This window comes from Eptesicus fuscus, chromosome 4, assembly GCF_027574615.1.
Source record: "Eptesicus fuscus isolate TK198812 chromosome 4, DD_ASM_mEF_20220401, whole genome shotgun sequence".
Lineage (NCBI taxonomy): Eukaryota > Metazoa > Chordata > Mammalia > Chiroptera > Vespertilionidae > Eptesicus > Eptesicus fuscus.
Window position 1 is genome coordinate 53,207,874 of NC_072476.1, and position 144,179 is coordinate 53,352,052.

At 38.0% G+C, this 144,179-nt stretch overlaps 1 non-coding gene and 1 pseudogene across 1 annotated transcript; one reads left to right on the top strand and one right to left on the bottom strand.

Annotated features, from left to right (window-relative positions):
- The first annotated feature begins 21,253 nt into the window (after positions 1–21,253).
- On the top strand, positions 21,254–83,554 carry LOC103288799 (dematin-like; annotated as a pseudogene).
- Positions 22,122–22,228, bottom strand: LOC114232621 (U6 spliceosomal RNA). Its single transcript, XR_003618703.2, has one exon. It is a non-coding gene; the product is annotated as a U6 spliceosomal RNA (small nuclear RNA).
- Positions 83,555–144,179: the final 60,625 nt, after the last annotated feature.

Genomic DNA, 144,179 nt, shown 5'->3' on the forward strand with positions numbered 1-144,179 from the left:
GTTAGGGGTGACCAAGCTGGCAGAAGAAGGAAGTTGGGGGCAACCGGGCTGGCAGGGGAGCAGTTAGGCATCAATCAGGCTGTCAGGGGAGTGGTTAGGGGGTGATCAGGCTGCCAGGCAGAAGCAGTTAGGGACAATCAGGAAGACAGGCAGGTGAGCCAGCAGTCCTGGATTGTGAGAGGGATGTCCTACTGGGATTGGGCCTAAACGGGCAGTCAGACATTCCTCGAGGGATCCCATATTGGAGAGGGTGCAGGCTGGGCTGAGGGACAACTTCTGCCCCCCCCCCCATGCATGAATTTCATGCACCAGGCCTCTAGTATACTATAATTGATTTAATTGTAATAGTTTACATTTCATTTATTCCCACCTTATCACTACAGTCAACCATATTGTAATTAATATCTTTATATACAAATCTTTGTGTCACTGACTAGTTTTAGGAACTGATTCTAAGAATTACTACTTCAAAGAATGACAACATTTTAAAGTTCCTTTAGATATTAACACATTGCTTTTCAGGGAGAGTATTCTCATTTACTCTTCCAGCAAAAGCGAAAACAGTGTTTATCTGACTACACCCTATGCTTGACTAAGCAGTTAAATATTTTTTACTTTCTAGTTGTATTTGTTATGTTAATTATGTTTTCACAGTCACTGTCTGTTACAAAAAAGCCTTTTTATATAATAAAGATATCAATTTTTATGGCCTTTTTTGAACTTTATATAAAGGTTATCCTACTGCAGGTGGTCTTCCCATACAATACTATCATAATAAGACTAGAGGCCCGGTGCATGAAATTCGTGCAGGGGGTGCCCCTCAGCCCAGCCTGCACCTTCTCCAATCCGGGACCCCTCAGGAGATGTCCGACTGCAGTCAGACATCCCACTCACAATCCGGGACCACTGGCTCCTAACTGCTCACCTGCCTGCCTGCCTGATCACTACTAATTGCCCCCCCTGCTGGCCTGGTCACCCCCAAGTGTTCCCCCTGCCAGCCTAGTCGCCCTCAACTGCCCCCACCCCCCTGCCGGCCTGGTCACCCCTTACTTCCCCCCCGCCAGCCTAGTCGCCCCATGCAGGCCGTTAGGTTGTCTGTTCAGTTGCGATGGTCACTTAGGCTTTTATATATATAGATTGCCCATGCTATTCCACATAGCTATAATACATTTATTTTTTCCGATGCATAATATTCCATCATGTGGTTATAATAACATTTATCTATTTATCTTATTTATGGGATTTATGATGTTTCAGTTTTTTTCCTTGATTAACAAAAACACGCCTTTTTTTTTTAACATTAATTATCCACGTTTCCTGGTGTACTTTTGAAAGAGTTTCTCTGGGAAAGATACTTAGGAGTTGAACTATTGAATCATAAGGAAAGCAAAAACTCTTTTATATGGGACAATGTAAAGTGTTGTCCATACTGATTATCCAGTTTATGCTCCTGCCAGTATAATTGACCCCAGGGACCCACAACTATAACACTAAGTATAGTCAGATTAATCTTCCACCTACTGATTGAGTCTAAAATAGTATCTCATAGCTATTTTTATGTGTAATTTTGTGATTACTAATGAAATTCAGCACAATGCATCTTTTCTAGCCATTTGTATCACTTTTCTTGCAAAATACCTCTTCATGTCTGAATATTTTTTTTCAATTTGTTTAGTTGTTTATTGATTGCTCTGAAAGAGTATCATATATTTAGAAATTAATACTTTGTTTACATATGTTTCAAATATCTTTACCTTAGATATTAGTTTGTTATCAAGATGGCAGTTAAGAAGAAAATTATGTTTACTCCTCAGGACAATAGTCACAGATGCCCAGAGTAAAAGGCACTAAGAGAAATGCTTGGTAATATTACTATATCTTCCATAAAAATTAGCACAGGTGCTACCGGTTTTTCACAAAATAAATTCCTAGAGCCTTGACACTACTTAGTCACCATAAAGGTCACAGTTTAAACTTCCACCGAGATGCTATGAAAGCTTTCAATGATTCAAGTCTAGCCAGGAACCAGAGAACTGAACTAATTGGTTAAGTCTGCTCAAGGTGACAAGCTGCTGGTTGGCTGAGAAAACATTTCAAAACCAGACTGAAAATGCTACATCTAATTTTACTTAGGATGTAGGAAGAGATCCAGAAGGCTGGTCTGTACCCGGCAATGAAACATGTTTTCCCACGCTATTCCCAGAGCATTGGGCAGGAGAGGTGCTCTTGCAGGAAGGAGGCAGCTCATCTCTGCGAGTTTTACCTACTTATTACAAAAATGTATTTGTGGCATAATACAAAGTTTGACCCAGAGAATGCTCATACTTTTGTCACAATCATGGACACTATTATTTAATATCTCTTTAACCTAATATAAAAAGAAAGCCAGCAACGATTTAGCACTCTAACTTATAATGCATTACATTTTTTTTCTAATTTAATCTTGTAATACATAATTCAGAAGGTTGAGAGTTATATTTTTTTCAAGGCTGTGTACTGTGTACACTTACACATTTGATTTATTCTGCATATCAAGGTATGTGTAAGGAGTGTGTAACATAAGAATATGCTGCAGACAGAGAGGGAAGTTAAAAGTGTACAGGTGTTACACGAGGTCCATCTAAATTCTCCCAGGACAATCCCTGAATATAAAATCTTGTCATGCAGATAATGTGTAATCATTGCACCTCACTTTCCTTTTTTTATACTTTGATTAGCAATCTATGTAATCATTCATTTTTTTCAGAGTTGTGTGTCCTCTTGTGGCATATGGAAAAAAACATACAATGAGAATATTTCAAGTTTTAACACATCTGTCTCCCAAGATTTAAAAACTCTAAAAGATGCTATTATTTTAACTTATTAAAACTATTAAATAAGAATTTCTTTTTCTCACTACAATGCTCTCATTTGACATTTTTTATATTTCATTCCACTTGTTCCAAGGCTGCTGCTATTTCTAGACATATTTATAGAAAAAATTATATGAAAATCATTATTCTAATTTATTTTATTTTTTCATATGTATTCCTCAGAGGTAAATGTTCAGACTTTAAAAGAACATATTTCCCTAAATTTTTCAAGATTATAATCAAATATTAAAAATTTACTTAGGATTTTTTTTGCATTTATCTTTAATTAAAAATTAATCCTTAATTAATTAAATTTAAAATATATATTTTCTAGATTACCTAGTTTTTACCCAAAAGCTCTGCAATATTTACAAAAGTTCTGCAAGATTTACTAGATCTGACAGAACTAATAAGATGATGGATAGACATCAAAATAAGTGTAACTATATTTTGTTCAATATGAAAAGCTGCCATTTGAATCTTGGTCAAGAGTCACTATGTTGAAAACCTTAAAAGGCAAAGTAATTAAGCTTGTGAACCGATTTCTAATGTGTTCTTCAAGAAATATTGAACTAGAAATATTGAAATGTAATACTATTTCAACTTCATTCTGTATTTTAATCAACTGCATCTCTTCCCTATTCTGACAAAGAAAAAAGTAGTATTGGTTCGAAAGGAACATCAACAAATAAGAAATATGTTCAACTTACCACAATTGGCATTTTGGCATTAGTGTCTTCTGACACAGAATACTAACTGCAGAACAGGAATTAATTCTGGGTTGCCAAAATTTCTTCTGAGGCATTCTTTTTTTTCCTACTTTAAAACCTTACAGATTGCAAGCCTAAAAAAACACCACAAGCATATTGTAATATACTCCATAGTTAAAGTATTTTCAAATTTTTAAAAAAAGTGTTTGCCTGCTTTTAGAGTTATTCACTAGACTACATATTTCAGACATTTCCCTATTCATCATATTTACTAGCACAATTCCCCTCAGATTATAATGAAGGAGTTTATAACTAGAGATTAGAAGATAAAGACAATGCTGCATTAGTGGAGAAACAAAGAATGATAAGAAAGTACAAACTAGGTGTCTGCTGACATGCTTTACAAAGAGAAGATTATTCTGCACCTTTATCACACTTAGACTTGATAGGGTAGCTGAAAAAATGAAGCACAGGAATATGTGAGCTATGTACTGGCAGCTATTGGAAATGGGTTTTTGATTTAGTTTCCAACTGAGAATTCAGAAACAAAATAAACTCTTTCATGGCCATGAGAAAATATGACTTTCTAAATAAGAATGATGAATATTGTCTATATAATTGATCCCCATGTTAATTCATCAAACATCTTTCAGAGCCAGAATGGCACTATTTTAATAGAATTCTGATGGTGAATGTCTAACATTGAAAAGTCACTGTATACACGTATAAAACCATCTATAATAATAAAAGCACAAGTGGCCCTGGGTCTGGGAGAGGCCAAGCATCCCTGGGTCCGGGTGAGACCATGCGTCCCAGGATCCGGATGAGGCCTCGTGCACCTAGGCCCGGGTGAGCCCAAGTGGCCCTGGGTCTGGGAGAGGCCAATCGTCCCTGGGTCCAGGTGAGACCATGCGTCCCTGGATCCGGATGAGGCCTCGTGCACCTAGGCCCGGGTGAGCCCAAGTGGCCCTGGGTCTGGGAGAGGCCAAGCATCCCTGGGTCCGGGTGAGACCATGTGTCCCTGGATCCGGATGAGGCCTCGTGCACCTAGGCCCGGGTGAGGCCACGTGCCCCTGGGTCTGGGAGAGGCTAAGCGTCCCTGGGTCCGGGTGAGACCATGTGTCCCTGGATCTGGGTGAGGCCTCGTGCACCTAGGCCCGGGTGAGCCCAAGTGGCCCTGGGTCTGGGAGTGGCCAAACGTTCCTGGGTCTGGGTGAGACCATGTGTCCCTGGATCCGGGTGAGGCCTCGTGCACCTAGGCCCGGGTGAGCCCAAGTGGCCCTGGGTCGGGGAGAGGCCAAGCGTCCCTGGGTCCGGGTGAGACCATGTGTCCCTGGATCCGGGTGAGGCCTCGTGCACCTAGGCCCGGGTGAGCCCAAGTGGCCCTGGGTCTGGGAGAGGCCAAGCATCCCTGGGTCCGGGTGAGACCATGTGTCCCAGGATCCGGGTGAGGCCTCGTGCACCTAGGCCCGGGTGAGCCCAAGTGGCCCTGGGTCTGGGAGAGGCCAAGCGTCCCTGGGTCCGGGTGAGACCATGCGTCCCTGGATCCGGATGAGGCCTCGTGCACCTAGCCCCGGGTGAGCCCAAGTGGCCCTGGGTCTGGGAGAGGCCAAGCGTCCCTGGGTCCGGGAGAGACCATGTGTCCCTGGATCCAGGTGAGGCCTTGTGCAACTAAGCCCGGGTGAGGCCACGTGCCCCTGGGTCTGGGAGAGGCCAAGCGTCCCTGGGTACGGGTGAAGCCAGATCCTGGGTCCGGGTGAGGCCGTGCGCCCCTGGATCCATCCGGGTGAGGCTGGGTCCCAGGCCCGGGTGAGACCACGCGCCCTTTGGGTATGGGTGAGGCCACGTGCCCTTAGTCCGGGTGACGCCGTGCCCCTGGGTTCGGCCGAGACCAAACCAGAGGGAGTCGGACCTCCATTACCACCATTTGTCCACCATCCAGAGCTGAGGGGTCAGTGCTGACATGTACACATAAGGAACTACTGGACATCGAAATTGGGTCTCAAAAGAACTGTTGGTCCAGGGGGAAGCTCGCTACAGATTGATTCATTTGCCTGTCAGCATAAATATTATTGCTCATCTCACATTCAGTTCTTATTAGTATATATCTAGTGACATATGATCTCGTTCATCTAGAGGAAATGATGAACAAAATAGACTGAGGAACAAGAACAGAACCAGAAGCAAGGAGGCATCGATCGGACTATCGGGCCTCAGAGGGAGGATAGGGGAGGGTAGGGGGAGGGTGGGGGGGAGGGGGAGAGTTCAACCAAAGGACCTGTATGCATGCATATAAGCCTATCCAACGGTTAAGTTCAACAGGGGATTGGGGCATGCGTGGGGGGGGGGGTGGGATGGGAATGGGGGGATGAGGACAAATATGTGACACCTTAATCAATAAAGAAATTTAAAAAAAAAAAAAAATAATAATAATAATAAAAGCACAATATGCTAATTAGACCGGATGACCTTCCAGATGAAGTCAGGGCTGTGAGGGAAGCCCGGGTTCCAGGTGCCTGCCAGCAGCCAAAGGGAAGCTCGGTCCTGGGTGCCTGCCGGCGGCCAGAGGGAAACCCGGGTCCTGGGTGCCGGCAGACAAGGCAAGGAAGGCCTGCTCTTACACGAATTTTGTGCACTGAGCCTCTAGTATTATATAAAACTCTGTGAGAAATATCATTCCCATGATGAAACTGACAAGGAAGTGTGAAACTCTTTGAAACAGCTTAGTTCTTCAGAATTGCCAGCCTGCCTTAATGCTGATATTACCAACATGTTTAGTGTGTGTGTGTGTGTGTGTGGTGGCGGGGGGGGGGGGGGGTAGTGAAATTCAGCTCTGTTTGGTTGGAATATATTTCTGGGTCCAAAAGAATGGTAAGAATGGTGTGCTTGAGAAGAGGTTTGTATTTGGGGTATATGTTTGGGGTATATTTTAAAATCTACAGAAGCAGATGTCATATTTGAGTTTATATTTAAGTTTACTCTTGGTCAATTAATATTTATTGTCTGTATTAATATTTATTTTTAAATATTTTATTATAAATATTTTCAAATATAGGTAAAACACAAATAAGTTACTATAATGAATTTCCATGTATGCAACATCCAGCTTCAACCATGTTCATGCTTTGTATTCTTTATTCGGATCAAGATGCAAAAATTTGGTTAAATAGAGACAATAGAAGACCAACATCAGAAACTTACAAGCCTTTTTAGGAGAATGGTTAGCAGTCACATTTGTGTTCCCCAGCCAAATAAAATTAGATAAAACGCAAATATCAGTCATTAGCTTTGTTCATTTAGGTGTGTTAAAACTGAAAGGCCGATTAGTTATCATTTTAATAAAAATTAGATACTAGGATTTTTTATCTTGATATGACTGCTACTGTATACCTTCTCTTATTCTTATTTTTCACGTTTGAAAAATGAGCACATGTAACATGCTCCCTATCTGTAAACACACATACACATGCCTTGATAACCAGGCTATATGATTATTTACATGAATTCACTATAGTAGCTGGTAATATTTGACAAGGGAGGCAAGAACATACAATGGGATAAAGATAGTCTATTCAATAAATGGCATTGGGAAAATTGGACAGATACATGCAAAAAATAAAACTAGACCACTTTCTTACACCACACGCAAGTAAGAATAAACTCAAAATGGGTTAAAGACTTCAATGTTAGACTAGAAAGTATAAAAATCCTAGAACAAATCATAGGCAATAAAATCCTGGACATTTCTCCTAGCAATAATTTTTCTAATATATCTCCTCAGGCAAGGGAAACAAAAGAAAAAAATAAACAAATCAATTAGAAATTTTTGCACAGTAAAGGAAGCCATCAACAAAATGAAAAGACAACCCAATGAATAGGAGAAATATAAAAAAAAATCTGATAAGGGGCTAATATCTATAATTTATAAAGAACTTATAAAACTCAACACTAAGAAAGTCAAACAATCCAATTAAAAAATGGACAAAGGACCTGAATAGATACTTCTCAAAAGAAGACAGTGGCCAATAGACATATGAAAAAATGCTCAATGTCACTAATAATCAGAGAAATGCAAAATAAAACCACAGTGAGACATCATCTCACACCTGTCAAAATGGCTATCATCAATAAATGAGCAAACAAGTGTTGTTGAGGATGTGGAGAAAACGGAAGCCTGGTGCAGATTGGTGCTGTCACTGCTGAAAGCAGTATGGATTTACCGCAACAAATTAAAAATGGAACTGCCTTATGGCCCAGTGATTCCAATTCTGGGAATATATCCAAAGAAACAAAAACACTAATTTGAAAAAATGTATGCCCCCCTATATTCATTGCAGTTATTTACAATAGCCAAGATTTGGAAGTAGCCCAAGTGCCCATCAGTAGATGAATAGATAAAAAAAATCTGAGCTACATTTACACAATGGAATAGTACCCTGTCATAAAAAAGAATGAACTAGCACCTTTTGGGATAGAATGGATGGACCTGGAGAATATTTTGCTAAGTAAAATAAGCCAGTCAGAGAAAGACAAGTATCATGTGATTTAACTTATATGTGGAATCTAATGAACCACATAAGCTAAACAAAATAGGAAGAGACTCACAGCTACAGAGAACAGACTGACAGCTGTCAGAGGGGAGAATTATAGTGCTGGGTGAAAAAGGTGAGGGAATTAAGAAAAAGAACAAAACAAAACACAACTCAGACTTAAACAATAGTATGGTGATTACCAGAGGGAAAGGGGAGTCGGGGGAAGTAGGAGAGGGTAAAGGGAAGATAAACGGTGATGGAAGGAGACTTGATTTGGGTGGTGAACACACAATACAATATGCAGATGAAGTATTATAGAATTGTACACTAAAAACCTATATAATTTTATTAACTAATGTTACCCAATAAATTAAATTAAATTAAATTAAATTTAAAAAGAGTTGAAAGTACAAATTCACTGAGATTGGGGCAATGTCTTATACTAAATTTGTATGCCCCACATTGCAGTATGCATAAAAGGTGTTCAATAAATACAGGATGATGAAACAAATTCTATCTTCATTTTTGGATGATGAACCAATTGACTATCCTAAATATTTTCTAAAGAAATTAAAATAAAATAAAAATATCAAACAATTGTGATCAGGTCTCAAGCACTGAAGCCCAGTTTTCAGTCAGCCACTCTACCCCTCAGAAGCTTGAATCCCACAATCCCACTGCCACACCCTTAGAAAAGGAAAAAACAGACCATAGGATTTAAAAGGCTCACTTTGAAGGTGGGATAAATAGTGGTTCTAATATAATAAATAGTCTAATCCAGTATCTCCTGAGGGATATTACTGTGTTTAGTAAATACAGATAAAGTCAATTAAAACTAAACGTGACTTAGGATGCTTACCAAGTTGGAGATACTGTCTCTGAGCACTTAGAGATATTTTCTCTAAATTATTACTTTTGTCTGGCTGGTGTTGCTCAGTGGTTAAGTGTCTACCTATGAACCAGGCCTCGGTTCAGTTCCAGGTCAGGGCACATGCCTGGGTTGCAGGCTTGATCCCCAGTGTGGGGCGTGCAGGAGGCAGCCAATCAATGAGATTCTCTCTCATCATTGATGTCTCTATCTCTCTCTCCTCCTCCCTTCCTCTCTGAAATCAATAAAAATACCCTTAAAATATTTAAAAAATGATTACTTTATATGAAATGTTTATCATTTCAACACAGGGCATCATAAGTAGATCTATTTTCCCGTGAAGAGCTCAGGTGTCATATGTTTCTCCAAAGAATGTGGAATAATAGAAGGAAGAGCAAGGGACAAGTCCTTCATTACAAATGGCCAAATCTGCAGCCTCTCCAGTGGGAGAAATGCTACGATCAAGCTCAGTGTTTTTGATAGTAAGTATAGCCTTGAAGTAAACTCCTTTTTTTTCCCCTAGACCTTTCTTCTTTGACAAAGTTCAGTTTGACTTTCTAAATAAGATTAATGCTTATGGTCGACACAGATTATTCTGATGTCAGTCAAGGCACTGCTCTCTCCTCGGTTACTAAAACAATATTGGTGCTGGCAGGTATGAAATACGCTCGCCAACACAGGCAGACAGTGAGTTCAGTTCGGAATCGGAATCCAAATTAGGTCCCATATTAATTGCAAATGATAAAAACCTTTACTTTCGTTTTTTAATTGAGATTAATGATGCTGGTTTGAAGAGCTGATACCAAGACCCTGGCATTAGCAGCAATCATTTTTCAACTGTGGCAAACATGCTCTCCGTTTGAAATACTTTCTAGTCCAAAATAGGAGTTGGCAAGAGGGTGGTGTTGAGAGGGACAGAAGATTCAATAGCAGCATTTGCTAAGACTAAACCACAAATATATTGAACATACAAAAATCTCAGGGAAAACATTTTTTTTTTTCAGACAGCACACACCCTGCCAAAACCTGCTCTCCAGAAAAAGCACTCAGCTATATGAGAAACAAGGGGCTCCATGTTCTTGAATGAGGTCCTATTGAAAGTTATAAATAACGGGTAAAAATAAATGTTTCCAATTAAAGTGCTTCTGGGTATCTGTTGATTGTGAGTGAGATGATTTACACAGAGTGCACAGCCGGAGCACAGACACACCATCTGGAATTACTAACCGAGAAACCCATAAACTCATCGGTGTATTACATGACTTACTGTCAGGCCTCCATGGAGTAGGTATCATCAGATTCTAAAGCTTCGCATTTAAGCCACTTTAGAATTCACTTAAGACAGGACACGTTTCATTCAAAAAAAGTCTCCCCTTTTGGATTGTGTTGTGTATGCTCTGAAAACAAATTCCTCAGAGGGAGATGGAAGAAAATCTGGGGAAATAGCAACCAGTAATTTTTTCCTCCCAGCTGCTTTGTCAGCTCTGGACAACCACAGAAATTACACAGTGGATTTTGTTCCACAATCAGTAATACACGTCATGTCTGAAAACATAGACCTCTTTGGAAGGATGACTGCTTGCTGCCCTCAGGATTTTGAGGAGGGTGTTTAAGTTTTTTACAATTATATGAACACAAGAGAGCTTTTGTGCGCCAAGACATACATGTTCTTTAAGCGAACAAAAGTGGAAAATTTTAGCACATTCTGTATCAATAGAAACAGAATTGAATTTGCCTGAGTTGTGTTTATGAATGGCATTATTTATACAGCTGTGAATTGTATTGAAACATGACCGTGGGGGGGGGGGGAATCTACATTCATTGAATTATCCAGCTGACTTCTGTTTTGTTTTAATGCATACTCATCATTAAATCTATAAAATATTGAATGCTTTTAGAAAAAAAAGTTGAAAATTATTTCTCTTCTGGTATAACTGCTTTTGAAATTAGGTAATGACCTGTTGAAATGAGATGTATATTTTATTAACAAATCTTACCCTTTTCTTCCTTTACTTGTGAAGACCTTGTTCTCTAATCTTAAAAGAGAGAAGAATCCCATTCTCCATTTCTCCAGAGATTGACTGGCTATAGGGAACCTATGGGTTTTTATCATTCCCCATAGCATATCAAGAGTCGTCTGACCACTTCTCTTGAAATGGGTAAAACAAAGTGTCAGAAGATTTTTTTTCTTCTCTAAAGTAGAAGGCAGAGTTAAATTCATGAAAATTTTTGAGAACTCAATATTATAATGGTGCAATCAAAATGGTTCAATCAAAATAAGAATCTCCATAATCTCTGCCAATGCTGACCTCAGTTTCATTGCTAGGAATGTTATAGTAATGGGTTTGTTGACCCCTGGCAATGGCCATGATGACATGTGAACACACATGCTTTGCAGCATTTAAGAGAACATAGAAGTGAGCAAGAAGGGGAGGTTTTCGTTGACTTCGGTGGCAGCAATGAGCCTTGCTTCTCTATAAAACTGTAAGTTCTTTCTAGTCTCTCTCACAATTATTGTCATATCCCACATATTCCTAAAAACGTAGATATTCATGAGTTTATGAATAATACCAAACTTTCTGTGCATAAGTTCTAGAACTTTTATATTTAATTGGAAGAACTAACCATTAACCAACCTATTGACTTGCTTTTTAAAATTGATTTTTAGAGAGAAAGGAAGGGCGATGGATAGAGAGATAGAAACATTGATGAGAGAGGAACATCATCAATCAGCTGCCTCCTGCTTGCACCCCACCAGGGACCAATTCTGCAACCTGGGCATGTGCCCTGACTGGGAATCAAACTGATGACCTCTTGCTTCCTGGGTCGACACTCAATGCTTGAGCCACATCGCCCAGGAGACTTGCTTTTTTTTTTAATCTGCTTTTATCATCAGTAGAGGGCCTTTCTTGATAAGCATTTGCCCTTATCAAGTTTGTTCCAAGACATCAGAGGCTTTCTATTGTATTTTATTTCTTTATTCAAAATTCCCAAGCTTTCTACTCTGTAAAGCCATTTTAGTATACATTTTCTATAGCTGTTTTTTAAAAATTTGCACAAACTTATTTAGCTTAAAACAACACAAATGTATCCTCCTCAGTTCCATAAGTCTGATAATGGTCTCATCAGGCTAAAATCGAGGTTTGGGCATGGCTGCATTTTTTTTCTCTTTGTTTTAGGGGAGAATCTAGTTTCTCGCCTTTTCCAACTTCAGGCTGCTTACATTCTTTGGCTGATGGCCTCCTATTCCAACTTATAAATCAGGAATAACATATTCATGAATTTTTTTTTACACTTATGCATATCAGACCAAAAGGTTACTTATTTATAATCTCATAGCAACTCATGTCATACAATTTTGGATGGAGTTGATTTTCTCATGTAAAAATTAAAGAAGTGTAAAATAATAATGAAAAATAGGAAAACAACTTAATATTATAAAATATACCCTTACCTTGCCATCAATATAAAAACAGTTAACTTAAAGTAATGTTTACAGAAACATCAAAAGAAGATATTAGTGTATTTCATTCACCATAGCAGAAACTGTTTCATTCATTTTTGTAAACCTAATTTTCAAGCTGAACTGTTCCTAGTATGCAGAAAATGTCCTATGAGTATGTTTATTTAGTTATGAGACTTGTCTTACTCATGTAACAAGTATATATGTAGAGGTTATTTTTCTTTTTTTTAATATATTTTATTGATTTTTTTTTTACAGAGAGGAAGGGAGAGGGATAGAGAGTTAGAAACATCAATGAGAGAAAAAAATTGATCAGCTGCCTCCAACACAACCCCTACTGGGGATGTGCCCGCAACCAAGGTACATGCCCTTGACCAGAATTGAACCTGGGACCCTTCAGTCCACAGGCCGACGCTCTATCCACTGAGCCAAACCAGTTAGGGCTAGAGGTTATTTTTCTATTAGACATAGACATTGGTTTCATATGTCTTCCAGTGCAGATGTGCTTCCACATTGGTCTGATTTACAGCTCCAAATATGGCCCTTCTCTGCTGAAAAATGCCCTTTGATTCGTTGTGCAATGCTTCCTGAATTAACAAGAAACTCCTTCCAGAAATATTCAGGATCCTCTGCTAAGTGGCCTCAAATTATCTTTCCAGATTTATTCCCCATTACCTTAGAATAAAACCCCCAGCCTATAGGACACCTTTGTGCCAAGCAGGAAAAGGCATCAACTTGGAAGGTAAAGCCTTGCCTGAAGGCACAAAGTTTAGGCTAGAGTGCTTTTATGTATTTCGACCCTTTCTTAAATTTTCCTAAACTTTTACCTCATTCAGTTAGGCACTCAGCCTATATTTTGTGTGAGCCTATGTGGCAAGTGCTATGATGGGTGTTGGGGGTGCACAGAAAATGCACATATCTTATTCATGAGATCTCTTTTCATCCCCACAACTCAACATGTCTATTCCTTCCCCGAACTACCTCAGCTTCCAACACACACAATAATTTATGTATACTTCCTTTTGAAAATTTGCATTTGCTGCGATCTCTAGTAATGTTTTAGTAAGCACATATATTCTTTGCTATTAACTTGATAACATAGACTTACAAATGTTGATATTATAAAGAGTGCCTAATTCTATAACTTGAGAAAAAGAATTAAACTTAATTGAGTTATTCATTACTTTCTCTGTAACTATAACTGTCACATTATGACTATAACTTAGCATATGTATAATATGCCAGTAAAGCTGCATGCATTTTTTTTGTTCCATTGCACCTGAGTCACTTGAAGATTACACCCTTTTGCAAGAGTCCTCAGCCAGCATTTAGTGGCATCTTTCAGACATTTGTTGCACTTGTACACCTGGAGACAGGGTGATAGAATTATATAGTTATTCTAATTTTTTCCTTTCTTCTCATTTTTTTGGCAGCCCTTCACCTGATGAAGACTATTTCTTATATACTCTAGCTTTCTTCTGCTGCTAAATTCCCCATCAACACATGACCCAGACAGATATAGCTGTCAACATCTTCAATTTGCTCTTTCTATTTATATTGACAGATCCCTTGGTGCAGTATTAATTTTATCCACTACACCATGGGGGTGATTATTTCAACTCATTTTTATGCTGCTTCTGTATATAGATGCACCATTCAATTCCAGATATGATTACTATGTGAAAATGGAAGTTATACTTACAATGAACATAAAATTGCCCTATTTGGAGATATTTAAGTAAAGTATTTTAAAATAAAGTATTTTTCATGCTCAAAGAAATTACCTAGAAATTCCCAGGGAAAAGTATTGAACTTTCCCAGTGAATCCCTACTGCTTAAACAAAGCCATCAAGGAATTATCCATGATATTTTAGGATAATCAAGAAACTATTTGTAGCATTTTAACAGAACCAAATGTGAACTTTATAATTCAGTGCACTGTTTTTGTTGTGCAGGAACTGTCCCTACTTATTCCTTTGTTTACTAAAGGGGGGTGGGGGTAGCTGTGAATTCTCCCATTTAATTTGTTCTCAGGATGATTATAAACTCAGCATTAATTTAATTTTAGAGCTATCCTTGAAATAGTTCTATCAAATTGTTTATATACTTGAAACCTATCTTTACCACAGGTAAAAAATATTAAAGCCCTTTTACTCTCTTGTTTTAAGTTACTTTCCATGAGTGTCTTATATATTACATTGGCACATTACTTTCTGTCCCTCTAAGAGACTTAGCAAACTTTTGAAAGTGCAGGGGACACAGTTTCTCTCCGAACCAGTCATTACTCCAGTCTCTGGGGTTTCACTAGGACCTGATCAAGGTCCACTCAAAGGCAACATTGAGTTACTTCCTTCTTTCATTCATCCGATTACTCTCCCACAAAATTTTTATTGGGCACCTGCTATATGAAAGATCCTGTGGTATGTACCAGAGATAGAAGTAGAGGTGGAAACTTGACAGATGGTTCCTGCTCTCATGGGGTCTACTGTGGGAGACACATACTAAGAATATTATTATTCAAATCATTATTTTAATCATGTGGCATGTGTATGTGGAGTAAACCTTGATTTAATCTGAGTTATTGAGAAAATCAAAATATTAAGACAGAAATAATGGTACATATAGTCATAATAAGTAAGGATTTTATATATTTTTTTAATATTTTTTTGTTTGGTGGAGAGTGAAGAAGTGACCAGTTATGGGCAGATGTGGACAAAGATTAAAGAGAAAAGAAAAAAAAAAGAATAAAGATGAGCATTCTAGTGCCAAAGATATAATAAATATGGATTTTCAACCAACTCTTTCCTTAGTCAATATGCAAACTCATTACCAGACAGTATAATCAGACCAACTGAACAATAATCCCTCATTAAGAATCTACACAATTTTCTTCTGTGTCTGTTCTCATTCCTTTTTCATGCAGAAATACATTAGAGGAGAAGAGATACCCTAATTCTCAAATTTCAGATCCTTTTGGAAGTTAATAGGATAGAAGCTATAAATAATTCCCAGGGACTTAATCCCTTTTTCCCCCCAATCATCTTCTAGCTTCACTATTTCCACTGTGGCATTTCCATATTCAATTGGCTTAAGTGAGCCTCTCTTCCCTCCACCCTTCTCTATTCCCTATACATCAGTTTTGATCCTTAATATTATTTATATGGCCTGTAGAAAAGTGCTACATAGTGACTTGGGATTGGAGAAAATTATTTAACATCTGTGCTTCATTTTCTACTTCCCCATCTGTAAAACTTGATGTCATAATATTTATCTAATACCTCACAGAAGTGATATAAGAATTTATTCATGTTGGTAAGAAACATTGAGACGTAGGGCACAGCAGAAGTATAAAATGCTGTTATTATTCTCTGACAGGCTGGTCAAGCTCTATAAATAATACAGTCAGGCCTTGAGGAACATATTATGATCTGTAATGACTTGCAGGTGGGCCACAGTCAAGAAACTTGGAGCTCTCATTCTAAAGTGTTGTGTCATTGAGGCTGTGTAAATGTCATCATGCACATTTTGTGGTAGTAGCCTTTCAACTCCATAACTCTGAATTAAGTGGCTTTGGAGGTTACAGTTTAAATGATTTTCTTGTGTGCTATCATTAGAAAATAAAGAGCGCAACCACATAGAAAGGCAACTTTTAAAAGGGCAAAATAAGACCACAACTAGTCAAAATGTTATAGTTAAAATGTGAATTAGACTAATAGTCCTGAAATCATTTTAATGTGAAAGAACAATGTCCAATAAATTCAATGGTCACTAAGGAACCCACTCTTGACCCTCTCTGTCTGCATTCCTCTTTATCTTTGTACACAGTTAGGTGACCAAATACATTAAACTGTATTTTCTAACCTCATAATACACCAAACTCCTGTCTAGTCTTATCTAACTAAAAATGGTTAAAGCTGATTGACAAGTATAGCAATGCAAATGTTATGCAAACCCTACACCTTTACAAACATTAGAAATGGCTGTGCAAATGTGTAACTTGTATTAACTACTAAATCCTTAGGTTTAATCAACTGTACTTGAGTTGAAGAATACCTAAGTCCTGAAATTTGCACAGTCTGTAGACTATTAAACTACACAATTTTCAGTGAATGGATTAATCTACTTACAAAAATGTTTTTCTCTCATAAAACTAGATTATGCAGAAAGAAGATTAGGTTTGTGGGCAGTAGCAATAATTTTAAATTGAACCCAGAGGCATGGAAAACAATAGGTGAGTTTGGTAGTACAAGGACAAATGAAAATGATCATAGTGATTATTTACATATTTTATCTTGTTTTAGAATGATACTTTGTCAGGATGTGTTAGCTTATTAAAATGCATTTAAACAAAGAAAAATAGAAAATCAAAGCAATAAAATAATAATGGCACAGGAAAATGTTTTTAGTTTTTTGCACTGTTGAATAACAGGGAAAGTGGAGTGGTTAAGGTAGCTATGCTACTGAGATATGTATTATACCAGTATATTGGTGGCATCAGCAGGGGAAGAAACAGCCCTCCTGCATTCTCCAATAGCTCACAAGTTTTGGTCTGGGCAAATGTCTTTTCTTCAGTACATAAAGATAGAGTTTTATAAAGAGATAGTGTCAAGAACCCTTCTAATTTAATCTCATATAAAAATGTGCAGCTTGAAGTGTCTACAAAAGAAAGATTATTTTAATAAGCACAAAATAATATATGTAGAGAAACACAACCATTTTCTGCAAAATTGATAACCATTATATATTTGGAAGAATAACAAATGAAGAAAAGTAGCCCTAACCGGTTTGACTCAGTGGATAGAGCATCAGCCTGCAGACTCAAGGGTCCCAGGTTCGATTCTGGTCAAGGGTATGTACCTTGGTTGAGGGCACATACCCAGTAGGGAGTGTGCAGGAGGCAGCTGATCGATGTTTCTCTTTCATCGATGTTTCTAACACTCTATCCCTCTCCCTTCCTCTCTGTAAAAAAAATAAATAAAATATATATTTTTTAAAAGAAGAAAAGTAGGTAAAAATTACAAAAGATGGTCAAATAAATCTACATTAAAATGGTAAATAAAATTATAACATGTTCAACTTTATACAGAAGTAAATAGAAAAAATAGATTAAAGATTATCTATCTACCACATTAAGTAAAATACCCTAAAGAAATCTGAGAGTCTAAAATTAATGCCTAGGTCTGAATATAATCACATGGGATCTTAGCCAAGTAGGGAAGTTGTTTTCACAAACATCTTTTCTCATTTCCCCTTTTTCTGGAAATAAAATCTAAATATAATTGCATATTCTCTTTTTCCCTTTCCTTCTTTCCTGTTAAAAACTCCTCTCCTGATCATTATTTCATCCTAGTGTTTATCCTTCCTTTTACCTTTGTTCTCATTACAGACAGACTCTGAGGAAAGTGACTAAAAATGCAGTGTGTGTGTGGCGGGGAGGGGAGGGTTGGTAACTTATAGGTATAATTTCTTTCTGGATAAAACTATTAAGTATTGAGAAAATTAGGTGGAGACCTTGGAATCTCTTCTCTGGGCTTCTCTCTTCTTCAGAGATTATTAAAATCTTGTCCTCACAATGGGAAAAACATCTTCCTGCTGTCTCTGTAACAAATGAATCCCCTTTATTCTTCAAAACTTTTCATTAAATAGAAAGTGAACTCTGAGTAGAGGCTCTCTTCATATACTTGATGTGAAGAGAGACACTTACAAAAATAATGACAATTTTGTGTGTCACATTCTATAAAAAAAATGCCAAAATGTGTATTTAATAAACTTTGGTTATTAAAAATGTATAGTTTTAATTATGACTCTCAACTTTGTTGTTCTTTAATAAACATTTATCAGCCAAACAAATATTAATAGAACATTTATTTTAAAATTTACGGAATGATATATACTAATACAATGGAAACTTCAAAATGAATTATACACTTCAGAAAATGTTTTTAAACAGCCTTTAATTTTTATTCTAAATGAAGAAAATATAACATTTATAAAATTTGAGTAAAAAAATTCAAAACTGCCAGGTTTTGGGGATTTATGTGCACAACGTTATTTTGCTTTATTTCTAGTCTTTAATTCTAGGTGATAGATTTAATTTGGATAACTGTTTCTAAAACAAAAATATAAAGTAAGGCAAAGTTTAATATTTTACTTAAATCACAAAGTAATTTAATAATAAATTTATTTTGAGAACTGCATTAATTAAAATAGATTTCTTTGACTAGTTTTCTAGACTATTTACCATTTTAATGTAGATTTATTTGACCATCTTTTGTAATTTTTTACCTACTTACAGAAACAATCATTGTTACTACATGTTTCACAGGGAGACGAGAGGTAAATTTTTCCTTCCCTACGTATGGGTACCAATGACAAAATTAACAACGCAGAATTACAGAGAGATAATCATTGATATAAAGCTATAGAAAATGATGAGGAAAGAAAAGTTTGATTACCGGTAAGAACAGGTTTTGTTGTTTCTTTTTCATTTCTTTATTAAAAAGCCTAACACTTATTCATTGTCTTAATGATTACATACATGTCAACTGGGAAGATTTCTACATGGTGCTAAACAAAAACTACCATAAAGTTACAGAAAAGGCACAACACAAAACCATATTTCAAATGTGCCTGGTACCTTTCAAGGGAATAGATTACATACCACGCCTTAGAGCTACATAAATTAAATACCAGACACCTTCCATATATTCTCAGATGCTTTGACTTCTGGTTATTACATCATCTGCCTTCAAGGTGGAAGCAGAGATGCTTAGGAGGAGCTTTGAATCATGTAATTAGAGGAGTCCTGGGCAACTTTGTGGGTCAGCAAAACAATATGAAGTGTCTCCTGCTCTCTAGAGATCAGAGGTCATTTGATGTTTTCATAATTTTAGCTAAAAAATGTCCTTGTCATTAGAATCAGAGTTTATACTTTTCAATCCACTGGCAAACAATGCACTAAAATATGTGAGAACATTTATCAAATTGAGCATGATCCTAGAGTGACCCCTTTTAAGGAAGCTTTCTTCAAGGCATTTATAACCAAGGTCATTATCAGATTACCCATGACTCAGGGTATTATATCAATATTGAACTTCTAGAAAATTCTGATGACTTGGGGGCAGAGGTTGAGTCCTCCATGTGCTCATTAAACAAAGCGACAGTGACCCCTCCAACTCCTCTCTCTACTTGGCACACTACTGTGCCATTTTCCCTCATCTCGCCTTCAGTGAGCTGCAACAAATGCCACAGAGCGGGAGGGACAAATGAGCCAAGAATGAACCCTGGAAAAATAAGGCCCATTTCTTCCCGATATCAACATATTTTTCTCCTGTGGTTAAACTATAAAATTGCATGGGTGTCTGTGTCTCACGAGGTTTTACCCATACAGCTGCAAGGCAGAAGTCAAATAGAGAAAGATAATCTCCTTCCATCAGTTTCTTCCCACTCCCAACGACACACACACACACACACACACACACACACACACACACACACACACACGCATGTGGGCATATACATGCTTAACTCCAGCCACATTCCTATTCTCTAGTGATTTTTCCTTTGCTCACTCCCACTTTATCCCCTTGGTCTTTCCTATGGAGAGGAAAAATTATCTGATGAACTAACTCAGAAAAAGGAGATCTAACATTGCCTAATGCTATTCATATTTGCATTTTAAAAGAGTGTCTAAGGAGAGTTAAGTATTAGTTTTTTTCTCAGAGGCTAGCAAAAAAATCTGAATTACTATATGAGGCACTTACTATATGAAAGACAGTGAGGATATAACAGAGAGCTAAAGGGATATACGTGTTGCCCCCATGATGCTTTTAGTAATATTCCAAAAATGGGATATGGAAATATATCACAAACCATCTACTACACATGAGACAAAAACTTCAAAAGAGAGTGTTTACGGTATTATGGGGCTGAATCAGGTAGAACTTGGAAACCTAGCCAAAAATGTGAAGACTGGGATGAAATCTTTAACAAATCATAAAAGATGAGTATTTAAAATGCTTGTAGCTCGTGGACTTCAAAAAAGGTGTTTATGGTGAGGTTCAGTGTAAAGGAGGGTTTTGTACCAAATTAGGTCAGGGACCTGACCATACAGTACCTCTATAGGGAAGGTGGCCCCGTGGATTGTTCACCCACACCAAGGCAGTTTTGAAAGTGCAAGGGGTTCCTACTACTAACAACAGGCATAGTTGAGTTGCCAGTTACCAAGTAACTGGAGACCTATGGTCATCCTATCATATGCCATCTTTCATAATGGGCTTTACCCAAAAGGCAATGAAGAGTCCCTGACATTTGTTAGCAGAAAGGAAACAGCTTTGAGCTTGTTTGATTCTCTGCCTGAACAGTGGAGGGGAATTGATAGGAGGGGGACTACAGTAGCAGCCACATAATGTATAATGGCACTTAGTCGAGAGTGAGGGTATTAAAGCTGGTGGGAAGTAGTGGAAAGGAATAAAAAAAGTAACAAGGATACCTCCTAGGCTCCTGTCTTATAACTGGATAGGTGGTAATAACATTCATTAAAAAAGGAGACAGAAAAGAAACAGCTTTAGGCTGCGGTCAAGAGTAGGAAGAGGAGGTCTAGTTTCACTTAATTCTATGGAGTTTAGAATGCGTTTGAGAGAAAAAATCACGTAAAATGAGTTAAACATAAAAAGTGTTTCACAGATGAGAGTCAGAGTTGGAGATATAAATCTTTGAGTCATATGCATATCAATGGTAATTGAAGCATGCCCACGGATATTGCCTAGAGAGAGTTTAAACTGAGGAAGATAGGAGAGAAAAGATGAAACCTTAAGGTTTGAAAATAGATGGCACAGGAGAATGAAACTGCAAAAGAGGCTGAAAAAAGAAGTTGCCTACGTGGTACAGGACAACTAGGAGAGGATGATGCTGTGGAAGCTGAGGTAAGAAAGTAGTTGGGAGAGGAAACTACAGTGAAGACAAATGACATAGGTCAAATAAGGCAAGGGCTGAAAAATGATATTTGAGTTATTAAAATGGAGGGTTGGGGCATGGATTTAATAGCAGATTTCCCCAGGTAGAGTCCCACCTCCTTCACTTACTACTTGGTCCTAAAGTAAGCCATCTAAACTGTCTTTGCCTTGGTTTTCTCATTTGTAAAATGGGGAAAGTGATAATCTTACTCAAAGGGCTGTTTTAAAAACCGCTTAGCAAAGTGTGCTCTGTGGACAGGAGTGGATTCCAGGGACCCTTCAGAAGATTTCTGAGATCAAAACTACTTTCGTAATAATATTAAAACCTTTTTTTTTTCTTTTTTCATTGTGTTGACTTGCACAAGCCAAGGTAGTAGCACTAAAATAAATCTTCATTGTATTTTTCTCTACAATACACTTGAAGTTTTAGAAAAGCCAATTTCATTTAATAATGCCATCAAATGAAATGTAAGAAATATTAATTGTATTACATTTTGATCTTTAATATTATAAAATGAAATGTGTAAACACTGACAAGACCCACATATCTCAGTGAACCAATAGTTTTCAAATGCATGATGTTCCAAAATTCTACATGGTTAAGAGTATCCATTCAATGTGCAAAATATTCCAGTGGATTCAAATGTAACAGACTATGAAAAATGTATTGATATAATTTCAGACTCAACATTGAAATAACCTTTAGGTTATTAATATAGTCTTCCGTTTTTCTTTTTTTATTTTAAATATGGAACATTTCACTAATTTGCATGTCATCCTTGCACAGGTGCCATGCTAATCTTCTCTGTATTGTTCCAATTTTAGTGTATGTGCAGCTGAAGTGAGCACCGATTTTTCAAATAGATATCTAAATGAGGCTAGAATTTTTCATATGCTTCATTGAAAACATTACATCACAACAGACCGAATGCAAAAGAAAATATAGAGTTTAGCTGATTCTATTAAATCAAGCATTAAAAAGTCTTGACAAATATAAAACAATTCTCCTCTTTTCACTATGTTGTGTTTGTGGTGAAAAATTGCTTAATTTTCATTAAAAATACGTTAGGTTGCAATGACTTTATCATTGTTGTTGCTAAACAAATAAATATTTAAACTGTTTCATTTTTAAATATGAAAAACATTAATAGGAAAAGTCTACAGCACTTTGAGATCTTTAATAAGAGTATAAATGGTCTCTGACAAAAAAGCTTGAGGATTTTAGGTTTTGAGGATAAAAAAAGGTAATTCATAATGTATGAGTTAATTCTTGTTAAGTACTTAGAACACTGTCTCAAAATTCTATGTGTTTATAAATAGAGACAGAAATTTATAAATGGATATATAGAAAAGTAGATGACAAATGGAGAAAGATAGAAAAAGAGGGCGCATCTGTAATATTTTCAACAATAAAGATAATTTTTTTAAAAAGGAGATATAAAAAATATATGATTGGCAGATGGATAAAACGGTAAGTAGAGAGATAGATACACAATCATTGGCTAAACTAACAAAAGTGTTTTGGGTTTACATTGAAGATGGAATCTGGATTAAAGTATGTAGAAGAGAGATGAAGATATTTTGGAGATATAAACATTACCCATAGGCAAAGTGATTTTCTACCCCCTCCAGAGCATGATCCTGTATGAAAATCCTGACATGTTATTATCATGGGGATGTGACCTGATGCCTTTTATAAGGAGAAACAAGAGGGGAAAAACTCCATGAAAAAAAAAAACAACAAAAAAAAAAAACATGAAGGCTTGATAGAGTACTGTGATAGAGACAGAAACTTCAATGAAAATTCCTTATGATAGGTTAGTGCTTCAGAGAAGAAAAATACTGTGAAAAAAAAAAACAGAACATAGACATTTCACTTTAAAATAAATGCTCCTAATCTGATTTTCTCTGTGAGAGAAATCTGCTTCTTCTCTTTATCCTAACAGAGACCTTGAATGTGCCTGCTGTTTATAGCTAAAGAGAAAGCCTATAGAAAACAAGCCTCTTTCTCATATCTTTGAGTTAAAGGTTGATCTGAAAATCCATCAGTAGAACCTAAAGAAATGTGAAAACCTGTGAAAAGAAGATGGCTCATGATACATGAGAAATGCATTTATGAGGCAGTAGATTATATATAAATTATCTATTTGGCAGCCTGTAACTTAACACCTTCAGGTCTTCAAGGAGTAAGAGTGAGGAAAAGGAAAAGGACAGTGGTCCTTATTTTTTTTTTTATTAAAAAAGAAATCATTAGTCCTTGATAATATGGTGAAAGGTATAGACACTAACCCAAGAAAAACATGTACAGTTTTTTAGCATACATTTTCAGAGGACTATACTCCAGGCCTAAAGATCATCCATGTACAGGTTAAATAATCTGGGAATATCAGGAGCAAAAATAACTCTTCCTAGAACCATTCTTCATTAAGTTGCTCTAAATTTTAACACACCATAAGCAATCTCCTGATTGCCTGGCATATAGATGAGGTTGGATATCCGAATAAAACTGTAGCCAGGGAAAGAAGCTCTTGTTGGGACCAGCTCCCTCACTTCACATAAGTGGAGATTAAATTCTAGAGATGTTAAAAATCTTGCTCAGAGTTACAAAATCAATTAGAGAACTAGCTGCCCCTTCCAACACTCTAATCACCCCCCACAACCTCCTGAAGATAAAGAGTTGCATGTGCTCAACTTGGATAGAATATTAGTGCCACTACCTGGTTGGATTCCAAATTGAGGAACATACAAAACCAAAATCAGAAAACTATGTAGTAAGTGAAGGGAGATGCTTTATCTTTGGAAACTAAGAACACAACTATAGAGTAAAAGTTAGTGAAAGACAACTTTAATCGATTACACCTACAAGTTGTAGAAAACAACATATTAAAATGCACCACACCTGGGGGGTGAGGGCATGAATGGGTGTGGGGTGGGTGAGGGTAATGGTAAGAGATGTACACATATAATACCTCAATAAAATAAATAAATAAATAAATAAATAAAATGCACCACACAGTGGAGATACTTAATTGGGTTGGGTCAGTTATTCACAATTGCAATCATTCAATTACAAAATGCCCTTGTATCAGCCAAAGTCATGGAAAGAAAGAGATAGCACACAAAAGGAGTGATGGAGAGTTTACCTAAAGGGATATTTCCAATGTGTGGGAAGTGTTAAGGTAAACCAAGAAGGGATGGTGCAGAATACCAGGGCTTGCCACATGGAGAGCCACTGCACCCTTTGGGCCTGAAGGCGCAGACATTGTACAGGAATACGGCAGGGTTGGACGTGTAGAATCAATGTCCCGGCCTCACTCACCTTTCACCCTTCAATCTCCTGTCAGTGCCTTACATGGACAAACCAGAAGTCAGAAGGCAAGTGTGCCTATTGATTCAGCTCAAAATGATAAACACCATGATAGGTCTGGATGGATAACTGGGAGGATCTGGAAAATCTCTGGAACACATGGATGGCTCCTCAAGCTGTAGGAAACTCAGGGCCATTCCTTGAGGACACACCACGTTCTGTGCATAAGGCCACATACTTCTAGATCTTATATCTCTACAGGGAGTCCCTAAACAGAAGGGAGCAACTTACTCCCATATTCAATATCCACTAATGCAGATTTAGAAATCACCTGAAATTAGCAGGCTGTGGAAGGAATACAACAATCTCATGCACCTGGCAATCCTAGGAGATCCAAAAGGGCTTCCTAAGGGGCTGCTGCCCACAGATAGTGCTCAGCAATATAGTCTCCCAAGCGGTCCTCTAGGTGGGAGAACTGAACAAAGCAACTGATTGAGGAGAGAGGGGAAGAGTTTACCCACAAGATTTTTACTCTCTACTTCTCCCCAGAGGCCACCAGTGATTATTGACCTGTAGTTCCTTGGAATAGTTTTCAGCTAAGAATGCTAGAAGTTCAAGACCAACAAGGGAAAGCCTTTGGAAGCAGCTGACAGAACTAGAATACCTAGTTCTCACACTAAGCGAAAAGTTTGCCTAAAAAGTATCCAGCAGCCTAAAGGCAGCCAATAATGCCTGGGATAAAAGATGTAATGCAAGGAGCCACCTGACTCTGTGTTGGACTAAAACAGCCTGAATCCCATAGGCCCTATGTGCATTGTGCACATCCCTGTCCCTCCTAGCCCTTGCCCATTCTTGGGGAACACAATAAATCAGAATAGGAATGTAATCCTTATTGTTAGAATATCTCCAGCAAGAGGACAGAGCTCTCCAAATGTCGCATTAGACAAAGGGGGAAACTATTAGCCTGTTAGTGATTTGGTAACCTAAATGCCCAAGTGGCTACTGACATCACCCTTCAGGTTGTCAGTCATAAGAGGTGCATGAAAGAGGTTCATATTTCATTTCGCTTTGTAGTTCTGCTTTTAGTCAAAATAAATTTTGATATTCAACTGAAGCATAATCCCTCATTGCTTTTCTTACCTTAAACTTGAAAAACCTCAGTAAGTTGTGTAGACAGATGCTTAATGAAGCTTATATTTATAAAACAGTATTTTTCTTCACAGGACTATGGACTCTAATACATCTCTTCTAATTGGAATCAAGTCTCCTGACCAGAGCTCCTCTGGCCTTCTCTAAGCCATATGCTCAGAGTACACGGAAGCAATCCACTCTGCCAGCCGTGTCCTCATTATGCAAAATGTGTTATAGTTTGGACTGCATGGTTGACACGGATTATTCCAGTTTGGCAGAGATATGCCAACAAATGTGTAAATATGTGAGGTGAAATTAAAGAAGTGAAAGTGAGCTGGAGGGTGGAGCTATTCAAACACCTGAATTTTCAAAACAAAGACTATTATTTATCATTGTACAGTATTTGAGGTCAAGTCAAATTTAGGCCCCTTTGTATCTGACCCCAGTGTGCATATTCTTTATACTTTCCACACTATTTATCCTTGATATGTCTGAGAGAGGGCCTGGAATAATATGTGTAATCACATTAGTGTGGTTAAATCTTCATTTCCACATGAATTCTTATTGCTTAGAAACTTGCTCTTTTATATTTCAATTTGCTTTGGTTATTTCAGTTCATCCACAGTAGAGGGAATAATCTCTGACTCCAAAGTAAAAAATGGAGTCCAATTACTGGCCAAAAGTCAAAGCTGAATTTAAATCTGTTGGCTCCTTAGAATTTATTTGACTTTGACCTTTAGTTAATCCTTAGACTTCTGGTGCTAAGCAACACTAAGGATGACTGGCATCTTATTCTTATATTTAGCTATTTTATAAACATTTTGTAGCTGCTTCATAAGAAATTGCTTGCAAGTATAAGAAATATAAACAATAAAACCATAGCCAATTTTCTGGGTGAATTATTTTAAATGTTTAGAATGAGGGTGTAATTTCTTTTAGATTTTTTGATTGGATTCATTCTCCAGTTTGGAAGCACAATAAAGAATACAAGCTATTGACAGCATAACCTGAAAATCTAAGTGGTTTACAATAAAGTTTATTTCTCTACATCCATTGCTGGTCAGCTCCTGCTCTGCTCTACAGTATTCACTTCAGGACTCGGCCTCTGTTTAAGGTATTACTGCCTTTTGTTCCAGGAAAAAGTGAGAGTTGGGCAACTCACATGCTGGTTCTTAAAACTTTTAATTAGTCATGACATCTAATCATCATAAACATACCACATATCAATGCCCGAATTCAAAAGGGCAGGAAGAGAACTGCAAGTCACATGCCAGGGCCTGATGGCAATGGGGGAGGGGTGCATAATAATTTTGAAAGGAGGTAAAGAGAGTAATTTTAAACATTAATAAGATCTACTTAATTGTCTTAATATAATGATGAAGGCCTGGGAGGGGTGGGTGGAGTGTAGGAGGTCAATGGGAAAAAAGGGGACATTGGTAATACTTTCAACAATAAAGGTAAATTGAAAAAAATATCTACTTAATTGTCTTAAAGTTTGATGCACAGTGTTGTTTATTTAAATAAACTGTTGCTATCTCAGAGTAATATGATAATTTTCCCTTGATTTTTTTTTTCTTGATCTTAAACACAGATTGTCTTGTGCTATATACCCACTATATAACTCTCCAAGATTACCAATGCTTTCCATTGATAGTCAAATTAGGTAAAAAACAATATTACTTTCAATAGTTTTTTAAAAGTAACTATATTTACTAGTAAACCACATGACCTCAAACAAGTTATTTAATCTCTCTGTTTCCTCTCCAATAAAATGGGAATATCTCCTTATAGGTTTGATGTAAATATTAAACCATGTGTGAAATGCAGCTCTTAAAAGAAAGGAATACATATTACATGAGCTCACTTTATATTGGTTTATATATATTTATGTATCTAAACCTATATTTTTATTAATATTTACTAAATATACTCACAGAATATAACACTTATTTGTTCTCTCTCTATGTTAGCTTCTCTTTTAGTTATTTGGGATATATAAGTGAACAAAACAAGTAAAAGTTCCTGCCCATGGCCAGCCTGCATTTTGGAAAGGAAAGATAGAACTAATTAGAAAAAGGATATAGTGTGTTGGGCGTTAAGAAATTCCATGGGGGAAAAAATAGAGTAGGGCCAGAAAATAAAAAGTGGGGTGTGACACATGTTGCAAATTTAAATAGTATGGTCATGCAGGCCTCATTGGGAAGATGACTTTTGAGCAAAATTTATAAAGATAATAAGTACATGTAGCAATAAAATATCTTCTAGAACAAAGCTCAATACAGTGCATTAGTTAGCATGTATTTATTCACAGATGGACTGAAGGACATATACACATCTAGCCTCAAGAATTTTCTTTCACAGGGCTAAGCTGCCATAATGTTGAGCTGTACTGAATCTACAGACCTACTTCATGGCAGCTTAGAGGAAGAAAATTATATTCTCAATTAATCTTCCTACCTAATAAAATAGTAATATGCAAATTGACCACACCTTTGCTTCGCCCAACCCACGCCCACCACCCAAAGCCACGCCCACCAGCCAATCAGGCTGAGTATGCAAATTTCCCAACAAAGATGGCGGTTAATTTGCATACACTGAGGGAGGGAGGAGTGAAGACTGAAGACAACTTAGAAGGAAGAGGGAGGAAAAGCGGAAAGCAAGGTGGCTGCCAGAGGGAAAGCCCAGGTGGGGCGGAGCAGGGCGGAGTGGGGCGGGCGGCAGGGGCAGTGCACGCGGATGCAGTGGTCGCTTGCAGGATTCTTCCTGCAAATGGGCTACTAGTTAATATATAATGTCCTTACTGCAGCGAGAGAGCAGAATGTAGTAAATCTTACCAGAGAAGCACACTCCGGAGCATAATGCCATGGTAGGAGATGAGTGTGTCAGTTTCTTTGAGTTAATATTTAAAGAAGAAGCAATTGTGCCATGGTGTATGGGTGAATCCTACATCTCTGGCATTCTGAGTCTAAAAATCCCTTTAACAACACACATATGAGAGAAAAAGTAAAAGTAAGCATGGGCTCTGAACTTCATTAGGCAGCTTTCTTTCAGCCTTCAGTAGTCACGTTACACCACAGTGGATCCCAGAGTGAATTTTAAACTTACTGTGTTCCAGGAGCTGATCTAGACCCATGGGACAAAAAAATCACTAAGCATATTCCAATGCAGACTCCCAAACCCTCCACAGCCCACCTTAAACCTCACACTTCTCTTAGTGCTGAAATAGCCAACACTTTGTTTTACCCATTCCATCCCTCTCACCACTTGAAAAAAATAAAATGGCTGAATGATTGGGTGATCCCTGGGTGAGGGAGAAATTCACAGGCTGTATATTTGCATTCTTTCATCCTAAATATCTGGCTGAACATAACCACCAAGGAGTAAGTTAAGGTGGTACTTCAGAGGCTAACAGGAACAGGCAGTGTAACACTCAAAATTGATTTGCCCCCTGGGGGTCTAACTCTTCTGCAATGCTCATTAAAACTTAACTTAAATTTTTAAAGGGTTTAGAAAGCCCTTTAAAAACATTTTCCAGTGTGACCTCACTCCAACTGACTGTCCTGCTTGGTTAAACTTACTGGGGAGGGAATGGAATTTTTCTGCTGGGTTGCAAATGATTGTATAGACAAAGGGAATAGTTAAAATGATTTTACTTGTGATAAAATTGATTGAACAAGCATAGAGGTCCCAATTCTCTCTAATTAAGCTCTAAAATGGCTTCTGCATTCTCTTTTTGAAACCAAGGGGGAATTCCCTTGAAGTGAACCAATATTTCATATAGTCAAGTATTCATTAAAATAAGCAATAGGGAATGAGCACAGTATCCAATATCAAGAGGAAAACTGAAAAATGGAAAAGGGTAGATAAATAAATTAATAATCAAGGATTTTGGCAGTCTGACCAAATCGTCACCTGTTGTTCTTGTTTTTATAATTATTCCTCCTGTAATTTACTCAGCTGTGCCTATAATTCTCAAGTATGTACCAAGTTAATACAGAAGTTAAAGTTGTTAAGGTCAAGCTAACTGTTTGTTTTACTTACAACCATTTCAATAAAAATATATATATTTATTTTTTATAAGAAATTTAGCACTTTCTAAAAATAAAAAAGTAAATAACCATGCAATTGATTGTGCATTATATACAGTACCATATAATGTTTGCTTGTCTTTTTTTTCCTGGCACAAGTGGTGCATTCAATATAGTACTTCAATTCAAATTCTGGGAATTTATTTGTTAATATCAATCCACAGTTTTAGAAAGGATGCTTAAAGCAAATTAGAGCAAAGCCTTGTCTAAAAGAAAGCTTTTTCTGCATTTTAAAATCATTTTTATTTTTCAATTACAGTTGACATGAATTATTATATTAGTTTTAGTTGTACGCCCCAATGATTAGACATTGCATAACGTAGTAAGTGATCATCCAGATAAATCTTGCACCCATCTGACACTAAACATAGTTATTAGAATATTATTGACTATATTCCCTATGCTGTACTTTACATCCCCATGACTATTATTTTCTATGTGTATTAGTAATTAGAAAGAGACATATCAATTTGTTGTTTCACTTATGTATGCATCCATTGGTTGTTTTTTGTATGTGCCCCTGACCAGGGATAGAACCCACAAGCTTGGCTTACTGGGGTGATGCTCTGACCAACTGAGCTGCCTGGCCAAAACTCCCATGACTGTTCTGTAACCACCAATTTTAACCTCCTAATCCCTTCACCTTTTTCACCCATTCCCCCAATCCTCCTCCCATCTGGTGACCATCAAAATATTAAAATGAAGTTTTATAGGCAATTTGCTCTAAATGGAAATTTACTTGTTATTCTTCATTTAATTTATATTTAAATGTAAAAATATTTTACAATGTAAAATTTAGATGTAAATAGCCATTATATACTGAAAAAAATTATACACAAAGACATTCCCAACATCATATCAATTGAAGTATCTTATAAACAGTATTTACTCATCAAACTCAATAGGCACACAAACATATATCACACACACACACACACACACACACACACACACACACACTTTTTATGGGTATAACCATTAAAACAATAAACTTGTGGCATTGTGGTATTACACAGGGCACAAATCAATTCAGATTTAACTGCCTGACAAATATAAAATATTCCACATGAACAGGATTTGTTTCACCCAGAAGTTTATACTTTATCTGAACTTTGAGAATATATAGTGTAAGAGGCAAAACAAATTGTCTATAGTGATGCTTTACTCATAAGATAACACCTGGAAGGTTTTCCTACTCCTATCAGATGACAAATTAATACTTCAGTGGACTGAAACTTATGCTAAAATGGAAAGATGTATTAAATTTTGCTGTCTCTGATAAGGACATATAAGATACAACTTCATACAAAAAAAGAACATGTTCAATAAACATTCTTTACTCTCAATGAAAATAGAGGCATCCTATCATGTTTTCTAGTACCCAAATCAGCTAAACTGCAAGCTAAAACAATTTCTTGGAGATGAAAGGTTCTTATTTGCTGTACACCATGCTCCTAGCACTCCCTTTATTTTAGTTTTTTCATAATTTTCTATATTCTGTTTCACCAACTTTGTTCTCAGTAGCTTTGGTAACACCTGACAGCAGTTATTAACTAAACACCAATAATGTAAAAGTTAGGAGGCTACAGGGAGGCTTGACTTTTGAGGATCCAGTTTTCAACAGGAAAGGCAGAAAGAAAGACCGAAACAAATTTTGAAAGCTGTGTCCCACAAAGAACACAGCAGTTTTGAAAATTTCTGTCTTAACACCTATTGGAAGCAAAACTATACCTCATGCCAGTTCTCTCAAACAGAGCAAACAGCAGACAGAGACCTACGTCAAAGAAAGTGGCTTGGCCAGCATGAAGTATTTGACCTGTGGTGAAGCAATATGCTTAGTATTTTTCTCTTAGTTATATATTTTAAAGACATACAAAATATCACCTCTAAGAAGAAAAGATCACGTTTCAATTCTTTATATAATTAAGCAAAAAGACATGAAATAAACTGGCTTGAAAAGCATGATAATTGTTTCTCTAGCTTTTGGCTCTCTAGAGGTACATAGAATAAGGAGCAATTTATTTGAACTTCTTTACAAATATAGAATACTTAAATGTAAGAAGTATTTCTTTAAATGAAATATATGGTAGTGAAATGCTAAATCAGAGACAAATAAACCTGAAAAGCTGCAATAATCAGAGATATCTGACCATTAGTGTTTCCTTTTGTGCCATGAGTGAGGGCTCTAATTGTATATGCAGAATATGTGACAGAGACTAAGGTCTACCAATACTTGCTGGGTCAGTGAGAGGAGTGTTAACAATATGGGTGCCACTTCCAGAGAAATTAATGTATGGAAATTAGAGAAGTTGGTCTGAGTACAGGGTTAGCATGCCAATGAATAGAAAAAAGAATGACCTTCAAACACAGAAGGCAATGGTTTTAAACAAGGAGAACAGGATAATAGAAACAAGAAAATAATGATTCACAATTATTTTCTATTCACAAAAAGGAAATACTGAAATAAAATTGTTTAGATTAAAATAGAAAGAAAACTCCTATATCCAATTTTAGCCTCCCATTTGTTTCAAGGGAAAATAGATTGTGTTTCTCATCCTACATTTGACAAAGCCCACAGACAATTATACCTTAAAAATATTATTAAAATAACATCAGACTCTATATTTTATTATCTATATCATTATCATATATCATGGATAGATATCTCAACTTTTCTTAAGATTAATGATACTCTATTAAATGATACTCTTCCTATTTTTGGAATGACTCACAAGTAACTTTTAAATATAATTTATAACAGAGAAATGTTAAAAACACAACACAATCATTGCCATACAATTTATAGAGAAATGTAAATACCACACAAGTTATTCACTTTCTGCTGTTTTGTGTATTCATTACAGTGCAGAAAACAGCTGCCTCCACATGCATCTAACAAAAACACTGAAAACAACAAAAATGTCTCTACATAAGTTGAAGTGCATGATGACAAGGCACTGGTTCAACATAAGGCCATGTATAATTGGATGTTAATGTGCATATTAAAGTCAAATGCATGTATGCCATTCTCTCTCTAGTGCCCTAAGTCAAACTACAGCATTGATTGTTCTAATGGATCTACTTTGGAAGGAGTGCCTGGCAGTCATAGAATGGCTTGCCTCATTCTGCATTTCAAACAAAGTTACAGGTACTGACCAGAAAATAATGTTAACAGATTAAAATTTGCTACTGCTAGTTGTACTTTTACCTATTACTTAAGCATGAAGGAATCATAAAGAAAAGAATTTAGGGTTGGATAGCTTAAAACTAGATAGACAGGGCACTCTAGGTTACCATAGTACCCCTAATTCTCAGACTTGGTTTTCTTTGTGCTTAGAGAATAAATGTCGCATTATGAAATGTATGTTCCTCTGCTAACATTTGTGAGTATTCTTTCTGTCCAATTCAGAACTATCATTACCAGGCACAATCCCCTCTGGGTGTCAGGGCACTGTGCTTACTTGGAATTCTTCAATTAAGCATCTTAATTGGACCTACAAGGGCACTGGAATTTAGAATACGAAAGCAATGAAGCATTTGGGAATAAAAATCTCAAAATAACATTTTACCTAATTATTATCCATATTTCATTCTGAAAGTTATATTCAGGATACTATTGCATCAATCTGCGTGGTTTACTGAAACACACTTTAGAGGTGTCTAAAAGGCTCTTTACCCTTTAAAGTGTCAGTTCAGTATTTTCCATTTCCCTAGAGATAATTGATGCCAATCCGATGTCCTTAAAAAAGTGCACAGAAAACAATCCCTTTTTTACATAAGGTCATGGGTGAATCTAAATGTCATAAGCTGATTTCCCCATTGATCAATTAAGGTGCTATTCTTGGCCCATTTAAAATATATATATGCATAATGTTACCTTTCCAATATAATTTACATAATAAAGACATTGTAATACTTTGAATTCTCTATACTTTTAACATTTTGCATCAATGACATTACTGAACAGATTGCTTCAGAACAAATACTTGCTGAAATATTTGTCAGGTGAATGTACTTTGATTTTTGAGAAACCCCTGTCCATATACTTATGTATCAAATGTATTATTACCTAAATGTATTTTTACAACTCATTTATGCTACTTTTTCCATAATTAAAAAAATACAAATATTTTACATAATGGTTTATGATTCATATTTTCTAATCTGAGAGAAAAAACATAGCTTATTTAAAGCCCTTTTAATTTTCAGCCTTTTTTTATGTTATTCTTGACATTCATAGAAAAGGCACCACAAAAGTAGGAGAGGAAAACGTGTTCCTCAACCTCCTTAGAGCCCCTGACTGGGTCTGAAAATTAAACTGACAAGGACGAATTGACAGGAGAAAAGCATGCAAAGGTATTTAATATAAGTTCTATGTGACATGGGAGCCTTCATAAGGAAATGAAGACCCAAAGAAACAGAGCTGCGTCTGTTTGTGCCAGGTCTGTGGAGAGTGGGAAGTCTTGCAGAAATGTGTGAGATTAGACACCACGCAGTCATGGCAGTGAACTGGGGTAAGTTAGCAAGGCCTTTGCTAGGATTCTTCTTAGCATCCTTTTGTCTTCAGAGATAACAATGCTCCATTCCCAGAGGAATAGGAAGGAAGAGCACCTCTGACCTGAGGAATTTCTAACTTAGTATTTTAAGGGGAGGTGGAGGGGGAAAGGTCAAAGTGACCTTTCTGCTTCTGCTGTTTCCTCAAATTCCTTCAGCTTAAAATATTCAATATACCAAGGTGCCATAGTTGGGGGAAGTGTGTCCTGAACCCCATTACAAATAACAGCTCAGATTGCAACTGCATAGGAGCCATTTCATACAGGGCAGGATTCTAAAGTCAACAAGAATTTTCGAACTAGTTACGCAACAGGTGTGGACAAGGTTGACCATATGATTTATTTCCTAACCCAGGCTGCTTTAGAGTGAAAATGTGTGCTGATACTAGTTACACGGCTAGCAAAGTTGTGAATCTGGAAGGAAATGCGGTTACTCTAGGATGAACAAATGGCTGATTGGGAATCAAAATATTTGTTTGGTATGTGCAGAAACATTTCAAGTGGAATGAGCTTTTCAAGGGAACTTATGAATAGAGAAAAACTATAAAGTGAAAAATCATTGTTTCTCCAGCTTTGAGACTTTATGACAAAGACATAAAATCAGGACATTGTGTAAAATGATAAAAACAATATACCATCTCTCATCACTCAATCAGTTCACAATATATTCTCATTTTAAAACTATTTTAAGGTAGGAAAGAAAAGATAGGAAACAATTCACCCAATTGTTTCATTTTCACAACTTTACAGATGACACGGAGTGATAAATGAATCATCATAAATATTTTGATTGCGTAATGTAACCACTAACTGTGCATTCACAGATATTATATAAAAATAATGAAAGATAATTTTCTTGAAAATCATAATTGTGATCATATAAATCAATTAGTAATCTATAATAATAAAAGGGTAATATGCAAATAGACCAAACAGCTGAACAGACTTCCTTCCGGACAAAGTGGGGGGCTGCAGCCACGGGATCAAGTCAGCAGCGGCGGCGGCAAGGTATTGAGGCAGCCGCCCTGGTGGCGGCTAGGAGGGAGGGATTGAGGCAGCCACCCCGGCTGTGAAGGCCTACTCTTGCACGAATTTCATGCATCGGGCCTCTAGTTATTTATAAGTTTAAATCATCCTTTCTAGAGAAAAAAGTCACTAAACACCTTTGTGACCAAAGCAAATAACAAAAGTTCATAATAATCTACCTTATCTCTTTAAGATAAATAGACCACATAAAATAGTACCACAAAACATTGTAAATAAAATTATTTACTTTGAAAAGCATACTAAAAAAATCCTTCCCACATCAAATACAATCAGCAAACACTGAATTTCTTAGAAATTCTGGTATCTTTTGGTAAAAAAGACTTCTGTTTTTACCTACTCACGAACAGCTAAAAATATGTGGACTCTTTAATTTTAAGTATTAAGATAATTAGGGGGTCTTCAGTATTTTCCTGGGGGGAAAAAAGGATTTCACTAAATTTTTTTCATTTTATCTAAAAAACCAGCATATCATGTGTGAATGCACAAACCTATTGAAATAACTGGCATGGACTGACATGGTGGCATAATCTTGTAACCCACCCTACTATTATTGGCAGCAGCAAGACAGCCATACAAAAAAACAGTCACTTTGCCACGCACACGTTTTAGTCACAATCTGATTCCTCTCCCCTAAAAACATTAATTTCTATTACAGACAACAGAGATCAACAGAGGGATCAGGAGTTGCATACCTTTCAAATTGTCCGCTCTGTTACAAGTGTTGATAACTCGTGGTGAAGAAATGAAACTGAAGTAAAATGAGGTTTCGAAGTACTCTGCTTAACTGTAATCAAATGCAATAAAGATAGCCTTAATCTAGCAGGTGAAGTAGTTTTCACAAGCATTGTACACCTCAGATGTCACATTTACTTATTGCTTTGGTCCCATAAATTCCTAATGAATCCTTTCTAGGTACTTAAAGGCCAAACTATTTTTTTTTTAATTCTTACTTTAAATAGTTAATTTTAACAGTAGTTATATCTTCCATTTCTGAAGTAAAATACATTTTTAATAACCACTAGGGCATGGTTTTCCCAAAACATATGTTATATTTGCTTGGAGGAGGTCAGCCATGCATTACCAACAAAAGTTAGCACTCCTGTTGTGGCTGATGTATTCCCCTTTGTGTTTATCTTCCAATATCCATAGAAGAAAATTCACAGTACACACAGTACCTTTTCTTTAACTAAATCTGATCTATTTTTCTTAAGGAAAACATGGTTATTCTTTGCAATGAGTTTTATGTGCTGAGCACCAGTGAAATATGCAATGAACACACAGATAGTGGATTCCACTATCATGAAAACACTGAGTAGTTTGTAAAAGGTAAAGCATAGAGGTAGTGCAATGTTCTGTTTTTCCTAACTATATTCTGGTCTGCCTACTAAAGTGGGTACTTCAGGGCATATTCCGGCTATAATTTAATCACTTTTGGTAAATGAGTATCACTTACAGTAAATCTGATTGTGCTCTGCTCAGAAGGATTTCTGCAATCTTTTTATTTGCTGTCAGCTCCTTTTGAAAATAAATTTTTCCACTATAGTATTACCCTTAGAGTCACAATGATGCTCTACAGAGTTCTTTGTAAAAAGAAACATAAGCTAATTAAAATATGAGAATGTGCAGCTCATAACATAAAACCATAAGTGTTTGAGACTTTTTGACTCACTTCTGTAGTAACTAATTTCATAGGTTCTTATAAATCAAAACTTTTTCCAATGATTAAAGGATTGCAATTAAATATTACTTTTCTGGTGTTTGTTTGTTTTTTAACTTTTAGTTTTTAAAATCTTCAAATATACGAAATGATACCAAAAATGTGTAAATCTGCATAACCCTATCACATAATGTCAATTTTTTCAATCTATAGCCCATCTCATCCCATTCAATATTATTTTGAAGAAAATCCTGAACATCATATAATTTTATTCTTAAGTATTTCACATATACATATACTAGAGGCCCAGTGCACAAATTCATGCACGGGTGGGGTCCCTCGGCCTGGCCAGTGATCAGAGCCAATCAGGGCCATCTCACCCAGTACCAATCAGCGCCGATGAGGGCCGGACAGCCAGGAAGGGACCACAGGAGGTAGGCCAGCCATCTGGGGAGGGACCGTGGGAGGGCTCCAGGGCGTGTCCGGCCCTCCCGCCCAGTCCCCATTGGCCAGACCCCAGCAGCAAGCTAACCTACCAGTCGGAGCATCTGCCCCCTGGTGGTCAGTGCACATCATAGCGACTGGTCAAGTGGTCGACCGAACAGTCAACTGCTCAGTTGGACACTTAGCATATTACACTTTTATTATATAGGATATGAAGTATTATATACAGGGTGTCTCAAAAAATGTATGCACACTTTGAATGTTTATTTTAAAAAGTCAGTGTTTATTAACATACAGTTCATTTTCAAAATTAAGTGAGTTATCAGCTGTTAAAGCGTGTATTCATTTTTGGGGACACCCTATATATTCTATATAATAAAGGGGTAATATGCAAATTGACCCTAAGGGCGGAACGACCAGAATGACCACTTGACCAGTCACTATGAGGTGCACTGACTACCTCTCAGTCTCTTTCCCCAGCCGGTAGGCTCTGATCACCTGATGGAGAACAGGGAACCAGGGGTGTAGGCGGCACCAGGCCAAGGCCCCCACCCTGCTGGTCACCCCACACATAGAGGGCGACCTGCGGCGGGGGTCAGGGCCAGCGAGCAGGCAGGAACCACCGACTTCTCAGTCCCTTCCCCCAGCCGTCAGGCTCCGATCACCTGATGGTGAATGGGGAACTGGGGTGGGTAGTAGTGGGGGGTGGGCCGGCTGCGGGCAGCCTGATTGCAGGCCAGGCCTAGGGATTGTACCCACGCATGAATTTTGTCCACCAGGCCTCTAGTCTATATATATAAAAGCCTAAGTGACTGTTACAACCAAACGACCGGAACTACCAGTCAACTGGTCACTATGACACACACTGACCACCAGGAGGCAGGTGCTCAATGCAGGAGCTGCCCCCTGGTGGTCAGTGCGCTCCCACAGAGGGTGTGCCGCTCAACTGACAGACCCGTCCCAGCAGCCCACCAACCTGGTGGCAGTCACTCCCTCCCTCAGTAGTCCTACAGGTCCAATCTCCGGAGAACGGGCCAGGCAGCGACAGACCAGCGCTGCAGGCACGATCCTGACAGTGCCACCAGCCTCCTGAAAGTCAGCCTCAGGCACTGCAGCCACTTCCCCTTGCTAGACACTCCGTAAGAAAGAAAGGATATAAAAGTGACTGCCAAGTGGCTCCCAATAACTGGTGTGAACGTCATCAGGATGGATCCAGATCCTGGGCCAGCAAGGGCATCCCACCACCCACCTGGAGGGCCGATCGTGTCCCACCACCCACCCCTCAGGATCCCACCTGTGCATGAATTTGTGCACCGGGCCTCTAGTGTATATATAATGAGTATTCCCTTTTTAAATATAGCCACAACATTGTAATTGCTTTTTAAAATTTTTTACAATGATTTTTTAATATCAAATTTCCAGTCAGTGATCTGATTTCTTATCTCATAAATGCCTTAATTTAAAAATTTGCTTTTCTTGTATAAGGATTTAATTAAAATCTACACATTGTTAGAGGTAATTTGTTTAACTCTTTTTCAAGTATATTAACGCTAACTGCTACTAGCAGGTTAAGTTGATTAAACCTCCTACCTCTTATTTAAACCACTTTATTGAGGTACTAGAGGCCTGGTGCATTTGTGCACCAGTGGGGTCCTTCGGCCTGGCCTGCGGGATCAGGCCAAAACCGGCTCTCCGACATCCCCTGAGGGGTCCCAGATTGCGAGAGGGTGCAGGCCAGGCTGAGGGACCCCACTAGTGCACAATCACAGCAGGGGAGGGACACAGGAGGTTGGCCAGCCAGGAAGGGACCATGGGAGGGCTCCAGGGCCTGTCTGGCCTGTCTCGCTCAGTCCTGATCGGCCGAACCCCAGCAGCAAGCTAACCTACCAGTCAAAGCATCTGCCCCCTGGTGGTCAGTGCATGTCATAGCAACTGGTCAACTGTCCCCTGGTAATCAGTGCACGTCATAACGAGTAGTTGAGCGGCCTTAGCATATCATTGGCATATTACACTTTGATTGGTTGAATGGCCGACTGGACAACCAGACACTTAGCATATTAGGCTTTTATTATATAGGATGATTGACATACCAACAAGCTGTACATATTTAATGAACACAACTTGTCGAGTTTGGAGGTTAACTGTACACCTGTGAAACCATCACTACAGTCAATTTCATAAACATATCCATCACTGCCAAAAGTTTCCTCTTGCACTATTTATTTGTTTGTTTATATTTTTAAATCTATCTTGGCAGATTCTATTTTTTATTTTTTTGTTCAAAGTATTACATATATGTCCCCCTCTTTACCCCACTGACAAATTCTTAAGTATACATACAATACAGTACTGTTAACTATAGGCTCTATGCTTATAGTAGATCTCCAGTATGACTGAAACATTGTACCCTTTGACTCACAGCATACCTCCTTGTCTCCACCTCCTCAGCAGCCCCTGGCAACCATCAATCTACCCTCTGCTTATGTAAGTTTAACTTCCTTAGATTCCTCACATAACTATTATCATACAGCATCTGTCCTTTGCTGTCCGACTTGTTTCACTTAGCATAATGTCCTCCAGGTTCATCTCAGTTGTTGGAAATGGCTGAACATCCTGCCATCTTTTTTAAGGCTGAATAACATTTCATTGTATGTACATGCCACATTTTCATTATCCATTCACCCAAAGATAGACATTTAGGTAGTTTCTACCTCTTGAGCATTGTAAACAATGCTACAATGAACATGCTCTACAGATTCTTAAGACTTTTTAAATGTATAGGTTTTCACTCCTCTCACATGCACACACTCTCTCTCTTCCTTGCAAGTTATTTGCTGAAGAAACTAGGTTTCTTGTACTATCCAGTTTCCCATAGTCTGGATTATACTGAAAGGTATCTGTATTTCCTGTAAATTGGAAATTGGATCTAGAGGCTTAATCAAATTGAGGTTTAATACTTTTGGCAATAATACGCCATAAGTGCTATTGTGAAGTATCCTAACAGTAGAAACATTCACATTTTGACCATTGAAAGGTTGTGGTTAACAGCACAGACTCTGGAGGCTGACTATGTGGAAACTAATCTTTGTTTTGCCTCAGTGTAGTGGTGAAAGCTTATGCAAATGAATTAATCAGTACCTCACTTTCTTCACCTTTGAAATGGGGATAATAAGCATACCTAACAAATGAAATTTCTGTCAAGATTAGATAAATTCAGATAAAACACTTCAAGTAATACTTGATACATATAAATACTCAATATCCAATGTTAGCTATTATTACCAAATAGATAGAATTAATTGTAAGAAGGAATATGCAGAAAATATTTGCAGCCATTTTTATCCACATAGCAGCTAAATTGACAAGTCTAGGATGAGCAGCTCTGCTATTCCTAATATAAAAGTTGAAATATAAGTGGACTAAAAGGTCCAAATACATCAGGAAACTGGTAATGAAAGATGCAACCTTTTGCTGTTAGGTCAATGGTTCCACACCCTACAGGTTACTAATGATTTAAAGAAATGGCTGCTCTCCGATTCTGTTAAATGTATTGTGCCCTTCCATATATGCCATTCTTGGCTCAACCTCAGAAATTAACCACAAGCATGATCAATTCATATGTTATTCTTAATTAAAAATACTATGACAACATCTAGGGAAGCAAAACAATTCTTTCAGCTAGGCAGAAGAAATGGGTTCATCTCTTGCTATACAGAGCAATGATTTGCAAATAAAGTTTTCTCTTTTAGAGATATGGCATAAATGTTTCACACATTCAATCAGTGGTTTACAGAATTTCTAAGGGAGCAAAATCATTTAATATGCATTTTTCACATCACAATCTTGAGAATGGCTATTAACTAAGGACTTAGCAAACATTAAGTTATAAAATCCATAAGATTGGAAAATGGTAAGATTTGAAGTCAGTGAGCAATGGAAAATTTAGGCTGGGTATTTAAGGAAACTGCCTATTAGCAAGAACTATTAGATAATGGAATGGTATTTTTCTTAAGCTCCATAAATTTCAAAAGTAAATTGGAAAACATATTGGAAGAAAATGTTCCACCCCACCAGGGGAATAAATGAAATGGTCTTTTCGCCTCCTGTTTCTATAAGCTGGTCTGCAAATTAGATGTATAAAATTTGCCTACCCAAACCATGACCATGGTAAGTCCCACTTTAGGCTTAGTGCGAGTTTCACTGGGGAAAGTTCCATTTCCAGATCTTCAGCCAAAAGCTGAATAATACCAATATGGAAATTTGGAGCAAAATCAATTGTTAAAGTCAGATTATGAGATTTTAACTGCCATTCTATGTTATTTCCACTTGCCAGATCAACACCCAAGAGTCATTTTGACATTTAAAAAAAAAATCCCAATTACACATCCAACTGCTGATTTACAAAGCAAAAGGCAACCTGTGATTTTGGCTTTAAAACCTAGCTTGCCTCAGGGATAGCTGGATGAAAGAAATTCTAGCCTACTGTTTAAGGACTAATATTCCCACATTTCCATATCCCATTTAGGACGGGTAGATTTGAGTACTTCAGCTTAAACGGTATCACTTTATATAAGTATATAAGGTGCTGCAGTGGAGTAGGCAGCAAGCAGAATGGGATAATAAATGGCAGACAAGCAAAGAGGCTGCGGCTGCAGGGAGCCCTCTATGCCAATTGCCAAAGGAAAATGTCTGTGAAAAGCGAACACATTTTTTTTTTCCATGAGCGAGGGATGAGAATTTAATAGTAAAACAGTAAATTGAGTGTCTGTCCTTTTACCTCTTACTAGAATTTCTTTGTTGTCCTTTGCATGGGGAAGGTTAACAGCTCAACCTAATTCTTCACTCCAAGGAACTTAACAGGCTGTCATTTGGTTAAGGTCTAATGGGCCTTCCGGGATTTGAGAGCTGAACGCTGCTCTCATTGGAGCAGGCTGCTCCACCGAGGGCCTGGAAAAGAATGTTTGCATTGGAGAGAAGGTGCTGCAGCTCCAACTGCTTTTCCACCTGCACAAACAGAACCTTTGGGGACAGTAGCAGTGCAGTTAACAGGGATCCCAGGAATGAGAAAGGTGTTAAAGTAGCTAGTTCTTCTGTTTGCCAAGGATTTTCCGGCCTTGATGTTTTTGGCAACATTTTGAAATCTCCCACTTCTCTCACCCTGAGCTTTTCCCTTCTCATTTCTCAGGGATGGTTTTGAGAATTGGGCTGACTAGTCCAAATAGAAAGACAGAATTTTAAGAGGATGTGAGGGTCACACTCCCGGGTTCCCCATATGGCTCCAGGAGGCACTTGGCTGCTGTGGAGATTTGGGGGTAGGGGGAGGTGAACAGCAATAAAAGGATCAAGTTGCTAACAGCCTCAACCTCCTTATTGGAGAAGGGCACTCCTAAAACCTCTTGCTGACTAAATCAGGTGGAAAATTTCAAAACATTACCCATTGAAAATGCCACCGATTTCACTCAGCAGACTCTAAAAGTCAAGTTCATATTTAACCATGTTAAATTGGTACAATATTCCTGGTGAGAGCACCTTATAAGCTATTTCTTTTCTAAAATTTCCAGTGAAAAACCTAACTCATATGCACTAGCCTGTTGTGATATAGTGATACAGTCCTGTGTCTCAAACCTAATATTACAAAAATGTTACTTTTGATTATGAAACACATACAATATAATTATTTTCTTACGTTTATCAATTTTGTATTGTAATAAAATATGTACATATAGCATAAAATACGCCATTTTAATAATTTTAAGTGTCCAAATCAGTGGCATTAACTACATTCACAATGTTGTGCAACTATCACCACTATTTCCAAAACTTTTTCATTACCCCAAACAGAAACTCTGTAAAAGAAATGTTTTTAAAGAAAGGTTTTTGCTAACTTGACTATCATTAGTTGTGGTCCATGAAACCTCAAAGTAATAGTGATTAGCATTCGTGTATGTATTTTCTAAAAAGGAAGTGAATTAGCCTAAAATAATTAATGGAAAAGTGTAAAAGCACTGCCACTAAACCTGCTCTGTCCATATGGTAGATTTAATTGATTTCAGCTAACTGATCAGACATTTTTGTATAATGTAAAATTTTAATGATTACGATTGATGACCTAGATAATCATACTAATGATTAAAAAATAGCTCAAACAAAATAGATCTAGAGATATGGAAGCATGGATCAGACTGATGAATCTCAGAGGCAAGGAAGGTTGGATTAGGGGGAGGCAGGAAGAGATTAACCAAATAACTTACATGCATATAAGTATAACCCATGGACACAGACAAGGGTGCAGTAAGTAGGGTTGGGAAGGGGGTGGGTAGAATGGGTCAATGGGGGGAGGGAACATCTGTAATACTTTCCACAAATAAAGACAAATTTAAAAATAAATGGATTCACACACACCACAAAATAACTCAAACAATAAAATTAAACAAATAAAAGTTGGATGTGATATCAAAGGCTAAAAATGTAAAACTACAAAGAGAATCAAGGCATGATTAATATATTTTATATGTATTTATATATATAACATATAAAAATTTTAATATATTTTATAATATTAATAATATATATAAACTATTAATATATTTTTCTAACATATTAGTTTAGAAAAAATATATTTAAATTAATGATTAAATTTCAAAGAAAATTTAGATATGCTTTAGAAATTACTTTAGGTAAGGATCCAGAATATAAGTTTAGGGAGTTCATATATAAAGTTATCTCAGCTGCTGATCAAAATTGCCCTGTCTTTCAAAAGCAAAAGTAAAATATGAAATATAGATTTACCAGTTTTAGGCACAGCTTCTCATTACAGTCAACTCTTGCTCATTGATTAGTAAATCCAATCAATGGCAATGACAATTTGAGAAGTAAATCCCTCCATCAAATCTTAAATCTTGTACATTGCATCTTTGAAGTTCACCCTTTCCTTTCAATGCCTTGTCAGGTAAGTGCATCATTTATTTTAATCCTGTTGAAATGAATGGATGAACTTAAATAACAATGCAAGCCTTTTCCCACATTGTCTGTAATTCACTTTGAAGTGATAGCACTTTTAGGATAAAGATGTATACATTCTGATTCTCTGACTAGCTGTCCTTTCTTTGTGCACTTTACTAATAAGAATTTAAAGCAAGACTAAGTCACATCTGCTTTCTAATACAAGTCTTAGGGTTTTAAACAAAATTCTACTAGAGCAGCCAACCAAGATGAATAACTATTTTGAGGGGACTAAAACTATCATTTAGTGCTTACTATTTAATCACTTGTGTTAGAGGAGTTATAGATAAAATCAATCTTGAAAATATTTTCATTTATTATCACATTACCAGCATTATAATGAAAAAAAGTTTGAAATACTAATGCAGAAAAAAATATTTAAATTTTTATTTTACTTGATGTTTTCTGCATCTATCAATGAATTCATCCATTTCAAAAAATGTTATGTATTCAAAATAGATATTGTCAAAAGGTATGTATAAAAAGAAGTATGCTAGCTATTTATTTAGAATATATGATAAGGAACAATATAATATGAATTTCTAAACATTGTTTTTTTTAAGAATAATTATACATAGAAACCATGTTATGCAATGTTTAGATCTCAATCTGTTGACTTATTTTAGATAAAAGTTAACTAAATGCTTAATGCAGAAAAATTTGGCAGGGAGAGAAAAAAAAAAAGAATATAATAAAATCATCTATAACCTTAACCAAAAAAATGTACTGGTAATTTGTTCATGGACTACCAATATACTTTGAAGTCTACATACTTCCATTATCCACAAATAGATGCTAACCTTTTTAATATGGTTCAGAATATCTCAAAGCAATATCTAAGGAAGAAAAATAAAAAATTATTTTGAAACTGTCAGGGCAAAGCATGATAAATTGTCACTCTTGATCTTAACTATCAAGACCCTCCAACGTCCCATACCCTGACAAACGATTTCCTAACCTCCCACACATTTTCTACCCAACTCTTAGTAAGTCAAATCCCTTATTGTCCTTCATTTCCACTTTGCTGGTTCCACTCTTGCTACTCCCCATTGTTGCAATACCACCTTTGTTTTTTGCCACTGTTTTAGCTGTTTGGCTGTTGCCATGTGTTTAATCAATCCAGCGTCTAGTCTCCCTAAAGGTTTGGGCCGGAAGTCTCCCAAAGCAGAAGGTCTTTTTCTATAGCTCTGAGACCATCTTCTCTGACATATATTTGAGGCAGGGACTCAGACACAGGGAAACTAGAAACAGACTTTGTTATTAGAATAGATCAGGAGATGACAAGAAACAGGGGAGAGGTACCAAATTCCTGGAACCTGATTATAAGATCAGAAAAGGAACCATACACTGATGACCTCTGCAGACGGACTGAGCTGCTACTTTCATGTTTTTCCTGGGAATGGGACTGATTTCTCACCAGGCCCGATGTTTCCCTGAGAGCCGGCTAAACATCCCCAGACTAGATTAAATGTGCCGGAAGATGAAAACAGGCAAGGCATTACTCTGAATGCTTAAGTCAGTGAAAGAATGGGATGGATCCAGATTTTGTGAGACCTGAAGTTTGTATAATTTGTTGGGCTCTCTTAAAAAAAAACAAAAGAATACAAAATTACAAAATCAGGTATGAGAGTGATCATTGCTTTAGAACGAGAACAGAAAGAGCAACAAAATATTGGAGATTCATATATGTTTATTTTTTTTAGACCACTTCAGAAAAAATTACAAATTTTAGAAACTTTACAAAACCCCTATATTTCCTGATAGCGACCCGCCTAGAACAGTCTACAACTCCCCACACTCACAGGGGCATGTTCAAGTAAGTGGCGTAAAGCTGAAACTTGGTTAGTACATGGCAAATCGGCTTCTGGTTTTAATTGTAAAACTTCAGGCAATCGGAGCCAGATGGTGAGATCACTGTAGTGGGCAGGCAGTCCTTCCTAATTTCCTTGAAAGTGCACCAAATAGAATTCTCACTGAATGATATAATGGTATAAACAAAGTACAATACTTTAAAAATAGGACAGTTTAGCAGAGGAGGAAGCCTAAATAGAATCTGAGGGACATGTGTTAGGAGGGGAAGGGCCCTGAACAGTGCTTTAGATTTCAACAGAGAGGCAGAGAGCATTCAAGACAGAAACAAAAACAAGTATGAGAGAACAGGGCAGCCCCAAGGAAGAGCAAGAATGTCAGGTGGGAGTTTGACATATGATATGTGAGGATTTGGAGTGAGAAAAATCAGTACAATAAATAGCCTCAGGATTTCACAGGGTCTTGAGTGCTGTGTTAAGGTATGGGCACAGAATTTAGATGGCAATCAGAACAACATAGAATAAAACAAAGGGTTTTTGTTTTGTTTGTTGGAAAGAAAATGAGAAGCCTTTAATGATATGCATAGTTCATTCAGCAAATTATTAACTGAACAATCAGAGGGCTGCCAGAGAGTTTTATTGTTATAACATCTTCAATCCCAGTTGGGAAAATTTTATATGTGTGGCAGCTGAGATTGGAGTACAGATTAAAGAAAAGGAAAACCAACAGGTTTCTACCCATAAAGAAAAAGTCCTCTAAACTCACAATGCATGTAAACTGAAAACACTTACTAATGATGAATTAAATGTGTTCATAAAAGAGTTCTACTTAGAGGAGCTGAGATGGCAAGTCCCAGGCTTACATCTTCTGAGTCTGAATTTTGACTCCCATCATTTATGGTGTGATTTTAGGCATGTTGCTCAGTGGTATGCCTCAGTTTTACCAGTAAAATGGAGCCGGTAACATCTACCCCATGTTGCTGTGTTGAGGATCCACAGGCAGTGGGTTATGGAAGCACTCAGCTGTGCTTGGCTTGGTTAATGTGGGCCACGTTAGCTGTAATTATTACTTCTGTTCCTGGTTTTAGTGTCACTTAGAATACTGAGACCATCTCCTTTCTTCAACTCAAGATGGAATCCCCTAGGTTCCATCTTGCTCTTCTCCGTTCAGTCTCTAAAACATACACCGAGAGCTTGCTGAAGTTCAAATCTGACCATTTCTGCCACAAACTCAGGACAAAGCCCAAATTTCTTACATGGCCTGACCACTGACTATCTTTCCATTTTACTTTGTCACTCTCCATCTAACATTGTAAGACCCAGTCCTCCTGATTTCTAGGTCATTTGATTTCTGGCCTCTAGGGTTCAGTGCAAGTGGCCCCTCTACCTGGCTAGTTCCTCCCCATCTATTAGCTCTTGGGTTAGTCGCCCCTTTCACTGGGAGCCTGACCTACTGTTCACTAGTAAGCTGAATTTAGCTGCCCTTGCTAGGGAGCTCCCAGAGCACTTTCTTCTTATCTCGACTGTAGCCTTTAGCACACAGTATTGAAATTTCCTGCCTATACATCTAGATTCTCCACAATAAATTCCTTGGAGGCAGGAAGTATGTTGTTCACTTCTAGCAGCAGTTAACACAATGAAACCTCGCGGAATAAATAATTAGCAGGAGGAGAGGTGGTTTTCTCTGGGGAGAGGATGAATATTGACTGGAAAAGGGCAGGAGGAAACCTTCTAGCAGGATAGAAATCTATATCTTGATCGGAATGATGGTTACACGAGTATATACATGTGTAAACATTTATTGAGCTGAACTGTTGAAATTCTTATACTTTCTTTGCTCCATTGAAAATACTGTATTCCTCAATATGTAAAATTGAAAAATGTGCAAAAAATGGCAATACTCTTCTATGCTATTAGAGGTCAGAATTATGCTAGTATGCTAGTAGAAGTAATCTACTAGAAAGTCCTAATAAGCCCTAGTGACTGGGTATTTTCAGTTTATGAAAATCCACTGAGCTCTACACTTAGGATATTTGCACATTTATGTTGGGATATTATACTTGTTAAAAGAGTAAGAATGAGTGAATAACAATAAACACATATATTACATAAAACCTTCCCATTCGTGATGAGAACAAGTCAGTTTCCTCAAACTATGCTCCCTAGTCTCACATCAGTAAGAACCAAAGTAAGAATGCAAAACCCACATTTTCTCTCTACTATATGACCCATCTATACAGATGAATGTTTCTAAAACAGACTCGTGTTATGTAGAGGTGGTATAGCACGTGTGTACTTTAGCAACTTTCATGCAGTGGTGAACTACAAGTCTTCTCTGCAGCACAACTCTTTCAGATGTTATTTTTAACACATGTGTTTAAGAACAATTAGCTAGAATTACTTTTGGTGTAAAGTGGTTTTCTTTAATTATTTTCTTTCACAGATCTTAGAGCCACAAAAATCTTTATATATGCCTCTTGCCTCAGATGAACTATTCTTTAAAACAAGACTTAAATAGAAATGTAATTTAGATGCTTCTACTAAAGATGTTCTTAAAACATTCCCAGGGTTTATAAAAACACACACAAAAAAATAAAGTTTCACAGACGCTGCCCAATTTCCCGGTAGAGTATGTATGCATGATTTGCACTCTCTTTGGTACACCTACACTAACAGCAGGGATTCTTAATATTGGTATACACTTAGCAGGCACATTGTGAACAACATGGATAAAGGAATAAACATGACCTCCAATCAAAATTTCAATGCCCTCAGCACCCTAAAATGAGGAGGGAGCCTTCAACTCCAGATTCAGTCAAGTCTGTATTAAAGAGCAAACCCATAGGATAAAAAGGTACCAGCTTACAAGGCAGAAGCAAGAAACTTGGGACTCAATCCACCCTACCCTACCCCACATCATTTCAACAAAAAGCCTAAATTGCAGTGCTTTTAAAAAGAATCATATTGACCAAAAATCTTTTAATATTATAGTAGTCTTTAAAGAGCCAAGAATGCACTTATTTAACTAAAAAAAACCTTATCAGTATGTTTTTCTAAATTTTCTCCTTCATGTATAGTTTATTTTCCAAACATGTATTTTAACAACTTATAAAATAGTATGTTTGGAGAAAGATTTAGAGGCAGCTTTCCTCTTCCTCAGAAGACAAGATCTAGAAACACATCAGTCATTAGTGTCATTTGTGACAGTTCAAATCACCAAAGGTATTCGGTAAACTTTAATCACTGTCAGAACTGTAAAGGTTACTGGGCATCTCCAGCACAAATCAATTACAACAATGTTGCACAAATGTGAGAGAGGGTATGTGAGTGAATGTGTGTGTTCCCTTGACAGTTACATCTTCTAGTAGATCAGCATTAAGTTCAGCTACATATAATAACAACAGCAATAATCACACCAGCAAGATATGACAAACAAAATGAACATTTACTCTTAATTCAGTAATAGATTTAGGCAGCCCAAAGCTATTTTGTAGCTTCCTGATGTTCTGTCATAACTTAGTGTGCTGCCTCATATCACATTATGGCTGCTTGTGCTCTAGTTATCATGTCCACATCTCAAGAAAAGGGACAGGGACTAAGAATAAAAATACCATTCGTTTTGAAGACATTCCCTGAAAGTTTCACATAACACTTAGTTCTCATTGGTCACAATTTATTCATAAGGCCACAACCATTGGAAGGGGAAGTCTACTTTTTGATCTGGGCAACAAGGTAGTCAGCTAAATCTGGGGTTGTTAATACGAAGAGGAGGATAATTGATACTTAGAGTGGACAGATATTTTTTTCTCTCACTTTAAAAACAGACCCCTAGCCTCCTTGGAGAAAAAAAATAACACGTACCTGATGATCCAATCAAATAATTAAAATGGAATCAGACTTATTATTTGTCATAAAGTAAATATAAGTTAATTAAATTTTCATTTTTAACTGAATATTTCACTGACTTTCATAAATATACGTGAAGAAATATTTCTATATATCAAAGAACATCCAAAACTTTAAAAACTGTATAATTATATTTTATTAGTGGGACGGGGGACAGAAGAAGGGGCTGATTAATTTCCTTTGAAAGAAAAAAGTTAACGTAGAAGTAATTTCACCTCACTACTAAATCAGAATTAGTGCTCTCGGTAGGGAGTTATGCTGTCATGTTTGAGAACCACTGAATTGAACATACTATTTCTGGAAATGATTTCTTTTAGCAATTACTAACAGTTTATGGAAAGACCTGCAATTTTATTTTTCCAAATGTTCAAGTAATCTTAACTCATCAAAATGCTAACATCTTTTGTATCACAGTTGTCTCAGACTTACTCATTTAAATGGCCTGCCGGTTTGACAGCTGGAACCTCTTAGTGCGGATCTGCAGCCTAAACCCCACCCCAAGCACTGGGACTCATCTGGCCTCTCAGCTAGAATCCATAGCTCGTTGTCTAACTCACAGCTCCACTCTGAGCTGGCAACCAGATTTTAGTAGCAGTCTCTGCCCTAATTTGCCTGATACCATGATTGTCTCTTATCAGGCTCTTGAAGAATTGCTCCGCAGCATACCAGACAGTCCCCTGGGAATGAACCTTCCATTAACGGGAACTTGCTACCTGATGATGTAGCCTTTTATACTGTTTGTTTGAACACCCATGCACGTGTTTAGTAAACCAACATTGAAATCTGGCCAGCACTGGTAAGAAAAATATCAAAGGCACAGTCGCCTGTCCTCTAGGGGAAGAGACAGCTGTAAATTGTTAAATGATAGTCCTTCTAAAGCAAGCATGTCAAACTCATGGCCCACAGGACGCATGTGGCCCACAATGAATATTTTGCGGCCCAGCCAATATAACGGTATGTAAGAAACATTATAATAAAAATTTCATAACTTAATTTTTACAATATCCTGTTATACATAATTATTAATAATGAACTACAACATCTGCTAATGAATGATTACTTTAATTGTGTTGCATTCATTTCCCTTGCGCACAGGCACATCATTTCTCTCCACTAATACCAGCAGCGAATATTTTAGCAGCCAATTGCCACGTCATTAGTCTTGGACTGACTTGTTTGGTGTGCGCAACAGGAAATATTTTGCTTTCGAAGAACAAGAAAAATAGGTTTATTTGCATTACGCTTATTAATTTGTGCAGTTATTCAGTGTCTGGTAAGTTAATGTTCAAGAAAAAAATATTAATTTTTATTAGAATGTTCTACTATCTTATGTTAACAATTACTCATTTATTTCAGCCCTTTGTATTCAGCATGTCTCTATCGAAATAAACCTACGTTTCTATGAAAATTGGAAGCTTTTGTTTTTTTGCTGCCCACATAAACTTAAACCTTGTTTATTTGGCCCGTGTTAGCCTTTGAGTTTGACATGCTTGTTCTAAAAAGTTAGATTTGGTCTCCTAGGGATTTTCATCCATTGTTCTTAAGTCTGAACTCTTTAGTCACATGGAATAGATTTCATTCAGACTTCCACAAATCCACCCACAAATCCACCCTCCAATCTGGAATATTTCTAATGGGATTATATTCCCATTAACATCTCCAACTTTCACTGCAAATAACTTGCATTAGAAATCATACACACGTTATTGTATTTATTCTTCAAGCTCTTAAAACCCTGTTTCTGTGACTCATATACAAAATGGGTTTTTAGTTTCTTCACTCTCTTTTTTGGATAAGTCCTAATTTGAAAATATCCTTCTTAAAGTACAGTATTGAAAAATGAATATAGTATAATAAAATGTCTTACCTCTACTTAACAAAAGTTATATATTTCATCTAGAATAGCAAGCCAGGATGCTTGGCAAAGATAAAGAGAGAGTGAGAAAGAGAGAGAGAGAGAAATGAAAGAAAAAGAGCCCTGGTCAGTGTGGCTCAGTTGGTTGAGCATCGTCCCATGCACCAAAAGGTTCAATTCCCAGTCAGGGCTCATACAAGGTTGAGGGTTCCATCCCCAGTCAGGGCACATATGGGAGGCAACCATATGTGTTTTTCTCTCTCCCTCTCCCTTCCTCTCTCTCTAAAAATCAATCTAGAAAAAAAAAAAAAGAAAAAGAAAAGCTGCAGATGAATTTAATAACCTTTCCAAGATCACTTTTGAGCTGATGGTAATTTCAAGTTCTGAAAGTTCTGGTTCTCTTATCCTTAGTGGCTTCCTTTAGCTGGTTCCTTCTGTAAGACAGTCTACTGTACTGCTTACTCTGGTGTGAGGGCCCTTACTCCTTAAGATTTGTGAAGGTGATATCAGTATATATATATATAAAGCACATTGACCATCACAGAGGAAGGATTTCACCTATGTAAAATACTAGAATTAATAGGTATTTTTTAGTTATAAGTAATTCACCTAGAGCTTAGGAATCATTAACCAAAAAGAGACTTTAATATTAAAGTTATCTCATACAGCCCTGTCATTCAACTCAAGAACCACCCAATATGTGTTATGTTTTATGCTAGGTTCAGGTGATGCAAAAATTAATTGTCTTAACCTCAAGAAACTCAATGTTTAGTGAAAAACCTTCCATGGACGGAAACAGGTATTCCACGATTGCACACATAGGGCTTGATAGATCAGTACTCTTGTTACCCGATTACATCCATTCCATTCTAGATATAAAGCTCCTCTGCATCAGTGAACATTTAATAAATGTTTGGTGTTCCATACTCATATAATTTAGGAAAATAGTAATGTTGACTTTGTTAACCATATACTTTGGTTTGGGGCTTCATAAATTAACTTCTTTTCATCTTGGAATAGATTTATATACACTGGTATTTCCTATTTCTTAGGATTTAAGGGATTGTGAAAAAGCACCACTACCATCTCCCTGAAGAAATCTCTGGAAAGTTGATGGCTGAGGCTAACTAGGTTTTATACAATATTATACAAACTTTTAAAAGTATCTATGGATCAAAAATTATTTGAAAGGTATACACCAAATATTAAACAAAATGATTATCTCTAGATAGTGAGATCATGAGAGATTTTGTTAATACCCTTATACTTTAAAAAATTAAACATTTCTCAATGAGTGTGCATATTAGAATAGATATACAGGAGAAAGGAAACAGGTGAGTGATGGGGATGATGGCAATGGATGAAATATGGATGATGGGAAATTAAGAAGTGGTACAAGGGCCATAGATATATAAGGGTTACAATATAAAAATAAGATCAACAGTAGAAGGGATTAGAATGATAATAAAAATATAGTTTTACTACCATTAGAGTACCTAGTTTTCTTTGTATTTTGGACAGCCACATCTCCAATTTTATTACTCAGAGGGCCCATTGGCCAATGAAATGATTGAAGCATAATGATTTTATCCTATCTGCCCATAATTTAGGTTAAAATATGGAAATGAATCTTGTTCAATTTTTTAAAAAATATGTAAATTTTCCTTAAACATATTAGTCTTAGTAATGTTTTCCAATGGAAAAAAATAAGCTAAATTAATCTATAAACCATACACACACAGCTTTCATTTATTAACAAAGTAATGCACTTTTAAATTCAAGACCTTTGTTTTTAAATATAAGAATCAAAATAAAGAGTTGTAGAATTAATGAACAAAATTAATCTTTTTCTGCTATTGTAACCTTAAATCCTTCTCTCTGAAACAATTCAATAGATAGATAGTTAGATAGATATAGATAAATAGATATTTGCAGAACTACATTATTTTAATATTATTCTTTATACCTCATGATGGATGCAAAATTTCTGCCTCTGAATTCCCAAAATATCAAATCAGTATCTTAATCATGTAATTACATTCTCTTTCGTAGTATAAACATTTACTTAGATATTTTATTATACTTTCCAGACTGTTAGTTCTGAGAGTTCTTATTTGTCTTACTTATTTGATATTCTTTAAGAGCAAAATTAAATTACTTTTAAGACTGGCACCATAAAAACATAATAAATAAAAGCGTTACCCAAAGTTTTAAAAATATTTTGTAAATTCAATCAACATTGATTACTTTAATAAAAAATACTTTGCATTTTGTGAAACTAGATTGTGGGAACTACTCAAATGCATTCCAAGGTTACTTTTCCTATGAATGGCTGTCAATCTTTTATCTATTCTCAATCTTTCCTTATAAATATGATACTTTTTTTCTGTGCCACTGATTTCTGTACTCACCTCTCTGCACATTCATGATGTGATGGAGGATAGAGGCTTTATAGAGAGGGTCTCCTCTTTCTGAACATTCTCTACACTGATAAATTCTATAGCAAAAACTCTATTTTCTTAGATTTTGTTGAGTTGTGGTTTTCTTTTTAATACTGATATAGTCATACCACAAAATAATATTGCATAAAATCTGATTTCACATATATTATTTCTTCCTAAATAAAAAACACTCAAGTTGCTTAGTGAAGTGCTAAATGCTTTATATTGACAGGCTACCACTGATAAGCAATCTATATTTGCAGCCTGCCAAAATGAAAGCCATAGTTGAATCTTTTTTGTTGTTCAGAGTATTTTAAATTACAAATGATGTTGATTTTAGTCATCTTTGCTCTATTCACTCACAAAGCTGCATGCTTCACAAGTCAGCTCTCAGAATCAGTCTAAAATACTTTTATTGGGATTAGCACTTACATAGCACATTACATCTTCCAAATACTTTGTAAACACTAGTCAATCCAAACTAAGAAATAAAAAAGAAAAAATATCTGAGAGGTCTGTGCAAAACAGGTCTTGGGATAAAAGTTTTCCTATAGATTAAATCTGAAGGCAAGATATTTATTTAGCAGTTTATTTTCAGCCAATAAAGTATATTTCAGGAAGTAATTGTCAGTTCTTCACTTTCCATTGTAACTGAACACATAATTTCAATTTTAACGATCATATGAATTACAGAAGGATTAATATTATTAATGGCCAATAGAATGTATGCCATATGAGGAAGTCTTAACATATTGAATGCTGCTTTGCACACTATATAAAGCAAATGTTTTGTGATAAGTTAGTAAGACTCAACTAGACTCAGAGAACAGACATGTATAAATTACTGTTTCTCCTTGCTTTCCTATAGTAGCAGCAACTTCACTCGGTATAGATGCAGGTAAAACTAACTTGGTCCAATTATAAATGAGTCCCCAAGCTCACATTAAATATATAAAAATATATAGCCCAGCAGGAGTCAAACTAATATATTATTTAAAGAGTGCACTATAAATTTTGTTCCTGGTTTTCTAAGTAATATATAGCTTCTGCCTTCATTGGTTCTGCATTTCCTCCAGTCTTCCTTTAAGATTATCTCTTTTTAATCTATGTTTTTAAAGAGAAGAATTTATATTTTTTGTCTTGAAAAATGACACACTTACTGTGACCATAGAAAAATTTAATGAAGTGCCTAAGATATGATTAATATTATATGTTGTATTGGAGATTAATTGAGATTTTAAAAAATCATGTCATGATAATAAGGACAGTACTTGTCATTATTGATTTTTATAGATTTAGATATTGAAAACAGAATGAAAGACTCACACAAAGAAGAAACTTCAAGGTCAAGAGCGATAGATAATTTGTTTTAAATTAAACTGTGGCCATAGAAAGGGAAAGTTGCACGTGAAATATATGTTAAGGAATTCCTGTGCCATATTTTCAATAATTAAACAATCAAATGCAACATATTATAGTCACAATCAAAAGCTATATGCCTAAAACTTTAGATTTTTAATCAAGAAATACTGCAAACACACTGATTTATTGAGAATTATATTTCTACATTCTTTGAGGGTTTCATCAAGAACAGACAAGTTAAGGACTGAAACTTGAAATAAACTACTGTGTATTTCAATTTAAAAGCTCTGACTAAACCAAAGTAATTTCACAATCTTCTAGCTCATTCCTTCTGTGTAAGAATCATAAGGTTTACTTCTGATAAACAAACAAACAAAAATATTATGCACATCCATCAGAGTTCAGTGACATATTTAAGACAATCTTAAAAAATGCAAAGCAAGCCTCTTAACCATATGATAATGCAGTAAATTTTTTACTCTGAATTGTATGTCTAATTGGAATTTTCAGTGTTATTAGCAACATCGTAATCTTGCTAAGGTATCATTGCAAAAATATTGATTCAAAGGTGGCAGCCTTTGATCATGCACACTGGAGACTGATATCCCTATTATAAAAATGTAGAGCTAATAAATTTTAATATTAAAGTTTAAGTGAACAAAATTAGCATTCTAGAAACTAATGTGTTCCTATATGACTTCAATATATGAGTTACCAAGGCAAATATTTAAAAATCCCCTATACATTTCTTTTTTAAAATATATTTTTATTGTACACATTTATATATTTAAAATATATTTTTTGATAGTATTACAAATATCTCCCAATCCTTCCCATTAAGGGCCCTCCGCCTCCTCCCAGTCCCACCCACCTCTCCAGGTCTTCACTACCCTATTGCCCATGTCCATGGGCTACGCATCTATATATATAAAAGGCTAATATGCAAAGTGTCCCCTTGGGAGTTTGACCAGGAGAAGGGGAGTTTGATCACTCACTATGACGTGTCCTGACCACCAGGGGGTGGCATGGTAACATGGTGGGCAACCAGTGGCAGCAGAGATGAGGTGCTGAGGAAGCCAGGGAAGGAGGAGGTGAGGAGGCAGGGAGGCAAGGAACCTGATCAGCCCTGATTGCCGGCCAGGCCTAGGGACCCTACCTGTGCGTGATTTTCATGCACCGGGCCTCTACTATCAGTATATAAGTTCTTTGGTTTATCTCTTCTCATCCCTTTAACTCCACATTTCAATTCCACTATTTTAGTCTTTCCTTCCAGAAACTCATCTCTTATCAGATGCCAACTCCTTATCATGTACTCAAGAAAGAAGTAAAACAGGCTTGATAATAAATTTAAAAAGAAAAAGAAAACAAATGACCAATTAAGATGTGGTTTCTGTAGCTCCAAGTTTGCCAAATAAGTAAATATAACATATCCTTTTCCCTGTTCTCAAGTGCCTGAAATTCTACAATTGGATATTCTGGATTGACTGTTTGATTAAGTAAATATTCTTAGGAAGAATATTACTGTAAGCTATGAAATTCTAAAGCCACAAAACCACATTATTTATTTGACAAACTCTGTCCAGTTTTAGCCTAGTTATTATCTAAACTACAGATTAAAATTGACCACTACTAAAGGCTGCTTACTCAAAGCCTTGCCATATCTCATATAGCTGGTTATACTTATGGCACAATTTATATTTTATAGCTTCTACATATACCTTAATGGGACATTTGCAATGACAAAATAAAATGTGAAATACTAGGAAAATATTATAACCCAAATGAATGAGGTGGCTTATTTTAACAATTTACTGTCAGAAAAATTTTCCTCCCATCAAACCTAAATCTCTCCATCAACAGCTAAGTACATTTAAGGCCATTCTCAGTTGTTCTAGGGTTTGACTGATTTCCTCTTTTTCTTATGGTTAGGACTTTATGTTTTCAAAATGCTTTGCCACCACATTACTACATTTTCCTCACAAATATTACCGAATTTTTCCACTCTTTTCCAGATTCTGATATTTAAGCACAGAGATGTTAAGAAGCATGTTCAAGATTTCACAGCAAATTAAAAACGTAGCAGGGCATGGACTAGACTGCACCTGAATCTTCAGACTGCTGTTAGACCAAGGGATCTGTGAGGCACAATGAATTAAGCAAAAGAAACAAACCAACTAGAAAATAAAATAATGAAAGAAAAACCAGGATTTCAGTTCCTTTTTCCACAGATAGATATAAATACCCATGGATGCAATGCCTGTCATGGAGCTTCCAGGCAGATCCGCAGAGTGATTAATCTAGTGCTGTCTGTCTTCATACTTTCCCACCTGTGTATATCAGGACTTAAAACTTTAGTAAGTAGGTCTTATATCTGATGACTAAAATGAACACGTTTTGTTGTCTAACCTCTAAATGCCATAAAATGTGTGGGATTTTTCAGAGAAATGTCTGAGCTCCTTTGCTCAACTTCTCTTTACCAGCTCTGTCTTTTCCAATCAGTCCTTAAGACGGTGATCAGAGAGAGAGAAACTATTAAAGACTTGGGTTTCGAACATTAGAGCAGTAAATTTGGAGATCAAGAGCTCTTGAATTTTCACCTAAACCCTCATTTGCAACAGAAGCTTACAGTCGTTAGAGTAGGAAGTATGACGAGGTATTGAAACAGCAAACGGAGGTTTCAGTAACTACCACATATTGATGTGTCAATACCTAAAGAATTAGCTGAGAGACTTCAGAAATCCAAATATCGCTCAGTCTACAAGCATTCTTTGAATGCTCTTAATGTGTCAAGATATGAGCTAGTTGATAGGGAAAAGCCATTCAAGCACTAACCTAATTCTGTCTGGAGGTGTCAGAAGAGCTTTCACAGAAGAAATGATATTTGAAGTTGAGATTTGAAAAATGAGTAAGAGCTAGCCAGATTGTAGAGGTTAGGAAGAAGAGTATTCAGACATGAGAGGCAGTACATACAAAGACACTAAGGCAGGAAAAGGCATGACACACTGAAGGAACTGGGGGAAAAGTCAATAAAGTTGCAGAAGACAAAGAGACAAGTTGCGGTTGAGATGTAGGCAGGGACCAGATAATGCCAAGCCTTGCAGTTAAAAATGAGTATTTTATCCACTTTATTCTTACTGCCACAAGAAGCTTTAGTATTGTTTAAGAGGAAAATAATATATTATTGAATTTGCATTTTTAAAAGATCTCAGGCTTCTGCATGTACTTACCTGTTGCTTATAGTCTCTCTAGGTCCACTTGTAGGTGGTTTAGCTCTTACCATACACAAATCCTCTCTCATGAGGAAGATGGGGCTGTTGGGAGAATCAAGTAATTAAGTGATGTTAATTTCCCTGAATTTCCATAAGTTACTGCAAATTTAGCCTCCAACTGAAATAAACCAACTAGTATGCTCATGAAACTCAAAATTATGCGATCATCAGCTAAATTGAATGAAAAGAAATTAGACATGGAAGTAATAAGCAGCCCATTTAACATGTCATCATTTAAAGAAAAACTAGAGGCCTGGTGCACAAAATTCATTGCACGGGGGGTACCCTCAGCCCAGCCTGCAACTTGTCCTATCCAGGACACCTTGGGGGATGTCCAACTCCCAGGATTGGGACTAAACCGGCAGTCGGACATCCTGCCTGCCTGCCTGGTCGCCCCTAACTGCCCCCCCCCCCCACCGCTGGCCTGATCGCCCCTCATTGCCTCTGCGTGCCGGCCTGATTGCCCCTAACTGCCCCCCTCTGCTGGCCTGGTTGTCCCCAACTGCCCCCCTGCTGGCCTAGTCACCTCTCACATCCCCCCTGCCAGGCTAATCGCCCCCAACCCCCCCCCCAGATGGCCTGGTCACCCCCAACTGCACCACCCCTGCCAGCCTGGTCACCCCCAACTGCCCTTCCACTGGCCTAGTTGTCCCTCACTGCCCCCACGCTGGCCTGGTCGCCCCTAACTTCCCCCCATGCTTACCTGGTCACCCCCAACTGCCCCCCTCTGCTGGCCTGGTTGCCCCTAACTGCCCCCCAGGCCAGCCTGGTCACTCCCAACTGCCTCCCCCTGCTGGCCTGGTTGCTCCCAACTGCCCCCCCTGCCGGCCTGGTCACCCCACACAGTCTGCTGTTCAGTTGTTTGGTCATCCCTCACTAACCCTCCTGCCAGCCTGGTCGCCCCACGCAGCCTGCTTGTTCAGTCATTTGGTCGTCCCTCACTAACACCCCTGCTGTCCTGGTCCTAGGCAGTCATCTTGTGAGGGCATGATGGTCAATTTGCATATTACCTCTTTTTATATGTATATAATATTATAGTATATAATAATCCTATACTTACACATAATGGCTGTGTAAGTATAGGATTATTATATGGCACAATTAAAAAAGGAAAATTTATTTGCATATGCATTTATAAAACATAGCTCAACAAAAGCAAAACTACAAAAAGATCCTCTGAAACAGTCAAAATACTATACTCAGAATATTAGATTAAAATCTATATAATAAATCATGAGATTAATTCAGAAATTTGAGGCATTGCCAGTATTCAAGTGATAGTCAAAACCATTAAAATACTAAGACTAATAAGATACTACCTTAAATAATTTATCATCAAAATTGTACATTAATTGTTACCATGTCTTCTTAGTTACATTACAATTATCATATAAGTGGCATCTTATATTCAGGTAACTAGTAACTCCTTCAGGCCAGTGCATGTGACAGGGTCTTTGTTTTCATTTGTTGTTTTTTTAAAATCTCAGTTTCACTTAACTTTTCAAACTTTTAAATTAATACCAAATAAGTCAAGCCCTTAATTGTATTTTATATAGATTGAACTTTAACATTTACTAGAACTAAGTAAAGTCTCCCAACCTTGGGAAAGATATTTTTTAAGCAAAAAATAAAAAAAATGGTGAAATAGCAATTTCCTATAATAGAGAGATTTATGTATATGGGGTTTTTTTTTAATTCTTTTTTCACAGCAATTGAAATCCAAGAAAGATGATAATAATCTATTTTTAACGCCACATAATGGCTGTGTAAGTGAAGGGTGCCTCGCTCCTAAATTCAAATCAAAATTATCTCATTATTGTACTGATTTCCCAAATGATTCTAATCAGGAATAGCCATTAATCAAAAAAAGTCTGAAAAACATTAGATTTTCAGACTACTACACTATTCTAACTTTTAAAAAATAAAGAATAGAGATTCCAATTCTAGAGGCATTTAAAATATACTAATTTTAGCAGATCTCAATTTTTAAAACCTTATTTTAGCAGTACGAGCAACAACAAAAATGCTTTTTTAGCACTAATGCTGCTGATATGCATTTGAAGTAAAAAAATATGCTTGAAAATTATAAAATATAATGCAAACAAAAAACAATACATGTCACATTCCAGTAAGGTCAGTTGATCAAGAAATGATCAACTTTTCTATAATGATCATTTTCAAAAACTAATTTTCTATTTTTCTATAGAAAAACTCAGTTTTTCTCTTTTGTTCCTTTTTAAGTTCCTCCCTGTGGTAGAATTTAATCTTAAGCAATTCACCAAATCTCTTCATTTACCCATTCACTACTCCTGGTACATGTTCCTTGAGTAGCAGAACGAAGTGCTGGAGAGAAGCTGCATTTTGCCTGGGTGGGTTAGCTGTCCACTGACCAGCCCCTGAGGCACCTCTGTTCACACTTGGCCTTCAGTTTTAGTTTACACAAATAACACCCCATCATTCCTCTTTCCAAATCATCACGTCAAGACCAGCTTTTTCTATTATGTCAGTATCCTTCTGGAGTCCACAGGCCCATTCTTTCCCTCGAAAAGAATTCCTATTAAAGAAAATTTCCCATTCTTACCATTTGCAGCAACCTGGATGGAATTGGAGAACATCATGCTAAGTGAAATAAGCCAGTCAATGAAAGAAAAATACCACATGATCTCACTCATTTATGGACAATAAAGAACATTATAAACTGATGACAAAAAGATAGATACAGAGACAGTAAAGCATCAGACTATCAAATTACAGGGGGAAGGTTAGGGAGAGGTGGGGGAGATAAGAGATCAACCGAAGGACTTGTATGCATGCATATAAGCATAACCAATGGACACAAAACACTGGGGGGGGGGTGAGGGCATGAATGGAAGTGGGGGGGGGGGCAATGGTAAGATATGTACACATATAATACCTTAATAAAAAATGAAAATAAATTTAAAAAGTTAAAAAGGAAAAAAAAAATTTCCCATTAAACTTGGTGAAACTAAAGTTCTATTCCCCTGCCACTCACATATGCACCTTGGGCTCTCCTGGGTGAATCCAGGCATCCAAAAACTCTGCTGTCTTTCTCAGACCTCTCTGCCCAAAATCCTTCCTGGTGTCTTCGCCACTTCAGTGAGCATCATGCCGCCATGAGAAAAAGCAGGTCCTGAGCACACTTATATACCTGTCCTACCTGGGGTTCCTGGCGCAGTCCGCTCACCTCCCCTGTGAGGTGCAGAATGAAAATCTCTCTCCTTTTCAGGTTCCCACTACTCTCTCATCTTTGCCTGGAGTTCCCCTCACATGTTGTTAAGGAATCCGCTTTAGTCCTGTAACAGGTAGGAACCTTAATCTTCTAAAAAATATACTAGCAAAAAGCTCTTATTAATCTCCATTCCACTCAGTAATAGAAGCACAGTTTCCATCCATTTAGGCCTCTGCCTAACTATACCCGATGTTACGTTAAGTGTAAGCGGTTAGCGTGCTTCCAGGGCTGGGAGTGAACCATCTGTACTTAGCTCTCTCTGGTCTGCAAACACAGCGCCTGAAGGCAAAGTTAACCCATCCCTCTTCCCAACTACAGGGCCTCTTCGGAAAACCCCTTCACTCATTTACTCATTCTGCCAGAGGCACAAGAGTTTGGAAATCTCACTGGAACCCATGAAACTTCCTGGCTCCTTCTGCTTCTTTCTGTTGAGACACGGCTCTCAGCTACTCCTCCTCTGGCCCTGCTGCCCTCTGAGCTTTGGACAGAAAGGGAAGGACAAATCAGCCATCCCCTCAGACTGCCTGAAACATCTGTGCTTCATCCAGGCCCTTTCCTGGCAGGCAAGGCTCTGAACACCCCTTCTTCAGGGACCCATGCTATCTAGGAATCTACCTAGTCACTTACTCTTTTGTGACATAATTATTTCTCTTGCAATTATGTTTTTCTTGTTGAAATGTAGGATGTAAAGAGAAACCATAATTCTTGGCTATTATTTTGAATTGGCAATCTTATTTTCAAACCTCAAAAATTAACATGGCTTTCTCTGCTTTCTGAGGCAAAGGCACTGAATGCTTAGCTATCTGAATATTACAAAAAGTTTCATTAGGAGATTTTATATATACTAGAGGCCCAATGCACAAAATTTGTGCAGGGGGGGTCCCTCAGCCTGGCCTGCTCCCTCTCACAATTCAGGACCCCTTGCTCCTAACCACTTGGCTCGCTGCTCCTTAGTGCTGCTGCAGAGGAGGGAGAGGCTCCAGCCACCACCGCTGCGCTCGCCCACCAGGAGCCAAGCTTCTGGATGATCAGTGCTGCCGCTGTGGGTGTGCACTGACCACCAGGGGGCAGCTCCTGCATTGAGATTCTGCTCCCTGGTGGTCAGTGCGCATCATAGCGACTGGTTGTTCTGGTTGTTTCAGTCGTTCAGCCATAATAGTCACTGGGCTTTTATATATATATAGATTTTTTTTTTAATTTATATAACAATTTGAGAATATTATGCCATAACATCATTATTCTTCTCATCATTCCATGTGGGTTTTATGTTCTCCTATTCAGAAACATGAAATTTAGTACCTATTCAAATTGATTAGTCTTTTAATTTTTTATGGTTTCTAGCTTTGAAATTTTTAATGGGATCAATCAATAATTTAGTTTACAGAAAATTGTAGGGAATAGTTTGAGTAATACTAAACTACATAAGATAATGTCTTCCTTTTAGTCCTTAAATATTAAGGAATAAAAAGCATGACACACATGATAAAGGCCGTACTAAGTGCATGGTCAATGTGAATGTTTTTGTACATTGTAAAGCCTTATGTACTAGTAAGTGTTATAATCTGAGTTCCTGGAAGGAAGAAATTCTCAGTCATCTAAAGGCAATATTAGTGTCATCTGGAAGAGACACAAAACATTTACCAGTTTGAAGAAAATGAAAAAGTTTATACATTAAAGCGCCACCTTTTTGCTCCATGTCAACAACAAGAATTTCCAAAGTGTTGAGTCTATAATCTGAAATAAAATGTATAAGCAGGTGTCCTATTTTTCTCAGTATTTGGCATGTAATAAAGTTTCATGTGTCATTTTTCTTTAGCTACCCTTGCTCTCCCGACTTTGTCATAAACATGTGGGTCCAGCTTTTGTGCACCCTTTGTATTGATAGTGTGATCCTGTACACCAGTCACACGGACTGTTCTTCCAATCGCTTTGTTTATTTTTAGGTAACCATACTTTCATATAAAAAAGTGAAAACTTAAACTTGTTCTTTTTCTTTTTTCTTCTCATGACGTAAGACTCAGAAACTCACCAAAGGTGTTGTTCTTATAGAAGATCAATAAACTCATCCTTACAGCTGAACCAAGGGATCTGGCCCTCAAAGGTTGTATTAAAGCACTTTCATGAATAGAGGGTATTCTGCAAATGTCAAAAGTAAGAGCAAATTATTCTGAGAGCTTATAAGGTATAAATAATTTTTTAGAAATACTAGAATTATGGTGGGATAACTACTGCCTGTGGGGAAAAAAAATAATTGCAATACACTTGTGATATAGCTTAAACCAGTATTTTACATTGTACTTAACATTTCATTTCATTTTTTATCATTATAAACCAGCAGTTCTTTCTGAACAAAATTATCCTATTTGACACTATTTTTTTCACCTTATGGCACACACCCACATGTGTAGGGTTATTTAAACAAATGTTTATACAAAAAATGTGCAAGAAGTTAGCCTGTGAGGTTAGCACTGAAAATATATTTGCAAGTGCTTTTAAAATTCCAGGCTGGCCTCAATATATTCAGTAAAATGTCAAAAAACAGAAAAAGTTTAAATCTTTCCATTGGCTCATTCAGACATATAGAAAAAGAAAAAAAGCTACTCTAACCCTAATTCATATGCAATATTTGTTTCCTGATGCTGATGTCCAATCATACTCAGACACTTGGTTACGTTACTGAAGGTGCGCCCTATCTGGCGATGCTGCTGTGTTGTGGGTCTAACAGTAATTTTATTTTCAGGTTCAGTCATGTAATGCTTTCCTATAGGAACAGGTTATAGCACAGAAGCAAATTATTCAAATCTAATCTAACAGACTCAATAATTCTCCTCAGTTTTATCTTGGGCATTTTGTATTCATTTCCCTATACCTAGTGGCGATGTAACAATTCAATTACCAAAGTTCTTCATCCAGAAAGTGCAGTTGATTTCTGGTAATTCTTATTCTGTTTGATTTCTTTTTTTTCCTCCTAGTTTAACACACACCAGTTGGTGTTGACTGAGTTAAAAATCTTGAAATAAGCCTGGCACTGTGTCAGTATATAGGTTAATAAATGAAAAAAAAATTAATAAAATACACACTAGAAATGGAAAATAACGCTAGTGGCGACATTTCTTGTCATGAGGACATTTTTCCTCTATGCACAGAAATAAAACAAGCTTAAGGCAGCTGAAGAAAATAGGAATAAGAGATATTATATAAATTGAAAGATGAAAAGACAGAGGGTGAGTATAAAGAAGCACATTGAGCACAGAGTCAGCTGGCAAGAAAAGGCAGCTCCAGGAACCTCAGGAGGTAAAACCCCAATTAGCAGATCAAGTGGATAAGAAGCAAGTTTTGAAATAAAAGAGCGATAGCGTAAGCAAATTCAAGGAAGATTAAAAGAGGAAAGTGATAAAAGTATTCAAGAGTCTACAGAAATTATTAGGAATTTTAGGGAATTATAAAAAATTATAAGGAAAAAAATCTTTACATATCTATAATAATAAAAGCATAATATGCTAATTAGACTGGATGTCCTTCCGGATGTCCTTCTGTCCTTCCAGACAAAACTGGAGCTGCAAGGGAAGCCCAGGTCCTGGGTGCATGCTGGTGGCCGAAAGGAAGCCCAGGTCCTGGGTGCCAGAGGGAAGCCGGTGCCAGCAGCCTGGGCAAGGAAGGCCTACTCTTGCATGAATTTCATGCATTAGGCCTCTAGTTCTTTCATAAAAGAAAATCACCTGTCAAAATCTGTCTGCATGGACAATAGAATTAGATTCTTATTCTTCAAGAACAAAATATGTCTTCTGATCAGATTTTGGTTCATCTTGCCTCCATTTCTCCAAATAACTTCTCTCTGTCTGATAAAATATGCAAATAGAAATATATACCTATACATAATAGAACCCAAAATTCCAAGAAATTGGAGAAAATAGACAATGTAAGAACTTCATGAAATATATTGGTTAAGTGAAATCGTCTTGCAAATTAAATTTGAAAGTGAATTTCCATAAATCGACTAGTTATATTAGCTATATTGACAAAAAAATAAAGTTTTTTAGAGATTAGTAATTATCTGATTTTATTATGCAATGAAAGTAAATTTAAATGAATCAGATAGATACATATGTGGAGAGAAGGCCTGAGCAAACTCCCTTTGTCAGTATTAATTGAACCAGACAATGAGTTTCTACTTAATATTTGACAAGTGCCCACAGACCCTCCTAAAGATTCCCTTTAGGGCTCTACCAGTTGGATAATAGAAATACATATAGTTCACATTTTGCAATTTGTCTACTATTTTTTGTGCTCTTGTGCTCCAATAAAGAGTTTCCATAGACTTCTTTAGAAAGAGAACTTAGAATGTGCTTCTTTAGAATGATTTAGATATATAATCATTGTAAGTTAATAAAAACAATGGACAAATATTCAGCCCTTATTATTATTGTCTCAGTTTTGCAGATGATAGAACATAGGACTGGAAAGTTACTCCACTCTTCGGTCTCCATTTTGTTTAGATTTTAACTACATTATATCAAGTACTTCTACATGTCAAAAAGAAAGTTTTATGGAAAAATGATCAAAACATAGGAATAGGCAATTCCCAGGAAAAAACGAAACATTTGAAAAGCTGATCAACACTCTCAGTAATCAAGAAAATTAAAATTAAAATAATAATGTAATAATTAGTAGAAAATAATCAAACTTAAAAGTGAGCATGATGATGAACAGTTAATTCTGTTTCTAGAAACATATCTGTTAGAAATAATCATTTGTGTATAAAGACATATGAAAAAAGTTGTTCATTGAAGCACAATTTGTTAACAGCAAAAATATGGACAAATTGCTCAACAATGAGGGAACTGTAAATAAAATGATATTATATTGTTACTATGGAAAACTCTAAAGTAATTTAAAAGAAAAAGATAAGTCCTATATAAAGAACTCTATCACATATTTTAAGTTAAAGAAAATCAAGAGTAGTAAATTGATAAGGAACTTGCATTATTACATCAGTAGAAGGAAATGGAATACACTGCTAAGAGTTTAAAAGTAGGCTATCCTATTTTCATTCTATAAACTTCTGGGTTTTGGGATACTTTATAAAGTGTTTCTGTATTACTCATGTAATTAAAAAGCAATACAGATATGAAATTATTTATAGGTCTTATATTTTCTCAAATAGTTATAGGAATCATTTATATGTCTAAAATTGTTTATTTGGATTTTGTATATGTGTTTAAAAATGGCTCAATAAAATTTAAGATTCTCAAAAATTATCATAAACCCCACTATATTGGAAAAAAAATAGCACATTTAGAATTACAGAACTTTGCATTTTTTCTTTTTAAAAACTTTTGCAATCTGACCTCAGTTTCCCTTGCTTAAAATAATATCTGTCTTGCTTGACTTTTCATCTCCATAATCATGTCTATCCTGACTCAACTTTCAGAGCTACTGTCAAATGCAAAGAATTCTATAAAATCCTCTCTATAAACAGCACAACATTTTATATATTGACTACAGGCCCGGTGCATGAAATTCACGCATGGGTAGGGCCCCTAGGATTGGCCGGCAATCAGGGCCGATTGGGGCCTTTCGGCTGCCCGCCAGGGCTTTCCTTCGTTCCATGCCACCCCATGGTGGTCAGCGCACGTCATAGTGAGAGATCGAACTCCTGGTCTCCCAATCGAACTCCCAAGGGGACACTTTGCATATTAGCCTTATGTATATAGATAGATAGGTGCAGATGTAGGTAGTTATTTAAGCTGAGACTATTCGAGAAAAATTATGTAATAACCAATTTTTTTGTTTTTCATATAACTCAACATACAGTCATATTAAAAATCCATCAACAAAACTCAAGATTCAACCACTTATACTTAACCTTTTACTTCTCAAAAATAATAATATCATCAAAAATTTTTCAAACTGAAAAAGAAGTCATTGGGATTGTTCTAGAAGTCAATATTGAAGTTTTACTGCATGCCTATAATCAAAAAAAGACTGTAAGACTAAAAAGAGAACTTTTAAAAGATTTTACTTGCAAAAGATTCAGGGTTGGTTAGTAGCTTATTATAATTATTGTATGAATGTTCATAGACAAGGTAATTATAATAAACAGAGACTATATTTCTGTATTAGAAGAACTCGATTAAAATCATTGATAAAAATGAATAAAATTTTTGATTTAAAAATGCTTAGGTTAAAAATCATATGTTAATTAAGATAGATAATTGATGGATGGATAGATAGGTGGGTAGATGATAGATAGATAGATAGGGCATACATGCAATAAAAAATAGATGTAAGTTCATAAATTACATTAAATGCAATAAAAAATAAACCATTTCATTTGTTTCTCTAACATTTACCAAGTGATTTTTACTAAAAACAGCTTGACTAATAAGCAGCTTCATGGCTTGGAAGTTAATGTGCATGAATAGTTTTGATGGTGGAATATGAAATGTTTACTTTAGATAGTGACAGCTCACAAAGAAGAAAAAAGAGAAAGGGAAGACACAATAAGAAAATTATTTACATTGAAGGTTACGGCAGCTGTACAAATAGAGAAAATGGTGCAATCAACAGTTCACATCCTTCTGATGGATCATTGGAAAAACTCTATGTAAATAGTTATGACATTCAGGCTCCTGTAGAAAATAATATAGTTTTAAAAACGGAAGCAAAGAGCTATAAAGTTGAAGAATCTTACAGTCACTTTCCCTCCAGCAGATACAGACTACTGATCAGCTGATTTATATATTTAAAAAAAAAACACCTCTCAAGATTAATGATTTTTAAAAATGATGAAGTACTGCAACCTTTGGTGGAAAACTTAGTAAAGGTTTAAAGGCAATGTGCTCTGTTGGATCAGGGGTGCTATGTAAATGACAACGTGATGGTCTGGATTTTAGCCTCAATGCTAAATCAAGTCTCTAAATGGAAAAAATTTTCTCACCTTAAGATTTTTTTTTTAAGTAAAATAAAGTAACAAAAGTTAATGGCCTGCCAGATGTTCACCACAGGGAGTTTGCTTTACGGAAATTGAAGGAGGAACTTAATTTTGAATTTATGGGAACGTTTCTCTCCCATTTTTTTCTTGTTTGTCCCAGGTTGCTTTTCAGCTTTGTTGACCAATGCCAGAAGTGCCACTCTGGGACTCTTTCGGTGCTATTCATATCTGCATTAGAGAAAGATGTGTTTAACTTTCCCTTAAAAACAAAAATCTCTCCAGGGTAATAGCTAGAAGTAGCAATAAAATTATCCTGGAACTGACAATTGCTCTGACAATTTTTATCAGATCAACAGAAAAGGAATCGCTGCAAGTATCTTAAAGCATGGTCAGACACTCAAGCTGTAGCATCCTGTGAAACAATGAACTTTATTTTTCAGCTTCTATATTTAGGGCATGTATGTGTGCATTGTCCCCTTCTTAAGCATTTTTTAAAATGAATGAAACGTTGCACTTGGGTGGTCTTCAAGAATATATGAAGATATAATAGTGGAGGAATCAACTTTTTCAAAGTAGTCTTAGGTTAAGGAGTTGGGAAGGGGTTGAAGCAAGAAGGAGAAATGGGAAGAAAAGAAGGGGAATTCAGAATGAGAGAATAAAAGCAATCAGCTATTCCTCAAATTATAGAACCACATTTATTAATTATGAAGGAGTGTGTTTAATATCCATCCATATGTGGAATTCTGCACAAATGCTAGACTCAGTCCTTACTTTTTCTTTGAGAGCCTCCCAATCTGTGAACAAATAGAAATCACCTGAGAACTTATTACAGCTGTGGGCTCCTAGACTCTACCCCTAGACAAATCACATTTTGGAAGATACCTTAGGACAGTGGTCGGCAAACCGTGGCTCGTGAGCCACATGTCGCTCTTTGGCCCATTGAGTGTGGCTCTTCCACAAAATACCACAGCCTGGGTGAGTCTATTTTGAAGAGGTGGAGTTAGAAGAAGTTTAAGTTTAAAAAATGTGGCTCTCAAAAGAAATTTCAATCATTGTACTGTTGATATTTGGCTCTGTTGACTAATGAGTTTGCTGACCACTGCCTTAGGAGAATTTTCTTCAGATTGTGCATGACCCACAATTTGCAAAACACTGACACACACACACACACACACATACACACACACACAACCCACAAAAATCTAAGGTAATTTTACCTACCAATTTTTGGGGGATTCTTTTTCCTTTCATATCAAAATAAATCAAGCTAGAATTTAAAAATAAACAATATAATATAATAAGTATTTTATAATTATATGAAAGAAAAAATATAGTCCTAATAAATATAGGTCAAATATACAATTAAAGGAATAAATATGCAAACTGATTTACTCGACATGTGCTCCCTAGATATGTACATTTTCTAACGTGGAAAAAAACCTTACTTAAAACTGATTAACTTTCTTCACAATGTATGATTTAAAACCAATTCTTCTGTTACCTCAAACCAAAGTAAGTAAAAGAAATATATTATTGGGCAGTACTAATTTATTTTTCTCCATTGGAAGATATCAGTCTAATGCGCTCACTCTTGTTCATTGGTACTGAAAACAACAAAATGAGTGTCCATCTCCAAAATAAGACAAACAGAATGAAAAAAATACATAATTCACCTAATTTTTCCCTTTAAGCGCAGTGTTTCAGAAAGTCATTTATATAATATCTTCATAATTTTGGCCATATCCTTGTGAGACATATCAATGTATCATGAAAAAAAAATGTGTTTATTACAGACATACCTAATTTATGTCACACTAATTCCAGTTATTTCATCAAATCTCGGGTGTATTTTGTCAGCTGTATTTCCTAACCCACATTTAAAATTTTTAAAAATTTTCAACTATTACAGTTACAAAGTGTTTGGTTCTTCTACCACCTAAAATTAGCTCATATTCCAGCAGTGGTTTCTTCACTGTGTTTTGAGAAAGCATGCCCACAGAGTCTCAACCCAAGAACTGCACATCCCCTCACATACTGTCACACTCACCTACGAATGAAGGACTGCTCCAAATCTTTCCATGTATAGGAAATTCTTTAACTGTTCAAAATACTTGAATGTCAAAGAGCCAAGCCTTCACTACCTCTTCCGAATGATCTTTGACAAGTAGAATCTGGGAGTGGTGATTTTAAATGTCTTTGTTCCCACCCCCTCCACACTTCCAAAGCTAAGTCTATGTTGAAGGAGAAATCCCCAGGCAATTTCCAGAAACACTTTTCGGGTTATATATATAAAAAACAAAGAACAAAAAAACTCACAAATAAACAAAAACTTAAATCTACATGATTCAATTTGCCAAGTTAACTAAGACTAAAATGAGGTGGACATTATTCCTAAATTACTGACATAAACATCTCTCTACATTTATTTGCCTAAGGAGAATTGCCTTAGCCTGATGAGTCACATTTTCAAATTGAATTGTAAGTCTATCTTTTATGTGGTTTGTTTTATTATGTTAAGGTTTACCTAAGTTATTTGTATGTCAAGCCTGATTTGGGGCTTATGAGAAAACAGATATTTGGCTAACATGTGATTGAGTGTATAAGAAGGCTACGTATGTTGCTATTTTATATCACAGAGAAAGAAACTCAGGAATAAAGAAGAAAGGATTGCCCTCAAAACTATTTCTGAAATTTATCTTTACATTGAAAATAGTGCTAGCATCTATAGGCATTTGGGTAGCAAAGTTTAATATTTATCTAACCTCAAAATAATAAATCAGGTGCATCGAGGAAATTGAATAATTTTTGGATATTATCAGCACTTAGCCCATGAAACAATATGGTGAATTAGAAAATAAATGCTGATTGCAGCATGATCTATTTGAAAATGTGGCATTTTTTATTCACTTAAAATGAGAATTATTCTCATAAATGACCCAGCTCTGCCACTTGTCTTTCTGGAGTTACCAACTATTCTGCTCTACCCAAAGAATACCATGAAATAGAGGTATTTGTGTGCTCCACTTTTACATTTTCACTAAAACTACATTAATACTTAAAAGTGAATAAAACTGAATATAAGTAACTTTATCGAGTTAATAAAGTATTCCCATTTTCTACTGAGGTGGAAATATGCAAATAAAATTTCTGATTAACAATGTTTTAACTTCAGGTTAGCTCTTATTTTACATAAACCTACCCCCACTTAGTGTACCCATATCCATTGCCAGAACAAGTATTCAGGAAGCCCACGGTTTCCTTGCAGTAACAAAGGCAACCGAGTTATTAAATCACAATGATAATGTAGAAATGTATGTGAAAAGACACACAGTTGACAGAGCAATGAAGAGAGAAACAACTGTCGAACTTATGAAGTGTCCTAGGGAAGAGTTTTAAAATTCACAACAGCAAATAGGCATCTTCTCTTATGAATACTATATAATGCTAATAGCAGCTATGAATTAACACCAGTGACCATATATATGAGCCACTAATCATGCATTAAGCCCTTACTATTTTACATACAATATCTTATTTCATCTTTCAACCACCCTGTGAAGTAAACATTATTATTCCCCTATTTTATAGACCATGAAGCTAAAGTTTAGATGAATTAAGTTACCAGTCTCCCAACTGGTTAATAATAGAATTAGACCTCAAACTAGGTGTGTGTGAATCCAACACCTGAAGTCTTGGCCACTGAACTACACATCACTTTGTGAACAAGTCCTCTAGTCTGGGCAGAGCACACAGCTGCCTGCTCCAAACCCAACGTCCCTTGGAAATGTTGAGCTCTGTCACTTAAATTCCTGTGAATGCTGCCTTTACTCAAAACAACAATAATAAATGTTTATTTTAATGCAAAGTTTTGGAATCTCTCCAATAAAACCGGAGCAACATTTCCATACTTTCCATGAAGATAATGACATTTATCCTCTGGCTTTATGTGCCTCTCTGACCCTTCTACCATTTGAGAAGGTCAGCTGAATGATATATGAGAATTACAAAAACACACATTATTAAAGAAAATAATTTTTTTTAAAAAGATGAGAAATTCAAAACAGGAAAATAAATGTGGAAAATATTTGAGGTCATGAATAAAGTTAGTACACTAATGCCTTATCAACTGTGGCTTTAGTAAAGATATGTTTATTTTTCTATAAAATGGTTATATACCTGCATAAAACTTTTAAATTGCATGTGTATTTCTACATAGAATAATTGCAACCCTCCGAAGTAAAAGAGTCTACTGGAATTATTAATTTCCCACTTTTCTGGATCACTTCAATGAGTCTAGAGGACACTGCAGCTATAAGACATCTATTTAAACTCCATAGTCTCAATATGTTGAAAGAAGAGTAGAAATACATGTCCTTTAGGACCTTGGTAATTTGTGAACATGCCAAGCAGTTACATTAGTATTTGGCTGAGAGTTGCTAAAAATGCAAAGGAGATTGTAGGTGTAAGACACATTACATTTCAAGTCAGTAAGGGGTGGTTTGAAAACTTCAGAAAGAAATGCACATTGCATAATATAAAATCTCTAGGAAAATGTGCCTCAGCAGATTATACTACTTCAGCAATATACCTGAACAACTAAAAAACTCAAAGTGATTCCTGAGAAAATTTACCTACATGTGTGTTTGTGAGTGTGTGTGTGTATATGTGTGTGTGTGTGTGTGTGTGTGTGTGAGAGAGAGAGAGAGAGAGAGAGAGAGAGAGAGAGAGAGAGAGAGAGAGTTTAGTGCTTTGATTTCAATGGGATAGATAATTTTTAATTAATTTTATTGAGGTGACAGTTAATGGGATCATGTAGGTTTCAAGTGTACATTTCTAAGATACAAAATCGGTATATTACACAGTTTTCCCACCCAAAGTCAAACCATTTTCCATCACCTTGAGATGGATAAATTTAAAGCAAATTTCTAACTCAGATCTAGTTTATTTTGGAAGTGGATTTTTTACTGGAATTTTTATTTATTGATGTTTAATTTTGTAAAACGCATTGAATGTTTTTTGCATTCTCTTGGTCTAGTCAACTATAGTTTTACCACACACTATAACTTTCAGGAATGTAATACCTATGGCTGGCAATTGATCACTGTGCAATAATAGATGCCAGGATGACACAGTATGCTTAGTGGATGTGGAACATGGATTTGGACCCAAGATTTTCAGAATACAATCGATTACACGACTCACCGCATCCAGCAAATAATAATAAACCACTGACAGGACATTCTTTCTCTTCCATACTTGATTTCTCATCCAGGCTGAAAGTGTCTGGAGGCATCTCTGATGCCTCCCCACTTTGGGTCCCATATTTAATAATCAAGTCCCGTAGTGCCACTGTCATGAATCTTTCAAATCAATTTCTTCCTTTCTATTCTCATTGCCACCACCATATTTCAGACTTGCATTACCACAATCTGTTCTGTCACAACACAGGCTTCACGCTAATCAATCCTGAAAATGCCATCAGGTTAATCTTCATAAAACACAATTCTAGACATGTCACTCACCTGCTCAAAATTTTCAACAGCTCCCTCCAATGCCTACAGAATAAAGTCTATACTTCTTGGTTTAGAATTCAAAGTGTCCCCTGTATCATAATTATTGCTGGATCTTTGGTTTCTTCTTAGGTGGTGGGACCATTTTTAACATGTGTGCATATAAAGTACCTGCAACAGAAATTTACACATAGAATCAGGTATTTATCCTTATAGATTCTATCATGACTCATATCTGCCTTTCTCAATTCCATCTATTATGTAATTATCAAAGAATTATGCTCTCTCATTTTTAATTGCCCCTGGACTATAATATTCATTACTTTAGGAAGGTTTCTATCGTGGCTTTTAAGAATTAAGTATTAGAGACAGTTTCTCAAAAGTAGCCATCACTGTTGATTCTACATTGTTGATATGAGACAAAGAAGAAAAGACATTCCATTACTTATCTGTGCAGCATAAAATCCTTGAGATCAGAGTTTGACTCTAATTGTTAGTCCTCCTCAATCTACCTTTTTACTTCATTCTCCAATTTCTCAGTAACTTTGTATGAGCCAACAAATGTGCTGGCTTACTTCTGAATGAGTCCAAAGATTGTGCTCTCTAACTTCCAGTCACAGAGAAATCAGATAAGAGAAAATAGTGCCAAGTAATATTTCCAAAGACCATATTTGTCTGAACTAATTATTTTAAGTTACTGTGAGTTAGATTTTACTGCTGCATTAATAGTCCACCTATTCTGGGGTTGTTTATCTATACAGCCACTCTCTGCACAGAGAAGGAATACAGGAAAGTCTCACATGGGTCATTTAGATGGGAGATCACTTATCAGGCCACTTGTGTTCTCTTTAGAACTAAAAATACTACTGGGGCCCCATAAATGTTAAATAGCACTAAGAATAATAATAACTAACCTCTTCATAGTGCATGTGCTCCTGAGTGCATACACTTGAATTTTTCCCAATTACAATTCAAGAACATTATGGTTCCCTTTATGCAGGACCATTATTCAGGCTCTTCTGGAAATGTTTTATTCAGGTTGCACATCTCCACAATCTTTGATTTAGAATTCAGCTCTTTAATAATGAGTGGAAACTGGGGTCTGAAAGAGAAAAACACCATTTTCATAAATGATGAATGCTACAGGCACACATTGTCTTAATCTGAAAAAAAGAAAGAAAAAAACACACAAATGAAATGCTGAAACGTTTTCCTAAACTGCTTAAATGCTTGAAATAGAAAACAAAGAAAAAGCAAATTACAATACAATACAACTTTATTTTTAAATATCTGTGATCACATCTGTGACATTGCACATAATACATAATAACATCAAAAATGGGCTGAAAGCATGTTAGTGGTGTTCTCTAGGCACATGTGCAACCCAAAGTAGGCATGCATTATGAGTATAAGAACAAAACAGGAATACCCATTTTTGTGTGTGGAGATGGTTGCTGTTATTGTTATTGTTGATAATAAAGAAAAAGGCCTGACCTCTATAGGACAGCTATGCTCTACCCATACCTAGGCTGTAGTTTACTCTCGTTCATACCTGAGGGCAGTTGGAGCAACCTTTCAAGAACTACTGGTATAATGAGATCTGCTCTGTTTATCCCCAGCTCAGGGAGTTGGGGCAACTCATTGTGAGATTCCCCTCCTTTTCACCAGGAAGCAGGCTGTTTTGCTTTGCCTCCTTTGTAAACTCAAGTCTAACACATACCTAGTTGGCCATTCTTAGAAGAAATGGGCATAAACACAGAGCCAATACTGGAGCATCTGAGCACTGTAAGTTCAGAGTGCTTTGAGGGTCCGCTGAGGCAATGGGGAACTCAGAGCAGAATGACTGAGTGTTAAAAGAGGAGTGGAAGGACTCGACAGGTACAGATGCAATGTCACAAGTGTCTCAGTGGCGAAATCTGCCAACCCAGCAATGCCTAGCCCAGGAAATACGGATGCATTTAGAACCACCTATTTTTAAATGACCACCATGACAAGATCTGTTAAGAACAGTATTAAACAGGTGTGTGCTATCCGTGATTGCATTTGGATCTCCCAACTTAGTGGTGACAGTAGAACTAATGACTGAGACAGATAAAGTGGCATACTTCCTGCATGGATTAGGATTCTGTACAAAAGCCAAAATAAAGTGCTGCACACCTGCCACATTTGAGAAAACATAGTCATAATTCCTAAGATGCTTATCTAAACTTTCTGGCCTTAAATTCCCAAATGGATCAACTTGAAAAGATTTCAGATATTAGTTTCTGTAATAGCTCAGATATTAAAGAAAATCACAAAAACTTCTGTAGACATATATCAGTTCCAAGTATCTCAGTCAGGTCAGATTCAAAATTACTTTTGCTCTGACTCCTGTATGTGTGAGCTGATAAGATCGCTCACATGCATTAATTACTATAAAATGAAACTAAACAATGACACAGAATGAATAAAATACTGGTTTAAAAAATCCCTTGTTAAAAAATATCCCTTGTTCCAATGCTCTTCACTTTAATTAGCTAAATTTAAAAATATCTACGTATACTCTATTTGGCAAGTGAAATAAAACCTTGCAGAATGCTTTGAAATGTCCCTTCAGAATTTTTTTATTTTATAAACACTATCTTCTCCTCCTTTGTTTCTAATAAACAAGTAAACATGTAATTGAAAAGCATCTCAGCTCAGCAATTCAAAAAATCCTCAGCTCTATTCAAGATGTTTTGCTATGCATTATACTGTGCAAAATGATAAGTAAGCACTAGTCCATATAATAAAAAACTTATTCTATGAGTAGAAATTATAAATTATATAGTTAGAAAAAGACAAATATAATATATACAGAATTAAATGCCATAAGAAAAATAGAAAATAACTGACAGAGTGATAATTTTTAGTTTTTATGTTTTCAAAAGTTGAAGGCATTATTGAGACATGTCTTGGGCAAATGAATAAGTTTCAACAGAAATAAATGGTAAAGTCTCTTCAGAAAAAGAGAATAGTGGGAGTAATATTGAAATAGACTTAATAAAATTAAGTTATCTTTGTACATAAGTCAGGAGCTCAGTTTGCCTGGAATGAAGGATGCATAAAGAAAATCCAAAGGGCAATAGGAATAAGATCACAGAAGCCTTTAGCCATATTAATGAGAATGAAATGTGCTCTGTAAGCTGTGGAAAATAAATAACATGCATTTTTTTTACTAATTTATTTTATTATTTTATTTGACAAGTAATATATAACATAACATTGGAAAATATATATATTCTATACTAATAAAAGGGTAATATGCTAATTAGACCGATTATCTTCCGGACATCTTTCCAGACGTCCTTCCGGACAAAGCCATGGTGGAGGGGGCCGAGGCAGAGGTGGTTAGGGGTGACCAGGCCAGCTGGGGAAAGCAGTTAGGGGCGACTAGGCTGGCAGGAGAGGGCAGTTAGGGGTGACCAGGCAGGCAGGCAGAGTGGTTAGGGGCAATCAGGCAGGCAGCCAGGTGAGTGGTTAGGAGCCAGCAGTCCAAGATTGTGAGAGGGAGGTCTGACTGCCGGTTTAGGGATCAGACATCCCCCGAGGTGTCCCGGAATGGGTGCAGGCCGGGCTGAGGGACACCCCCGCCCCCCGCTGTGCACAAATTTTGTGCACTGGGCCTCTAGTATATATATAAAAGGCTAAGTGACTGACCCTCCATCTGTCTGACCATCCGACCAACTTGCCGGTACATATGACACACACTGCAATTTAAAAATAAACGTTGACTCATGCATGTGTGATACATATAAAGCTCTTGCTGGCGCCAATCGCATGCTGTGTTTCGATCTGTCATTGTCAATCATGAATTTGGTTGTTTTTGTTGACATTCTGAAGCTGAAAGAAAGCATCACTGTCGACAGAATATGTCTGAAGACCAACTATTGGCACAATGTTTCTATCATGTTTTTGTTATTTTTATATCATGTTAAAATATTAAAATATTTCTTCTAATTAATTTCCTTTCAATGTGCATGAATCCGTGCACCAGGCCACTAGTATTAAATATTGCATGATCTCTCACCATGGTTAACATTTTAATGTGTGTCACTTTAAAAAAAAATGTTTATAGCCCTAGACAGTTTGGCTCAGTGGATAGAGCTTTGGCCTGTGGACTGCAGGGCTTGATTCTGGTCAAGGGCACATGCCTTGGTTGCAGGTTCCTCTCCAGCCCAGGCCTGAGTCAGGGCTTGTGCAGGAGGCAAGGAATCAATGTGTTTCTCTCACATTGATATTTCTCTCTGTCCCTCTCTCTTCCACTCTCTCTAAAAATCAATGGAAAAATATCCTCGAGTGAGGATTAAAAAAAATAAAAATAAAAGAAATTTTTACAAAATGAGATCATACTGAACATCATGTTACTCGCTTTTTAAATTACACGTGTGTGTGTGTGTGTGTGTGTGTGTGTGTGTAATTTAAAAAGCGAGTAACATGATGTTCAGTATGATATATATATGGCTAAGCAACTGTCCAACCAACCAGCTGGTATCTATGACACACACTGACTACCAGGGGGCAGACACTCAATGCAGGAGCTGCCGAACTGCTGTGACTTGGCTGCAGCGGTTCTTGGGTGATGCACCCCAGAACCAGAGAGAAGGGAGCCCGATTCCGGGGTGCATCACCCGAGAACCGTCCTCTCGCAATCTAGGACCCCTCAGGGGATGTCAGAGAGCCAGTTTCGGCCTGATCTCCGCACGCCAGGCTGAGGGACCCCATCTGCCAGAGGGACCCTGCTCACTCCATAGACACCATTCGAGCCACAGCACCGCCCCAGGTGCAGCTGGCCAGGAAGGACCACAGAGGTTGGCTCCAGGGCGTGTCCGGCCCATCTCACCCAGTCCCGCCCAGCTGGCCACCTTCTAATTAATTTCCTTTCAATGTGCATGAATCCATGCACAGGGGCACTAGTATACAATAAAAGTCCTTACATAACATACTTCTCTTCATCTTTCCATTAAAGAACTACATAAATTTTATAAATTAACTGTATCCTAACTTATGTAACAATTCCTATATTGTTGAATATTTAGATTGCTTTCTATTATTATTGAACAAGTATAACAAAAACAAATATTTAGTGTTTTCTAGATACTTTACATAAAACAGACTAATTACCTCCTCCCTTGGAACTTAACATTTTGGACTTACAATAACATCTTTTTGTACCTGCATCTATCTTTATAATTGATTTACTTGTATCTTTACAATAAATTCTGAATGCAAAATTTCAATCCCAAAAGAAGTAAATGTTTTTAAGGGTATTGATGCATACCCACAGCTGTGTATGAGAATATATTTCTCCCATATCTCTGATTAACATGGAGTATTACCAAACTTTTTGGCCTTTGTAAAAAATGATGTATATTACACAGTTTTATAATATATGCTTTTACTTTGCTAGTGATTTTGAACATTTTCATTTTTACTGTTATTGGTTATTATTTTGCATATATGAAATACCTTTTTATTTCTTTGACATAAAGATTTTACTTGTATTTCCCATTTGTGACATTTCATTATAAGTTAAGAAAATGCTTTGTTAGGCATATATTTTTTCAAAAAATTTCCCCAATTTGTCATATACATGTATTTTTCTTAACTTCTTTTTGTAAATTTTGCTAGAGAGCTTTATAAAGATTTTTAGCTTTTGATAATGTATTTAAATTACTTATTATTGTCAATGGTTACACAATTTACACATATTTTCCTCTAGGATTATAAAATGTTTTTTACATTTAATTCCTTAACCAATTTATGCTTTGAAATGTAAGAATCAAATTTTCTTTCTAAGAGGTGAGCCTCCTATCTCCATACCATTAATTAACAAATCCACCATTATTCCTCAATTATTTTTTCTCAAGTAATAAGTTTTTCGAAATAAATATCTTCTCTCTCTAAACTATAAGATGCAAACATTTTTAAAATAGTTTTTTAAAACCATTTTTCCCATAAGCTGCTCCAAATACCTAAGTAAATGCTGTTTAGTATTAAGAAAGTAGCTTCTCATTTATTACTGATGTAAGAGAATTCTGAAGCTCTCTCCTATTTTATTACTAAAAGTTGATGCTTTTAAAAGCCAATTTTTAATTCTAAAGATCTTGCTTTCTTATATTCATAACCTATTTAATTTTCATATGTGAATATACTGGCCAGATCTTTTAATGAGTTGTAACAATAAAAAGACAGTAGCTTCTTATAGGTAAGATTTCTAATTGTATTTTAAATTCCATGCTAACTCATTTATTACTTCTCAATAAAAATTCAAGTGAGTATTAAACAACTAGAACTCTGTGGCTAACCATTGATTACTCTGTGAATTATCTAGTTAAAACACAGAGTCTTAATTGTTATACTTAATAATTGCACTATTTATAATCTAAGTTGTTTACTATCTGAGGTTTAACACTCAGAGAATTGATTAAATTGGGTAACTCCTCTCTTAGATGGAAGCAATAACCTCCAATGGAATGCTAACTACCTCTGAGAATTGTGTTTAACTCAGACTCTCATTGCCATAGGCAGAAGTAATTGATTTTAGGCTGGGTGAACTGGTTCTTAATACATATGCCCACAGGGAGAATGTCATTTTAATAAGATGCTTCTATAAGGCACATCCTACTTAAAACAGAAGGTTTTACCTTTGTCTTCATGAGCAAAAACTGAAGGAGCCCTGTTAGCCCTTATGTTCAGAGTAAACAACTATGAAGTAATGCAATACTGAGTCAGCAGTCTGCAAGGTATCTCTTTGCCAATTCAGCTACATAATTTTTTTTTTCTTCAGCTATAGCTTTCCTAGAAAAATACATCCATGTTTAACATTCTTTAATAGCGCTAATTACCGTACTTAAATCTGCTTGTATCGGTCCTTTGGCAGTTGTTCTCTTGATTTTATGATCTATTATTTTGCTCTGCTACCGCTATGTGACAACTTAAAAAAGTATTCAAATAACTGGAAATTGTGGAGGGAAGGTAATATAATAAACAACTTCATCTCAGAGATTAAGGCAAAAAAATACAAAGTATCTTAAAAATAATCACTGATTAAGCAGTCAAATTCAGATTATTCACAGATTTTACCCAGTGGAATATAAACCTTTAAAATTGCTCAAGACTAGCAACTGAGTTGTGGGGAAAACTGTTTACATATCTATTTCTACTCACATCTATATACTGTCCTTTAAAATTTCTAAGTTTGATGTATGTTTTCTAACTCACATAATATATTCATTAATATCATATATTATGTTACAATTTTTATGAATACATAAATGTTCAGATATTTAGGCCTAAACTACCTGTATAACAATGTTAAAATTACGCAACCTAATTTACAACCCATTGTTCTTACTGTGTAGTATCTAGTTTACAAAACCCCAAATATAGCCTACTTTACAGGCATGTGTAAAATAATCATTTTAAAAAATAGTAGCTTTAAACTTTTCAAATCATGGCTGGTATTATATACCATTAAAAATAATTTTCACAAGCTGTAATTTCTCTCAAACTTTTCTGGTGGTAACCCTGCTTATTTTACTAATACATGATATACAGATTTAAAAATTTTAATGTTTAAAAAATATTAGGTATGCATTAATTTTAATGTCAGTTGAAAAAATGGAGCCAGCACACAAACTCCATGGAATCAGGTGTTGGGCTATAAGGACTTGGCCATCATCCCCAAGGTCAAGGCCATCCTGGACATAGAGTGCCTGACTCTATGATCTACAAGCCGCACTTTACCTATTTCCTCCTGGAACACATGGTCCCCTGGAACCATCTCCCAGGCTTCAGCCCTAAACATCAGTTGGACCCACTGGATCAGCCTGCCCCATTTCCACCATCCTGAAATGACCTGCCCAAATTCCAACATCTACAAGAAGCCACCCATCCACAACAGAAAGTCCACAGGAGGTAGCCCTCAGAGCAGGCCTTTCATGGAGGACCTCATCATGGAGTCATCCAAGTTCCCTACAGCCTAGCCCCCTGACCCAAACAGCCAACCAAGACTGAAAGTAACTACTGGCCATGCCCTCCATTGCTGGCCATTTCAAAAACAGAATGGAGGAAGCAGAAGGCATCTCAGAGGGAGGCAGAGGAAGAAGAGGAGAAAATAACGACTCCAGAGAGGAGAAGAAGACTCTCATTAGAGTGTCAGAGAGAGGAACTCAGTAAAGTGACTTCCAACTTTGGAAAGATGACCTTGAAAGAAGCGATGGAAATGTCATTGCCTCTCTGGAGGAAAACCTGCTCCCTGCCTGACCAGACACTCTCATACCTCCTTAAACCCAAGACGTCTAAGGCTCCTCTGCACCTGCAGCAGAAACCAATTACAATCCACAGACTTCAGCCCATGAGGAGTAAGACTGGAAGCAAAGCCTGTATATATATATCCCTATGAAATGCTGGTTGTGACCAATAAGGGGTGAACCAAGTTGTCTCCGGTGTGGATCTGATGAGGCTTTAGAGGTATCTGCCAGCAGAGAACTCAAGGTTATTTTCCATGTCTCCTGAAAAGTTTAACAAGCTTTTAATAATAAAAGCTTGCTGGCTCTGTGGAGGCAAAGCAAACTCAAAAGACTCCTAATTATCCTCTTCATGACTAACCACCAGTGGAGCTAGGATCACTTTCCCCAAGGAATCCTTTTCCCCTGGCCAGCTGAGACTGATCATCTCTTGGGGGAGCAAGGAGGTGGAGCATAGGTGGGGTTGGCTGCATTCCCCAGGTGGCAAGGGGGGGGGCAAATTTCCCATGATGGGGTTGGCTCATTCTCTCATCCCTGGTCCTCACTGCACAGGACCAACCCAGTCAGGACTCCAGCACACACAGAGTTAATGTTTGTGTTCTCTTCCAGTCCCTCATGCTCACATGAAGGTCCCTAGAAGAGAGTGAGAAGAAATGGCACTTAGTGGTCAGGCCTCTCAGCTCTCTGGAGCAACGAGTGGGTGAGAGTGGGAAACAGCCAGGCAGGCAGGGGAAGCTCTGGGACCCTGAGTGCACTCAAGCACACCTGCTCGCCTCAGATTTGGCAGCTTCTCCTGCAACCAAGCCTCCTGCTTCTCATAATCTAGCAGGAGCAGGCTCTATCTAGCTCAGGCCCCAGCAGGGAGGCCATTCTTCCCTCTAGCTCATCCTGTTTCCACTTGCAACTCCCAAGCTTCAAAGCATCTTGCTCCAGCCCTGTGGCTTCCCCAGAAGACTTGGTTTAGAGTGAAGATGCCACATATGAAAAACCCCAGCCCACCATCATCCTCCAGGCAAAATCACCTAGAATTTTACTTTCTAGCACCAACCCAGGTCCTGGGAAGAACACAAGCCTTTAGATTCCCTTGAATGGATCAAGAGGCCAAGCTACAAGGAAATTTCTGAGTGTCCCAGCTACCAGGTTCTGCCCATACCCATGCATTCTCACAACACACTCTAAAGAATATAATATATTGGGTGTACCCCTGCTCTCCTCACCTATCTCTGCCCTACCTTTTTTTTCTACAAATACATATGTGTATATAATTATATATATATAAAATTTTGGGGGGGGGGGGAATTGTTCCTGCCCAGACCCTTTCCATTATGTGTATGATAATGCTGAGGAGGGGGACTCTGCTTGGAATTCAAGATTGCATTGGGTTCCCCCTCTTATAGATACATACTGAGTGGCCAGATTATTATGATCTCTGAATGCATAACAATCTGGCCACTCAGTGTATATCCTATATAATAAACGGCTAATATGCAAATTGTCCCCTCGACCAGCAGTTTGACCAGCAGGCAGGCCAGCCAACCACCCATGCCCACTCCTCCTGGCCAGGCTGGCCAGACACCACCCATGCACGAATTCATGCACCGGGCCTCTAATATATACATATATACATATATATATATACTAGTAGCCCGTTTGCACGAAGATTCGTGCAATAGACCTTCATTCACCTGGCTGCCTGCACCAGTTTTCTGCCAGCACCAGGGACCCAGGCCTTGGCTGTGGCCACCGCCTTCTACCTTCTTTCAGGGTCCGGGCTTGGCCCTGGGTGGTGGCCTTGGGCTCGGCTGCACCCAGCGTCCCTGCGACCCGATCACAGGAGCGAGCCGACCCCCCAGGGGCAGGCACCCCGCTGGCGCCCAAGGCCGGGAAAGCCTCGGGCGGCTTTCCCGGCCTTGGGCTCCGCCACACCCCAGCTTCCCTGCAACGGTTTCCTGGTGGGCGTGGTTGATGGGCGTGGCTTGGCTGGTGGGTGTGGCTTGGGTGTAGCGAAGGTGCGGTCAATTTGCATATTTGTCTATTATTAGATTAGATACATATACTGAGTGGCCAGATTATTATGTGTTCAGAGATCATAATAATCTGGCCACTCAGTGTATATATTTACATGAATGGTCTACTATTGCCAACATGTAAGTAAAAGTAAAATAAGAAAAAAAAAAAGTGGATTTAAAGGGTGTGTGTATGTATACAGACAAAGAAAAAAAGAGGGGAGGGAAGAGGGGAGGGAGGAAGAGAGGTATCCAAGTACCCATTATACTCAGATAAGGCAAAAATTATAAATGTAGCTTTTTCCTGCCTTCAAACTTGAACTGAAACATTGACTCTTCCTGGGTCTTGAGCTTGCCGTTCTTCACACTGGAATTATACCATCAGCCCTCTTTGGTTCTCCAGCTTGCTAAATCACCTTGAAGATTTTGGGATTTGTCACCTCTATAACCATGTGTGCCAATTCCTCAGTTCCTTATAATAAATCTCTCTTTCTTGCCCCGGCTGGGTGATTCAGTAAGTTGCAGTGTCGTCCCATACATCAAAACAGGTTGCTGGTTCACTCCCCAGTCAGAGCACATACCTACGTTGTGGTACCATCCCCAGTTCAGACACCTATGGGAGGCAACTGAACGTTTCTCTCTTACATCTTCCTTCCTTTCTTCAACGTTTCTCTCTTACATCTTCCTTCCTTCCTTCCTTCCTTCCTTCCTTCCTTCCTTCCTTCCTTCCTTCCTTCCTTCCTTCCTTTTTCTCTCTCTCTCTCTCTCTCTCTCTCTCTCTCTCTCTCTCAATCAAGAAACATACCTTGGGTGAGGATTAAAGAAAAAAATCTCTCTTTCTTTCTGTATATAGATAAGTAAAGAGAGAGAGAAGCAAAAAATGTTAGAAACAAAATATGTATTGTTCAAATAAACCTATTGTGTTGCCCTGCAGTACCTAAGTAATACACTGTTAGATAAGAAGACTGAAGACAACATCTTCAGCCTAACATGAGGACCAGGAGATGAGCTCAGGCTGCACATGTTATCCAGTGATGAAAACAACATAAAAATAACCATCGTCTCCCAGTATGACATGATGACTTCAATAACAGGTATACATTTTCTGTAAAATGTTAACTGAAAAAAAAATATTATTGAGGCCCCCAAAAGTTATCAGTCTCATTAATTATTGTATTTTTACTTTTTCCTCACCAAATAATTTGCTTCTAATCATGAAAGTCCACTTTAATAGAGCTACAGAGTGTAGTGTTAAGGAGATGGCACATTTACCATTGTGCAGTAACATAAAATCAATGGCAGCTAGTCATACAGGCTTTTTCAATTTTCACTGCACATGGTACACAGCCCTTAGTTCAGTTGATAATCCAATTGTAAACAGTGACTCACTGTTAACAACTATAGGAAATAGGATTAGCAATTTCTAATTTCAAAGTAAACCTATTTCATTTTTGTCCTGCAAATAAAAACAATGTGTTCTGAGATTTAGCTTCTCGGCTTTCAGGGCTCCCAGAAACAAAAAAAGGTTGGAAATAAATTTTTATTGTACTGATGCCATTAACAGAAACCATTGGGTATATGTTCCTAATACCTTTTAACAATTTTGTACCAAAAAAGCAAAAAGCCAAAAAAAAAAAAAAAAAACACTCAAGATGCCAAATAATAAAAGATTGAAGTTTAATTAGATAAAACTTAAAATTTGACATAAAAAAAATCAATTGAACCTCTGGAAACAAAATCTTGGCAGTATATTCTACTCAATGTAATCAGGAGATAAATAAAAAGTTTGTGTCTTATTAGAAAGCTTTGTTTCCAAAGCAAAAGTTTTAGATGAGACTTTAGGAATCTGGTTTATCCGAGAACACAGTTAAATTGAATCAGTGATTGTGCAATTTTTGTGAATTATTTATTATGCCGCTCTAAAACCTATTTTTCTCTGTCTTATCTGCAAATTTATTTAGTAGACATTGTCTAAATCAAACCTACACCTCTACACTGAGTTACAGACTCTTTTCTGCTCCCTATTCTGAAGAACAGGGGATAGTGGCTTTTTTTTCTGTTTTTAGAACACAAAAGTGTCACTGTGTTAGGCCACAGGGTACTAATCAATAATACTCATGTGTGGCCATTTTTAAATGTCCATGCTTGAACCTACACACAGAAATTTCTCTAATTGGTTTGGCTGGAAGCTGTTAATCTGTGTTTTTTAAGCTCTCCAGATATTTAGAACAAAGCTACAGTGGGAAACACTGGTCCAGATTAATGAAGGAAGGGATACTGCAAAAGGAAGCCTGAGGATATGTAACTGGGATTTAGAACCATAATATTTATTGTCCAAGTTGGTGGCAGAAAACTCTACTGAATCCAAAGGGCAAATATGATCAATTAAGAGACAGAATAAAGTTGGTGAACAGAAAAGATTGCAGAATGGACAAGTTTTATAGAACAGTTGTGATCATTAGCAGAAACTAGATTCAGGCGATAATTTGAATGAGCCATTTCAGGCTGAAAAAAAAAACTAAAAAATAAATGTCATCCTAGCTCCTTCTGTGGGAAACTTGACTCCCTGTCTAAAGAAATTATACTATTCTGACATTGCATGTTACCTTTTTCCATTGAACTCAGGAATGGTCAACAAACTTGCTCACATCATTCTGATATGGGTGCATACTATATTACATGATATAAGAGGTTTGTATCATTTCTAGGTTTAAGATAGATCAGTTAAATATCGGAGTTCCATGTCCATGAATTGACCAATCCCACTCACCTTATAAATTCGTATTTTTATAAATATGTACTTTTGTTGGATTTTGGAAGCCACTTGAATTAATTCATTTATCTGTCTTTTATTTCTTATTGGTTATATCTGGTAGGTTCTAGGCACTCAGAAAAAAAGTACATTCTTTGTCCTCAAAGATCTCACATTCTCATAAACTAGATAGAAAAGTTAACCCAAAATCAAGATATATTTATGATACTGCATAATTTGTGACCTGTTAAAAGATAAGAACAAGGTGGGAGAAGGGTGGGCACAAAATAATTCAACAGTTGTGGTTGGGAGTGGACTGCAAGAACCATCAAAATGCTTTTGAGAGGAAATTATATTTACAGTAATTCTTGAGGCATAAAAGGGGAGGGTTACGTCACCATAGTGCAAATCCACAGAAAACTCAAAGAAGATGCATTAACGAATGGGCCAAACAGGAGCTGGATGTAGAGAATGACATGGGAAAGATAGGATAAGACAAATTTATGGTTTTTATATTTTTTCTCACATCCAAGTTAGTTTAAATTCTATCTTGAAGTTAATGAAGAACAATTTGAAGATTTCACACAAGCATGTGAACAATCATATCCTTAAGAATTACAAAAGCTAAATATGAGACAGAAACATTAATTATAAGCCTTAAAATAGTATACTTGAAAATTATGCTAAACAGAACCAAGACAGCTAAGATAGGGTCTGTGAGTATGGATTTAACAGAATTCATTGAAGATGCCTTTAGGAATTGATGGGATTAGTGAACAGTAGAAATGAGGAAGGTTGGAATAATATAGGATAACTTCCAATTTGGGGGTTATGAAAACAAATGAAGTGCCATTTACTGAGGGGATAACATAAAATAGTTCATTTAAGACATAGAAATTATGAGTTCAGTCTTGTACAAGTTGAATTTGATGTGTCTCTGGATGGTCAACAGGAGTGATGTTAAACTGTTGGAGATATGCTACGATGAATGGAAGCAAGTTGTTATATTTCCTTGTGCTAGCCACGGGTCTTCTCAGAAATATAGTTTCCAGCTTTTCCTTTCTAATGTATACGAGACTATAGAGCAGTTGATGGTAACATATAGGTAACAAAAAACCTGGCAGAGTTTACACCTTGGTCAACTGATATATTTCTGAGAAGATATTAGGGCTTCAGATGAAACCATGGAAAACACAAAAACATAGGATATAGTGGAAGCCATTGGTCCAAAAAGAAATAATAGCTCAGAAAAGTGGACAGGAAAAAAATGAAGCCAAGAGATGAAAGCATCTCAATGGTAAGAAAATGAGTCAACTCTATTTTCAAATACTACTCCAAAATTAATTATAGAAGAACCATAAATTACTCCTTCAATTTTACATTTAGAAATTTTGGCAATTTTGGCAAAAGTGTTTTTCCTTAATTTCCAGGGAACTAGAATTTCACTAAGTACAGTGATCTACTAGTATGTGCATGTGGCATGAATAAGCAATGAGGGATATTCTTTCAAGAAGCTTGTTGTTAATGGACAGAATGACATAGTGTGATGCTTAAAAAATATACAAAATTTAAGCAAGTTCTGGGTGTTTTAAATGTTTTAGGTTAGAGGGTGAAAATTTGTTGAAAGGGATCAGTATAGAAACAAATGAAGTTATAAGATTTAGCAATGATACCTGATGGATTGAATTCCCTGAGGAAATGGGCACAACAGGATCCATGGCAAAGTAGGAGGATTTTTATTAACAGGGGGGAAAAATGACTGCTTCTTCTGAAAAGACAAGATAAAAGGCTACACTGGATATGTTGCAGGTGAAAGGCTAAGAAACTAGAGTCCTCCTAGCTCCATCTGTTTACTCTATGAATTCCAAGGCACTGTCATCTTCTGGGAATCAAAAACTAGGAGTAGATTAGGAAACTTAGGAAGAGTTGTGGGGGCTTAGAATAATAATGCATGGGAGAGAAACTGATGAATAGCTTAAAGGATTTCCAGGAAGATTTAAGTACCAAACTGAAGCTGGAAACTATGAAACTGCTCTCTCCCACCCCTCCATAGTTATGTGATTTCCTTTAGTAGCAAATCTACATTGACAATTGGGCCTTAAAGTGCAGGTATAAAGAAAGACATGGAGACAAAGCTATTGGGGTTAATGCGAAGAGTGATTAAATTGAGGTTTCATGTTTTCAGGCTTAAAGGCAGAAAAAATTAAAGGCAAGATAGAGAAATAGAAAACTGAAGAATCAAGGAACTAAAAATTATCATGAATTTAATACATGGGTACACTGAAAAAAGGGAGTTGAATGTTGGAAAGGTATATTCAGTAAGTAGGTTGTTGAAGTTAACTACTGCATATACAGCAATTATTTTTATTTTATATCATTATCTTCCACAACCATGCCAGTAATTCAATAATTGTTTATCAAATTAAACTTATTCTAATTCAATAATTGTTTATCAAATTAAACTTATTCTGAGAAAAAATATTTTTAATTGAGAGATAAATCATATAGTGGTTCACTATGTTGTAAAATACTTTCCTCATATAAACAGAGCATAAAGGTCTTATATCCAAAGTTAGTAAACCACTCAAAAACAATAGTGAGCACTAAGCCTTCAATTTCAAGCTAAAACTCAGAGGACCTGATTCAAATACCATTGAAATCTAATTTCAAAACTAGATGAGTCATCCCATCCATGGGATATTTTAGGTAAAGATTGTATTATATGAAGAGACTTCCTATCAGGGTCTAAAACTAACAGGGGAAACATAGCAAATTATACAGAATCTTTACCTTGGCTTTTTTCCACAGAAAATAAGCTTTGTTAACTCTACTGAAGAAACTGATCTAGGGATGCATATGTTGACAATCACTTGTAACAATATCTACTATTCTCATTTTAGAGGGGAAAAAAAAACGTCCTTAGAGATCACTAACCCAAGCACTTCATTATACAGCGTAAAGAGCCAGTCCCGAAAAAGTTGAGGCGATGTGTTTCCAGGGTCATATGGCGAGTAAGCACTGCACTGCAACCAGGACCAAACTCTTCCACTGAGTGAAAACCCCTGGGACATTAAAGAAGCTCTCCAACTTACTTCTGTGAGTATCTCTATCAGGGAAGTTGAGTGAAACGACCATGATTTCAATAGAAGCAATTGCATTCCATCGACCCTTTACAAGAGTACTGAGGGCTACAAATCCTTCTCCTGCATACTCTTGTTTTGTTGCGAATGAGCAATAGAAAGGTTTCAAGAGGCAATAACGCACACACAAACACACACACAAAAGAGACAGAAACGAGCAGACAGGAACAGAGAAGAGTGAAACAGAGAGGAAGAAGATATATGAAAATGTGTAATTCACAAACAGAAGTTTCTCTGCCTAAATAATTAGAAACAGGCTACATCTACCTACCTTTTCTTTTTGCAAACCCTGATGTGTTTGCCTAAAATGCAAATTAGCTATATTTTCCATTTTGGTTGAGATATATTGTATGTCATGTGTAGTGTAGCTCTGGTCTCAAGAGGGAAATTGATAATCAGGAGAATATTTTTCAGTGTCTCCTCTCTGTAAAGATTTACTGAGTTGTCTCTAATGTACACTGACAGCTTCTGCATTAAAATTAAGAGGAAAGGAGACATCGATATTGCCAAGCTAAAAAATCAAAACAAAACACCTCTCTTCTTTCATTTTCACTCTACTAAAATAAATCAGGTCCACATCTTTTAATATTTTATTAGAATTGTTCATTTCTGAAGGTCAAGAGCAAAAGGACTTCCCAAAGTTTAAGAAATATTCAAAAAAAGGTGGCAGCTAATTGATAGTCTCCAGACATCAACAAAAGCCTGGAATGAAAACTTAAAAGCTATATTAATTGCCCTGCTGAAGTCGCTGGTGTTACTTAACGATGTAACTTAACTTTGGTGTGTCCTGTATTATTTGTTTGCAAGCAACAGAAACCCATTCTCAACAGCTTTTAAAAAAGAAATGTATTAGAAGGATATCAGGGTATTACCAAGTGGATAGAATTGTTGAGAGCCAGGATTAAAATCAGAGCAAGAACCTGGACTTGGAACTGCTTTTCTGCAATGGAAAAACTGCTGGAATAGATGAATTCCAGCTATTTCTTCCATCCTGTTTCATTCCCCTTGAGAGGTATAATCCTAGCAGAGAAAATCTATTTGGCTAAAGTTATTTTTCACTTGTAGCCCTTGATTGTACCTGAGTACTAAGATGTGGGGACCCTTCAGCTTCAGTAAGTCAAAAAGCAGTATAATGTGATTAACTCCACATTCCAAACTACATACAATGGCAGAGAGGTCATTTTTCAAAAGAAAATCGGGGTATTGATAGGAATGGAAATTGATGCTGGGCAGTCAGTATATAAAAACTGTCTACCTAAAGTCAATAATCGCATTAGTTTTGAAGGAAAGAAATAATAATAATAACTCTAAGTACTACACTTTAATGTAAATATTCCTTTAACATTGAAGAAAATGTATAAATTATTAAAATGTTCCCAAATCTAGACAGCAGAGAATACTCTGGAAATCTGTGACAGGTGCCCTCCCTGAGGGATCATGTTATGAATATGTTTGGCTTACCAGCAGCAGTGTGAGTGCCTGTGATGGCCAACAATTTATTTATTCCTTCTAGAGCCACAGATCAAGCTTTAACTCTTTGGCTCTGGCGAGTCACCATAAGTCTGATGTAGCAGCAGTCAGTCAGTCCTGCCATGAGGGAGAGAAGAGAAATCCCATCAGAAATTATCTAATATATGCTTCCAAGTAGAATATACATCCTGAAAATCATTCCTGACTGCATGAACACCTGAGAGAAATTTGCATTTGATCATTCTGATCTGACAACCATACACATTAAACCCACATAACAAGTAATGTTGCAGAAGTTTCATATATCTGCATTCGTAAAGTACTATCTGGAGCAAAAATAAACAACCAAAAGTAGATGCAAATGGTTTCAGTTTAATGTGATGACTAATAAAATAATGCTTAACACTGAGCAAAACTCTAATTTCCACCTCAGTGGTTACAACTTTGAAAATTCCTGAATTCATTATCATTTTGATACAGTTAAATCTTATATGTAATATCAACATTTCCTTTTCTGTGTACTATGAGAAATACTAGAGGCCTGATGCACAAAATTCATGCATGGGTAGTGTCCCTAGGCCTGGCCAGTGATCAGGGCCAATCTGCAGGGCGACCGGTGGGGCAATTGGGGGGGGGGGGGCACTGGCACCCTCCTTGGCCAGCCTGGCACCGCCCACTCACTGGCCCCACTCCCACCACCGCTGCCAGTTGTCTTTCTTTGTGGGGCAACTGGCAGGGCTATTCGGGGACCCCTAGTGGCACCTGCCTTCGCTGGCCTGGGGCCTGCATGCTGGGGGCAGCTCCTGCGTTGAGCATCTGCCCCCCTGGTGGTCAGTGCACATCATAGCAACCAGCCATTCCATGGTTCGTTCTGCCGTTCAGTCGATTTGCATATTAGGCTTTTATTATATAGGATTGTCTTAGATTATATAGTGAAAATCAATGAACAAGTTGGGATAATTCCAAAAAAAAGTAAATTATTTTATTTATGAACTGAGATAAGATTTTAGCACAATTTCTAAAGTATATTACATACAGTTATAGAATATACGTCTTAAAAAGGTAATTGAAAAGCATTTTAGTTCAAACGCTTTATTTCATGAGAATATCAATGCTCTAAAAGGGTTTGGTTAATAATTAAAATTAAAAAAACAAGTCAATACAGAACATAGGCTTGAGTCTGGACCATTTCCAGCATGCTCCTGCATATCAGCAATATCTGATTACAAAAAATGATATGAAAGCTGATACCTTGTCTACTTTTGACATTTCCCTTCAGGGTTAGAAAAAAAATTGTCATCTTGAGCATTAACTCTTGCTCATTTTTTGCCAGAGTTGCCAATTTTAAAATGTCTAATAGAAAATGTAATGCTGTGTATTGGGTCTCAAAGATTTTTACTGCCAGTCCTCTGCATTACCTTAGGTCTTCATGTAGAGCAAACAAGTAGCCCAGAAGTAGAATATATCAAATAATTTCCAAAAAAACTGTTAGCAAATTCTCACAAATTGGAACTGCAGTGAGGAATGTAGGTTTTTATAAAGATTATCTTAAAAATAGATAAATTAATATAGACCAAATCATAACCTTGTTTTATTTTGTTAGCAAAACACACACACACACACACACACACACACACACACAGAATCAGACTTTTAGAATTAAAAGGAACTGTATAACTGTATAGATAAACAAGATTGTTGTTTCCTAAATGCAGTATGACCAGTTTAGGTAAGCAAATGTTACTTTGTTAATAGGCAATTATTTATACATAAAGTACAACTGGAATATCAAACTCCTTATTTTCTAGATATTTTTATGAAGAAGCCACTAAGCTTTGATTTGCCTTGATTTTGGTTTTGGCTTTTCTGTTTGTTTTGTTTTTGCAAAAGTCTATTCCATAATGTTAACAATTTTTGAATATAGATAAAAGTAATATATGTATTCATTTTAGCGCTCTTTGAATTTTTCTATGTACTTAAAAACTGTTGTTATTTCATGCTTTTATGCATTTTTCATACAATGACCTTCCCTATCTATTCCTTCCATCTAATTCCAATCATCTTTAAACTCAAGTATCACTTTCTTAGCCAGGAGACCTGCCTAAACAGAGCCAAGCACTCCTCCATCTGTAACTACATTATGCCATAGACCTGTGGTCGGCAAACTGCGGCTCGCGAGCCACATGCGGCTCTTTGGCCCCTTGAGTGTGGCTCTTCCACAAAATACCATGGCCTGGGAGAGTCTATTTTGAAGAAGTGGCATTAGAAGAAGTTTAAGTTTAAAAAATTTGGCTCTCAAAAGAAATTTCAATCGTTGTACTGTTGATATTTGGCTCTGTTGACTAATGAATTTGCAGACCACTGCCATAGACCAACAATATTTGTTGCAATTTTTTATAATTTGTTGTCAAGACCATCTCTTTCACTTTCAATCATACCAACTGCAGATGTACAATAGTCACATGGAGACAAATTTTAAGGGACTGATAGAATTCCCCACTCAGACTTGGTGAGGAATGAGAATCTATATTTTTTAAGTCTTCAATTGAGTACAATGTCCATCTATAGTTAAGAGTAACAGCATTAACCTGTAAACTCCTCAAGGTCAAAGAGCTTTTCTTTTTTCTTTCTTTCTTTTTAATCCTCACCCTAGGATATTTCTTCCATTGACTTTTTTTTAGAGAGAGTGGAAGGGGGCCAGAGAGAGAGGGAGGGAGAGAAAGAAGGAGGGAGGGAGGAAGGGAGGGAGGGAAGGAGGGAGAGAGGGAGAGAGGGAGAGGGAGGGAGAGAGAGAGAGAGAGAGGTAAGAGAGACATATTGATTGGATACCTCTTCCCACACATGCACCAACCAGGGCTGGAGATAGAACCTGCAACCCAGGCAAGTGCCCTTGACTGGGAATCGAAGCCTCAACCCTTTGGTGTGAGGAGCGATGCTCTAACCAATGATCAACACCTGCCAGGGCTCAAAGAGCTTTTCTTATTTACTTACAATGTGTTTTTTATTTAAAACAGTACATGGTAGGAACAGATGAATATTTAGGGAAAATATCAATCCAGGATGATGGTGAAGACATTGATATATGGAGAAGTATAGATTGATCTGGAAGCACCAATGAGGCTTCACTTACCAATGCATGGAGGTCTGCATAGGCCTGATTTTTGAACGAAGCTTGAAGGAAAAGACAAGTTAGTGAGAGGATCACCAGTTAGTGAGAGGTTCTAGCAGCACACACTGCTTTGTGCACTCAGGCATAAATCTATAGTAACAAAGGAAATGCTTCCTGCTGTGGGAACCAGAGCTCTTGCTTAAGTCGTCGCTGTAAGAGCAAAAGCTTCTAATGCTCCGAAGTAACTAAATTTTTTAATAATAAAGAACTCAGTTGTGCATTTAAATATTTTCTGGTGGCTCTGAGAATATTTCCATGAGGTTTTAAAAACAGACCTAATTTTATTATAAGTCTTTTTTTATGGAGTCCCATGTCTCTTTCCTCTGTAGGACCACATAATTCTGTCTTCTTTAAAACAGTTTCCTCAAATGGAGCATTCTGAATGCCATGAAGAAATGCCTTATTCCACATAATTCAGATAAATATACTGGGCATGTGGGAATCATTTGGTTTACTGAGTAATGAGCCACTATGTGACCTAAAATGTAAGGAAAGTGTCCCTGCACCAAGGGCAGGCCATTCGTTATGAATGAAGCATGACTGGGTGCCTCGGCAGAACTGCCTCCTGTGGGCTTTCTGCTTCCCTTCACACACAAACCGTTCCTTCTCTCCTAACCCTTCCTTCCTTGTATGGGTAAGAAGTTGTGAGGTTTCGTCAGGTAATAGACACTCAAGCACTCAAGCTTTCAGAGTCAATTTTAATACCTAATACTCATAATATATTAATTTGGCAGTAAATAGTTAGCATTGTAAAGGCAATGGCACAGACACTGCTGTAATAATTTGTTTCCCCAATTTCTAGAACAGTGTCTGGTAGGAAACATACCCGTGATGAATATTTGTTAAATAAATCAATGAAATAACTTCCATAGAGTAGAATGAAGTACAGCAAATATGGGTTAGTCTTCCTGTACTGTGAAATAATGACTTTCTCCACTCAAAAACCTAGACTTGAGAATCCAGAATATTGAATTTTCAAGTTCAGAAAGCTGCAGTCTCAACCACAGTAGTCATTTGAGACGATCAGTCCACACTCTTCCTGGCGCGACCCTGCTAGCGGTTCTCAACTTGTAGGTCGCGACCCACAGGTTGAAAGCCGCTGCTGTAGAGCCTAAGACGATCGGAAAACACAGATATTTACATTACAATTCATTAACAGTAGCAAAATTACAGTTATAAAGTAGCAACGAAAATAATTTTATGGTTGGGGGTCACCACAGCATGAGGAACTGTATTAAAGGGTCGTGGCGTTAGAAAGGTTGAGAACCACTGCTCTAGAGCCTGAATTAAAGTGCCCTTGAAAATAATCCAAAGCAGAGTGAAGGAAGGTGCAGAGAAATGGCGTGTTTCTACCCATAAGCCAGCACAGTAATGGGAGTAAAGAAAATCACAATACCATCCAGCAACGGAAACAGTACATTTTAGCAGGTAGAAGAAAATGCATTCTCTTCTACTACTGACTTATCAAATGTGGAATTGAGTTTCCTATCATCAAAGACCCAGAAACCTCCAAATTTATTTCCCAACTTATTCATAATTGGGGAAAAAAACAGCTCGTGATAGATATTATAGAACCTCTAAGTTTATCCCTTTTTTAAAATTTTGCTGTGTACAGATCATTAACAGAGAAAAATACCTTTACTAGCATGTCATACAGAGGTCTTGATGCCTTTAATGTTGCTATTAATAGCCAGGGAAATTCAGAGCCTCTTACTTATTCTCTCTCATTGTTTGTACCTGATGTCAGCTTAGCCAGAATGATTTGTTTAAAATATGTAATTGAGTAGGCACCTCAAGAAGTAATGTGGAATGTATAAACCTAGCCTGCCTAATTTCAAGTGAAATACAAGGGAGAAATGCATATTCATGTGAAATGACTTTAAATCAAAAGCTATTCAATTTTCTAAGGTAGCGTAAAAGCCAAACCTGTTTGAAACCATAATTCAGCTGCCATAATCTCTTACATATACCACTGACCTTCCTCGAAAGTTTCTGTCACATAGAAGTGAATGGATCAGGAGGAGCAACACTAAATCACACGGCATTACTGAGAGCAAGGTACTTGAAAGTAATTTAGCTCAGGTGAGCAAGTCCTTAACTATAAGTCACACTTACCTAGATACAGATTCCTTGTGTATACATGTACATACATTGGCATAAACGCATTCACTGTGTAGACTATACAAAAAGATTCATTATATATTCCATGCCTGTGCTTACAGGTTGTTGTTTTTTTTCCCCAATCAATATTAAACTCGATGTTCCAGTGTTTTTCGAGAAACTGCTGAAAGATTTTGTGTTGTAATTCCTGCAGCCACATTGTCTGATTAACTTAAGAATGTATATTTTCTCTTGGCATTTTATATTTATTATTAATAGCAGTAGCTAACATGATTGCTTGGCTGCCTATGTCTCCAAAATGAATTATTCTGTGAAAATTGCAACTTTCAGTTTAAAGCCTGAGGTAGGAAATGGGCTTGAATCCAAAATCCTACTATTCACCAATGCTGGGATTGGTGCTAGGGATAAAAACAATTCTTTTCAGAAGGAGGGTTGAAGAACAACGTGCCTTTGGAACTTATGGGGACTTTTAAACTGGGAAGAACTAGATGTTTATTGGGCTCCATTTGCAATCTGTTAATGAATTTTCAATGAAGCATTGATGTTTCAATGGACAATCATTATTTTATTACTAACCATCCCAAAAATATCAAAATATTAAATTGTTATTTTAAAGGCTTCTTAACTATGTCATGGTGTGACTCCCTGGTTGAGCGTAGACCCATGAACCAGGAGGTCACACAGTTTGATTCCTGCTCAGGGCACATGCCCGAATTTCGGGCTGGATCCCCAGTAGGGGGTGAGCAGGAGCCCAGGACCAAACCAGACAGAGTCGGACCTGCATTACCACCAGTTGTCCACCAACCAGAACTGAAATGTCAGTGCTGACATGTACACATAAGGAACTGTTGGACATTGAAATTGGGTCTCAAAAGAACTGTTGGCCCAGAAAGAAACTCACTACAGACCGATTCATTTGCCTGTCACCATAACCATTATTGCTTGTCTCATTTGCGGTTCTTATAAGTGTATTTCTAATAGCACATGATCTCACTCATCTAGGGGAAATAATGAACAACATAGACTGAGGAACAAGAACAGACCCAGAAACAAGGAGGCATGGATCAGACTGTCGGGCCTCGGGGGGGCGGGGAGGGTAGGGAAGGGTGGGGGTAAAGGGGGAGATCAACCAAAGGACTTGTGTGCAGACATATGAGCCCAACCAGCGGTTAAGGACAACAGGGGGGTGGGGGCATGTGTGGGGAGGGGGGTGGGATGGAAATGGGGGGACGAGGACAAATATGTGATACCTTAATCAATAAAGAAATTTAAAAAAAAAATGATTTTCTCTCACCATTGATGTTTCTCTTTCTCCCTCTCCCTTCCTCTCTCTGAAATCAATAAACACATATTTTAAGAAAAAAAAGTCTGATAGGATATGTGCTTTAATTGAGAGCTGAATTACAGGATAGACATCTCATTCATTCTTTGTTTGAAAGGCTATCTATATATTAAGGATGTCCCAACGCTCTATTTCTACATCAGAGATATCATCTGAACTTCATACCTATATTTCTAATGTCTACTGGACAACCCCAAAAGAATGTTAAAAATCAACTCACACTGAGCAGCTCCAAATACTGAACATATTTATTTTACTATTGGCCTGTCCTTATTCATTTAGGCACTCAATCAATCAGTCATTTATCCAATATTTATTCAGTATCCACTCTGTGCTTGGCATTGTTCTAGTAGTTGAAGATTCAATCAAGAATAAAACATTCAAAAATGTCTTCCACAAGGTGTTTATATTCCAGTGGGGTTATACAAAGTAGAAAAATATAAAATATAACAGTTAACCATAAATTCTAAATAAGGAGTCAGAAATAGGGAGTGGTTTAGATAGGGGCATTGCCTCATAGGACTTGCTCCTGCTCCTGTGTTCTTTGCCTCAGAGAATATCACCAGCACACACTCAACTGCCAGTCCAAAGACAAAGATTGATTTTTTGATGTTGCAATTATTTTATATACCCATAATAACTCTCCGATTTATTCAATTATTTTCTCCCCACTGCTATGACTTTAGGTCAACCTGACATTATATCTTGCCAAAATAATTACAACAGACCTCTAAAAGGTTTCCATAGCTTTAGTCTTGAACAGCTTGAATTCATTTTTTCATACTAGAGCCAGAAAGATCTTACTAAAGCATAATTGTTAGGGCTGCTCAGTTTCCCCATGGATAAAATCTAAATAAGCTATTTTCCTCTCTCACCCTTTTAGCATCACCATAACTCTATTTTGTGTTGTGTTCTAAAGCCATAAACTGAACTACTGACAATTCCCTGACCCCTTCATACTTCTTGTCTCTACATGTGCTATTTCCTCTCTCTGGAATACTTTTGATTCTCTCCCTCCTTCTTCCTCTCCCTCCTTCTTTTACTTTCAACTGGAAATATTATATTGATTTTTAGTTTAGGCATCACTTTGTGCAGGAAGTCATTCATAAAAATCCCTGGAACTAATTCCTAAGACTTCCCATAGTACAAACACATATCAGGAACCTCACAACATTATATTGAAACCCCAATCACTTATGGGGAGAATGACACTTTGTGACATTAACTTGTCTTTTCTTCTGTCTCTCTCTCTCTTTTATTCAAATAGGTGCTTTAAATGTTGCTTCAAGTAGAAAAACATCAGAGAACAAAGGAAAAGTAGTCCATTGATCCTCTTGATTCTACAGGACTGAGAGGATCTTTAGGTGCAGGAAAAATGACTACGTTTACAAGATGAAGGAAAATGGATTTCCCTGCATGGGAGCAGAGAATGGGTTGAGAACAGAGTTCTGTGGGTCCAAGAACAAAAGGAAATTGGGCTTGGCTCCCAGAGTGGAGCCAAGAGATGAAAAAGACTGTGTGGAGCAGCTCTGCAGATGGACCCAGAGGCAGTTTTCAAAGATGCCCTAGCCCCAAGAGTAACATGTGAGTAGAATGCCACTGCCCTGAAGCAGCCATGTGAACCAGGGTGGTGGTAACTCAGTGATATTTGGGAGCACTGGGGACTGGGGACTGGGGATGTCATGTCTTGGCAGTACATGGGAGTCCTGAGTTTTGGCAAAACCAAGGTGGAGAGATGGTCTAAGGAGCCAAGAGAAAGTGTGGAAGACATGCCTGGCTGCCTACTCACTGTCTGTCTACTTTTCCACCTTATTAACAAGAGTCAGTTATCTCTAGGGTGTCAATGTGCCTAACCCAAAACCTTAGGATTTCCAGCCATCCTCAGAGCTAAGAGTGGTCAGTGAGATTTAAGCCCAAGTTCTTGGAGGGACTTCCTAGAAAGCTCTTGAAAATGTGCCAACTCAGTTGGCATGCAAATTTTGCACTTTGCCTTTCATCAATTTCCTGCCAGTAAGTTAAATGGTGACATTGAAGACTGTCTTGTCACTGTTTTATCTTCCATTAAGTACATACTACAGAATGATCATTTAATAACCATTATTCAATGAGTTAAGTGCATAGAACATTGCTTTTTGTAAATGCAAATAATGATCACTTTTGAGGCTCTGAGTTTCCCAAAGCACCTAAAATAAAAGAACAGCATGGAAGCCCTGGCTGGTGTTCTCAGTGGTTAGAGCATTGGCCCATGCACTGAAGAGTTGAGGGCATGTACCTGAGTTGCAGGTTTGATCCCTGACCCCCTGTGGTGCGTGCTGGAGGCAACCAATCCATGTGTCTCTCTCACATTTCTCTCTCTCTTTTCCCCTCCCTCCCTTCCACTCTCTCTAAAAAAATCAATGGAAATATCCTAGGGTGAGGATCAACAACAACAAAAAAGAACAGCATTTAGGTCACAGGCTCCTTAAGAGTAAAGACCTACATGTTATCCATATTAGATGCATTTACACAGAGCCAGATGTAATTTTTTATAATTACCTCTAGAGCATCAAAATACAGTAGGTGACAGTTTTGAAAAAGTACTCCGAATCACATTTCATTCAAATCATATGAGGACTTTCCCTTAGCTCTCAGTGTAATAATCTGCTAAAATTGTTTGCTCCTGCTGGTTCTTCCAAAGAAAAATGAGGTACAAGCCAGGGTAAACTAGTTTATGCAAGAGTAGTGAACAACCTTCAAATCTCAGGGATTTACTACTAATAACATTTTTTTCTGGCTCATGCCAGGTCTCCCGCCAGTCCAGGCGGTTCTCCAGAGCAGTTCTGCACCTAGGGTTGGCTCAGTGTCCCAGGCTGCTTTAATCGTTGGCACCTTTATGTCAACAACACCTCCATGGTCACAATGGCAGGAAAAGAGAGTTCTTAAAAATCTCCTATCAGCCATCAAATGATCTGACAAATAGTGACATGTCATTGCTCCCCACAATGAATTACTAGAACTAGTCACACAGGTCTACTCAATTGGATGGATGTGAGGAAGTATATTCCTCCCAGGTTTCCAAGAGGAGAAGACTAACGGACATGGTGAACATCTGCGGTCTGTACCTTACATAGGCTATTTTTAGAAGAAACATTCTCATATTCCTAAAAACAGAGGTTCTCAAGATTTTTGGTTTCAGGATCGCTCTATAGTCTTAAAAATCATGTGGGGCTCTCAGAGCTTTTGTTGATGTTGATTTTATCTATTAACATTTATCATATTTGAAATTAAATCTGAGAGATTTAAAAATATTTATCAATTTATTCGAAGAGAATAGTAATAAACCCACCATATGTTAATATGAATAATATGGTCCTTTATTGAAAAATAACTACTCTTCTAAAGGAAAAATAGAAAAGAGGCATTTTTTTAATATATTTTTGGCAATCTCTATAGTATCTTTAGTAAATAGAAAACGGCTACATTCATGTATCTGCTGTTGCATTCAGTCTGTTATGATAGCAAACGTTATGTAGCCTCTGGAAAAATTTCACTGTGTCCCCATGACAGCATAAAAGTGGGAAAGGCAAATAATATCCCCCGATAGGGTCTGTGAGAATACCTTGTGACGCTTTGAGAAACATTGTCTTAAGATGGCGAATGTAATTGCTTGATGGCACTGGGGACAGTATAAAGGTAAAATGCTTGCTACCTATAATGCCTTCTGTTTTTCTTGACTTTTGCACTGAAAACTTTTATTAGGCCAACTCATTATGCTTTGATCAGAATGTATTCTGTGCCTCCATCAAGGGATAAACTTGCCTGCTGGTTTTTCCAGAAACAATCTGTGAAGAATGTCTCCATTATCTTAAATAATAGTATTGTTTTCTTTTTCTGGTAACCCTTCCAACATTCTCATTGAATCCATCTGTTATTTTCTGATCACCAGCTGAATAGGCACATTAGCTTTCAGATCCTATTAAATCTACTCTCTCTATCAATCAGGACCCCAAATCTCGTAGTATGAAGGTTGTTATCCATAGCACACTCTTTCAACCTGTGGATTTTATTATCTTACCCTTTTATGGATAGCCCTTTGGTTTAAATCCTTTTATCAATAGGAGCATGGTTTCAATAAAATAAGATGAAGGTACACTATCCCATTTTCCTTCTAATTAGAATATTCAAATCAATAAATACCTAGTACATACAAAAGATTCTGCATTTATATTTTTAAAAATGCAGTTGAAACCACAGACTCAGTAGTGATTTAAAAGTTATCAAAACAAAACAATATTCAACTAGAAAACATAGAAAATCAGAGGACAGAAATAAAAATGTTTTGAGTCCCTTCCCCTCTTTGGAACCTCAGTTTCCCAATCTGTAAAATAGGACTGACTCACAGAGAGGCCCTGGAGATGGCTGGCATCCTGCCAGCAAGAGGGGTGAGACTCAGGCTGGAGGTGCAGGGCCACCCCCTTCCACACCTCCTGCATTTAGTTGTCTTCAGCACTTTGCCCTTTCCCAGGATGCCCAGACTTCCTCATCTTTCAATCTCTAATCTTTGAGGACCAGAGCTCTGATGTTACAGGTAAGGATGCCACCCTAGGAATACCCACACCCTCCAGGAAGCCCCCTAACTAGCCAATTACTGGTCTGCAATGAAGAACCTCAACATTCAGCAACTTCCCCTCCCATACAGAGTCCTCCCTCTTAGAGATCTAAATCCAAATCCCTGCTCTGCTACTCCTCCTGTGTGGCCTTGTGCAAGTTCTTCAACATTCTGAGCCACAGAATCGTGACATAATACTTGGCACAAAGTAAGCAAGCATCCAATACACGTTAGCTTATTATTAGTATTACTATATTTATGTTCCCACTTATTAACTGTGTGACTGTTATCAAATAACTGTTGTATGCCCCATTCTCCACACTATATATTTGAGATAATTGCAACGATTCCCCTCTCGGTGAAAAACGAGGCACTTGGCACACACTGAGCCTCTCATAAACTTTGGCTCATTTTATTGCCATTCCCACTTACTAGCCATGTACCTTCCGCATGTTACTCATCTTCTCTGAGCCTCCGTTTTCTCATTTGCAAAAGTAGGGAAAATAGCATCTACTTCCTAGAATTGTGAGCATCCACAGGGAGGATGTTTGGCGCATAGTAACTGCCAAACACAGGTTAGCGTATTAGTATTATTATTCCTGTTGTTATTATAACTCTCCTTACCAGTTGTGTGACCTTGAATAAGTTCCTTAGCCTCGCTGAGCTTCAGCTTCCTCCGCGATTTGTTGTGAAGATGGAATGGCTACATGAGTGTTCGGTTCTTATCAACTCTCTTTCCTGACGGTGACTGCAGGCAAATCCCTTCCCCTCTCTACACCTCAGTCTGTTCATCTGTCCCTTGAATCTCACATTCTCCACCTTGTCTGAGGCTGAGGGATAAGGAGGAAAGGAGGAAACACTCTCAGGCTGGTCCATGACTGATAGCACCAGCCAGGAGTCAGGCAGCAGCTGCACTAACTGTTGGGGATGGGGGGTAATTGTGCCCAGGCAGTTTACTCTGTAGGTGTGAGAGAAGCCATGCACTGTCAGTCCCAGAGAGCAATCCTCACCCAATCTCTTCCTAAAAGATCCAGAGCCCTCTGGAAGGGTCTGTGTGACCCAGGCCTCTTCTAAAAGCCCTTATATAACTTGGTAGACATGCAAACGCCCTGAGCTGCATGGAATCATGGGTGTGGAGTCACTCGGCCTGAGTGCAAATCATGGCCCCTTCATTGGTCAGGTTCATGGAGAAACAGGTTTTGCCTTAGCTCTGCTATCAATTAATTATTCCTTTAGACTTCATTCTCCTCAACCAAAAGAAGAATATTTTACCATTCACACTCATTGACCTTTGTGGTTTTATGATACAAGTTGGGGTCTGATTAAACCAACTATGTTAGCAAATCTCTTGATATATGTTCCTTTTTCACCATCTTTACACATTATCTATGGAAACTCTACAAATATTAATGAGTATTTCATTGTCAAACATCATCTGAAATTCAAAACATCTCTAGACCAATATTGTAACATGGCTCCTTGAACGAAAAGAGCAAAGTAACCAAGGAAGCCCACAAGATAGCTGTTTACTTTTACTCCTTATGAGCCATAGAAGTAAAAAGAATGGTTAGTCCGGCCAGAGTGGCTCAGTGTTTGAGCATCGACCTACGAACCAGGAGGCTCTATCCCCAGCATGGGCCACGCAGGAGACATTCGTTCAATGATTCTTTCTCATCATTGATGTTTCAATCTCTCTCTCCCTCTCCCTGCCTCCATCCAAAATCAATAAAGATATATCTATATTTTTAAAAGAATGGTTAAATTGCTAGTAAACTATTTAAAATATTAATAACCATAGTAAATATGATTGAAACTTAAGAATCTGAAGTTCTCCAATGGCTATCCTCAAATACCATGTGTTATTGAGAAATTATTGCATATAATACATTTTAAAATGCATGTGTGTTAAGTCTCTTCTCTCCAAATTTATTTTGTTAAATCATTTAAAAATACAGTTGAAGAGAATTACCTTAATAAGTGGTTCAACAAACAAATCTCACCTTTCAAATCAGTAAAAATGTGGAGCATTCTGCACAGGAAAAATAACAAGAAGTTTTAATATAAAAAATAAAATGAATTTAAATATTCCAGCACTCATAATTAACTCTACCTAATAAAATACCACAATCAATGTCTTACTTTACCCACCCCATCCTCACACACAATTACAATAAAATCCCTGCAGTGATCATTTCCCTGAGTAAATATTTCTGTAACACAGCTCTAATATATCTCTAAGGCTACATTTACAGATATAGAAATTATTCTGATAATATCTCTGCCTGGCAATGTTATATTCTATTTTCAAGTTGTCGATACTTGTCTCTAAACAAGTCCACATTCACAGTTATGGGAGTAAAAATTGTTTTAATATCTGTATCTGGTAAACATTCCTATGTAATTTTCCAGCCTCAAATATATCTTACAAAGGAGACAATGCCCAGGAAAGCCTTACTGAACTCATGAAGGGGGCCCCTCCCTAAAAGAAGTCATTTGAGGCATGGTGACAAGGTGTGACTATGCTTGTTGTTTGACTTAAATAAAATCATTTCTGACACAGTTTAAATCCTTAGGAACCTGTCTATGGCCAATTCAAACAAATAAACACTTGAATAAGAAAAGTAGAATGAAGTCCTGCTGTCATACATTTCATTTAATAGCTGCTTTCCTGATGTATTCCAGAGGAGTGTTTGAAAGGACAGTATGTATTTTTCTGTGATGTCAAAATGTCAATTCAAAATCCATCTGTTTTAGCAGAAAAATAATAGTTTGTCATAAATGTGAGCTAACAGCCAGTATTCTACCTGGAACCCAGAGGAGATTGAGAAAATCCTCTATTATCCTAGCATAGTATTAGTTATTATTTATAAGGCCTTATGGGGAAAAAATAGTTGTCTGACAGTCATACAGTTTTCTTGGAGAAATAGTTTCTTTCGTCAACAGTATTTAAAACATACCTGGGCAGCCAGAACTATAGCTATTTATTGATAATGAATTATTTCTCTAAAGCTTGTCATTTTATAGAAGATACACTAAATATTGATAAGTCTTTTTTAGGTTCCACAGCTTCCACACCAAGAAGCATAGAGAAAACCAGGAATAAAACAAAACTTTCCTCCCACTGTGCGGCAAATGCATTCCATTCAAACCTGGTGTGAATGCACCTCAAATCTACAGTCCATAGATTTCTAAGACGGGAAGCATATCAAAGCTAAGATTGCCAAATTAGTACCAATTGAGTGCAATTTAAAATTGTGTAATCTTGTACAAGAGAAAACAAGCTGAGACTCTCTTATTTATCTAGTGACATTTATAGCTGTCTCACTGGTCTTTATTGCTTCAGTATTATTGTAGGTATAGCAAACATCTTTTCAAAATATCATGTAGTTTTCTGGCTACCATAGGGGAAAAACACCTATGGAGACCAATTGTTGGTATGTTGGATGTTCATCTTTTAAAACACCCACAAAGTTTAATGAGCTAGCCAAAGAGACCGGTTTGCTTTTAATAAATAAAAATTGTGATTTCCAGCCATAACATTTTATCTGAGATGTCATAAAAGTATGACTGATGATTCTTTTAAAAGAAGGTTTTACAAATAAACAAACCAAAAAGGCTTGGACAGTAGGAGATGGGGTAATGATTTCTTAAACTAGACAATATTTTTTCATTTATTTTGAGTTTCTTTGATAACTGGAGAAAATTGTTCTCCTGTCCTCTTCCCAAGGTATAAAAAAAACACCTTTTGATTATAGCCAAGCATCTGAAAAAAGTCTCATCAGACCCTATGTCTTCATGAGTAAAATGAGAGTATGGAATCACATCATTCATTCATTCACTTGCTCACTCCCCAAGTATCACTGAGTACCACATGTCAGGCCCCTGCTATTCTGGGGCTACATCAGCATATACAAATGACATGGTCTCGACCACTGAAGGCTACAGCCTGTGAGGGAAGACTTACATTATCCAAAACAACAACAAAAAATCTATTTCAATGTTAAGTACAGTACTTAACCTTTTGCACTCGGATGTCCAGTGTGACTCGACACGGTTAGCATTAGAATAAAGGAATCGAGAAAAAAGCAAGCGAATGCAAAGGGTTAAAGAAGCAGTACAGGGTGATAGGGACCCAGGTAACAAGAAACTTGACCCATGGTTGGAGGGAAGAGTCTTCCAAGCAAAGAGAATAAGATCTGCAAAGGCCTTGGGGTGGGCAAGTGCAGGTGAAGCTTGAGAAATGGGAAAGAATGTGTGGTTGGAACAAAACAAGTTACAGGGCAAATGGAGCAAGATGGGGCTGCAGAACTGGTAAGGAACCCAACCCGGTGGGTCTCAGGCCACATGGAAGATTTGGGGCTTAAAAAGAAGTGTTCAAAGATTGTAAGAAGAGGATAACATGATTTAATTATACCTGTGGTTGATTCCTACCCTAAAATTCTACAGTAATGTATTTTTTCTACTATTGAAAATTGAAGTAAGCAGGACTGGCATTCTTATCATCATCTTACTGTAGAGATTATGAATTGAGATAGGCACAGAACTCATGCTGATAAACTGTAACTTTATTATTATATTGTAAAACTTAATTTAGTTTATTAACCTCAATTCCTCAGTGCCCAATAATGACAGGGTAGCTCAGTTTTTACAATTTAAGTTAAGCAGAACCACTTCTGCTTTAAACCTTGGTCTCTAGTTAGTACAACTCAGTCCATTGCAGTCATGCTTCAGGACTCCTCCACCACTCCCATCCCCAATGGACTTCCCTTTCCTTTCTACTGGAGATAATCTATGTTCTGAAAGGTCTTTTGCATGGTTAGGCATCTGGCCCAGGACTCTTACTCTCCACATTGTATGTAGTTCATCTCCCTTAACCTCCTTCATAAGATGTTGATATTTTCTGCTAATGGCCTGGTTTGGAACTTACCTTTACCCAGTCCAAGCATGTATCTACTCTTCATCCTAACCATTTATTTGTTATAAGATCTTTTTCTCCATATTAAGAAAGCAGGATTTGGAGAGAGTCCACCATGCCAAAGTGTCAGCAGTATTCCTCTCTGCCTTTGCTGCTCTTTTCTTCCAGCAATATACTAGACACAGGTCTACCCAAAAAGGTTTTTGCTTTTTTTAAAATATACTAGAGGCCTGGTGCATGAAAATTCATGCACTGGAGGGGGGTGTCCCTCAGCCCGGCCTGCCCCAACCCACAGTCTGGGAGCCCTCAGGGGTGGGAGGTGACCCAGTGATCAGGGGAAGGCAATGCCCCCATCACACCTCTGCTGCTGCCACTGCCAGCAGCGCAAGCCTCGGCCAGCCCTGGTTACCTGAGCCTCGGATGGCCCTGGGTTGCTGAGCAGCTGCCATCCGAGGCTTGCCTGCGCCTTGGACCGGCCCTGGGCAGCTGGGGGCTGAGGTGACTGGGGGACTCCAGCCATGCTGCATGCCTGCCACCCCAGCAGGGTTGAGGGGACTGGGCGCCGCCATCTTGTGGCTGTGGGTGCCTCCAACTTTGAGGGCATGGCAGTCAATTAGCATATTCCCTAATTGGCTGTGGGCACCACCATCTTTGTGAGGGCATGATGGTCAATTAGCATATTCTATCTTTATTAGATAGGCTTTTTAAAAATTTCTTTAATTAAGGTATTACATATTTGTCCTCATCCCCCCATTACCTTCCCAAACCCCCCCCCCACTCAGGCCCCCACCCCCCTGTTGTATGTGACCACTGGTTAGGCTTATATGCATGCATACAAGTCCTTTGGTTGATCTCTCCCCCTTACCCCCACCCTCCCCTACCTTCCCTCTGAGGTTTGACAGTCTGATCGATGCTTCCCTATCTCTGGATCTGTTTTTGTTCATCAGTTTATGTTGTTCATTATTTCCCATAGATGAGTGAGATCATGTGATATTTATCTTTCTTTGACTGACTTATTTCACTTAGCATAATGCTCTCTAGTTCTATCCATGTTGTTGCAAATGGTAGGAATTCCTTCTTTTTTAGCGCAGCATAGTATTCTATTGTGTAGATGTACAACAGTTTTTTAATCCACTCATCTGCTGATGGGCCTTTAGACTGTTTCCAGATCTTAGCTATGGTAAATTGAGCTGCTATGAACATAGGGGTGCATATATCCTTTCTGATTGGTGTTTCTAGCTTCTTGAAGTGGGATCACTGGGTCAAACGGGAGTACCATTTTTAGTTTTTTGAGGAAATTCCATACTGTTCTTCACACTGGCTGCACCAGTTTGCATTCCCAACAGCAGTGCACAGGGGTTCCTTTTTCTCTGCATCCTCACCAGCACTTGTCATTTGTTAATTTGTTGATGATAGCCATTCTGGCCGATGTGAGAGGGTACCTCATTGTCGTTTTGATTTGCATCTCTCGGATTATTAGTGACTTTGAGCATGTTTTCATATGTTTCTTGGCCTTCCTTCTGTCTTCTTTCGAAAAGTTTCTATTTAGGTCCATCGCCCATTTTTTTATTGGGTTGTTTATCTTCCTTTTGTTAAGTTGTATGAGTTCCCTGTAAATGTTGGAAATTAAAACCTTATCAGTGATAACACTGGCAAATATGTTCTCCCATGTAGTGGGCTCTCTTGTTGTTTTGTTGATGGTTCCTTTTGCTGTGCAAAAGCTTTTTATTTTGATATAGTCCCATTTGTTTATTTTCTCTTTATTTTCCATTGCCTTAGGAGCAGTATCAGTGAAGAAGTTCCTTCGGCATATGTCTGAGATTTTGCTCCCTGTGGATTCCTCTAAAAGGAATTCCTCAAAAAACTAAAAATGGTACTCCCATTTTTATGGTTTCCCATCTTACATTTTTGTTTTTTGTTTTTTATTTCAGAGAGGAAGGGAGAGGGAGAGAGAGATAGAAATATCAATGATGAGAGAGAATCATTGATTGGTTGCTTCCTGCATGCCCACATCAGGGATGGACCCTGCAACCTGGCATGTACCCTGACCTGGAATCCAACCGTGACCTTCTGGTTCATAGGTCAATGATCAACCACTGAGCCATGCTGGCTGGGGTGCCCAAAAAGGTTTGTACTGTCACACCAACCTATACTCTGTGAGGCAGAGGACATGTCGCTTTTACTCCCAGGTTTCCCTAAATATACCTGTGTTTTTATACACTCCCAGCCCCACTCCTTTACCTCACCACGCTGACCATGATTCCAGGCAGCCTATGAGTTCTAATCACATTTCCTCTGATCTCCTTCTTCCAACCACTGATCAAAACTGACCCCATTTGAGTAGGCACAATGCTTTCATGTCATTCATACAGTCTTCCCTGGTCTGTGGTTTACTGTGTAAACCCTGAGCCCCAAGTCCTCCAGGTTTTGCTCTTGACATCTAGAGCCCATTGTATGAAATTCAAACAAACAAAACAAAACAAAAAAACTGTTCTCTCTGAATAAATTCTACCCATTCCAAAAGAAAAGAGCTTTGATTTTCAAACTATTGACTTTGCAATAGATTTATAAAAGTCTACCTGAGAGCTCAAAAGCCAAGAATTTGACTCTTTGTTCTCTTTAGATTATTTTGTGTGCTTCTTTCTGTAGGCAATATGCCTCAGCCTCTCAAACCAGTTCTATTGGGAGAAAGATTCCAGGATATAAAGAGGGAAAAAAAACTGTAAACAGGTAAACTGCATCTGGTATTCAAAATTTTAACCCAATACATAATAAATGAGGCACTAACATAAAATAATAGGTTGGAAGATCCAAAGTTGAAAACACAGACTTCTACATTAACTTGAAAAGGAATAGAAATAAAACATTTCAAATTTTGCTTCCAGAATGAGACTTTCCTTCTGATAAGCATATCTTTACAAATTTAAAAGACAAACAAAGCCCAGCCAGTGTTTGAGCAACGACCCCAGGCACCAAGAGGATGGTGGTTCAATTCCCCTTCAGGGCACATGCCTGGGTTGCGGCTTCGATACCCAGTAGGGGCATGCAGGAGACAGCTGATTGATATTTCTATCTCTTTCTCCCTCTCCATTCCTCTCTCTCTAAAATTAATAAAAACATGTTTAAAAGAATTTTAAAAAGACACACACCAAAACAAACAAACAAAACCCACAAACAAAAATGTGACTTCACTATTGGCATAGCTCAGGAAAATTGAAAGAAGTTTTACACAGAATAAAGCCTATTCTGGAACATAGAATTTGCTCTCACAGGTTCAGAGAAGTTTATTAGAATACATTTCCTCATAGTTGTGAAACTCAAAGAAATCAGATTCCAATAATGAGCAAACTATATTTTCTCTGACTTACGGTATATCCATTTAAAATAAAGGATCAGGATTTGCTACTCAAAATGTTGTGCATGAACTACAAGCAAGGCATCAACATGAGTTTGTTGGAAATACAAATTTTCAGGTCCCTCTCCAAACCTAATGAATCAGAATCTGCACTTTTAACAGAATGGATTCCTATTATGTGTCTACATTGACAAGCCCCCGATATAATTTCTCTTTTAGTTTCTTAAAAAAAAAAATGAAAATTTTATTAAAGGCAGATGTAACCAATGTCCTTTAAGAGGTCCTTTCTGGCCCTAGCTGGTTTTGCCCAGTGATTAGAGTGTCAGCCTGTGGACTGAAGGGTCCCGGGGTCTGGTCAAGGGCACATGCCCGGGTTGTGGGCTGATCCCCAGTTGGGGGCATGCAGGAGGCAGCTGATCAATGATTCTCTCTCATCATTGATGTTTCTATTTCTCCCTTCCTCTCTGAAATCAATAAAAATATTTTTTTTTAAAAAAAATGAGGTCCTTTCTGAAAATAAAGGTAATTTTAATGTAATTGCATAGCATTCAATACTTAAATGTGAAGTTACCTTACAAGGTACACAGTTGCTAATGAGCCAAGCACAATATATGAGTAAACCCAAACTTCCCATTCTTAATGTATTCTTTCCAGGCTAACATGGTATCAAGTCCACTGGCAAGGTAGAGTTTACTCTCACTTGGTACAACTGGATTACTCAATTGTACTCACTCTATGTGCTATAAATTATCCTTTTGTGACCTGAAATAAAATTGTAATCTTTAAATATTTTTCTGAGAAAATTTTCCACGATTTGGCATGTGTGTGTGTGTGGGGGGGGGGGAGGGTGTGTGTGCATAGATTGTGGTTGTAAAGCTGCCACAAACTGAATAATATAAAATATCAAAGAAAAAGCAACCAAAAACAGAGTTATTTTCAAGTCTTAAAATTTTCTTTGGAATAACTCATACATTAAATAAAACCATGTTGATGAATATGACATATTTTTCACATTATCATATTTTCAGTTGCTCTATCAAAATCTGAAGCCATGAATGGCATGTTTTTCAGTAATCACAATACAATCTTTCTGTGACCATTTTCCATCGTGAACACTCCCTCTCCACCAGTCTCCAGACACACCTATGACCATGTCTCCAGAGCCCAAGTGAACCTGGGGAGCTAAGCAATCATTCAGCAATATCTAGTTCCAGGTATGGTCTTGACCTAACAGAGACTTATAAATGTACGTTGATGATGATGTATTATAAAGCTGCCACTATTTGCTACGAATTCCCCAAATCGCCTTTTGAAATTGTGAATGTTCTCTAAATGGCTGCAGGCTTCATTTGGATTCTTTAACCCTGGCATGTATGTCTATCTTGAATAAGTTCTTCCAAACTGCCCTGGAATACCCCATTTTGAATCCGTAATATGGCATTCCTCTTTCAGCCTTCTAATTCTATTAAAATGACAGAATATTGATGAATTGTGAATACTGAACCTCAAAATTCATTCTAAATTTTTTCACAGGCAGGGTGAATAGCTTGTTCCAGGCCATCTGTAATCTCTTTGCTCTTGAGGACCATGGCACATAATTGTGAGGCAGCTGGTTGGGTTGGAAATACAGTAGATGGCAGTTTTCCCCCCATCACCACCCCTTTCATGAAGTTTACTGATGTAGGAAGAATTACAATAATTTATATGGCTAGTCATAGTCTAGTGTGTTTCAAATAATGTGCTAGTACTGTTCACTGGTTATCTTATTTAATTTTAAAAGCCTATGAGGTAAGTGCCATTATCACAATTAATCACATTTTACAGATGAAGAGGTTAGGGGCTATAGCCAAATAGCTAGTATTATAATCAGGATTCAAAGCCAAGCTGTCCTGCTCCAAAGCTGTTCTCTCCTCTAAGTCCTTCACTACTATACACTTGCCTAATATAGTACCCTGGCCTAAGCTATTCCATCCATTTAAATAATACTGTTCAGGTCAGTATAATTGACCTTTACATTTTAAAATAGAAACCTACAAACACATATGTACTCACAAATATAGGCTTAAAATGGAACCCTTTTTGAGTCAAAAGTGCCACACAGAAATTGACACACAGAAAATTATAAATTGTAAATAAAATAAGAATTACTATGCCATTCTTATTGGATAATATCTAATCTCACAGATATCAATGCAAGTAGCCAAATATATGTGAAAATGAGAATTATATTCTCTAAATAGGGCATACATGTCCATTCCAATTTGCACCTATACATTTGAACCTCTAATGTCAAGACACACAAACAAAGGACTATTTTCATTTAAGAAAATCCTTGGGGCCCACTGAATTCAGAAGTCCAATTCAGGAATTTGTTCATTCCATGTGCATGGATATTATTACAGGACAAAAAGCTTATCCTATATAATAAAAGGCTAATATGCAAATTGTCCCCTAGGGAGTTCAACAGGGAGACTGGTAGTTCAATTGCTTGCTATGATGTGTGCTGACCACCAGGGGGTGGCATGGAACATGGTGAGCAACCAGCAGTGGCAGCAGGGTGCTGAGGAAGTGAGGGAAGGAGGAGGCAGGGAGGCAGGGAGGCGGGGAGGCAGGGAGGTGGGGAGGTGGGGAGGTGGGGAGGTGGAGAGGCGGGGAACCTGATTGGCCCTGATTGCCAGCCAGGCCTGGGGATCCTATCCATGCACAATTTTTGTGCACTGAGCCACTAGTTAACTAAATAATCAAGAAGGTCCTTTTGGAATTGTCTATCTTAGTCTATTTCCAAGGGAAATCATTTGTAGGTTTCTTCACGACAATGGTTATCAACCAAGTACCCAGGCTCCTATTCAAAAGTTCCAGACCAAAGTTAATGTAATAATGATAACTGCTCTCTCAGTATTCTGATCTTTTTAACTGCTGTACAATTTCTCATCTATTCCCATTTCCCTTAGGTAGAGAGCAGACTAAAAAAATAATCAGACCCATTTTCAATACTACATATCATCAGAAGCAATTTTGATAATCATATTATTAGTGTGTATAACCCCATCTTCAGAACTCTGCTAAAAGAGTCACTCAAATGTCCTACTCTTGTTCATCTGATCTATTTATATCTACAAATGTCAAAAATTCTAAATGAAGAGTGTGAGTCTTGATTGATAAAAAAAGAGATGGTTCTCTTTTGTAGCAAGTAAAAAATAGTTGATAAAATCCTAGCACCTGTTTGAAATTGATCTTTAAGATTCTTTAAAATTATTCTTTAGTTAATTCAGGTGACACACATTTGTAAGTTCAGGAATAGATTTTTTAATGCATGATTATTTGGAAGAGCATATTAGATTTATTACCTTTGTTAATGAGCACTTAGATAAAAGTGGTATTCTCAAGATAAGTATTCTCATGAGGTGAACTCTGATCATCATATATTAATTTTCATTTCAATTCATAATCATATAAAGAGCGAACCTGGTAGCTTTTACGTATAGAAAATGGGTCCTCTTCAAAGTAAACCCTGCCATAATTCTCAAGTGTTCCCTGTCAGGTTTTCAATGTCACATATCAGTAGAACCAGGATTTGTGATCATGGAGGCAATTCCAGAAGTTTAAAGAAGCAGTGGATGAACCTTAAAGACACAGGATATTCATTTCAGTCCTGTTTCAGTGCGACTGGGGAGGGGGAATGCTGACTTTAAGAATGTTCAGTGAGTTGGTTTAGATGCTATTCAAGAGTCTTTTATCTGCTTCTTTTCCACAGCAGCATTTAACACATAGTTAAAGGCAAAAGATAACGCAATTCTTTAGTAACTCCAAGAGCACCCCCATTTCCATCCAATATTTGAGACAATGGAACAACTTCTCAATATAAATAGTGCCTCCAGGGCCACAGAACTCATTTTCTCTGCAGAATATGTCCTTGTTCTGACCAATCTTGGGCAGATGGACATATCAAGAAGCAAAAATAATAAGAATTTTTTTTAAATGATTTGATCTTCTAACTGGATTTGAGGGCAAAAAAATTTAAATGCCTTCATGAAATCTAAGAACTAGAGGTGCCCTGAACTATCCTATATTGTCATAATTTATGCCAGGTTATGTGTTATGGTGGACCTAAAAAATAGCAAAATTTGCTACAACAGAGAAATAGCACATGCACATGATTAATAGTTATCAACCAAGTGCTCAGGCTCCTATTCAAATGTTCCAGACCAAATTTATACTTAACAATATTTTTATCCCATGTACCTTTTTAAAAGATCTCTTCAAGTACCTACTTTTTAGTGGGAAATGATCAAAATTAGCAATAAGCTGTTAACTTTTTATTGTAATACTAGAGGCCTGGTGCACGAAATTCATGCACTTGGGGTGCTCCCTCAGCCTGGCCTGCACCCTGTCACAGTCCAGGAGCCCTCGGGGGATGTTTGACTGCCGTGGAGGCAGGAGAGGCTCCGGCCAACTGTGAGACCGGCTTCTGGCTGACCATTGCTCCCCCCATGGGAGCGTACTGGCCACCAGGGGGCAGCTCCTGCATTGAGCATCTGCCCCTGGTGGTCAGTGCGTATCATAGCAACCGGTTGTTCTGCTGATCTGTTGATTCGCATATTAGCCTTTTATTATATAGGACTAGAGGCCTGGTGCACAAAATTCGTGCACGGATGGGGGTTGACCCTCAGCCCAGCCTGTACCCTATCCAATCTGGGACCCCTGGAGGGATGTCTGACTGCCCGTTTAGGCCCAATCCCACCTAAACGGGCAGTGGGACATCCCTCTCACAATCCAGGACTGCTGGCTCCCAAATGTTTGCCTGCCTGCCTTCCTGATTGCCCCTAACTGCTTCTGCCTGCCAGCCTGATCACCCCCTAACCACTCTGCTGCCAGCCTGTTTGCCTCCAACTTCCCTCCTCTGCCAGCCTGGTCACCCCTAACTGCCCTCTCCTGCAGGGTTGATCACCTACAACTGCCCTCCCTTGCAGGTCTGGTCCCTCTCAACTGCCCTCTCCTGCTAGCCATCTTGTGGTGGCCATCTTGTGTCCACATGGGGGCAGGATCTTTGACCACATGGGGGCAGCTATATTGTGTGTTGCAGTGATGATCAATCTGCATATTACTCTTTTATTAGATAGGATAGAGGACTGGTGCATGGGTGGGGGCCAGCTGGTTTGCCCTGAAGGGTGTCCCTGATCAGGGTGGGGTTCCCTTGGGGTGTGGGGCAGCCTGAGCGAGGGGCCTGTGGTGGTTTGCAGGCCAGCCACGCCCCCTGGCAACCCAAGCGGAGGCCCTGGTATCTGGAATTTATTTTCCTTCTACAATTGAAACTTTGTAGCCTGGAGCGGAGCCATACCTGGGGCTCCCTCTGAGGCCGGTAGCCATTTCTGTTGGGGTTATAATTGAAACTTTGTAGCCTTAAGCGGAGGCCTGGGCCCGGCCAGGGTGTGCGGAAAGCTTTGCTTCCCCTGTTGCCAGGGGAAACCCTGGCCTCTCTCTCGAGCTCCATTCTGCCGCCATTTCTGTTTGAATTTGTTTACCTTCTATAATTGAAACGTTGTAGCTTGAGTGGAGGCTTAGGCCTGGCAAGGGCAGGCGGAGAGCTTGGCTTCCTCTGTTACCTAGGAAAACTTGCTCTCTGTGGCTGTAGCCATCTTGGTTGGGTTAATTTGCATAGTCGCTCTGATTGGATGGTGAGCGTGGCTTGTGGGCGTGGCTTGTGGGTGTGTCAGAGGTATGGTCAATTTGCATATTTGTCTATTATTAGGTAGGATAACATACATACAAAAAAATCCACAAAAGTGAAGAGCACAGAGAATTATCACAAGGGAATCATACCAAAATAAATAAGACTCAGTCAAAAAATAAAGTATCTTACAAGTCCCTCACTAAGGCATTATGATTCCTTCTTAGATGGGTTCTTGGATCAATTCCTCTGCCAGAAACCAACTGCCAGGCTGTGAGAACACTCAAGTAGCTCGATGGAGAAGCCCATATGGAGAAGAATTAAGGCCTATTAACAAAGCCAGTGAAAAGGAGGGTACCTTAACAAATCAATGAGCATGAGCCACTTTGAAGTGTATTCATCAATTCAGTCAAGTCTTGAGATGATTGAAGCTCTGGCATTTAGACTCAAACTTCATGAGAAGCCTGAGCCAGAGCCACCCACTAAGCGGCTTCAGAATTCTTTTTTTCACTTTCGACTTCTGAGTATTTCATACAGCAATTATGATGCATTCAGAAGAAGTTTTAGCTCACATATATTGTGAGATAATAAATATATATTGTTGTTTTAAGGCACTAGGTTTTAAAAATGTGCTTTGCAGCATTATAAATACAAAAAGTAACCACTTTCCTGACTGTTAATACCAGTGTTTAATGGAACATCTTTTAAAATCATCTATTAATAGAATCATTATTACTTATTCTTGTTTAATTTATTTCACTCAATATTATGTTTGTTAGATTTATCCATATTATTCCTTTATTTTCATTCTTATATAATGTTCCAATTCATGAATATACCTCAATTTATTTTTTTTCTGCTAATAACATTTAGTCTTTTCTGGTTTTTTACTACTAGAAATAACATTTCTATGAATATTCTTGTACATGTCTTTCATGCATAAGCAAAAATATTTTTATCAAATGTATACCTAATATTAGAATGCTAGGTCATATGTTTTACAAATAGTAAAATTTAATTATTTTTTAAAATATATATATATATTTTTTATTTTAGAGAGGAAGGGAGAGGGAGAGAGATAGAAACATCAGTGATTAGAGAGAATCATTGATCTGTTGCCTCCTGAACACCTCCCACGAAGGGTTGAGCCACCAACCCAGGTATGTGCCCGACCTGGAAAAGAACGGTGATTTCCTGGTTCATAGGTCAATGCTCAACCACTGAGCCATGTCAGCCAGGCCAAATTTAGTTCCTAATAACAAATATATTTTCAAGGAGTTTGAAAACATTTTACATTTCCATTAGCAATATAGGAGAATTTCTATTGCTGCATATCCTTGACAGCAATTGGTATCATGAGAGATAAATACAGGGTGTCCCCCCAAAATGTATACACACTTTAACAGCTGATAGCTCAATTTTAAAAATTAAATGTATTTTAATAAACACTGCCTTTATAATTATTCAAAGTGTGTGTATACATTTTGGGACAAAAATATTTCATAACTTTTTCTAACTTAAAATTGATCCCATAAATATATATGGAGACTGTAAAAAGGTATATGCATTTCATATAACTGACAAAGGGATTGTATCATGAGTATATAACAAAATTTCTAAAAATCAATTTAAGAATGTAAATAAAAACAACTCAATATTTTAAATGGGCAAAAGACTTGAAAAGTCATTTTTAAAAGAATACCAAATGTATTAATGTATTAACAGGACTGTGAACTCTAGAACTTCAAGACCCAAAAATTAAGGCAGACTCTATTTTTGTTCCATAAATATTACTTTTCAAAAGAAGAAAAAGAATCAATTTTTAACAGAAGAACGGATGACTATTACAAATATCTCAAATGCAAAATTTATTATTTTCTTCTACTTATTAATGGTTCTTATGCAGCAATAAAGCAAAGCAGTTAAAGGCAAGCTTCACACAAGGAAAGGAGAAGCGGGGCTGAGAGGGAAGGGGAAAGGATGGGCTGAGAGGGAAGGGGAGGGGAGGAGAGGAAATGCTCTCCGAAAGGCTCTTCCAGCAGGCCCTGTCACGGCTCCCGTTAATTTCTCACTCCCTGCCCCCCACCCCTACCCTGTGTTTCAGCTCAGATTTTACCTTCTCAAAGAAAACACTGCTCCCCACCACTGCCATCTAAAATTGCCTCCTCTCCCATCATTTTGCTCTGTCTCCTTTCCCTGGTTTATTTTTAAGAATAAATATTTAACTTTTCTTCAAAGTGCTACCTGAGATTTCATGTTTATACACATATATCCTATATCTCATCTCATCTCATATTTATCACATTTGTGTGCAAACACCATTAGTGCGGAAGCGTTGTGTTGTTCACTTCTGTATCCACAGTACCTAGAATATGGGATGGAACATAATGAGTGCTCAATCAGTATATGTTGGATGAAGTCTGTAATGGTTGATTTTAACTAAATCCCATTATGGGCTGAAATTTAAAATAGCAGTGCCTGAAAGTTGTTTCCTAATATTTTCTGACATGAATAATTTTAACTACAACCAAAGGACTTGTATTCATGCATATAAGCATAACCAATGGACCACAAGACACTGGGGGGTGAGGGCATGTATGGGAGTGGGGTGAGGGGGCAATGGAGGGATATGGACACACGTAATACCTTAATCAATAAAACAAATTTTTTTAAAAAGATTGTGATCTAGTCTGGGTGCTGCTATTTATTCTTCCTTCTCCTTCCCCTTCTCCTCCCCTCTCCTTCCCTTTCCTTTCCATCTGACTGTGACCAGGTACCACACTGTTAGAAAGATAATACTCTTGCTACTGAAATTTGCTTCCTCACGACACTCGGAAAGAATGATCCAGGAATCTTCATGCTTCTGAGAGCCCTCAGCCCATGTAAGGGAAGACGTGCCATCACTGTGTGGTAAAATCTCCATGGATAAGACCACAGGGTTTGTTGTGTTTGCCATGCACTCAGCTTTATGTCTGAGAGATCAATAACAATATTAGTTAAAACAGTTTAGTCCATTTTCAACTAAAACACAACAGACATTTCCCAGTTCCTTAGTTATCAGGAAATATTCTGGACAATATGAAACCATTGCATTTAACAGGGCATGAATTAATTCTGCTTTGGAGGGATGGAGGAGGAACTGCAGGGTCCCGTCCCCCGGACTCGGTGCTGTCCACCTGCACTTGGCCTGAGTGCTTGGCAGATGCAGAGAATAATTGAGGATTATGTTTATTCTTCCTGTCAACATCTGGGGGGAAAAACCGCAGGCAAAAGTCAGCCGCTGTTAATTCACATAAGTATAGTTCCTTTGACAATCCAATTGGACATCTTTCTTTTTAAAAAACATAAAGTCCCTTTCTAATCCATCATGTTTTTACCTCATCTAAGCTTTGCCACATAATCTACACGTGGGGAAGCTGCTCAAATAACATTGTATTTACTGCATTTCTAATAAAGATGTAGTTATAAAAGAGTATTTTTCAACAGCCCAATTTGGGGTATCTTCACACAAACCAGAAATACCTGCCAACTATCTCTACAGACAACTTGCTTCCTAATACTGTATATTTTTTTAACATTCATATGTGTTATTCATTAAGAATTCCTAATTGATATTCAGATGAACTGCAAGGTTCTGGATCTTCCCATCCTTAAGAAGCATGTAATCTCATTGATACAAGATTAGCATCAAATTGAAATATTTTGTATTTGTTTGTTTATCTGATTGTTTGTTGCCTTGTTAGTTTTGCCAAGCAAAGTTCATTTGTATTTGTGACTGGCAACTTATAGCTTCTGTCTCCTAAAAATGATTTTGGCCACCAAGGCTGTCAGAATAAAATTCTAAAGTGCTTTGCACAAAGTTCTTGCATCTTAGCAGCCTGCTGTGTGAAAGAGCAGAGTATTCAAAGCATAATGAGAGAGAATGAGAGAGAGAGAGAGAGAGAGAGAGAGAGAGAGAGAGAGAGAGAGAAAGAGAGAGAGAGAGAGAGAGAGAATAAAATATATAAAATATAGATGAAATAATTGCCACAGTAGCCACTTAATTGCATATGAGTTGTTACATTTTGCTAGAACTGTTCAAAAAACTATTTCAAGACATAATCCCTTTGTCTTAAAATCATATATTCCAGTTGTTTTAAACAAATATATTATGTTTTTAAACTTTTACTTTCTTTGGTGGGGGTGTCAAATGCACACTGCTTTCCATGGTGTGGATATTGCTGACAAACTTGATCATGTTCTTTCTTGCACTGGTTTAATGTACGGCAAAAGCTGCATGCTCTCAGCACAGAAGTGAAGTCTCTGATGGCATAATTAAACATGCCTTGAGCAGGGTTCCTTGTGAACCTACAGATTAGTAAACCCAGTCCCAAAGAAAAATGTTTCCTGCAGCACCATCACTAAATCCCAAATTACAACTGAGAGAACTATCCACAGCTCTCCAGGACTGCTTATTCACTGCTCTGGTGTAAATATTCACTCATAGTATATTTATGCTTATAAATATGTTTATAAATATGTATTTGTTTATAAATATGTATATATTCATAAATATGTGTGAATTTAAAAAATATGTATATATTCATAAATAAATATATCCTAGTGGCCGGCCCAGTGCATGAAATTCATGGCACATTGAAAGAAAATTAATTAGAGAAAATATTTTAATATTGCTATTTGCCCTTTCTATATAACAGAAGTGTCAGAGATGAAAGAAAATTAGTATAGTATATATGAGAATAATACATAAATTTATTAATAAATAAACAATAACAACACGATATAACAACAAAGACATGATATAAAAACAACAAAAACATGATATGAAAACAACAAAAACATAATATAAAAACAACATTGAGCCCTAACTGGTTTGGCTCAGTGGACAGAGCGTTGGCCTGTGGACTGAAAGGTCCCAGGTTCGATTCTGGCCAAGGGCATGTACCTTGGTTGCAGGCACATCCCCAGTAGGAGGTGTGCAAGAGGCAGCTGATCGATGGTTCTCTCTCATTGATGTCATTGATGTTTCTAGCTCTCTATCCTTCTCCCTTCCTCTCTGTAAAAAAATCAATAAAAATATTTTTTTAAAAACATTGATACAATGACTGATAAATTGATTAAACTTTTTCTAATATCTCCCTGTATACCACATTAAGAGTGAAAACACTTTCAGAGTGCTTGACTAATTTCCCTTATGATGAAGTATTTACAACTTTAACTTTAACATCACATGCTCTTTGAACTCGAGAGAAAGCAACATATAACTGACCATGTCTGAAAATGGGTTCAGGTAGGAATATTATCACTCTGTCTAGAGTTTGTCCTTGTGATTTATTAATAGTTATTGCAAATGCTGGCATCACGGGAAACTGTCTTCGAATTAATTGACATGGGAGGCCAGTGTCAGATGGGGACAAATCAATTCTTGGAATCAGAACAACCTCTCCTGCAGATCCTATTAATACTTCAGCTTCAATAATGTTAGGTCGCAATCTTTTGATAATAAATCTAGTACCATTATAAAGACCTTGTTTACTATTAAGATTTCTCAGTAGCATGATGATTACACCCACTTTCAATTTTAATTTATAACACAGCATCCAGAAGGAGTGATACTATTAAGAAATTTGATGGGAAATTTTCCTTTTCAGCATCATCTGTTGAGTCAATGGAATCATCACTCAAATAAATATGTGTGAAAATCTCCATCGAGTATATCCAAAATTTCTTCATTTAATTTTTGAACATGGTCATTTTTTAGACAAAGAATCGCACTGGCGGAGCCCAGGCCTGGTGGGCAGGGCCTCCCTGTGGGCGGCGATGAATGGCAGAGCCCAGGTTGGGTGGGCAGGACCGCCCTCTGCTCTGCGATTAATCCCAGAGCCCACAGGGAGGCCCTGCCCACCCAGCCTGGGCTCCACCATTGATCCCGGCCCACAGGGAGGCCCTGCCCACCCTGAGGAGGCTCTGTGATCATTGCTGTGCAGAGGGAGGCCTGCCCACCCGGTGGGACTCTGTGATGGGCCCTCCCAGCCCTGGCGGCTTGCCTCAGCCCTCGACGATGTGGCTTTGTCTGTCTGGAAAGACATCCCATCCAGAAGACATCTGGTCTATCTGGTCTAATTAGCATATTATCCTTTTATTAGTATAGATTTACATGTATTTATTTTTATATATGTGATTTATTACTAACTACTGATCTTTAAAATGTCATCTTTTTTTACAGAAGAAAATGTGACTTTTGGTGGTAGGCACACATTGCAACATACAGATGATGTATTATAGAAATGTACACTTGAAACATATAATTTTAATAACCAATGTCACCTTGAAATGTCCCTAAATAGATACACAGGCAAGTGACTAAATTAACCTGTTTTTCTCACTTTCTCTTCATTGTTTTTTTTTCATAGCTGGGTGTATTTTCTGTTACAAAGTAGATTTTTTTTTTTAAAGGAGTCAATACCCAGTAGTCTATCACACCACATCAAAAGTCTTTCTTTCTTTCTTTTTTTTTTTTTTCATAAATAGAGAGGTAAAAAACAGGACCGCTTTACACTCATGGTTTGACACCGATTTTGTTGAATTTATATAATTGCGGAACGCTTCTGTTAGGAGTCTGCCGTTACCTAAAGGGGTCCTCATTAACCTGAGCGATCAGACAGATAAACACAGTAGTGGACAGTGTAATTTAGCCCTTTGCCATGTTCTTCTTGTCATTGCTGAAGGCACTGCATCCCGACATGGAATAAAAGAGACAAAATGGAATCTAAATTTCAAGTGGAGAAAAACAAGAAAACGTGCTAATAGGGCTTCATTTATGAAGTTTACATGAACAAAGCTAAACACTCTGCATTAATTTAAAAGGATTTTTATGTTAGGAAGGATGATATTTAATTTTAGGCTACACATTGAAGTGATAAAAGACATTTTCTTCAGAGGGAGTTGTTATGAAAAAAATGTACTTAAAAGACATTGATGATTCTAAAGCACTATGTAGAATTTAGCAAATTAGCAAGATTTATCTTCGTCTATTCCTTAAAAAATGTTGACATATTTTATGCTATATTTAAAATATCATATAATGCCTATTTTTAAAATACAATGATACATCTTTATAGCCCATTAAGGTTATTATTTTTTTAGAGGATTTGATCAACAAAGCTATAGATTTAGATTTAGATTAGATTTAGATTTAGATTTAGATTTAGATTTAGATTTAGATTTAGGTTTACATTTGACAGATCTAGAGGCATGTGAATAAGAGGACTGGGGACCTTTAGTCTGTTTCCAGATCCAACCTTGGTTCAGAAAAGGCCTGGAATAAGTGATATATTTTCCTTTAGAGGTTCCCTCTAGATCAGGCAAAATTAGAATAATTATGCAATTTACAGGTGACTTTAATGCTTTTTTTTTTAAAGGATAAATACTCTTAAGAAAATGGGTAATACACACACAAATGCGGCAAACAACTGAATCCATATTAAGAGCTACATTCTACATAACCCACTTTTATCCAAAATAAAGTATTTGAGACTGTTCATAATATTAACATTCACAGGCCTACTTCAAGAAACAAAAAAAAAAAAACTTAAATAAACAACCTAATTTTATACTTAAAGGCATTAGGAAAAGAAAAACAAACAAAGCTAAAGTGAGAAGGAAGTAAATAAAAATCAGCGCAGAAATAACTGAAATGGAGTCTAAAAAAGAATACAAAACATCAATGAAACCAAGAGCTGGTTCTTTGAAAAGATAAACAAGATTGTTCAACCTTTAATCAGACTCATCAAGAAAAAAGGAGAGATGACTCAAATAAATAAAATCAGAAAAGAAAGAAGACAAGTGACAACTGACACTAAAAAAAAATATGAAGGATTGTAAGAAAATATTATGAACAACTATATGCCAACAAATTGGACAACCTGGACAAAATGAATAAATTCCTAGAAACATAGAATCTTCCAAAACTGAACCAGGAAGAAGCAAAAAATCTGAATAGACCAATTACAACTAATGTTATTGAAGCAGCAATCAAAAAACTCCCAACAAACAAAAGTCCTGGACCAGAATTTGGCTTTGCAGGCAAAACACTTTTTAATTATGCTCACTATCTTCTCTTTTATGATAGAACTTAGTTTCCACATCCTCTTCCACTCCAGAGTCCCAATAATAAATACCGAAAAACTTGTATTCATATTCTGCCTTTCATTTGAGTAGCTCAAAAACCCATTACATTTATAACCACCTCATGTCTTTATAAATTTTATTCTGGAGAAACTGTCTTCCTCAAGGACAATTGAATAAGTAGGATAAACTTAACAAACAAATGTTTATTGTTTATATCCTTTATTGCCTTTGTCATACTTTTCAATGCCCAGTCACCTTAAACTGGTCAGGTATAAAAAAATCTGATATAAAAAATTATAAAAATTAAAATATATAGTCACACAAAAAGTTGGGCATGGGTATTCATAGCAGCATTATTCATAATAGCCAAAAAGTAGAAACAACCCAAATGTCCTTTACTGATGAACAGATAAACAAAATGTGGTATATCATACAGTAAAAGGAATAAAGAACTCATACAAGCTACAACATGGATGAACATTAGAAGCCATTATGGTGAAAGAAACAAATCACAAAAGTCCATTTATTGTATGACTAGAGGCGCGGTGTACAAAATTCGTGCACTGGGGGCGGGCGTGTCCCTCAGACCAGCCTGCACCCTCTCCATACTGGGACCCCTTAGGGGACGTCCAACTGCTGGTTTAGGCCCAATCCCTGTGGGACATCCCTCTCACAATCCAGGACTGCTGGCTCCCAACTGCTAGCCTGCCTGCCTACCTGATTGCCCCTAACTGCTTCTGCCTGCCAGCCTGATCACCCCCTAACTACTCCCCTGCCGGCCTGATTGATGCCTAACTGCTCCCCTGCTGGCCCAATTGCCCCCAACTGCACTCCCCTGCCTGCCTGGTCATCTCAACTGCCCTCCCCTGCAGGTCTGATGCCCTCCAACTGCCCCCCCCCCCCACCGCCGGCCTGGTCACCCCCTAACTGCCCTCCCCTGCAGACCTGGTTATCCCCCAACTGTCTTCTCTCCCCTGCAGGCCCAGTCGCCCCCAACTGCCCGCCCCTGCTGGCCTGATGACCCACAACTGCCCTCCCCTGCCAGCCATCTTGTAGTGGCCATCTTGTGACCACATGGGGTGGCCATCTTCTGCAAGGGTGTGGCAGTCAATTTGCATATTACCTCTTTATTATATAGGATTCCATTTATATGCAATACCCCAAATAAGCCAATCTATTGACACAGGTAATAGTGGTTGCCTTGGGATGGCACTGAAGGAGAGGGTTGCTGGGAAATGGGGAGTGACTGCTAATAGGGACAGGGTTTCCTTCTAGAAAATGTTCTCAAATTGATTTGAGAATGGTTTCATAAGTTGGTGATCATACATATTCAAAAACAACAAATTGTATCATTTAAATTGGTGAATTGTATGACATGTGAATTATATTTCAATAAAGCTATTTCTAAAAAATATTAGCACATTGAAACCTATATGTTCATGTTGACCAATATCACCTCAATTTAATAAAAAAGTATTTTTTTAAAGTGCTAGCAAACTTCAGCAGTCCTTCTGCCATGCTTTCAACCTGTCTTCCCTCCATTTGGAGAACACTTATTCAGTGGGAAGCTTTCTAACCAAATATTTCAAGTTGATGATTCTCTTGTCCCTTCTACAGTAGAAATGACTCAACAAAGGGATAAAAGGACTTGCTCATGATTACACAGCTAGGTGGCAATAACTAGAACCCAAACATTCACTCCGGGAATGATTTTTTTTTTTTTTTTTTTTTGCCAATTCCAGGAATCTTTCTTGTTTGCTTTTTAGGAAATGGATTTATACCAGCTGTAAGTATCTCTAACAATCCTTTTGTTATATTGTGACCACCTTCTATCATTATGTCTAAAATGTTTTACTTATTGTTAAAATAATGTGACAATATATAAATTAACTATCTTCTTCCTTGACTCTTTTCTTTTAAAATGAAAGTGTCTCACTCTATATGTGGTAGTTAGGCCTTGCACATTTGAAATCCAACCATTTTTAACATTTAGATACATTTTTGACATATTTATTATATTGAAGGATGCCTAGAAATTGTTTAATTTATGAAAATATATAATAGTCATTTTTTCTTTCTTTGCTTACTTAGGAGTAGTCTTTCAGACAGTCAGTGTTTTAATTTTTTTTTTCAGGTCAATTTAAAAGTATTCATGTCATTTTGACTAAAGCTATGGTTTTCCACATTTGGCACTTGAATTACTGAAAACAATCCCTCAGGTTCATCCTCTTGACTTCATAACCAAGGTTCCAAAATATAAAATCACCCTGGCTGGTTTGGCTCAGTGGATAGAGCGTTGGCTTTGGGACTGAAGAGTCCCGGGTTCAATTCCAGTCAAGGGCACATGCCTGGGTTGCGGGCTTGGTCCCCAGTAGGAGGCTTGCAGGAGGCAGACAATCAATGATTCTCATCATTGATGTTTCAATCTCTCTCTCCCTCTTCCTTCCTCTCTGAAATCCATAAAAATATATTTAATATACATATATACACACACACACACACACACACACACACACACACACATATATATATATATATCCTATATAATAAAGCGGTAATATGCAAATGGTCATTACAGGTGTGTAACGACCAAACAGCAGGAGGGCGAGGCAGTGAGCTACCAGCAGAGAGTTATAGGAGGGCAGGGCAGAGAGCTACAATGGCAGTGGGCCAGGCAGCCCCATGAGGCAAGAAGCCATGAGCTACTCAGGGCGACTAGCACTATCTAATAAGAGAGTAATATGCAAATTAACCATCACTCTGCTACAACCACAAGCCATGCCCACCAGCCAATCAGGAGCAAGTATGCAAATTGACCCAACCAAGATGGCTGCGATCACAGAGTGAGCAGGAGGCTTGGGTTTCTCCGGCAGTGGAGGAAGCCAAGCTTTCAGCACACCCTGGCAGGCCCAGGCCTCCACTCAAGGCTACAAAGTTTCAATTATAGAAGATAAATAAATCCCAACAAAAATGGCTGTGGCCACGGAGCAAGCAGGAGGCTTGGCTCTGCTCAAGGCTACAAAGTTTCAATTATAGAAGATAAATAAATCCCAGATCCCAGGGCCTCCACTTGGGTCGCCGGGGGGTGTGGCCACCCAGCAAACCACCATAGGCCCCTCGCCCAGGCCACCCCATGCGCCAAGGGAACCCCCACCCTGATGTGGGACACCCTTCAGGGCAAACCAGCCAGCCCCCACCCATGCACCAGGCCTCTATCCTATCTAATAAAAGAGTAATATGCAAATTGACTATCACTCCAACACACAAGATGGCTGCCCCATGTGGACACAAGATGGCCACCACAAGATGGCCAGCAGGAGAGGGAAGTTGGGAGGGACCAGGCCTGCAAGGGAGGGCAGTTGTGGGCGATCAGGCCAGCAGGGAAGGGCAGTTGGGAGGGACCAGGCCTCCAAGGGAGGGCATTTGGGGCAATCAAGCCTGCAGGGGAGGGCAGTTAGGGGTGACCAGGCCAGCAGAGGAGGGAAGTTGGGGGTGACCAGGCCTGCAGGGAAGGGCATTTGGGGGGGACCAGGCCTGCAGGGGAGGGCAGTTAGGGGTGACCAGGCCTGCAGGGGAGGGAAGTTAGGGGCAAACAGGCTGGCAGGGGAGCAGTTAGGCACCAATCAAACTGTCAGGGGAGTGGTTGGGGGGTGATCAGGCTGGCAGGCAGAAGTGATTAGGGGCAATGAGGAAGGCAGGCAGGCAAGCAGTTGGGAGCCATCAGTCCTGGATTGTGAGTGGGATGTCCGAATGCCCGGTAGGATCGGGCCTAAACAGGCAGTCAGACATCCCTCGAGGGGTCCCAGTTTGGAGAGGGTGCAGGCTGGGCTGAGGGACACACACCCTCATGCACAAATTTCATGCACCGGACCTCTAGTCCTACCTAATAAAAGAGTAATATGCAAATTGACCGTACCTTTGCTACACACATAAGCCACACCCAACAGCCATGCCCACCAGCCAAACAGGAGCGAATATGCAAATGAACCCAACCAAGATGGCTGCATCCACAGAGAGCAGGAGGGAGGCTTGGGTTTCCCCGGCAACAGAGGAAGACAAGCTTTCCGCCTGCCCTTGCCTGCCTAGGCCTTCACTCAAGGCTACAAAGTATCAATTTTAGAAGGTAAACAAATCCAAACATAAATGGCGGCAGCCACGGAGCTGGAAAGAGCAGAAGGCAAGGGTTTCCCCCGGCAATGGAGGAAGCTAAGCTTCTGCAGCCTTGGCCAGCCCAGGCCCTCTGCTTAAGGCTACAAAGTTTCAATTATATTAGATACATAGTCCCAACAGAAATGGTTTTATCCATGGAGCGAGCAGAAGGCTTGGCTCCGCTCCAGGCTACAAAGTTTCTATTGTAGAAGGTAAATAAACCCCAGATACCAGGGCCTCCACTTGGGTTGCCAGGGGGTGTGGCCGGCCTGCAAACCACCACGGGCCCCTCGACCAGGCCGCCCCATGCCCCAAGGGAACCCCCACCCTGATCTAGGACACCCTTCAGTGCAAACCAGCTGGCCCCCACCCATGCACCAGACCTCTATCCTATCTAATAAAAGAGTAATATGCAGATTGACCATCACTCCAACACACAAGATGGCTGCCCCCATGTGGTCAAAGATCCTGCACCCATGTGGACACAAGATGGCCACCACAAGATGGGCAGCATGGGAGGGCAGTTGGGGGTGACCCAGGCCTGCAGGGGAGGGCCAGTTGGGGGGGACCAAGCCTGCAGGGGACAGCAGTTATGGGTGACCAGGCCTGCAGGGGAGGGCAGTTAGAGGTGACCAAGGCCTGAAAGGGAGGGCAGTTAGGGGCAAACAGGCTGGCAGGGAAGCAGTTAGGTATCAATCATGCTGGCAGGGGAGTGGTTGGGGGGTGATCAGGCTGGCAGGCAGAAGCGGTAGGGGCAATCAGGAAGGCAGGCAGGCGAGCAGTTGGGAGCCAGCAGTCCTGGATTGTGAGAGCGATGTCCGACTGCCTGTCTAAATGGGCAGTCGGACATCCCTTGAAGGGTCCCAGATTGGAGAGGGTGCAGGCTGGGCTGAGGGATACCACCCCCTCCCCCATGCACGAATTTCGTGCACCGGGCCTCTAGACTATATATAAAAGTCTAATATGCTAAGTGTCCGTCCTACCAGTAGCTGCCGAGCTGCAGTGACTTGGTAGTGGTGGTTCTCAGGTGATGCACACCAAAACCAGAGAGGACGGAGCCCGATTCCTCACAGGGCTGTGGTATTCTACCTTTGGCTGTGGGTTATGTTGTTGTTGGGGCACTGTTGGCCCCGAATCTGGTTTACTGCACACTTGCATTTGCGTTCCACACCCTGTATGACAGCAATTTTGCAGAGTGCCCTCTCACACTCCAGGACCCCTTGAGGGATGTCGCAGAGCCGGTTTCAGCCCGATCCCTGCAGGCCAGGCCAAGTGATCCCACCTGCCGGAGGGACCCCGCTCACAGACACCCTTCAAGCCACAGTGCCATCCCAGGTGCAGTCAGCCTGGGAGGGACCAGGGGAGGTTATCTCCAGGGCATGTCCGGCCAGTCAAGCAGTCCCACCCCACCAGCCACCTTCGAAAATTTCCTTTCAATGTGCGTGAACCCGTTCACTGGGTCACTATATATATATATATATATATATATATAAAATACCCTTGTAGGTATTTGCAGGTCTCTCATTGGTCATATCCTTTGGGCTTGTCCATTGAAAAATGGCATCTGTCCTCCACCCTGGAACACTTTTTAGTTTTCACGTTTCTCTTTAATTCTGGACATAGCTTTTATTCTGCCCTTTCCTTCTGTCTATCCATCCTTTTGTTTTAATCACCTTACTTCTCTTAGCTCCCTCCCACCCATTTCCTGAACACTCTCCCTTGGTAGACTTTCTTCCCAAGTGAACAATTCATCTTTACATTGACCTAGACATATCATGATTTTCTGAGAAACTGAGTAATAACAGTATCCTGCATTTAGAAATAAAATAACTAAGACACAAAAAAAGTGGGCTTGGTATAATATCCTGCAAGGCCATTTGAGGGTGTCAAAAGTTGGATCTCCTTAAATTCCTCTTGAGCAAAGTGAGGATGAGACTGTGGATAACACCCAAGCTCCTGGTGGTGGAAACCAAATGGCTCCAATGTAAGAAGCCAGACTTCCATGTCTGGTGACTCATCCTGGAAGGGAAAGCTACCTCTGTGGAATATTGAACAATAGAAAGAATACTAGCAGCATCTAGTGGTCCATCTATGTAAGTACCCCAGACCTCGGTCCTAAGGCAGAAAAAGTGAGATCCTAAACCTAGGGAAATATTGATGGACTTTAATGGATTTCTCATTTCTGGGAGAATAACAGTGGACATAAGGACAATTGTCTAGACTACCATGTCCAAAGCATCGTGGGGGAGGGACATAGAGTAGCATAACATAGTTTAATAGAACTGTATCTCTCCTGCACCGTTCACCAAGTTAGACCAAAATTAGTAAAGCATGGCCAATATATTCACCTTTTCATATTTTTGATCAATCAATACATAAAGCATTAAAGTAATGAAAAATTCATTTCAAGAGCATAACATGACACATTCCCTGCACCCAAAGTAGATGTGGTTATAGAGCCTGCTTAGGTTCTGTTTCTATATCTATAACTGGCATTTTTAACCACCTTACTTCAGGAGCAGTTTTGTGTTGTAACATTTAATGGAATAAGAATTTTTTACTGTTTGCTATTTACCCACCTGTCTAAATCACTTATCCTTATGTCTATGGTGATCAAAACATAGTTTATTCTAAATATTTCTGAAGAGCTGTTGAAATACATCATTTGGAGAAATTATTCTATTGAGGAGATGAGTCTACTGACAATTTTGCAAAATATATTTGTATACTTCAAAGAAATGCACGTTTAACAAAATTATCAAAATGATCTTAAAGAGATGGATGCAACTCCTAGAAATAGAAGTATCTATAAACTGAAAAAAAAAATCAATTAGCTGTCCTTTAAAGCTAGAAAAGAAATGGACATTATCTGAATTATCATTCACTTGGCTGCTTTTAAAATATTAAGGATTTTGTTCAACTTGCCTCTAATTGCTGTATTAGAATTTAGCGTGGATTACTAGGAATCATTTCTTTTCTGAATACAGCATAGTTGCAAGTTTCTCTTTAAAGGCTTTTAGAAAGCCGCTCTTTTTATTCACAGCTCACTTCTTTCCTTAATTAGTAGCTTGAATGTGATTGTCCTTTTTTTAAATTGAGCAGGCTGTGTGGCTAAATGGTGTTTTTGACATTCCTGCACTGGGGACAGATTCAAAACGAAGGCAGAAGACAATAGCGATTGACTACATACTTCATGGACCCGGAAGGAGGGAAAGGCTGGTAATTACAGAAATTCACAACACTTTGTCTCTTGGCATCTGTACTTGGAAAAACAATGAAATAATCATGGACAAATATGATGCGAAGTGTGTTTATGGGGCGGCATGTTTTATTAACATGGAGCACTGCAGAGAGATAAAACTCCACTTGCTAATTTTAAAATCTTTATGAACTGTGGCAATTACGTCTAATAATTATTTAAAGACTGTAATCAAGATGAGTCCAGTTTGTACTGCATTTTAGAGGAAGAAACAAGTAGGGTGCTCAAGTTCAGTCTGGATGTTGTGCAGTTTTGTACTTTTCCTACCTGGTTTAATTTGAAGCTGGAAACATCTAACACATTAGTCTCAAATTTAAGGATTTCCACAGTTCACATTTTGCTTCTTTGCTAATTTTCTCTCATTTTTATTATGAACATGATTTGTTGGAGGTCTTTTGTGCCTTATATGTTAATTTTATAAAGCGTTGCTGACCCCCATGGGTGGCCATGGAGAAACAATAGGTCTAATTGAATAAAGCATTGAATATGTTCATTGTTTCTTCCAGAATAGCCATTTCCTCTATTACAGATTCTCAGGAACAACAAAAAAGCAGCTGATTATTTTTAGTCCTTTGATGGAAAACTAGGGAGAGAAGACTTGTTAGAGCGCAGGGCAGAACACAATGTCTTCCACTGCGTCAGCCCAATAATAACAGGTTCAGGCTGGATATCAAAACTACCAGAACGGGCATTGAGGATTAAAAATATGAACAGAGGTGGGCTCTCTCTGGAGCATGCCTATGCCTTTTTCCCCTCTCAGGCATGCACAGCCTCAACTCTAAGCGTCCCCATGAGACTTGCAACCAGCGGAGCAGCAGGCAGTGGCAGCTCCTCCAGGGCTCACCCCGAACCTTCCTCCAAGGCCCCCTTTCTCGGACTTTTTTAGTGAACCAACAGCAGCCCCATCTTGGCTCACTTCTTTCCTATCGTGTTTCTAGAGAACCAAAGCAGAGCACCGCCCAGGCTCTCTCCTGTTGCTTCTTGTACCCTAATCCCTTCCTTTGTTTCACTGTCCCCAGCTTTAATAACTCTACTCTCAAAATTAAAAAAAAATAAATTAAAAGAAAACATGAACCAAGAAGACATTGAATTATGGATCATTAATAAAGATTTATGTTAAGGAAAAATGTAATATATTTTAACTTGAATTCCTATGGGGGAGAGAAAACATTTCTATTAATTAGCATATTCTCTTATTTCCTCCCCTCCATAGTCTTGTGCTATCTATTGCAATTTATTGTAATGTCCTGAGTCATTTTAAAAGATAAACTTGCATATTTTACTGTGTAGCATGAGAATAAAATACAATGAATAGCTGTTCTCTGTGAACCAGGGAATGCCAAGCTTCATTCATCTCTGTTCTTTCCTCACAGAGCAAGTTTATCATGGCATTTATACTGAAAAAGAAGTTATTCATTATATTTGTTATAGAAAAGGGATGTTGCCAATAACTATTTCTGAGCCAGAGTTCTGTCAGCAGGATTGGATGATGATCACCTCCCCACCCATTAACAAACAACTCAGATGAGTTGATTTGAACATGCTATCTATTGATTGTATTCTTCCTGTATTCTCAGCAAAATTATTATATCCCTAGACAGTTTGGCTCAGTGGATAGAGCATCAGCCTGCAGCCTTAAGGGTCCCGGGTTTGATTCCAGTCAATGGCACATGCCCATACCTTTGACTGGTTGCGGGCTCGATCCCCAGTAGGGGGCATGCAGAAGGCAGGCAATCAATGATTCTCTCTCATCATTGATGTTTCTATCTCTCTATCTCTCTCTCCCTCTCCCTTCCTCTGAAATCAATAAAAAAATACATATATATTTTTAAAAAGGATTATTCCAAAACATTGGTACATACCCCATAATTGCATAGAAGCAATTTTTCATTAGCCCTATAACTTGATAGAGAACCACATTACAAAGGAATATGGAAAAACAGATTGTGCCAGTAGCAAATTTTTTATGCCTCTCTTTTTTATTTGCATCCTCACAGTTGAAGAGGAACTGAGCTGGCCTTGGGCACAAAGATAAAATAGGAAATCTACGCCCAGCTTCTTTCAATGGTACCTAATCCTCCTGAGTGGTGAATTCTCCCCAGCCTCCAAGACCTTAACCGGCCCCACACATACACACGTACCTCAAACTCTCTCTCCTCTTTGTTTCGGGTCAAGGCTTAACAGCAATTTTTGACTCCCAGCACAAAAGATTCTAAGTCAAAGAACTGACTTTCCCTGAGATATGTGCATTTCAATCTAAATTTTCGTGTTTGAGCTATAAAAACCATCCCCAGGTAGAGAGGGGAAAAGGTAAAAGGTCTTGTTCAAGGGCAAAAGGTAAAGCTGAGAGGAGGGACAAGATAGATTTTTGGAAGCCGGTTAGGCAAGCTTGATTCAATTGTATCAGAGGAATGGAAAGAAAATGTGCATAAAAGTATCACCATGGGAAAGGCCCACACTTGTTTTCAGTTTCTACAAACCTGATGCAACTGCTTCTATTAAAAAAAGAAAAGAAAAGGATAGAAGGAATTAAGGGAGAGAGGGAAAGAGGGAATGAGGGAGAGGAAAGAAACAGAGAAAGCATTTCCCCTCAAGGGCTTGGGCCTAAGAGAGCAACATGCTAGCATCATCTATTTCTTCCAATCCTAGTGGACTCTAATTCCCTCATCTTATTCAGAACTTAGGTTCTGGCGTCATTTTTATATGGTGAAAATCATGTAGAATCAACCACCAACTGTTTTGCTCCATGATATCATTTCAGTAAGTTCAACACTGACCCAGGGTTGTTTTTCCCCCTCCAGTCTTGGAGGCAGAACTGAGTACTCAGTGGAATATGGGAGCTATGCTTGCTTTGATTCTTCTCAGTGCTGTGATATACCCACACTGTGGGAAGCATGCAGCAACTGAGTGTGAGCAGAAGTAGAATCTTATCTCAGAGGACGTGTGTGCAACATTACTGGGTGGAGTGATGGACACAATTGTTCACATGTAGAGCCATGGAATCTGGAAGCTGCCCTGCTAAGAACTGGTATATCCAGTGAGATGATTTAACTATTACCCCAACAGGAGTACCCATAGGTTACTAACCCAGACTCTGCTTTTCTTTTTTAATTTCAGAGAGGAAGGGAGAGGGAGAGGTAGAAACATCAAGGATGAGAGAATCATTGATCTGCTTCCTCCTACACACCTCCCCACTGGAGATCGAGCCTGCAACCCGGGCATGTGTCCTTGACTGAAATCGAACCCGGGACCCTCCAATCTGCAGGCCAATGCTCTATCCACTGAGCAAAACTGGCCAGGGCCAGACTCTGCTTCTTTAAGTCAGTTGTAAACCTCAGTCCTCTGAGACAGGTACTTCTGAGGAAGAACCCACCGGTGGGTGCCTTTGAAGGATCATGGGACTGGTAGGAAGAGAGGTACATGAAAAAGACCGACGTTAGGTTTTAGCTGAAACATGGAGGACAAATGCATGGGAAGCTGGCGTAGGGTGACAGTCAGATGTATGACTTTTCCTTTTAAATGTATTCACATCACTGTGTGTGAACATATGATGATTAAATAATGAGAAGTATTAGGTGGACATGAAAATATTAACAGAGTTTTGAAACACGGGTGAAGTAACAAACAGAAAAGAAGAAACTACACAGTTGATTTCACTATGAAAAGAAACAGTTACAGCGATTCACATAAACTTCACAGCATTGCTGGCAAGTGTAGAGTAAAAAGTATATGTATTTAAAAAGTTGTTTTGTTTGACTTTTACTCATTCTTGCATATTTAGTATATGCTCTTCTGCATGCTCTGCTCACTTGTTTTTAGTCCAAATAACTTGAAATGTATGAAATGTATTTTTTTTTTTTTGCCATGACAAAATATTATTTAGGAAGAATGCTGATACATCTCAACATTACTGAGAGAGTTAATATAAATGTCTTATAAAAAAACTACAAGAAGCCTCTTCAAAATAATAAAGGGACCAAAATTCTGCCAAGCTGGAGCTGCAATTTGGGGATATTGATTTTAAACTGGTTATTAAGAAACCAAAGCCCAGCCAGTGTAGCTCAGTGGTCAAACATCAACCAATGAACCAGGAAGTCCTGGTTCAATTCCCCGTCAGGGCACATGCCAGGGCTAAGGACCCAATCCCCAGTGGGGGGCATGGATGAGGCAGCGGGTCAATGATTCTCTCTCATCTTTGCTGTTTCTATCCCTCTCTCCCTCTCCCTTCTTCTCTCTGAAATCAATAAAAAACATATTTAATTTAAAAAATAAGTCTTTTATAAAAAGAAACAAAAAACTCAGAAGGAGCCTTTGACAGCGCTCCCCCCTTTCCTGCCCAAGAGATTCAGACACAGAATCCTGCTCCCCTTTGCCTAATTTTAATTAAGTGTGGAAAATAGGAGGGTCAGGCAGGTGTCTGTTAGCCAGGTAACCTGTGTCCCAGTGTCTCTGAGTCACTCATTCTCACTTCTGAAATCTAATAACCCATATCACGCCACTTCTCATTCTCCAAAATGTCATATATAGCCAATGTTGTCTCACTGTATTTGGAATTTTCATGGAATTATCATGCCTATGTGAATTCCCTATTACATGTATTAAACTTTGTCTCCTGTTCAACTGTCTCTGTCCATTCATAGTTAGCCCATCCAGAAGAACTTAGAAGGTGGGAGGAAAAGTGTTAATATATTTTAGCCCCCCCCCCCGCCCACAGTATATATGCCAAACAGAATTTTCTTTTTATAAGGAAATATAATACCTACACGCATACATATTATGGGGTTCAGAGATTGCAAGTTTGTCACAATGACTGTGCAAAAAATAGTTCAGATGTTATTTGGAGTACCACTAGCATCCCCCCCAACCCCCACCCCCGCCACAAGTGCTATTAGCTTATGATGATGAAAATTTCTCATTCACTTTGTAGTTCAACTCAGATATTCCTGTCCAGAGAGCCACTTTCTTCCACATAGTGTGATTCAGAGACCCAGGATCTGTCTATCTTGTATGTCTTCTATCCCCCAAGGCTTTATAGTCCTCCGCACCCAGCTGGTAGGAAAAGAAAGAATATGTAAAGGACATACCTTTTCTCTAAAAGGTTTGCCCTAGAAGTGACACACATTACTTCCTCCACTATTCCTTTGCATTTTGCTTTACTGCCACGTAAGAATTTGTTGCCATCATCATTTCTCCAAGTTTCTTAGTTCATACAAATTATTCTTTTGGCCCAATTCCCATCAGGAAATTAAGAACACAGGCAGTGAAGACTGGGCAGGACAGTGAGGAAAAGGTAAGTGGAGCTCACTTATGGATTCTATGAATTAAATCATCGGTGATCTAACAACTGTAAAATTGTGTGAAAAAGAGTTAGATGCTACTAGTCCTACATTTTTAACGTATTGAGTAAACTTGGGGAAATAGCTGTACTCTGTGCCTGTTTCTGTAGTTAAAAATAAGGAATTGCACTAAGGACAACCTCATAAAACCATTCTTTGAGATTAAATTACTACAGAGACCTGCATTAATTACTAATCTACATGGTCTTGCCACAGGTAAATGTAAGGTTTCCTTTATTCCTCTTGAAATATTAAAAAATAACTAAAATACTTTATTATTCATAGTACTCCTACCACTACAACTGTTATTATCACAATTTGAGTTAAATGGACCTTTTATTGAGTGACCACTGTATGCTATACATCCTGCTAAGTGAAATACATTTACATATCAAACTCAATCAGCCAGAAGTAGCACAGCTGAGACACAAACCCAAAGCCAACTTTGAAACTGTAACTATTCATGGCTATATTATACCAGATTCACAGACCACTGTAGGGAACCACTGATAACATGAATTATCATTAGGTGATTCTATCATATCTATATTTCTCTGAACTTGGACCGAAGAGAGAAAATTCACTGTGGCCCAGGATTCCACCAAGTGCCGTTCCTCCATTTGAACACTCTGTATCTCAGTTTCCTTATTTTTTAAAATGAAGTTTTTATAGCTTCCCATAGATCCCTCAAAAACCAATTCAGCCACTGCTCCAATATAATAAAAAACAAACAAACAAAACCCCACCAACTTCTGAGAATTAACTATATGAACATAAGGTAATGAAGTCAACTCAATTATCCATGGTAAGAAATGACAAGGAAAAGTAGGACTAAATTAAATATACAGGTCTCCCCAAACCACATTTTTTTTTTTTTTTTATTTTTTTTTTTTTTTTTTGCTATTCACCTAAGCTCTTAACTAGCAATAATAAGCTGCAAAATAGATTTGAATTTTATCACTTTTCCTCTCCACCTTCTACTCTTGTCTGGTGTAATGGGCAGTCAACCACCCTTTCAAGGGCAGGAAAAGCAGAGGCTGGACTGTGCAGTCAATAGACTGGATAATTAGCCCCTGGGTAATTGAGAGTTAAATGTCTTATATTAACCTCACCCCAGTACTCCCAGAATATGAACAAGCCAGAGCAAGTTGGACACAAACATAAGAAATCAGAAGAAAAAAGAACGGTGGTAAAGGAACAGCCCTTTACCTTGGGGTGGCCGTAGCACGTGAACTCTAGTGACACAAAGCCAGGCACCACCCCAGCCTGACAGGGCAACTGCGAACATGACAAGAGGGTCCCCTGGAGCTGAGAGAGATGTTTCCTCTCAGCACCACATTATTTCCCTCCTTTCTTCCTACAACAAAAGACTCACTCTAGGCTTTGGCTGTGTTCCCAAAAGACTGGGTAATTAAACAGGTAAGATTTCCAAGGAGAAATAAATATTTTTCAGTTACTAGACACTGTCATTGGGCTTTGATTCAAATGTGCATAATTTTTAACAGGAAACATAATGAAAGGAATGTTTCACAAATTAATATAAAGCCCAAAGGCATACCTGGCACTCTCGTACATGAAATCATTGTCTTTCATAAGCCAGGAATGCCGACTGAGCACTCATCTTGGAAAATGCTTTTCTCCTTGTAGTATTCACACTGGTTTTATGGAAGGAAAACTCAATTTGAAGGAAAATGCTTGTAAAATATGACCTAAGCCTATTTTTTTTCTAGGTTTAAAGGCATTTTAAAATATAATGATATTGGTTTCAGCCTAATCAGTGAAAATAGTGCCTCTTCTTCAGAGGTTGAGAAGCTAAAGAGGAGGGTTAAATAGCATGCATATTCATAGAGTGACTAATTCAAATTAGAGGTTTGGATTTAAAATGCTGGGCTCTGAGCCCAGAAACCAAACTGCTATTCTCTAAAAATAATGTGAAACTCTGAAAGGTAAAATGGCTTAAGGAGCTGGAGAAACCTCCCTCCCCCAAAATATAATTTTAACTATGCAAGTGAGAATGAATCAAGCACAAGTTGAACAACAATTTTAGGGTGTTGGAAAATGTCTGAGTCATCACCAAGAAGATTGAAAAAATTGTTTTTCCTTATAATGGTGTTAGGTTTAGGGTAATCATCCTACACTCTCTTGTCAGTTCCCCCAATAACAAAAAGTAAGTAAAGGCAAAACCATGCAATGGGAGATATACTTAGCAAGGTCACAACTCATAGGAACCTGACTATGGGAAATTTGAAATCATGTTATAAAAATACTAGAGGCCCGGTGCAGGAAATTCTGGCACAGGTACAGTCCCTAGGCCTGGCCAGAGATCAGGGCCATTCAGGTTCCCTGCCTCCCAACCTCCCCACCTCCTCTTTCCCTCGCTCCCTCAGCACCCAGCCACTACCACTTGTCGTCCGCCATGTTCCGTGCCACCCCCTGGTGGTCAGCGCACATCATAGTGAGCAATCGAACTCCTGGTCTCCGGGTTGAACTTCTGAGGGGACAATTTGCATATTAGCCTTTTATTATATAGGATATTTCTGAATCTCATTTCATGCAAAATATAAAATAATATAAATATCAAAAAATTAAACACATCAAGAATTGCTCAGTTTCTAAGATTATGGTGAGCTTATTGATTTACAGATTCAATTTGAATTGGTAAATATTCCTATTATCTTAGCAATACTTTTTTATGTGTTTAAACACATTTGTAAGTGATTTGGGGTGCATAGTATGTCATCATTTTAATGTTTTTATGGAAGGAAAACTCATCAGTGTAATTTAAAATTGTTTTATAGTCTTTATTTTTCTAGTAATTAAGTGGCCATAATGGTGCTTAGTTCCAGTGGAAAAAATCTTTAAATCAATAATTTGGTAGTAGAATTTAGAGGCAATCATCATAATAAAAGGCCAAGAGGCATCACGACTGAAACGACCAAACGACCAGTCACCATGAGGTGCATGGAGCACCTCTCAGGCCCTCCCCCATGGCCCACAGGCTCCAATCACAGCAAGGCTGACAGCCAGCGGGCGGGTGGGGCAATGGGCGCATCGGCGCACGCAGCGAGATGGGCCTGGTGAGGCGGGCGCGGCTGCCAGCATGGCGGGCAGATGGGTGGGGCTGCATGATTTTACATGCTGGGCCTCTAGTAAAATATAAAGATAAAGGCTGAACCTGTTATCAAGTAATTGCCTATTGAATCCAAATGCATCCTTCATTGACTGCTCCATAAAAAAAAGAAGGACCCTTTAAGTACCCTTTAAGGACCCTTTGCTTGTTGGCATGATGTTAAGCATTGTCAAGAGGATGCTGGAAGGACACTGCATGAGAAAATGGCTTTTCTTCCTGGTTCTGTTGTGCTCCTGGGCAGGCCCCTGCTGCACAGGCTGCTTCTGCACTCCCAGAAACCTGCACCTGAAGCACAGCAGCTTCCTCAGCACCTGGCTCAGGTAGTCTTATAGTGGAAAACCCTGGAGAAACTCCTCATGCTTAAAGAACATTCCCCAGCACTCTGAGAGGTGGATTTCTGGCAAGGTCTACAGGGAAAATTGATCGAGTACTACCAGTGCAGCAAATGATTTCTCTGCCATCCAGTAAGCCACAGCCATGCCATCTCCATCAAGGTCTGCATCGCAGCCTTGGAGAGGGAACTCTTCCTTGGGTGCTCTATCTCCTCCAGGGGGTAAGGGCTGCTTTTGTATCTACTAATACTATATGCTTTAGAATTTTCTTATTACTAGCAACCCCTAGTAACTATAATTCCTTGTTATAATTCTTCCTTATAATTTCCTTGTTCAAATAACTCAGATTCTTCTTTCTGAATGGACTTACTGAACCACACTGTGATTCTCCTTAATGTTATTATTAAAGAGATCACTGTGAATATTTTCCAAAAAATGCTGAGGAAAAAAAAAATTTAATTTGCTACAAATTTGAATATTTCTGCATTTGAAGGAGGTATCCACTGTTTACATTTATTCTTCTAAGAAAATTTTCTTGAGTTATGGTCATTTTGAATTGTGCTAGGTCTTCAGGAACTCATCCCTTATATATTACTAGTGGCACAGTGCATGAAATTCATGCACGAAGGGTGGTTCCCTCAGCCCAGCCTTGGGGGATATCCGATTGCCAGTTTAGGCCTGAAGGGACCACAATCTGGGACCACTGGCTCCTAACCGTTCACCTGCCTGCCTGCCTGATTGCCCTTCCCTGCCAGCCTGATCTTGCCCCCACCTGCCTTTCCCTGCCGGCCTGATATTGTCCCCAACTGCTCTCCCCTGCCGGCCTGATCTCGTACCCAACAGCCTCTGCCTGCCCGATCACCCCTAACTGCCCTCCCCTGCTGGCTTGATCTCGCCCCCAACTGCCCTCCCCTTCCTGCTTGATCACCCTCAACTGCCCTCCCATGCAGGCCAATTTGCTTCTGATTGGTCAGTTTCTATGCCAGTCAGTGTCAAAAGCTCTGTCTCCTAGGCAGCCATTGGCTCCTCGCAGTTCACCCAGATTTGGTTCTAATTGGTCAGTTTCTATGCCCATCAGTGTCTCTGGGCCTATCTCTAGGCCTGATCAGAGAGGCGGGTCTAATCAGCAGCCCCCTAGGAGGCCTGGAGAGAAAGAGAAAAAGAGGCGCGGCTGCTGGTGAAGCCAGAGAGAAAGAAAGAGGCAAAGGCTGATCAACAGCTGCCACAGAGGCTGCAGATCAGACCCTGCCTCTCTCTCCTGGCCTCTCTCTGGGCCTGATCCACAGCACCCTTGGCAGTCAGTGCTGGGTTGCTGCACCCGCACCGGTGGCAGTCTGACAGGACTGACTTCTGGTGTTCGGTTGAGCTTTCAGTCAGTCGGTACAGACCCTAGGTTTTTATATATTAGGATTGTCCTATGTACACACACAAGCTTTCTAAAATGTTGTCCATGTTTTAATGCCAGCCAAAAAGCTCACTAAGTGTGTAATTTATGTGCAAAAATTAAATTTTATAACTGCATATACAAAATCACACACTGAGCAAAATTACAGAATGTTTAAAAATATTTTGAAATTGAAATGACTTGTGACTTTGTTATAGCAACATTCTTTCATGCATCTCCTACCAGTACTTGTATCATGCTGATCCTATCTCCTCAGTCAAGTATCTTTTTCTTTGCACTAAAAAAGAGTCACAGGGGGAATAAACTACTAGGCAGAATGATTCAACATCCAGCTTGCAAGCCATTGTGAATATTTATAGAGCATTTGAGTGTTATTAGCCAAGTCTTTTTCTCAGAGCTCTGCTTTGTTTAATATGTGACCAGCAGAATATCTGAGAACAGAAAACTCTGTGTATGTGGTATATGTGTACATGAACACATATGTGCACATACTCAATTGGTGCAACTTGCCCATTGGCATTCTTCCTGTGGTGTTTTCAATCTCCTTCTCAGGCCCAGTTCTGGCTTTTGCTCTCATTTTAGGTATCTTGCAAAGTCTAGGACTACACCTTTCTCTCGAGGCATGAAAAATGGAAGCAGAGTGCACATTATAAAAGCAATGCAGGCTTTTTCAAGAGAAATCAGGAAATTCATAAAACA